The sequence below is a fragment of the Durio zibethinus genome, chromosome 19 (genome assembly GCF_047325235.1).
Source record: "Durio zibethinus cultivar Kanyao isolate XHJ-2024 chromosome 19, ASM4732523v1, whole genome shotgun sequence".
In the NCBI taxonomy this organism is placed as follows: domain Eukaryota; kingdom Viridiplantae; phylum Streptophyta; class Magnoliopsida; order Malvales; family Malvaceae; genus Durio; species Durio zibethinus.
The window spans coordinates 9,681,919-9,826,097 of record NC_143180.1 but is presented as its reverse complement, the minus strand read 5'-3'; the positions used below and the strand labels follow the sequence as shown (position 1 = coordinate 9,826,097).

At 28.5% G+C, this 144,179-nt stretch overlaps 4 protein-coding genes across 12 annotated transcripts; 3 read left to right on the top strand and 1 right to left on the bottom strand.

The window, feature by feature from the left end:
* Positions 1-3,110: 3,110 nt before the first annotated feature.
* On the top strand, positions 3,111-11,553 carry LOC111310400 (protein ZINC INDUCED FACILITATOR-LIKE 1-like). 8 transcript variants are annotated; one of them, XM_022909827.2, is made up of 18 exons: positions 3,116-3,348; positions 3,846-4,029; positions 4,490-4,530; positions 5,975-6,035; positions 6,128-6,230; positions 6,336-6,438; positions 6,558-6,611; positions 6,696-6,758; positions 7,399-7,448; positions 7,560-7,635; positions 8,344-8,559; positions 8,666-8,753; positions 9,324-9,409; positions 9,548-9,655; positions 9,803-9,847; positions 9,938-10,026; positions 10,166-10,209; positions 11,231-11,553. In XM_022909827.2, exons 2-18 carry the CDS (start codon positions 3,885-3,887, stop codon positions 11,320-11,322), a joined length of 1,464 nt encoding a protein of 487 aa, XP_022765562.2. In that variant the 5' UTR covers positions 3,116-3,348; positions 3,846-3,884; the 3' UTR covers positions 11,323-11,553. The 8 variants fall into 8 exon arrangements, 7 of the variants coding, with proteins under 7 accessions (XP_089604680.1, XP_089604679.1, XP_089604678.1 ...); XM_089748553.1 differs by having other exon boundaries at positions 3,114-3,348; positions 6,558-6,758; positions 9,548-9,616; XM_089748552.1 differs by having other exon boundaries at positions 3,114-3,348; positions 6,558-6,758.
* A 16,073-nt stretch (positions 11,554-27,626) lies between these two features.
* LOC111309908 (cytochrome P450 77A3-like) lies at positions 27,627-29,870 on the top strand. The gene has a single exon (XM_022908923.2). The coding sequence runs from the start codon at positions 28,205-28,207 to the stop codon at positions 29,750-29,752; it is 1,548 nt and encodes a 515-aa protein (XP_022764658.1). The 5' UTR covers positions 27,627-28,204; the 3' UTR covers positions 29,753-29,870.
* A 66,228-nt stretch (positions 29,871-96,098) lies between these two features.
* Positions 96,099-100,565, top strand: LOC111309907 (hemerythrin HHE cation-binding domain protein). The gene is made up of 4 exons (XM_022908921.2): positions 96,099-96,573; positions 96,751-97,336; positions 99,685-99,839; positions 100,032-100,565. Exons 2-4 carry the CDS (start codon positions 96,757-96,759, stop codon positions 100,284-100,286), a joined length of 990 nt encoding a protein of 329 aa, XP_022764656.2. The 5' UTR covers positions 96,099-96,573; positions 96,751-96,756; the 3' UTR covers positions 100,287-100,565.
* A 17,102-nt stretch (positions 100,566-117,667) lies between these two features.
* Positions 117,668-124,482, bottom strand: LOC111309905 (RING-H2 finger protein ATL7-like). 2 transcript variants are annotated; one of them, XM_022908919.2, is made up of 3 exons: positions 123,951-124,482; positions 122,946-123,043; positions 117,668-118,376 (listed from the first exon to the last, which is right to left on the bottom strand). In XM_022908919.2, exons 1-3 carry the CDS (start codon positions 124,107-124,109, stop codon positions 117,947-117,949), a joined length of 687 nt encoding a protein of 228 aa, XP_022764654.2. In that variant the 5' UTR covers positions 124,110-124,482; the 3' UTR covers positions 117,668-117,946. The 2 variants fall into 2 exon arrangements, with proteins under 2 accessions (XP_022764654.2, XP_022764655.2); XM_022908920.2 differs by having other exon boundaries at positions 124,190-124,479.
* Between the last annotated feature and the right edge of the window lie 19,697 nt (positions 124,483-144,179).

The window sequence follows — 144,179 nt, the reverse complement described above, 5'->3', positions numbered from 1 at the left end:
ATTAACTGATCATGTTTTTTAGGACGTGTTATCCTTGAACCTTTTATTAATTGCCAAAAGTAAAAAAAGCATGACATGAATTCTATTATTAGCCCTAAAAGATAATTTAAAAGTCCTCTAATATTTAGATAAAACTTTCAAAAATATCTTTTTGCTTTAAAAGTTTCACAAAAGTGTACTCACAATCAACATTCTGTGTCCTTAGTTGGCATAAAAAACAATGAATTCAAACAAATGATATATGATATGTAAGTTAAATTTTATTATTGTTGTTAAGAATAAGCTTAAATTCCATCCTATATTTAAATTGGGTTATTTAATGACATTCTTTTCACCTCAAAAGTTTGGTGAAGCTATATTTACAACCATCATTTTTTTACAAACTTCTTTAGGCACACCATTATTAAGAAATGAAATGTAAATAGAGATGTCTGTTTATAGAAATTTCAAATCATTGGAAGTTTTCATTCATTCCAAGAAATTTCAAGTTTATACATCGTGAACCATCTTAAGACTAGGGCTATAAAGTGTTGAACTTGCTTATACTCCCCATTGCCTCATCTAAGAAATCTAAAAACAGTTTACTATGATTTGTTGATAGGGACAACCCTTTGCTTTAAGGCTTCTACTTTTATTCATTATCTTGGCCAATTTTACTATTGCCTACAACACTACTTGCTATCTTGGCATGGATCAATAAAGGATTATTATAAACAACTGGCTTTATTTTGGTATCAAAACCTAAATATTTGGGTTTTACCAATCCTTGTACCTTGTATTTCAAAGACATGCAGTCTTTCAAAAAATGGCTTACAATGCCAAAATGGTATTCACATCAGGCATTAGGGTCGTACCATTTGGGATATGATGGTTTGAGGGGTTCAACGGGGACAAGGGCAATGAGGTATTTTTTTCAAGAGCAGTAGGTATAAATCTGTGTAGGACATGGGTATTAGGTCAATACGAGTTCTTCATTTAGTGTCAGTGGTGCGAAAGTTTTTCTGTTCTATAATTAGTTTGCTTTGCTGGAAAAATAGTGGTATATTAGTGTTGGAGTGAATTGGAAAACTCTAGATCAAAAATTGGGTTGAAAAGGTGGTGATGGGATAACAGGCTGAATAAGTGGTTGTGAAATGTGAAATGGTAGACATGAATTCAGGAGTGAAATTCTCAAAGGCTACATGAAGTTTAGAGGCCTAATCTTGCGTGCTTAGAAAAGAGGTCAAAAGCAATCATGAGAAGGATTTAAGTGTGGATTTGGACTTAGGATAGTTGGTGAGGGTCGTTTGAAGCATGGTGACTCCATCTTAGAAATCAGACTTTTGAGTTCAGTCATTTGTGTGACCAATTCATTTATTCCTTTCTTGAGTTTGCCCAAACTTTGATCACTATTTGAATCACTCGAGAAAAGTGCTAGAACCAATAAGAGTCAGTTGATCTTAATTTGATTGAATTGGAGGTGACAACGACCCTTGAGGAGCAACAAACTTAACCCCACCACCACATTTAACTATTTCTATCAATTAAGCAATCTTTTTTTTTTTTTCATTTTCCAAAGCTTGTGCCCAAATTCCTTTTGATTTAACTTCAAGCACTAATTTTTGGCATTCTGATTCTCAACAAGATAGACATTTTATTTTGGGACTTAGACAAAATATTTTATGTTATTACCTTTATTGAATGAATACCACAAAACAACTTCTAACTTATATGACACATAGAGCATGTTTATGAATATGACAATGATGCCTAAAAAATGTCATGAAACACCAAAATGCTTAAGACAATGGATTTTCACATGTACAATTCCCCAACTGATAAAAATTTCATCATCCATTAATGTGTATGCAAGGAATGTAATGTTTTGTTGCCGGGGGTGGTGAGGTATATTCATATGAAATGCAATGCATGTTTTATAAAACCTTACTATTCATGGATCCACATGTATGGAATGCAATGACATAGTTACATGAGTGATAAGATGTATACCTATGACTAATGTAACAAACATGTATGAAATGCATTGTCATATCATGTACATGAGATATATCTACATGAAGTGCAATATTTGTGTTATGTCGACATAATGAAACTGACACTACCTTAAATATGTAATGAAATGGAGTGCATCTATTATTTAATGAGATGTACATGAGATGAAATGTATGTATTGTCTATTAAGATGCCTCAAATGTGATGTATGTACTATTTATCAGGATGCATGAAATGGAGGTGTATATACTATCCTATTATTTTCATTTTTTTTTATAAAAAAAGATACAAATGTATGAAAATGCGAAAAGTGAAACAACATTCAAACGTAATTTTTTTTTTCATTTTTTTTAGGAAAAGGAAAAATTCAAGAACACACATTTTTTTATCATACAAAATATCTAGGATTCAAAGATTTTTCTTTTTTTTTCATTAATTTTTATTTGGCCAATAAATAAAAAATTTAAGAAAAACCTTTATTTTTGTTTGAAAATTTTTGTTTGTTTGTCTTTTGTTGGATAATGCCAAAATTTTTTTTCTTCATTTTATTTTAAAAACATTTTCTAAAAATGTAAATTTTTATCATGACTTTCAGAAATTCATTTTCAAGAAAGTAACATTATTCTTAAAAATAGATTTTTCAAGATGTGTGTTTTATTCTTTGGAATCTATTTTTAAGAATTATACTGCTTTCTCATAAATAGATTTTCGAGAACACAATATAACTTTTGAAAATTTATTTTCAATTCTCAAAAATCCATTTATGAGAAATATGAAGTGGGTTTTGAATGTATAAGCTATTAAGAATTTTTTTATCATTTACTAAAAATTAAAATTGGTATTTAATATATGAATATTTAAAAAAAAAATTTGAGGGAGTATAAAAAATATTTGATAGTGTAATTTAGAACACCCTATAAATAAATTTTTATGGTATATTTAGAACAACCATTATAATAATATCATTACAGGCAAGCCTTTTGTGTCTTTTCCAAAATTTGTAGTGTTGCAAATCAATGTACGTAACTTATGTCTGACAAACGACAAATCTTTAGTTTTTGAGGAGACGTGTTCTTATTTTGATTCCTCGTTACCTTATTCTTTTTTTATTTGGAATTATTCAATTCGATGTAGTAGAGATTGCATGAGTTTGTATAATAGTTGTTCGAAAAAGTTTTGTGGTCTCTGCTATATACTGTCGTCTTCTTTGGTTTGACGTTTGCAATGATGTCTGTCTCTGCTATCCCTATCATAGCTGTAGGATGTAGCTTTGTGGTCTGATTCATGGCTGCCCTTTTAAGGCACAAACCCAAAGCTCTTCTTGCATCCTGAATCAATATTTTGGAGACCTGTCTGGTATATATTTCGAATTAGACTTTATTTGATGACTTTTGTTTTCAGTGACTCAATTTTTTTTATCCTTTATTCTCCACTCACTTGAACATGAACTCTATGCTTTTTGTCTCAAAGAACGTATTCTTAGAGAATGAAATTTTCCTGTTATATTTTCTTTCAAAAAGCACATGGATTATCTTGTTTTCTTCTGATTGTTTTTGCTTTCAAGTATTTGAAAGAAGGAAAGGAGCCTGTTGAGCTCAATGGTGATGTCTTAGACGAATATTGTGGAATAAATCCTCCTTTTTTTGTGTGTATTCTCCACCCAATAACTGCTTATTAAACGTGAGCTGCGGCACATGTTTCTATATTCTTAAAATGATTGATTAGAGAGCATATGGATTTCAGCATATTGGTCTTCGTTTTATTTTGTCATATTCATATATAGCTATTATTCCTTTATTGTGATTGATTGTTTTTCTAGATCAAATTTAAAGGGTTGGGTTTTTGGATTTCAGAGAGGAAGATAGAGCTTATTGTTCAGCTCAATAAGAAGTATGGCACAACAGTATACAGAGCCGCTGTTGAAGAAGAAGTACCATGAGAACTGCCCTGGATGTAAGGTTGATCAAATGAAGGAGTTGCAGCGAGGCATACCGATTCGCCAACTGGTTCCGATATGGATTGTTGTACTATCTACTGGTAAAGATTTTTCAAACCTAACCTTGATAGTATCAATGTCTTTGTCATCTATCAAGTTCACCGTTTTGTTTATAACATTAATGTGTTTGTCTGACTGCATTTGTGGTTGTAAAATGAAAATAAATGCAGAACATTATACATTCTATTCAAACCAAATATTAAACTTTAGACATTGTCACATATTAAAAAGCCAAAAACATTGAAGTGTTGATATTTAAAGTAAGAAGGAATTTGACTGAGTAATGGTGCATGACTTTCTCTTCTCATTTGTACTACTATCTGTTTCTGCAGTGTTGAACTATTTATTCTTTTTCATGTTATCATGGTTATCTCCTTATTGGTTTTGGAAAGCTAATGTTTCATGAGCAATTTATGTCGAATACCCTCTTTTATTGTTTTCCTTCATCTGTATCGGTCCTAATTTCTTATTGTCAAATTTCTTATTGTCAAATGTTTCCAGCTTTGCCGATATCGTCTCTCTTTCCATTCTTATATTTCATGGTAAGTTCAGACAAATTCTACTTTATGTTTTTGTAAGTTTGTGTATAAAAACTTTATGATTGTGCACCCTTATTCTTGATCATAATCGAGGATTTAACTTCATGATAATCGGAAGTATTTTAGATATGAAGCCATCTCCACATTACCTACGTTTGAGATTCTTGTTGCTCTGCCTCTTCATTATACAAAATGCAGATAGTTGGTTTCATACATGACATAAATATGTACTTTGGTGCTTATTTGTTAGCTGATTGATTAAGGCATATGTGCTTTATCACATTGAGTGTTAAAGCAACAACCTTGCCACCAAAATGATTAGGACTAAGGCTTCGACATAGGCTGGTGATTTTTTTAAACTAATGATCTTTGACAAATATAGGAGATGTTTTGGTGTCTAGACCATTAACAATAGATGGCACATTCTAAGGATTTTGTGATATGTCTTCTTCAAATTAACAACTTGAGTATTTGTGATAATAATGAAGTTAAGTATCATTGGCTTAACCTGCTCTAGGTGAGGAGATTATTTCAATCTTTATTACAGCAGCACTATGAAATTCAATTTTGATGATCTCTTTCTTAAGCTAAAACATCCAGAATAAAATCCTTTGCGCAAAGCCAAACCCAGCTGAAGCCCATCTTTGTACTGATCAAATGAACGATATCTTCAGAGAGAAGAATAATCTATTAGTTCATAAACGGTGAATGAAAACAAAAGCTTGATATTTGTTGGCAACTGCTGGAGTATTTGCAGTGAATTTCATTTGAATTTTTTGTTAGTTGGGAAGAGGGATTAGTTCATCATTGTATGGTAGCATATGCTATATGACTCACTAATTGTAAACAACTGCGACCTATGAAACTATATGGCCTTCTGCAGAACCCCAGATAAATTGATTCTCTTTTTGGTACAATTCCATACAACTCTATCACTTGGTAAAAGGATAAACATCAATGAATTCTTCTTTGTCTTTTTTCCTAATATTCTTCATTTCGTTGCTTTCTTTGTGAATTCAATATGCAACAAACCAATTTACCTAGTTACTGATATAGAATTCACAAGATCTCTGCCTCGTTCTTTCAAATGAATCTTCCACATATAGTTGAATGGACTAATGAAAATAAAAACATTATAGACAACAAAAGCCCTGTGCCCTGACAATTTTTCTTTCTTATTTTTTGGGGCTATGACATGAAAGTAAGACTGTAGGATATGAGGGTAAAATCCTCTTTTTCATTCTTCTATTTCGACTATAGGATGTGACGGTAAAATCCTACTTTCCATTCTTCTATTTCTCCTTTTCATAGAAACTTGAGAAATCAAAACCTTATTTGAGATCCCCCAAAAACACACTCTGAAAATTTGCAAACTGTACAGATTTACTTAAAACATTTATCGCTTATTCCAGTGTCTTCCTTTAATTTTTTTTTTTTTTTATGGCAGATTAGGGATTTTCACATTGCAAAAAGAGAGGAAGATATTGGCTCATATGCTGGTTATGTGGGTAAGCTTATTTTCAGATCTTTCACCTTATTGGTGCATTTTTTCCTGAATCATTAATATGTGATCCTAACAAAGTGTTCAATATCTTTGAAGGATCTGCATTTATGCTAGGAAGAGCTTTGACATCTGTATTATGGGGAATGGTTGCTGATCATTATGGCCGAAAGCCTGTTATAATCATGGGAACTATTACAGTGTTAGTGAAACTTTTATTCAAGTTGAAATTTCTAAAATAAGGGTGAAGTTTTCTTGGACTTCTCAGGCCTGTATTTTCGTAATTTTTATTGCCAATGCACCTCAGGGTTATTTTCAACACTCTCTTTGGCCTTAGTGTAAATTTTTGGATGGCTGTAATTACAAGATTTCTTCTTGGAAGTTTGAATGGCTTGCTTGGAGCAGTAAAGGTTTGTTACCACAACACTGCTCAAATTCTAGTTCTGTTTTGATTTGTTTCTAGACAACTTTTAGACTGCTTTTAATCAAGTTTACGACCAACAAGTAAGTTAACTTGCACAATTTCCAGGCATATGCAGTTGAAATTTTCCGAGAAGAGCACCAATCCTTAGGCCTTTCAACTGTAAGTCTTTATCAATCTTCATATCCTTTGTGTTCTTTAAAATTTTACTTCAATGACAATTTGAGAAGAATTACTCAATTTCAGGTTAGCACGGCATGGGGCATAGGATTGGTTATTGGCCCTGCCCTTGGAGGTTTTCTAGCTCAGGTACTTCCATTTCTTTTATCTCTTATGTGCTTCCAGACCTAAGTTATATGTTCTGAACAGATGTCAACCTAGTAGGAAAGGGTACAAATGTTTGCACTTAAGGATTCCAATACAATGTAGATCAATTGTTGTCTGAGAATGTATAAAAAATTTTCTATGATCACTTCGTCATAACGGAGAAGAGAAAAAAGAAATTAGCACTCAAGTGTCAGATTGAATTTGTATCAAAAGTATAATGTAGTTATTCTTCCATGCATTTAGTGTCAGCTTCAGTAGGTCTATAAAAAAGGTTACGCTCAAGTGAAGGCTTGTCATCTTAATTGTCTAAAAAAATAAAATTGAGAAGCCAATATTATGAACAATTTCGTGTAGGATAAAGAGTTCAATTTCTGATGCAAATAGCACATACATTTACATGTAAAGCATAAGTCCATAGCATCTTCAACTTCCAATTGAGAAAAGAAAATGATAATCATATTGAAACTTAGTAGAAAATTTTTAGTTTCAAGGTTAATATAAAAGTTTTGAAACCTTCTGTGGAAAAATATTTATATATAACTTGTGTTTTTTCCTAATTCTGTTGTATGTTTCTCTTCTCTTCAATGTATTCATTTGATGTTCTAAAAACTATGTAATTCAGCCAGCAGAGAAGTATCCGAATATCTTTTCCAAAGATTCTATATTTGGAAGGTTAGTGAATTCACTCTGCTTATTCTCTCACTCTGGTTGATGTAAGAACATTGCATGTTCTATGTTAGCATTTTTATATGTTGTTTAAGCATGATATACTCCTTGTTGCAGATTTCCATATTTCTTACCATGCCTTGCTATATCACTTTTTGCCTTGGGAGTAACCATATTTACTTGCTGGCTTCCGGTACATATCCTAATTAGTTTTGTTCCTACTTTCTATCTAATTTGTCTTCTAAAAAATCATCTCTGCCAATATTTGTCATGTCAACTAACATCTCTAGTTTGCTCACTTTTGTTTGCTTAGTAAACATATGTTTACACCAATTAACCTCATTTGCTGAAAAGTGCTCTTTTTTTTTTTTTTCTGGAATCAGCAGTTTATTTCATTAATTATGCACGAGATGAATACTACAAAAATGTTGACAATCTTCTTTGCCTTTAAATTTGAAGTTATCATCTAATATATCTTGTGTAATTTGAAGTTAGCATTTACAATATCTTGTGTAGTGAAGGGAAGGATTATCCTGGTTCTTACAACATCCAATTAAAAGCGTTTCTGACTTTTGTTTGAACATTATAAACTGTCCTTTACATGCCTGCAGGATGTAGCTTTTATTTTCTGAGATTTGATCCTGGACGTCAACTCTCTGCCTGTGTGATATTACAACTTGGTCATCTCCATACTCTAGTTGTTTAAGTTTCAGATTTGCTTAATGTATGCTGTTTTAAGTTTATCATCGGACAACAGAAACTTCCTTTAAATTTACCCTCAACTTAATTATGAGTTTCTAGAATATTTATTTGAAAGAAAATTATTTGCCTGTTGTTGTAATGGCTTGATGTGATTGGCTATTTACTTCATTACAGATTCTAAAAAATGTGGTAATTGCAGGAAACACTTCATAAACACAATGACAACAATAGATCATGTGATGATTCATATGATGCTTTGGAAGCTGCATCTCATGAATCTAGCACAAAAGAAATAAAAGAAGAAAATGAAGGAAAAGAATCTGCTTCTAAGCAAAGCCTTCTAACGAATTGGCCTTTAATGTCATCTATCATTATTTATTGTGTTTTCTCCCTTCATGATATGGCATACACAGAGGTAATAATCATATTTAATTTAAATCTTTACAAATTTTCATGGTTAGTAGGTAAACTATGGCTGTCAATCTGATTGGCATGTGTTGCAATTAATCTTTATTCTGCAGATATTTTCATTATGGGCTGTTAGCCCTAGAAAGTATGGGGGATTGAGTTATTCAACAGAGGATGTTGGAGAAGTTCTTTCGATCTCAGGTATCTTATTAATCTAGTTTTATTGCATACATCCACACCCTGTATGCATACACTCGTCTCTTAGGTTTTGGAATCAAAATCTTGTTAACTAGAGCACGTTCTCCAACTGAAAACAAGTCATAATACTACTTTTTCCTGCAAGTATCTTCTCTTTTTCACTTGTACATATAAGCTGTCAACTATGAAGTGTTGACGAGATCAAAGCATAAACGGATTCTGCAATCACAACTATGTGACTGTGTAATTTAATTTGTTAACGGGTGTTATTAAGTTTATTGTGACTTTGTTTTTAAGTTCGTTCTCTCCACCTATTTCTAAGTGGCTAGTGCTGCATAATTATTAAATTTCCTAAAATCTATGTTTGTATTTTGTATTTAATAGAAGGGTAGGAATGTGCATGGTAAATATGGATAGCTGAAAGAGTTTTGAGTTATTATGGGATATTATTATGTGATCGTTACTGCATTACCTGTTGTTGCATTAACAATTTCCTTTTGGATAACATGTACAAATAAAACATGTGTTTCCTACGGAGTAGAGTTTTACATTGATCAATCCTTCTACATCTAGGTTTCAGCCTTCTTGTCTTTCAACTTTCCCTTTATCCGTTTGTGGAGAGGATTCTAGGACCCGTAATGGTATCTCGAATTGCAGGTGTAAGTTTCCAAAACCTTGTAAAATTTAGTGCAGTTTCCTTGTTTTATCATTTTTTTGAAAATTTTGCTAGTTTATATATATATATATATATATATATATATATATATTTTCCTGGTTACTTAATTTCCTACTTGCAGGTCTTAACTATACCTCTGTTGCAAAGTTATTCTTGTATTGCCATTTTCTCTGGGTTCACTCTTAGCTTGGTAATAAATTGTGCATCTATCATGAAAAACGTTTTATCAGTAAGGGAATATGATTAGAACTTTATTTTCAGTTCCCATCTTATAATTGCATTATTGTTATGCTAATGTTAACAGATATTCTGTTTGGAGAGACTTGAATTAGAACTTATCTGCTCTTCTAACTATTAAGTCTTTCTACATAACTAGATATCAATGGTAACTGGATTATTTATTCTGCAAAATCAAGCTGTGGTAAGCCTTTATTCTGGGTTCTCATAGTTTAATTTCCTTATTTTTATAGAGAACACATCAACCTAATATGATTAACTATGAAAAAAACAGGATCAACACCAAAGAGGAGCGGCTAATGGCCTTGCCATGACTGCAATGTCTCTTTTCAAAGCAGCTGGTCCAGCAGGAGGAGGTGCATTGTAAGTTTCCTACTCTAGATTTTCTCCCTTAATTGCAGCTTGTATGGCACTAGTATGCCTGTATTTACCAGTTCTGGTTCTTGTTAAAAGTTTTCCTTCTCTTTTCCTGTGGTTAATCTCATAGCCTTATATTTCACAGGTTTTCTTGGGCAGAAAAGAGACAAGATGCTTCATTTTTTCCAGGTATGCTAATAAACGATGTTTCACATCATAATTTCATCTTGCTTACAAGATGCATCATAAACCAAAATCTAAAGACAATAGTATAGCTATAGAGGGACTTTCAGCAAATGCATTTTAGTGTATATAGTTTTACAAGTCACATTTTTGGTGAATTCTTGTCTCACCATATGCACCGCACCCGACATAAATTTTTTGGTTTGAAAAGAATGGAAGCACGTTGAAAACTTTCACCATATCCTTGAAAGCTAGCTGTTATCATTAGGTCTAGTATTATTCTAAACGTATCATTGTTTTAGAGAAAGTGAAATTAACTACATTATCGTAATTTAGAAGTATTGATAAAAACCTAAGTGCTTCAGGCATACTTAGACGTGTATAAGAATGAATGATGACATCAATAAGTTGAATAGTTCTTTTTTCTTGATCATGTCTTTCACTAATTGTGATTGTAGTAAACATCATATCTTATTATCATCTTTTTGTTCCCTTTTAAATCAAAGGGAATTTGAGGGTGAGGGCTTTAGTTTTGAACTTTGAATCTTGTACTTCTTAGTTGTAGCCGATGGCTTTTTTTATTAAGAGGTAAGAGGTAAATCCTCCGTCCAAACTAGTTCAAACAGCCTCATCTAGTCGGGCTTAAATAATTTATGAAAAATTATCTTTCCACAACTTCCCGACAGATTTGAAGCCATGCAAAAAAGAAAAAAAAAAAAGAGAGTAAAACTCTTTTTTACACTTGAACCATCTAACCATTGGTGTACAACAATGTTGCTTGCCCTATTACTTATGCCATGAATGTTTTTGTATATTCTTTTTGCAATAAAAAAAATGCTATTCTTTTAATTGTATTTGACTGTTTGAAAATGGGTTAAGAGGATTTACCTCTCTGCGGCTTTCCACCAACTATTCTGCACTGTGGTAATCACCCAAGAGTTGAATAAGCAGTTTCGGAGTTTAACCTTTAAAACCAAGTTTAAAATCCATCAGATACAATAACTTGGTAGCTAATTATCAACTACAGGTACTCAGATGGTATTTTTCATCTTGAATATGGTTGAAGCATTGGGAGTGCTGATGACATTCAAACCATTTCTAGCTCAACGTCGCCAGTAAAGAAAGGCGAATTGAATTTATTTCCATTGGAAAGGTTGGGATAGTACTGCAAGCATGATTCTTTCATAGGGCGTTACCATTTATGTCAAGTTGTCTTTTGCTTTAAATCATTTTTATTTTATGTCAATTTAAATTTGAATCAATACGAAAAAGAGTTTTTCAAATGTAAATCGTTACAGGGTTTCATATCAATTTGATTCAAGTAATTGAATTTTTTCTTTGGTCGAATAAGTAGTTGACTTTTTAAGTTTATTCAAATTGTCAAGTTAATTTTTTATTATAAATTTATAATTTTTTTATTTTATTAAATTGAAGTTTAATGTAATTTTTATTTTTTTTTATATTATTGACTTTTAGATTTTTTTCGTTTTCTAAAAATTAGTGTACCAATAAAATATTGTTGTGTGATGCAAACCAGAAGTAGCTTTATAACAATCCGGACCTTAATGAGATTTGAGAGAATTTAGGAGATTTTGGAATTATCCAAAAAGAGATACGAAGAGAAGAGAGAAAAAGAATATTCAATGTGAAGAGGAATTGTATATTTCAATCATGGTCAACTGAATCTGTTACAATCATTATTGTACTCTTCTCTCGAGAATTTCTCCAATACCTCACTTGTCTGTTACTAACAACAAAACCAAAACAAAAATTACTAACTCGTTTATTTACTCCATATATTAGCTAAATCTTTGGGCTGATTAACATGGACCAATACTGCTAATAGGCCCAATAGAACTTTAGCTCGCAACATTGTCTACCTCTTGAAAGAATTCTTGTCCTCAAGGATTGAAAGAAGGAAATTTGCTTTGCAGTTCATATAAATTCTTCTAGGTAGCATTTTTAGGGTAACAATTACTCTATTGCACTAGTACTTCCATGATTGCTTTCTTCTTGTTCAACCTTCTGGCTAGTTAGCTATTGGTTCCTTAGCTATCATTCCTTTATTGATCTAAGAAAGATGAAACTGAGTTGGTGTCTTTCCCACATGTTTGAATTGTGCAACATGAAAAATTGGACGAACCTTTGCTTTTGGAGGCAGCTCTAATATGTAAGCAACTATTCCATTTTTTTCAGCACCTTGTAAGGACCAAAGAATTGTGTAGCTAATTTCAAATAAAACTTATTATTGATTGAATTCTACCTATATGGTTGAAGGTTAACATAAACTAGGGTACCAATCTTGAGTGTCCTATTAGTTCTATGCTTATCAGCCTATTACTTATCTTATTCGAGCTCTAACCAAATGAAATCTCAAAAGTTTAATCATGAATTCTTTTGCTTGAAGGCTTCTATCAACTTTTTCAATTTTAGAATCCCTAAGCAGATAAGGCATATGGATTTGCATTGGTTGACCATGTACTATCTCATATGGTGTGGTTTGAATAGAAGTATGATAACTAGTGTTATACTACCACTGAGTGAGAGGCATCCACTTAGACCACTATTTTGGCTTTTTCCCAAACATGCACCTCAAATTGTTAGGTAAAAAGCCTCTGTCTAATTAAGCAAGTGGAAGCATAATTAAATAATTAATCAATCACACAAGAGATAATAATTTAATGTGGTTCGGTCCAATTGATTTAGTTTACGGATGAGAAACAAGATCCACTAGTTATAGAGAATTACAAACATACAAATCAAACACTCATAACTAATACTTATAAACCTTCTCAATCTCTTTGTCCTCTGGAGTATTCTTAATCCAAACAAACACATACCCATGTGCACCATTTTAACATAAACAAACACATACCCATATGTACCGATTCATCATTCTTATGTGGACCATCTCAATCTCCTCTAGTCCACTCACATGCACTACACCTATGTGAACCCTCTCAATCTCTTCGAGTTCACTCATAAACATACAAAAATACACATTCATAAGACGTAAACCTTCAGTAGTCTTATGAGGTGTCTATTTCATAAAATCTTATAACTCTCTTACATCTTTTTCTTTTACCTAATCCTATAGAGACTTTACCTATTTATAAGTATATAAGCTTGTCTATTAAGAATTCTTTTCCTCTTAGAATTCTTTTTTTACAAGTTAAACTTGCATATTAAGAATCTATTTTTTATTAGAATTCTTCTTTTGCAAGTCTTCTTGTCTATCAAGTAATATCTAACCAATCTCAAACAAATTTGTTATGGGAATTGAGTCATTATTCCTAACACAAATAAGTTTCCAAGCACCTGTTGACAACTTCAGATTGGCCATCACTTTATGGGTGATATGTTGTGAACATTTTTAGCTTCGTGCCAAGTAGTTTGAACAATTCTTTCCGGAATAAACTAGTAAAGACTCTGTCTCTATCTGAAACAATGGTATTAGACCTACCATGCAACTTGTATATATTATCTAAATAAGCTTGAGCTACATTTACAGTAGTATAAGAGTGAGCTAGAGTGATGAAATGGGCATATTTACTTAATCAGTCTACCACCACCATAATAAAATCCATTTTGTAGATACCAAATTTTATTCGAAATATTTTAGCATGTTAACCTAGGCCCATTTACAACCCTTTAAGAGTCCATAAAATGCATTGATATTTAGGCTTAATAAAAAGGAGACCCATATGATTATTGTCAAATTCTTTTGCATAGGATTTATATGGAAGATACTTTTTCATGTGAATGCAAGAGAAGTAAATAATAAATAAAACAAGTAAACCTCAAAGTCAACTCAAGTCAAAATTACATAAAACCCAATCAAAATATATAGTATTAGGGTTAATCTACAAAGTTCAAAGTCTAATTAAAATGAATGTGGTTTAAAATTAAATTTAGTGATTTTTGAAAAACTAAAAATTTTTATTGCATTTGGGGAAGTACAAAATTACCAAAATATTGCTATAAAGGATATTTTGTAATTTGATCTTCCTGAGCTCAGATTTTCATGAAACTTTTTAGATCTTAATTTCATAATGTTTCATAAGTTTTAGTGCATTTGAAATCACAATCATATCCTAAAAAGTGTAAAATTATCAAAATACCCCTATAAAAAGGGTATTTTTATGATTTGACCTTATCGAGCTAAAAAATTTCATAAAACCTTTCAGCTTTTAATGTCATAATATTTCATGATTTTTGGTGCATTTGAAATCATAGCAGTACCCCGAAAAATGTGAAATTATCAAAATACCCCTATAAAAGTATTTTCATAATTTGAACTTTCCAAGCTTGAATTTTCATAAAACTTTTTAGATCCCAATTTTAAAATATTTCATGATTTTTGGTGTTTTAAAATCTCAAATATGAGCATGAGAGCATTGATTTCTAAGAAAATAGCGTAAATACTAAAAACTTTACACTATAGGTACAATGATCTTTTCATGTGTTTGAAAGGCATAAAAATCTAATATTTGCAATGAATAATGTAGAGCATTGGATCTTATTGATCTTAATCTAATAGACAAAGGTGGTTCCTTGAATGGAATAAAAAGACAAGCTTTGACCATTGGATGAAATCTTATTTAAGGGGTCTATATTCATCAAGAATTAGATTTTTTTTAGGAGCTAACTATTGAAGGGTTCAATAAAAGGAGGAAGGGAAGAAAGGCTGGAAAGGTGGAAAAAGAAAAAAGCCAAACACATAAAAAATGGAAGGGAATAAAGTTGCTGAAAAAAAAAAAAAGATAGAAGTTAGCCGAATATAGTAGGTGAAGGAGAAGGGAGAAAGAAAAAAAAAGAAGGGAAGAATCTGTTGGCTGGGGAGTTCGATCAAAGAAAGAGGTTTGAAGGAAAAAAAACCAAACATGTTAAAAAGGGATGGGAAAGAAGCTGCTGAAAAAAAAAATGAGGAAGCTGAATAAAGGAGGTGAAGAAAGAGGAGAAAAGAGAAAGAAAAAGAGAAGGACTACCAAAAGAAAAGGGCTAGAGAAAAAGCTACTGAAAGAAGAAAGAAGAGGAAGCTACCATGAACAATAGGGAGGAAAATGCTGAAAAGGGAAGAAAGGAAGCAAGCCAAGGTAGAAAAGGTTTCGAGTTGACTTTCTTTGTTCTTTCATGCAACAAGATTTCAATTACTTTTTTTGTTGTTTTTAGCTACTACAATGTTCTCATTTATATAGCTTAGTGTTGATTGAACTGGCTTCCTTTTTTTTACATGCCATGTGCATCTTTGGCTTGACTTCAAGGAATTTGTGGTCGATACATTTCCAAGTTAATTTGCTTGATGTTATGTTGTACTTGGTCATTGATTTTTAGATATTCATTAAATCTACTGGTCTTTATGGTATGATGAATACTTATGGGAAGGCTAGAATTTCTTTTTCTATTTTGGTTTTTTCACTTATTAATAGTATTGTTTCACCTAGCTCAAAATCTTGTCTTATTCTTCTTTTTTAGATTGTTTACAACTTCACAAAGTTTTGAAAAGATGCTGAAAATTTTACAATAAGGCTTATTTTCATGTATGTTTTATATCATCATTTATTTCTTTAATGTTACTTCAAATATGGTTATAATTTAAATCCCATGCATTTTTTTGTTGTTGCTAGTTTGGTTAAATTTCTATGTTCACTTTGATTTTTATGCAATTTAGTTTTTGAACCTTAATTTATTTTAAATGCAAATTTGTACTTTATTTATTAATAATAAATTGAATGAAATTTTCAAGGATGATATTTTAGAGAAATTCGAGTAGTTATTCTCTAAAATGTTTATATGAGGATATTTCTCTAAAAAATACTACAAAAGTAATTGAGTATTTAGGAAAATATCCAATAAAAAAAGATTTTCATTTATCTATTTTTCTAAAATTTTTACAGATGATAATAATAATGTGTAACGACTCTTTTAGAAATGAAATTGGTATAATCAAAGTTTAAAAAATAGAAAAAAATAATTAATTAAGTAAGAAAGGACAAACTGAATAAAAATTTTCGAGAATGAGATTCTAATGAAGTTTGAGTAGAGATTCCTAAAAAATCTCTAAGTGAGAAACTTTTTCTAAAATACCGCCAAAATATCAAGGTATCCAGGAAAATTTTCAATAAAATTTTTTATTTACTTTGTTCCTTTCAAAAGTGTTAGTAATAATAGGGAAATAATTAAAGAAGATTAAAACATAATAAGTGTTATATTTTTAGTTTGCATATTCTATTTTATTGTCTACATTACATAGCTTTAAATGTAAAATAAAAATTTTTGATAATGGGACCTGATGAAGTCCGAGTAATGATTTTCTAAAATTCTTTAGGTGAGAAAAAGTTTTCTAAAAATTATCAAAGTATTGGAATATCTAGAAGTCTCTTTTCAATACGAAAGATTTTCATTTTATCATTATTCTCAATTTGAATAATTTTAATATACACTTTTCAAAATGAATTTGTTTATAAATAATAATATTAATAATAAAATTAAGCAAATAAAATTTCTGATGACAAGATTTTGAAAAATTCGAGTAGTGATTCCCAAGAATTCTTTAGGTGGGAAAAACCTTCTAAAAATTGTCAAAGTATTAGAATATTTAGAAATTTCTTTTCAATATGAAAAATTTTCATTTTATAATCATTTTTTTAAATTTGAACAATTTTTTTTTATAAAATAAAAGTGTGTTTTTAAGAAATAAATATATTTGTAGATAATTATATGATTACATGACTTTTAATAAATTAAAAAAAAAAAACCAAATGAAAAATCTCTGAAGATGAGATCTTAAAGAAATTTGAGTCATGATTCTTTAAGAATTTTTAGGTAAAACAATCTATCTAAAATGCCACCAATGTATTAGATGCTAATCCTTTCCTACGTGTAATCGACTTCTAAACTCAAACTGTTTTTACATAGCCTAAAATTATTTTTTTAATAAAATTTAATTAATTTTAAAATTTTATTAAAAAGGTAAGTTTTAATTGGTGACAAATTACACCTAGCTAAAAAATATTGGTGGTGACTCCATCTTTTTGTTTTTAAGTTCGTCTTGCAGTCTTCAAAACCATTACGTCAGCTTAGCGACCCCACTGGGAACGTCATTTTTTTTAGAGACTCAAGTCAAAAATTAATAATACGTTATCTTTAATTTTGATTTAATGGTCTTAATTGGTATTTAACTTTAATTTTCTTAATTTTAATTATTTCTAATAATAATAATAATAATAATAATAATAAAAGGGAAATGAAAAATTGCATTTCATTTTATTCATGTCATTTATTTACTATTTGCTCTTTTATGCTTTGTATGTACTATTGTCATGAAGTGCTTAGAATAAGAATTACAATACTTTGTTTCCTTGTTCACGCACAACACCTTTACATCATACATTCACACATCATACATGAGCTCTATACCCGAGCTCTAACCCTTTTAGGAGGGAGTAAAGTACCTATGCTCTAGTGAGATGATAACCTTTGTAATGGCAAGTGAAATACTCCTACTCAAATTGAATCCTTGTCGTTCGTAGCCTACAATGGGTGAAGATCAAGGTGCCTTACTAGTTCAGAGTGGATGCCAGTGAGGAACAGTTTGGAGACCTTTAGATGTAAATCAATTCGAACCTAGCATTTAGTAAACATAAGAGTCAACTCGAGATAAAGTCGTATCCACCCTTTTTGTAGACCATGAATTAGAATAAAAAGGGGAATATTTGTATTGTGGTTTTTTTTTAAGAAAATCATAAAAGCAGGCATTTATATTTGTTTTAATTTAAACAAAAATACAATAAGATTTTAGTCTCATTTCCTTTTTTTAAGAAAAACTTTTCCTTTCATTTTTTTTATTAGTTTCAAGCTTTTACTTTTATTTTTTTTCTCTCTCTTTCATACTAAATCTCATTTTTTCTTTTGTGATTTTTCTACATAAATTACATTGGCATAACATAGTGAGATATTTTCTTCGAGATATCTCTCAACAAAGTTCTTTTTCATGGATCTCATAGTATTACAAATCTGATCCTTTTCAGTGACTGCCCTATCTGAATCATACAATAAAGTCCATGAATGGTCTACAAAAACTCAACAAAAGGAAAAATATTATTTATTTGTTGGTTTCATGTCAAGATTACCATAAAAAGTGCATTTAAGTCTTACCCAAAATAATTTGGAAGATTTGGCTACCATATGGAATCAGATGGGTGAAGCTAGAAAGGAAAAGTTTTATGAAAAGTATGGGTAGATTGCAACGCTTTTCTTAATAGTGATTGAAGAACATTTGATTCGAGTAGCTATTCAGTTTTGGAAGCCATTATACAGATGTTTCACATTTAATGAAATGGATTTGACACTGACCATCGAGGAATATTCGATTTTGGTAGGATTAGAATTGCAGTACCTTGATAAGATATATGTCAAGAAATCAAAGTTAGGATATCATAAGAAGATATCTAAATTAATGGGAATGAAGATAGAGGTCGTGGATGCTTTGACTAAAGACAAAGGTAAGGGTGTCAGCTTACCTTGGCATTCCTTTAATGATTTCATTTTGGGACACTTAGAAGATGATCAAGGCATGTCAGTGTTTGCCCTAGCAATTTACGGTATGGTGATCTTTCCAAAATCTTTGGGATATATTGAATTGGGAGTAGTTGATTTATTTAAACAAATAAAAAGTTAGGCGATTAATCTCATTCCAGCCATTCTAGCTGAGACTATCAGATCATTGATTTTTTGTCACCGAAATGGAGAACATTTCATAGGGAGTGCACAATTACTGTTTGTCTAGATAAAAAGCCATTTTAGATGCAAGAAAAGTGCTTTTTCTAAGTCATATCTTTGAAATGAAGCCACAGTCAAAGAATTTTGAGAAAGCCAATGGCCAACATTAAAATCCAAAGAAAAGTGGATAGCATTCTTTTGAAGGCTTACAAGTAATCAAGTCAAATGGATGGCACCATGGATGTCTCATGTGCCAATATTATACCAAGGTGGAGATAAGCCATGGGTACTACTTTTGGGATTGTGGGGAGTGATAAGTTATGCTCTATTAATGGTGTTAAGGCAATTTGGTGCAAAGTAGGTTGCCCTTGCCACACATAGACTTGCTCTAGTCGAATTTGCATATAGATAAGCGGGCTCGTTAGGAACAACGAAGCAATCGATTCAAGTATGAAAGTAGACTCAAAGCTAAGATTGGGACCTATTCTTGATAAAGTCACCCATGATTACCTAATTGGAAGACAAAAGTGTTCTAAAGATATTGGGCTCCCTTTAGATAATTTCTTATTCCAACAAGTGAACCTATGGGCAAAAGAACCATTATCGAAAGTTGAGCTTAACAACTTTCGCAGAAAAAAAGAAATTGAGAAAGGGAAATTTAAGAGTCCAAGAAGAGATGGGACAACTAAAAATGAAAGCTTAAAAAAATAGATTAAAAAAGATGATTCAAGATCAGATGTGGCCCAATATAAAGGATTTACATAAAGAAAACAAGAAAATGCAAACCTAATTAAAAGAGGAAAAAGGCACTAGTTTTGATGTTAAGAAGCAAAAGGAAATGAGTGAGCTTCAAAAAGAGATGCAATGTTGGAAAGACAAAGCTAAGGTAAATGAGGAAAAAGCCATCAGGATTTCTCGAGACCAGTAAGAGTGGAAAAGTTTGTATTCAACAGTTTTAGCAAAATTGATGCAATATCAAAAGGAGAATGTTAAATTCAAGGTGCAAATCAAAGATGAAAAAAGAAAATACTATGAAATGCAAAAAAAGAAAGAATCACTCTGTCAAATAATTCAAGAGATGGAATAGCAATTGCAAAACCACAAAGATCGTATTTTCACAATCATCCAAGAATGGTGAAATAAATAAGCAGATTGGAGATACACTTAAATCTCATAGTGGATGCTAGTATGAAATAGAAGGCAAAGATTTTGGGAAGGCAACAATACATAGAGCATCTAGATAGTCAAATTGGCAAAGCAAGAAGGAAAGCAAGGGAAATAGTTGAAAAAGTGGAAGCTTTAATAAGGAATCAACCCAACTGAAAGTTATAAGTAACGTTTGTTGAACTTTTTAGTTGAAGCCAAGGATCGCTATGAGCAAATTAAATGTTTCTATGGCTACAGTGCCGAAATGATGATTCTCTGTAATAAAAAACTTGTTAGAATCAATAAAAAGTTCTAATGTTAGAGATATGTCTTGGAGTAAATACCTCTCAATGCATTCATGCATACATTTTGCATATTTCTTTACCTTGTTAAAATGATGTTTTTAGGATTAAAATAAAAATTATTTTGCTTTTACAAAAATAATATGGCATCATAATTTTTCAAATTATGGTAATGAAAGGTTTAAGGATAGCTCAGCCTTTGAAAGTTCAAAACCGATCTCCTTACCATCCATACAATACATAGTTACAAGTTAGAATGATGGAAAATGATCAAGTAGTAAGAATAGAAAGAATGGAAAAAGCTTATAAAGATATGTGAGAACAGGTGGTTGGAATACAAGAAGAGATGCAAAGACAAGTGATAAAGTTGAAGGAGTTAATGGGAGGCATGGCCAAAGGGAAAAATATTGCTGAAGCCTCTACTACAATAGAGGAAAATTGACCCCATGGAATCAACAATGTCAGAAAAAAGCCATTTTACCCACCTAGGTATATACCACCTTATGCTCGAGCTCTTTAACTCATGTATCCATCATATATAGGTGGACAACCTTATCCATTCTTGAATGTGAACTTATCTGTTAACCAATAACCAAATCAAGGGTAATTCGAGCATAATATAGGATACAATCTGATTGATCCAATTTTTGCTCCAAATTTGGATGATCTTGAAGAGCAAGAGAAATTAATATGCATGTCTAAGTCAAGAGAGAAAAATGATATTCAACACAAGTATGACTTGCTGGAAAAGAGACTAAAAGCTATTAAAGGAAGAGATATCTTTGGTGTTATTGATACAAATGACCTTAATTTGGTTTCAGATCTAATAATTTCACTAAAGTTTAAAACTCTTGATTTTGAGAAATATAATAGAACTAAATACCCATCGACCCATCTTACCATGTTCTATTGTAAGATGATAGGTCGCACTGACAATGATAAGCTTTTGATCCACTATTTCTAACACAATTTCATTTGGTCTACAACTGGGTGGTATATTCAATTGATAGAAGTCGTATACATTCTTGGAAGGACCTCGCTAAATCCACTATTTCTAACATAGTCTCATTGGGTCTACAACTAGGTGATACATTCAATTGGATAGGAGTCATATACATTCTTGGAAGGACCTCGCTAAAGCTTTTCTTGGCCAATACAAGCATGTATTAAACATGGCTCTTGATCTGCAAAATATAAAAAAGAAAACCAATAAAACTTTTATGGAATATACCTATAGATGGAAAGATCTTGCCACTCAAGTACAACTGCCTTTGACCGAAAAAGAGACAATAGTGATTTTTGTTAATATTCTCAAGGTACTGTATTATGATAAACTTGTTGGCAATGCAACAAAAAATTTTATAGATATGGTAATTTTTGATGAAATGATAGAAAATGTCATCAAAAGTGATAAGATCGAGACAGGTGATACCTCTATTTCCAAGAAAGTAATGCCACATAAGAAGAAAGATGAAGAGACACATGTAATGGCTTATGGAAATCAACCACCTAAAACGTTAGTCCCATGTCAGCCATACCTAACTTACCCACTTTATTACCCTACCACACATAACATTTTCTAAGGTCTATACCTATATCAATTGGTACCACCACCTAGATTCTCATAAAGCTTTCACCATCACATGCTTACTTATGCTTCTGCACCCGTAGCCCAACCTATTGTTTAGTCAAATAGTTTGATAAGCAATCATAAAGGTCTAAGGGCCATTTAAGATAAAACTCTCTTTGATCCCATTCCCATGTCTCACACTAGCAAACCATCTCATTGCTCTTTACCTCATAAAACCATTAAAACCTCCATACCTTAGATGGTATGATCCAAATACTTAGTGTGATTATCTTGATGGGGTTGCATGCCATTCCATAAAAAACTACATAGCTCTTAAGCATACAATGTAGCACTCGATAAAAAAAGGATACATAAATTTTGATACCAGTAAGAAGCCAAATGTTAATGACAATCTTTTGCCAAACTACATTGGCCCAACGATCAATGCAATAGAGGGCAGTCTATTAAGACATATTAAGAGAAGTGTTGATGAAGTTAAAACCCCAATGGGTTAAGTGTTCGAAAACTTGGTTAAAGTTGATATGCTTCATCCAATTCCCTTGAAACAAAAGATCTATCAATAAGACTTTAATCCAGTCTAAGCATGTATCTATCACATGAATATGGTAGGACATTCAATTCAAAATTATGGTGTGTTTCACCAAATGCTGCAAACAATGATAGATTCATCCTTGGTAGAGTTTTATGAAAAAGATTATTAGAACACAATGAATGTGATAGAAGAAGGGTCTTCAGGGAGTTTGTCTTCTAAGTTTATGCTTAAGCTGATGATAATTTCAACGATTCTTATAATGAAAAACCACATGGGATGAAAAGGCAAACTTTGATGAATACAACAAGAAAGGGATCTATGGAAAGTATGTTCCCTAAGTTTATGCCTAAACCAATAACTATCTTTTGCAACCTAAAACCAAGCTATGTGAAAGAACAACTCATTTATTTTCTCATAAAACTTATAACAATTCAAGTCAACTTATTTTTTTATCAAAGTAATAAGTCAGTGCCATGGAAGTATGATTATAATGTTAAGACATAGGATCAAATGACTGTCAAACTGAAAATGACCCAAATGCCAACAATACTACAAATATAATTGGGGTAGGTGGAATGATGAAGATTGGGAGATGTTATACTCTTGAAATGATAGAGAAAGCTCGAAAAGGTAAAGAAGAGATGTTGAGAGAATGAGATAAGACTTATTCTACAGTGGCTTAAGATGCACAATATAAAGAACATGTCATTTAGAAAAAAGCTGTGAGTTTTTCAAGTTGATTAAACATAGTGAATATAGCGTAATAGAGTAGTTGAACAAGATGCCTATCAAAATTTCTTTATTTTTGCTATTATTGAATTCTAAACCCCATCAAAATGCCCTATTGAAAAGTGTTGAATCAAGCACATATGGACTGTAATATCTCTATTGAGAATGTTGATCATATTATGTAGAGTATTATAATGCCAAATGTCATGACTTTCAATGATTATGAAATTTCACCAGAGGAAATGGTAGTACCAAGGCCCTTCATAAACTACTATGTGTAAAGGCTATATCATAGCTAAGGTTTTTATTAATAATGGCTCTTCAATCAATATTATGCCAATGATCACCCTAACAAAATTACCCATTGATGTATCACATATGAAAACCAACCATATGATGGTGAAGGCTTTCGATGACTTTCAAAAAAAAGAGTTAAAAGACATTGAAGTACTAATGCAAATAAGGCCATACACTTTCTTTATAAAATTCCAAGTCATGAACATTTTACCATCTTATAGCTTCATATTAAAACAACATCGATTCATATGGCAGGAGCTATCCCGTCATCTTTGCATTAGAAAATAAAGTTTATAGTTGAAGATCAAGTTATTAGTGTTTTTTAATAAGAGGACTTGTTGGTAACTAAGCCCATGACTATTCCATATATGAAAGCTGCAGAAAAAGCATTGCAGTGCTCTTTTAGAGCCTTTGAATTTATTAATGCAACTTATGTAGGGAAGGGATCAAAGGTGCGTACTTCACATTTATCAAATGCAACTAGGATAATTGTCAAACAAACACTGGGTAAAGGATGGCATGTTGGATACGGACTTGGAAGAAATTTACAAGGAATCAAGGAGCCACCAAGAGTATTTAAAAACAGAAAAAGGTTTGGATTGGGATTTAAAGTCACTATAGTGAAAAGAAAGAAAGCCATGGCTGAAAAGAGGGAAAAAAGATTGGCATGACTTAAAGGACATGAGCTACAATATGAAAGAATGATCATCCCTTACTTATATGATACATTTTATTTAGATGGATATGTCCACCCTAATCTATTAAAGGACACACAAAGGGAATCGATGTTGAACATGGAAAAAGCTTTTTCTAAACTCCATATGGTGGAAGATGCAGTAATAACCAGTTAGGAAGATGAGCCTCTTGTTTATCCATGTCCTTCGGGTGAAGAGTTGAACAATTGAAAATTAATGAAGTTGCCAATTATCCTTAAATCTTTCACAAAGTAATGTAGTGAGTTAATTTTCCCTAATACTTCTGCCCAAGAGCATTGGGAAGAGTTTTGCACGGGCAATCTTTCTTTTATCATTTCAATAAAATGACTAGTGTTTTGCATTTACTTTTTCTCTATTATTTCATTCATTCAAGGTTACAATTTTCTTTTTTTTTTTCTCGCACATAAGCCTACATCCTTTCAATTTCACCCATTTTAAAGTTTTCAAATAATGAATATAAAGATAATCATGACGACAATCTAAGATTTGACTTTGAAAAACTTATTCATATTGATGAACTTGATAATGAAAAATATTCAGATAAGGACAATTTACCCCATTATTTATTAAAACTAATGGAATAAGAAAGGAAACAAATTGAACCTTATGCAGAAGTTATAAGCATAATCAATTTAGGTGATGAGGAAAAGAAGAAGAAGGTTAAGATCGACACATCCCTTTCACACACAGAAAGAGGAAGGTTGAAAGAATTGCTTCGTCAGTTCATTGATGTGTTTGCATAGTCATAGCAAGATATGCCAAGACTCAGTTCAAATATTATTGAACACTAATTGCTATTAAAGCCAGAAGGTAAGCCGGTACAACAGAAATTGAGGCACATGAAGCTGGCCATGTTGTTAAAAATCAAAGAAGAAGTAAAAAAATAATTTGATACAAGCTTTTAGAGGTAGCCAAAAAAATTTAGATGTGTGTAGATTACAAAGATTTGAATAGAACCAGCCTAAAAGATAATTTTTCTTTACCTCATATTGACACTCTTATGGATAACACTGCTAAGCATTCCACATTCTCCTTCATGGATGGTTTTTCTGGACATAACCAAATTAAAATGGTACCTATTGATATGGAAAAAACTACATTTGTTACCATGTAGGGCACGTTCTGTTATAAAGTTATGTCTTTTGGGTTGAAAAATGCAAGAGCTACTTATCAAAGAGCTATGGTAACCCTCTTCCACGACATGATGGATAAAGAAATTACGGTATATGTGGATGATATGATTGCAAAATCTCGTAAATGAGAGGATCAGGTTACCAATTTCAAAAAGTTGTTTGAAAGATTGCAAAAATATCAACTCAAGTTAAACCCAACAAAGTGCACATTTGATGTTAAGTCAAGAAAATTGTTAAGGTTTGTGGTTAGTAAAAGGGGCATTGAAGTTGATCCAGATAAAATTCTCACCATCTAAAACTTATCTTCTCCATGTACACAAAAAGAAGTAAGGGGTTTTCAAGAAAGGTTGAATTACATTTCTTGCTTTATTTCTCAACTTACTTCTAAATGTAACCCAATTTTCAAGTTGCTTTGGAAACAAGATCTTGGAAAATAGGATGAAGAATGTTAGTATACCTTTGAAAAGATTAAAGAGTACTTGTCAAATCCTTTGATGTTAGTACCACCTATTGCAAAGAAACCATTAATTTTGTATCTCAAGGTGTACGACCATTCTATGGGCTGTGTGTTGGGGCAACAAGATGAAACCATTGATTGATTGCTAGAAAAGCCAAAGAAAATCACCAAAAATTATTTTTTCCACTCCATACTTTATGTCGAACCAAATTGAATAGCTCTTAATATCCTAATATTTAATTTCAGTACTTCATAAATTTAATTAAGTTTTTATATTTTAATAAATATTTTTATTATTTTAATTAAAAATTATTATTTTATTTTTATATAGATCAATTCAAAATTAAGTTTGAAATCAAAATTAAAAATTATGCTAATTTTTTATTCGTTATATGATACTAATCGAACGAATTTGAGTAATTTTATTTTTATCCCGAGTCAAACTCAAATTTGAAAATTAAAAGTCAATTGAATTTAAGTCAAGTTTCGAATAATAAGTTTTGAGTCGAGCTCAAGATTTTTACTATATCAACTCGACTCTTCTCGATTACATCCCTAATCGTGATGGTGTTTTAAGAAGCAACATTTTGTTGCCTAATCATTTGCAGAATTAGAATATGTGGTAGCCTCTCCAGTGACGTCTCAAACAATTTGGTTGAGAAGAATCCTTGAAGATATTCATGAAAAACAAAAAGATGGAATTAAAATTTATTGTGACAACAAGTCTGCTATTGCTATGTCAAAGAATCCTTTTTCATAGCAAAATAAAGCATATTGCAATCAAGCATCATGCCGAGAAGTAGTTGATATATTTACCAAGGTGTTACCGAGGGAGAAATTCAAATTTTATAAGGAAGCATTTAGAGTACAAGAACAACACATTAAGGGGAGAAAGTTACAAGTAATGTGCTGTAAATTGCAGCAATTTAAAACCATTATCTTTGACTTTTATAATAGAAATTTAAGACTAGATTAAAGTTAGGAAACTATAAAAAAATTTAGAATTAGAAAATATGAATACAAGCTACAGTTTATGATTAAAAATATAAATAAATGTAGCAGCCTAAACTAGAAACTACATACAACCTTTAGATCATTAGAGAGTGAGAAATGTAATCGTTTAGGATTAGAAAATATGAACACAAGCTCTAATTTATGACTAATAATATAAATCAAAGTAGTAGCCTAAATTAGAAATTAAAGAAGGCAATCTAACTCGAATATAACGGGTTCCGACTTAACTCGATCTTTTAGGATCTATTTTTTTTTTAAATCAAGTATCGAGTCGAGTCGGGTTGGGTAATATAAAATAAAATTTGAGGTCGGGTCAAGATTGAGTTTTAAGTAAACCCAACCCTACTTGACTCGATATATAAAAATTATTTTTTAATTAATTATTTAATTTTATATTTATTTATATATTTTTAATTTTATATTTATAATAAAAATAATATTTTATTAATTTCAAATCAAATCGAATATGATTTTATACAATATTGGATCGGATCGGATTCGAGTATAAAAAATAAAAAAATTTATCGAATTAAATCAAATTCGAATTTTATATATATAAAATCAAATCGAATTCGAAGTGAATAAAAACTTGCTTCGATCTGATCCGTTACCATCACTACTACAAACTATAAACAACCTTTTTGAAAGTGAAAATTTTAGGCGTCAAGCTAGTTTGATTTATTCTTGCTCAATAAATGTGTTGTCCTGAATGTATGAAAAAAGTGAATAAAAAAACCTAATTTCGGCCTGTAAATTGTCTCCATGCACTTATTCAAATTTACCATATTTCTAGCAAAATAATTTAACTCTTACCATTCATCAATTTACTGTCATTACTATCATTAAAAGTTGACAACAGCTTCCAGTCACCTGAACCAAATCCTTTCTCTCGATTCAGGCAGTCTTCTACGATAGCTTCCATGCTCACAAGAATCTGGTCTCAGAATCCACTGACTTCATTTATTACTACTCCTTGAATTTTTCATCTTTTGATCATTGAGCCACGGCATTCTCGTCACCCATAGGTTTTTCTACACTTTAACCGTTTAACTGACAAGTCTCATGCAATTTCAGGACAAGTACTTTTACATTTCCTATGTTCTTAAATGAATGGCTGCAATTGCTTTTGCATTTCATGTAGCAAGCTAGCTAGCTAGGATGCAATTCTACGTGGTTTCTGGCCCCATAGTTAGTTCCGTGTGCTGGTTTTCCAGCATTCAATACCGTCCCACCTAACCAGTAATGGTAGAAACCTCTCCCTGAGAAGCTTTAATTGAACCCACCTGCAATTTCATGCTCTTCTCATTTTTATACCCGTGCATGCTCAACTATCATCTCTCAGCCTCCATCACTACCTCTTAACATGGCTACTTCCTTTTATCATTTCAGTTCTGATTCATTGTCCTCTTACTACCATCTCTTCTTCACACTCGTTGCATTCTTCATTTCATGCCTAATTTTCTTCCTTTCTCGCAAATCAAAATCAAAACGCCTAAACCTCCCTCCAGGGCCCCCTGGTTGGCCTGTTGTTGGTAATCTTTTTCAGGCTGCTCGCTCTGGCAAGCCCTTCTTTGAGTATATTGAGGATCTTCGCCAAAAATATGGACCAATTTTCACTCTCAGAATGGGGACTAGAACAATGATTATACTCAGCGACGGGAAGCTCTGCCATGAAGCGTTTATCGAAAAGGGTGCTCTGTTCGCCAGCAGACCACGAGAAAATCCCACTCGAAACATCTTTAGCTGCAACAAATTCACCGTAAATGCAGCGGTTTACGGGCCTGTGTGGAGGTCTCTGAGGCGAAACATGGTTCAGAATATGCTAAGTTCAAGTAGGCTTAAAGAGTTTCGTAGTACAAGAGAGCATGCAATGGATAAACTCATCGATCGTCTTCGAGCAGAAGCTGAGGCTAATAACGGCGTTGTTTCGGTGCTGAAAAATGGTCGTTTCGCTGTGTTTTGTATACTCTTAGGCATGTGCTTTGGGTTTGAAATGGATGATGAAACTGTTGAGAAAATGGATCAGGTAATGAAAAGTGTTTTAATTACACTTGATCCAAGGATTGATGATTATCTTCCCATTTTAAACCCCTTTTTCTCCAAGCAACGCAAGAGAGCACTCCAAGTTCGTAATGAGCAAGTGGAATATATTGTCCCATTCATCGAAAAGCGTCGAGAAGCTCTTCTAAATCCAGGTTCGGATAAATACGCCATGTCGTTTTCGTACCTGGACACCCTTTTTGATCTCAATGTAGAAGGAAGAAAATCATCACCATCCAATGCAGAGCTGGTCTCACTCTGCTCTGAGTTCCTCAATGGTGGGACCGATACCACTGCAACTGCAATTGAATGGGGTATCGCACAGCTGATTGAGAACCCGGATATTCAATCTAAGCTGTACGATGAAATTAAACGGACGGTTGGGGAGCGAAAAGTAGACGAGAGAGACGTAGAGAAACTGAAGTATTTACAGGCAACAGTTAAAGAAGTGTTACGAAGGCACCCACCAACATATTTTTCACTAACTCATGCAGCTACTGAGCCAGCGACCTTGGGGGGATTCGACATCCCAACCGATGCAAATGTAGAGATTTTCCTGCCAGGGATTGGTGGGGATCAAAAAATGTGGTCGAACCCTGAAAAATTTGACCCGGATAGGTTCTATTCAGGGAAAGAGGATGCCGATATAACAGGCGTAACAGGGGTGAAAATGATGCCATTTGGAGTTGGGAGGAGGATTTGCCCTGGATTGGGGATGGCCACAGTTCATGTTCACCTAATGTTAGCAAGAATGGTTCAGGAATTTGAATGGACTGCCTATCCAACTAATAGCAAGATTGATTTTAGTGGGAAATTAGAGTTTACTGTAGTCATGAAGAATACCTTAAAAGCAATAATCAAGCCACGCTAACGTTATAAAATGCGTGATTTTACTTTTACAGAAAATAATTATTTATATATTTGATTGTATGTAACATTTTACATATTAATAAAATATTCTTATTAAGTATGATCAAATTAAATCGAAGAAAAAACATATGGCCATATTTATAAATTATAATACATATATAAAGTTTTTTTAAGTTTTTCTTTTGAAAATTACATGTTACTCATTTTCATTTACTTATTTTGACCTTTTTTTAAATTTTTATTAATTTCAATGGCGTCAGAAAAGAAAATTACAAAAAGGAAAAAAAACCAAAAAACAAAAGACCATATGTTTAGATAAAAAATAAATAATAATATTATTGAATAATTAGTAAATACTAAATGCTACTACATGTGATAATATATTAAATGCATGATCTTATTTTTATAGAAAATAACTATATTTGAATGTAAGTTGCCGGTCAAATTAAATCGAAGAAAAGCATATGTCCATTATAAATTATAGTACAAATAAAAAGCTTTTAAAAATTTGTTTTTGACAACAACATATTATTCATTGTCATTTACTTATTTTGGCCCATTTATGTGGATTTTTAATTAATTTCAATGATCAAAAAATGAAAATAGAACAAAATTTTATTACTATAAACCTCTATAGAGTTGAATTTTTCAGAGTTAAGTGGTGGTCAATTGACTCCACTCAACTATAGGGGGTTACACCACATCTTAAATTAATTTTAATACACAATTTATATGAGATTTGTGAATTTTCTTTTTGAGACCGCGAAATATAATGTTGATTACGAAATACTCATTTGTAAAATGAAATCTTGTAATGGAGGTTATAATGGGATGTGTAAAGTGCATCAAGCTGATGCCCCAACAATTAAAATTTGAGTCTTTGATTTTGTCCTACAAAAAATAATTTTATTAATTAAAAATTGTGTCAACACTTATTTATTCAATCTAACTCTAACACAGTCGATATTTAGTTTATTTTGAGATCATGACATATATTGTTGATTAGGATATAAATGTCAAATGGCATCTTTTTCTACTTTGTTAGATATTGTTATACTTAAAGGTTTAATTGAATAAGTCAAATTTAAGTTAGTCATTTTGAGTTAAATAAAATAATTTAAATTATTTAAATTTGGGTCATATCGACTTAGATTATTAATAATTTTTTATTAAATCATATTAGATTAAATTCAAATTTAAATTCATTCAACTAACTTTAGAATTCATATAAATTCTATAGATTGAAATTTAAAATTGAAGACATATTCTTTTCCTAGAAAGTAATAGAGAAAAGAAAAGCAACCTTGAGGAATTAAGATTAAGATTAGGATAAAAATTTTTAAAGGGCTGGTAGCCACTCTAGCTACCATGAGTCGTCCCACCATCAGTCGATAGAGTAGTTTGAGCTATTGGGAACAGTGAAATAGCATCTAAAACACTATGAATAGTGCAATGAATTGCAGAGCCTGGTTTGAGGAGGAAGAAGAAATATTATTGGGTTGGCAATGGTCATTATCACTCGTCAACCAATTAATTAAAGTTTTTCACATGCAAGTTTTAGATGATCTTTCCTTGTTAGAATATGTCATAATCGTATTCGTACGAAAATTTATTGTTTGAAAATTTATCATTAGATATAGTAAGAGTTTTAGATGATCTTTCATTGTTAGTATATGTCATAATCAAATTCGTTGAAAATTTATCATTTGATATAATAAGATGAATTGGTATTAATTTTTTTTTATGACTTGACATTTAATTAAATATGTTTATATTTTTAAAAAAATTTTAAATTGAACTTAAATTTTATTTTTTAAAAAAATTAATTTTAATTTACGAAATCAAATAAAATCTGAAAATACGATTTTATATAAGTAAAGTTATAATACTCTTATAACACTCATTTAATGGATTATATTAAATGATCTGATGTTATTCAAAATTTTTACTAAAAGTTAATTATTAAAAATTATTTTTAAATTATTTTAATATGTTAAATAATAATTTAAGATATTTTTTTACCTTTAAAATATCAAAAAAAATTTCATTATTGAATTCATTAATATGCTACCTTATATTTTTATTTTAAAAAAATGTAATAATAGTTGGTGGTTGAACGAACTGATGTCTATATATATATGTTCATTAGTTTACATAAATCAGTACGGGGAAGTTTACCGACAAAGTTCACAAAGAAATATTTCGAAAGTCCGACCCAAACAACTCTTAAACTAAATTCAAACCCAACTTTTCAGATGAAAAATATTCTTACTATTAAACCAAATGCTCAAAATGCAACTTTCCAGGAAAACATCATTCATCGTTGTTTCACTTTTATTCGAAAGCCAAAAAGGTTGGCCCCGAATCGTCCTTACCATCCACTTGTTCTGGCAATCAAAGATTTAGTGAAGAAAGGAAAAGCATGGTCCTTTATCCACATACCGAGACAAGCATTTTGCTGCAGACTGGATTGCTAAATGGAGCTGTGCAAAAAGAGACTGGTTTGTTTAATATTTCCACTCCTCCAATTTTGTTTGTCCTTTGTTTTATTAGCAGATGGGATAATGTACCGTCCACTTGTTATTTTTAGATGTATAAATAACATATTAATATTTATAAATTATTTGAATTTAATTTAAATAAAATTTAAATTCAGTTCAATTATTATTTGATCGAATTTAAATTTGAATAATTCGATTAATTAAACAAGTTAAATTTAAATATATTATTATTTAATTCAAATGATTCGTGATCCTGATGAATTTTTAAATTTTAATACATTTTTATTATTTTTATTAAAAATTATTATTTTATATATATATAATCAATTTGAACCTAAATTCGAATATTTAAGTAAATTTAAAATTAAATATAAAAATTAAATTTATTTTTATTAAATAAATTTAATTAAATAAATTCAAATAATTTAATTTTTCTTTCAAATTTAATTTAAATTTAAAAATTAAAATTTAATTAAACTCAAATGTCAAATGATAAATTTTAAATCAAACTCAAACTTAAATATTTTATTGCATCCGCTCAATTATCTTAATTGCACCGCTAGAGGTTTCTTAAAGTTGGGTCTGCCACTTGCCGTAAAAAAGAAAAAGCCAAAAAAGTGGATGGCTTTGCTTGTGCCATGTCATCAAACTTTTTGAGCCAAATTTAATTTGGTTAGAATTTCGGTTCTGTTTTTCAAAGGAGCTGAAAGAATTTTTTAGCCAAAATAAGTGTTTGATATAACGGACAATTAAATTTTTAATTTTAATAATCAAGATCTAAATTTAAATAATTTGAGAAAAGTTATAAATATACTTTCCTTTTCAAGAGAAACGTAAGAGTTTAATTTTCAGAAGAGGGCTTAGAAGGAAGAAAAAAAGGGCTTTCATGGCCTCTATAGACAGCAATTTGGGGTTTTCTTTGGGAGGGTTTTATAGAAATCGAAAATTTGAGGAAAATATTTTAATTAACTAAATTAAATATTTAATTGGTTAAGAAATTGGTTGAAGATTTATCAAAAATCACTTGAAAATTCAAGATAAAAACACGTAGCTTAACCAATTAAAATTTAAAAACTCTTAAATTATCTAATTAAATTTTATCTTGAGTTCTCTTCAATTTTAACTTTAATTAAATTAAAATAATTAAAAATAAAATTAAAATATTTAAGTTCTTTTGGATCTCTCTCACGTAATATCATCTAACACTATTACTAGAGAGCTTTTCCACATCATTTGGAAGCAATTTCGAAGAAAAGAAACCTTAACCTCCTTAGAGATTCTCAAGCCTTCAAGATTTACCAGCAATCCCTTCAAGTTCAAGTCAAGGCTATCAAGTTATCTCTTCATCAAAGCCAATCAAATCCAACCAAACTTTAGAGGAATAACAAGTCTTCATGATTGTTTCTTTGAAGATCACTCATGCTATCTTAAATCCAAGCAATCAGCAAAGGAATCATAAGTCTTTGCCCATTCATTTTGATCTACTTATCTTCGCCAGTTCGTGATCAAGCTTTCACTTACGGAATTCACTTAAGCTTCTCTTATGTGACAAAAGATGTCGTTTTGAAGAACTGCTAATTACTTTTTTTGAGATCAAGCCTATGATCATTTTTGCTTTCATGGAGATCAAATGAGAGGGTTATTTTCTTGTTCAAAAAATTTATTGGGATTGTACACTACATTTGATATTTATAAAAAATTGAATTCTATCACCTGTTTGTCTTCTAGATATTTGAAAATAAAATTTATATATGAAGGGAATTATGCATTAATACATAGAGTTAAAGTAGCAAAATTTTTTAAATTTTTTATTCTCTAAAGTCATGATCAATCAACAAGATCATACAAATAATATATATATATATATATATATATATATATACACACACACATACATACAAAGCATGCATAATTTCAATTAAGGGTGTTACCTTGAATGCCAAAATTCTTTTGGTTCAATTTGGTAACCTTCCGAATAGTTTCCCAAGCCAAGAAGCTGTTCAAGTGTATAGCCTCTAATAGTAATTCACACGAATGTTTGTGAAAAAACCTTCTCTAAAATATAGTAGAACTCAAAACCACACTCTAACTGGTATATGTTTGCAAAATCTCTTTTATTCTCTCGAGTTTTTGTTAGACTCTCTTAACTTATTTTTGCCTTGTGTGAAATTTGCCAATTGCTTATAAGAATCGTACAAAAAAAGTAGCTTGATGCTCGTTTTATAGGGGAAGTATTCGACCAACCTTAGGTTTATTGCATGGGATGCATGTTTTCATAAATAACCCAAAGTTAGCCGAATCCACCAAAATAAAGGAAATCTCTTTCTCTAGTTTTATTTTCTTTATTTTTTGTCATACCAAAGCCAAATTAAGTCCAACTTAATTTGTCACAATCTTAATCTTTCACAATTGCCCTATTGTGTGTGACCCATTAGGTTCTTTAGCATGTTTGCAATAAATACAAGCATTATGGACCTTAGAATTCGACTATGGATGAAAGAAACTTTTTATCTTCATCACTAATTCTCTAATTAGCCAATCTTATGTTTATAGATCATGATCAATGCTAGCTTCATTGTCATAACCCCCAATTGCTAAAGAAAAGTCAAAATGGCTTAACAACCTATCCGTGAATGATTTAAATGTATAATTAATATCATTTTATCACATAGTATCTCAATTTAAAATTTGATTATAGTTTAGTGTCTACTCAATCTTGTTCAACCATGTTAAGTCTTGTCTTTGACATTAACTCACAAATAAGATTTAGAACAATTCTAAACTCTTATTCACTTTGACCAAAGATTTATCAAGTTAATTCAATCAAAACTAGTTGAGATACTCTCTTGATCATACAAGGTGATAAATCCCATCTTGGTTACTTCATGCATCTTCATATGCCTCATGTTATACCCAACAATAATTGACTAGAGCATTCTTAGTTAAAACCACAATTAAAGTCAAAGTATAACATTCTTCATATAAGATTATAAGTAATCTTAAGTAAAAAGATCACTTATACAACCATCATATATGAATATCGTGATAAATACTATGTTAACTACCATATAACATTTCATATCAAGTCATATTCAGTGAACTTGTTTTTGTAACAAGCATCTAGATGTTAACTCAAATTCGCCTAAACTTTAACCTATGTGATAGGTTGCTTGCTTCATAAGTAAAAGCATAATCGTGTGCTAGTCTTAATAGCTTTTGTCAATGTCCCCTTATTGATAAAGCACAAACTAAGAACTATTTTATAACATATAGCTTTTATACAATGATGATCTCATAATTACAATATTATTGTAATTCCTTTACAAAGTTTTATTTATATTCTTATAGGACTTTATCATATAAACATCAATAGTAAAATACATATAAGTAAGCTCAAAGATAAATAAACAAAACTTTTATAAGATATCAAATATCAAAGTATTATAAATATGACAACGTTTTAGCCAAAATGTGATTCGTCTTGAAGGACAAATACCAACAATCTCCCACTTGCATTAAAGCCAATCTTTCATGTATCTAATACTATATTTGATTACATGCCTATCATGTTTTTGTTGGGACATACCTTTAGTAAGAAGATTAGCAAAGTTATCCTCTATGGGTATTCATTCAATTTTAACATCACTTCTAGAAACAAAGTCTCTAATAGGATACTATTGTGTCAATATGTGTTTGGATTTTTTATGAGACCTTGGCTTCTTGGTATGAGTGATTGCTCCATTGTTGTCACAATTGACTATTATCGGATCAATAATGCTAAGAATAACACTTAGTTCAGTTATAAACTTCTTGATCCAAACAGCTTTTTTTGCATCCATAGATGTAGAGATGTATTAGGCTTCGGTTGCAAAGTCTGTAGTTGTGCTCTTTTTGGAACTTTTCCAACTCATTGCTCCACCATTCAGAGTGAAAACATAGCTACTTTGAGACTTGCTATCATTTTTGTCAGATTAAAAGCTTGCATCAAAAGAGTACTTAATTAGAAGTTTAGCTTTACCATAGATAAGAAACATATCCTTAGTTCTTCTAAAGTACTTAATGATTGTTTTCATGGCCTTCCATTGACATTCAGTTGGATTTGCTTGATATCTACTTGTTATGCTTATAGCATATGAGATATTAGGCCTTATGCACGACATTACATACATAATGGATTCGATTGCCAAAGCATATGGAACCTTATTTATGCTATCTTTCTCAATTTATATCTTAAGACACATATCCTTGGGAAGATTTATGCCACAGACATTGGCAAGAATCTCTTTTTAGATTCTTTCATGCTAAACCTTTTAGTACTTTGTCAATGTATCCAAATTGTGAGAGACTAGACAACCTCTTTCATCAATCTCTATAAATCCTTATGCTTAACACATATGTTGCTTCTCCTAAATCCTTCATGGAAAACATTTTTGATAACTAAATCTTGGTAGATTATAGCATGGGTATATCTTTTCCTATAAGTAATATGTTATCCACATATAGCACTATGAAAATGATTGCACTTCTACTTATTTTCTTGTATATTGCCATCTATGTCAATTTTTTTTCTTGAAAACCCACTTACACCCTATGGTTTTATCCCTTTAGATGGTTTTACCAAAGAGCATACATAGATTTTATTTCATGTTTCATTGCTTCATGCTATTTCACCTAATCAATGTCCAACATTGTTTTTTGATAGGCAGTAAAATTATAATCTATGATCAACTTATCCTTGTTAATGAGAAATTCATATCTCTTAGAAGCTTGGCGAGTCTTACTTGACTTATGAAGTTTTTATGTACTTTTAGCTTTCAATTGTGCATTTAATGCCTTAACCATTGGCTCAAGTTTCATTATTGTGTCAATTTATGTTTCTTGAACTTTTTTAAGTTCTACTTTACTCCTATTATTCTCTTCAAGGATAAACTCTTTTTCTAAGAAGATAGTATGTCTAAAAATAAACACATTTTGTTTTTTAGAGTTGTTGAAATAATATCCACTAGTTTCCTTTGGATATCTCACAAATATACACTTAACCAATCTACCTTTAAACTTGTACGCTTGTGCATGCTTCACATAAGTATCACATCCTTAAATCCTTATGTGTGACAAGTTAGGTCTTTTACCTTTTCATATCTCATACGGTGCTTAGTCAATGGATTTGGATGGAATTATATTTAGAAGATAAGTAGCTGTTTTAAGTGCATAACCCCATAAGGATATAGGAAAATCCAAATTACTCATCGTGGATCGAACCATGTCCAATAAAGTTCTATTTCTCCTCTCGAAAACTCCATTGTATTATGGCATTCCAAATGGAGTCCATTGTGAGAAAATCTCATTCTCTTTTAGATAACCTAGAAACTCATGACATTAATTATTCACCACCTCAATCAGATCTAATTGTCATGATATTTTTACCAGTTTTCTTTTAAACCTCTATTTTAAATTCTTTGAACTTTTCAAAGGATTTAGACTTGTATTTCATTAAATACACATAACCATATCTTGTATAAATATCAATGAATGTAATGAAATATTAGTATCCTCCTCTAGTATTCATGTTCATTGGGCCACATACATCTATATGTATTAGTCTAAGAACTACACTGGTTCTTTCTCCTTTTACAATAAAAGGTAATTTGGTCATTTTTCCAAGCAAACATGATTTACAATTTTCATATGATTCATAATAAAAAAGATCAAAATATCTTTGTTTATATAACTTTGTGATTTTTGTTTTATTGATGTAACCGATCCTACAATGCCATAAGTAAGATTGATTCAGTTTTATTTAGTTTAGCCTTATTGACATTTATATTGAGAACATCATTGTTTAATCTAAGAATATAGAAGCCATTATCATATGTACCATGCCATAAAACACATCGTTTAAATAAATGGAACAACAATTGCCTTTAATATTAAATGAGTATCCATCATTCATACTTAAATTAAAAACTAAAATGATATTTTGAGTTATGATAGGAACATAATAATAATTCTTTAGTTTAAAACTAAACTGAAGGTAAAGGTAAATAATAAGTCCCCTTGGCATAGGCAACAACAATTGCATCATTTCTAACATGCAAGGATACCTCTCTCTTCTTTAAACATCTATTCTTTTTTGGTCCCTCTATGTCATTACATAAGTAGGAACCATATTTGGTATCCAATACCCAAGAAGATGTGTTAAAAAGAAATAGATTGATCTTAATCATAAACATACCTAAAGTAAAAGTTTCTTTAGACTTTTTCTCCATCAAGCTTGCTAAGTAAACCTTGCAAGTCCTATTTCAATAACCTTTCATCAAGCTTGCTAAGTAAACCTTGTAATTCCTCTTCCAATAACCTTTCTTACCATAATGGTGCATCCACCCTTGTCTTTCTTAATGTTGCTTATAGGCTTGATAACCTTGTTTGCATTTCTTTTCTTATAAGCCTTCTTACTTTTCTTCTTATTGGCTAAATTCTTTTTTACCTTAGATGAAGAAACTAAAAAAGCCTCGAACTTTTATTTTTTAATGGATTTCTTGATAGTGTCTAGCATATTTATCAATTGTGGTAATGTTACTTCTATATGATACATATTGAAGTTCATTACAAATTATGAAAAGCTACTATGAAAAGATGACAAGATCAAGTCAACATTAGCTCATGTTCCATCACAATCCCAATTGTCCAAGTTTCTTCATCCAATTGATCATCTCGAGATAATGCACTTTGATCAAAGTGCGATCAAACATCACTGTTCAGAACAATTTCTTAGAGGTCTCAAACCTCTTAGTCTACCTTTGTTTGTCAAACAATTCTTTAAAGTGTAGAATGATTGTCGAAGCATTCATATTCTTTTATTGTCTTTACAACTTAAAAGTCATGCTAACCACCATGATACATGCAGCTTGATCAATATGGTCTTTATGGGTTTCATAAACTTGTCACATTGTATCATCAACACTAATCTCTGGTTTTGATAGAATCGATTCATAAAAAACATAAAGTATTTTCTCTTGCCTTAGGACAAGCTTTAGATTGCGATACAAATCATTGAAGGTAGGCCCCATGAGCTTGTTAACATCAAGTATGCTATAAAGTAACAAGTTATTACTCATCTTTTTTAACCTATAGAATATGAACAAGTATCAGCCATATTGTTCGATACCAATATAGATAATGCCTAAATCTATATATTGATTGCTCCTTTTATTTTAATCAAATCAATAGCTCTTACTATCAATTTAGAATAATCATATTTTTCTAGTAGGCTATGATCCTAATTAGTTTACCATAATCTTGAGATTTGTCTCAACAAGCCGTGATAAGTAAATTAGGTAGATAATTTGCTTATCAATCACATCACCATGTGACTCCTAGATCAATTAGGTAACAACTCCTTATCTAATCACATCTTATGTGATTCACCCAATCATTGCCTCTAACATTATATAGTCAAGTTTGTCGCATTCAAAAAATATAATGATAGTTAAGTAAGACCCATTAACCATAATACAATCTTATTTTGAATTATGAGTGCTTTAAGTTTAGTCTTAACAAGCCCCATTAGTAGAAAGTTCAGTGTTTATGTTAATGAAAGGCATCAAGACTTAATATTTTTCATAAAGGATTTTTAATTCATCATAGGTCACATATAGCATGCATAAGAATTCACCATATATCCAATACATGTAATCTTATCATGCATCTCACAATTATACATGGCATTTATTACATATAAATTCTAGCATGTATAATAACAAATCAACATAGCATACATGATATTTATCTCATCACTAGCATGTATACTACAACAATCATTATGTTTAGTTCAAATTCATGATCTTTCACATCTATTTTTTGAATAAAATATCAATATCATATATCAATCATCAATCCAACTCAATGTGATGCAAGGTATAGACATGTTTAGCTAGCATGGCCGAATATGTCTAACTATTATTTTAGGAAAATGTAATTTGAAATTACAATTTCCTAAATAATTATGGAGTCAAAATTTTACTTTGATTTTAACTTAACATGGTTAACATCACTCTAAACCATTTAGGAATGCCAATAAATTAAAATCAAGCCAAAAAATGTGCATTGGGAATTTCCTAGTCCAACTAGATGTTGTAGTGAAATAATTTCTTGTTAATTAGAAGTTCTAAACAATTTAGAAAGTTTAATTTTATTTGGATTTTATATGAAATCTTATTTCTTAAACCCAAAAAATTTAAAAATCTAAATTCAACAAGAATTAGCACCAAACTAGGGCTTGGCCGAAAAGCCATCCTATGGTTATGGTAGTATTTATGGAAAGTAGGTAGTTTTGGCCACTTATTGTTATGCTGCCCCCTACTAGCCACCATCTACGAGTTCTAAACTCTTTTCTAGAGTTTCTTATGCCGTTGGTCATGAGTCTTCAATCACAAGTAACAATTAATTTGACTTTTATAAAATAATCCACTAAACTTCGTGATTAAGAAAGTTAATCTTGAAATCTTGGTGAACAAGTTTCCTAAGATTCCCAATATTGATTACCAAGTAGATTTTCATTAAAATCTTAGTGAGTAGGTTATTAAAGTCTCTTAACTTTTAAGAATGCTAGTTGCATCAAGAAAACCAATTACCATAATCATATAAGGGTAATTATGCATCATGTGCATATTATACATTCCTAGCCATCATTGACAAATTTCTAGGCTGAAGTTGTTATCAACTTTTGAATGACCAAATCAACTCCAAAAATTTTAAAAGTTTTGCAAAATTATCATCAATATTTTTATTTTCGTGTGTTAAAATTTCATAGCCAAATAATATCCCTAGAGTGAGAAAAAATTTTTGCAATATTACTATAGCAAAATTTCTTTGTTATGGATAGATGGCTTACAAAAAAATTATAAAGCAAGCAAACAATGTCTAAAAATCATCAAGTTCATACCAAATTGTACTAAGACATTGTGATTTGATATTATAAAAGAATTCAATCAAAAAAATGCAAAAAAAAATTAATTTTTCAGCCTCTACATCATAGTGACATATTGCAACCAAAACAGTTTTGATTTTATGAACAACCAAACAAACTTCTAAGTTGTATAATCTATATTGACACAGTTCTAATACCATTTTAAGGGAATTATGCATCAATATACATAGTTAAAGTAGTGAAATTTAAAAAAATTTTAATTCACTAAAGCCAAGATCATTAACAAGATCATTCAAACAATACATATATATATATACATACAAAAGCATGCATAATTTGGCTAAAGGTGTTACTTTGAATGCTGAAATTCTTTTAGTTCAATTTGGTGATCTCTTAAATAGTTTTCCAAGCTAAGAAACTAGCCAATGTTTAGCCTATAATCATAATCCACATGAACGCTTATGAATGAACCTTCTCTAAGGTATGGTAGAACTCAAAACCACACTCTAACTAGTAAGTGTTTGAAAGATCTCTTATATTCTTTCAAGTTTTGCTTAGTCTCTCTTAGCATGTTTTTTCTTTGAGTGAAACTTACTAATTGCTTATAAAAATAGTATAAGAGAGGTGGCGGTTTGGTGTTCATTTTATAAGGGAAGTATTTGGACAACCTTAGGTTTAATGCATAGGATGCATATTTCCATAAATCACTCTTGCTAGCCGAATCCACCAAAACAATGTAAATCTCTTTCTCTTGTTTTATTTCCTCTATTTTTGGTCATACCAAAACCAAATTAAGTTTAACTTAATTTGTCTCAATTTTAATCTTTCACAGTTGTCTTATTATGTGTGACCCATTAGGTTCTTTAGCATGTTCACAATAAACACAAGCATTGTGACCATTAGCATTCAACCATGGATGAAACATACTTTTTATCCTTATAACTAAGTTTCCAATTAGCCAATCTTATATTTATACATCATGATTAATGCTAGCTTCATTGCCATGACTATCAATTGCTAAAAAAAAGTTAATATGGTTTGATAACCTATCTGTGAATGGTTTCGGTGTATAATTAGCATCCTTTCATTACATAGTATCTCGATTTGAACATTGAGAATGGTTTAGTGCCTACTCAATCTTGATCAACCATGTTAAGTCTTGTTGTTGCCATTAACTCAAAAATAAGATTTAGAATAATTCTAAACTTTTATTTAACTTTGGTTAAAAATTTCTCAAGTTAATTCAATCAAGACTAGTTGAAATATTCTTTTGATTATATAAGGTGATAAATCCCATCATGGTTACTTCATGTGTCTTCATATGGCTCATGTTATACCCATAAATACTCGATTGGAGCATTCTTAGTTAGAATCATAAGTAAAGTAAAGTCAAAATATAAAATTTATCATATAAGATCATAAGTAATCTTAAGTCAAATGATCACTTATACAACCATCACATGAGAATTTAGCTATAGACACTATGTGAATTATCATATAGCATTCTCACATTAGGTCATGTTTAGTAAACTTATTCTTGTAACAAGCTCCACATTCTAGCTCAAGTTTACCTAAACTTCAAACTTTAAGATCAATTACCGCTTCACAAGTGAGAGCATAGCCATGTACTAGTATCAACAACTTTTGTCAATGTCCTCTTATTAATCAAGCATTGACTAGGAACTATTTTGAAACATATAGCTTTTATGCAATGATGATCTCATAATTATAATCTCATTATTATTCCCTTACAAGGCTTTGTTTATATTTTGAAGACTTTATCATAAAACATCATCAGTAAAATACATATAAGTAAGCTTAATGATAAATAAAGAAGACTTTTATAAGATATCAAATATCAAAGTACTACAAATATGATAATATCTCAACTAGAATATGATTCAACTTGAAGGGTAAATACTAATAATATACACACCTAACGGGACATCCCTACCTCTCATCTCTATCTTTTTTTAACAAATCAAATTGTTTTATCAAGATCCATGGCATAAAAAAAATATTTGACTGTTTTACCAAGTCATAAGTTTGATCTTGCAATAGCCTTTGTCAGACTCACTACCTTGTTGGGAAGAGAACTTTAAAGACAAGTGAAGATTTTGGCTCTCCACCAATAACGCCATTTGATTATACTTTTGAAGTCATGCTGATTATGGTAACCAATTCCACAACATGGGAAAAAAAGTCTGCTACAATGGAAAAAAAATGGTTGATTTTATCAAAGTGATTGTAATACCCTGCAAAAAATATATATATAAGGGTTACAAATTTAGATATTTGAGATAAAGCCTATAAGTTATTATAAATTAAAGGAAAAAAATCATCTACAATTTTTTAGGATGCAGATAAAACAAAAAACTAAGAGAGAGTAAATGGGCTAGAATTTCATAGATTTATAATGCAATTAGAGATTTTAGGTAAGACTGATCTTCCAATTTTAGTATTTTATCTTGAAGTATAGAAATACTTGTATAAGTGTAAGGGTTTTTAAACTTTTTAAAAATTATGGTGATGTTCCAATGACTTTGCGATGGCATATTTGGTTCCTATGGAAAAGTCTCTTCAAGAGCTTTCTAATGGCTCTTGTGAAACCTTATTTTGTTGAATATTTAGGGAGATAAGAACTTTCAAGTTTTTTGAAAATGGGTATTTGATAGTTTTATTGTCTTAACTTTGAGTCATTGGGATTCCACCTTCTAATAATGTTTTTGGATGATATTTGGGAAATTTTTAGTATGGAATGCCATCTTTGCAATGGTATAAATGGTTTGGCCTAATTCTTTATGCGCTAAGACAATCAAGGCTTCAAAGTAAGCCAAATGGTTCTTGAAAGCTCAAAATCTTGGGTAACTAGTGATGATTTGATGATTTTTGGCCTCCAAAAGTGGGATTCCTATATGTTTTGTTACTAAAATAAATTTTGATATTAAAAGTATGAATGGTTTGGTACTAATTAAGTCTATATATTCAATATGGTTTGTGATGCTTAAAGTTGGCTAAATGATCATGAAAACATAAATTTCAAAACTTCATTAAAATTTGCTTTGAATTATTGCATAAATTATTTTTTCCAACATTTTCTCTATATTGTTATAGATTCCATAAATTTATGTGTTATAAATTTTTATATAATTTTTAGACAAACAAAAATATTTTTGTCAAACTCATTGCAAGTTGTTATTTTTTTTAGAAAAATTCATTTTAGTGGAGCAAATTTTTGAAGTATTAATTTCAAGCAATATTTAGTCCCTTTTTCATTAAGAATCAAGTTTGCTGCTACTTTTATATTTTAGTTCTTAATTTCTAAATTTTTACCTATATTAGGTGTTTTCTTAAAATAAAGAAGAAAATAACTTTTAATTATTTGAGGAATATATCTTCATCAATATTTGATATATCATGTTTAAATTTCAAAAATTTTGGTTATGGGGTTTTATTGAATTTTTGCATGAACGAATATGTTTTGCGAATTTACTTTTGAATTTGAAAATTCATGGAAAGCATTCAGTTTCTTTAAGAAAAATTGTACGAAATAGATTGTTAGCTAATTTAAGGGGTTTTATTGTAATTCGGACTTATGTCACATGGGTTAAGAATGGTCATAGTATGTTATGAGAGACTAATAAAGCTTATAATTTTGTGATATTTTCTTTAGCTTTGTTATTTGAGATCTAGTTTTGAGAAAATGATTGGTACAAAATATGTTTATGAATATAAGATTACCTAACACTATTTTTAAATCATAAAATTAATGTTTTATAGCATGATTAATCTAGTTTGGGGATGTCGGTTATTTGTTGAGTCAATATATCATTCTTCTAATTTTTCATTCTGTTCAAATGTTGATATTTGCACCTTCGAGACCTAAATTTGACAACAGTTTGTGCCAATAGGATTATCATATGTCTTTTGCCTTTGTACAACTATGGATTTAAGTATTTTTATTTCAATTTTAGAAGATTGGTTAATTAGATAGAATTTTTGTAATATGTGACTGAGTTGTATAATTGGATTTTGGACATTTGAGGTTTTATAAAGTATTATTTTATAGATTTTAATTTTTGGATTAGTTTGTTATTGTTGCCTTAGATATTTAATTATGAGATTCATCTCATAATTATGCAGTGTTTTTATATCCTAAATCCTTGAGTTTGGGCTGTGACAAGTTAGCGATATCAAAGCCAGAATTGTGATTTTGGAGATTATAAATTACTTGGTTTGATTAATACAAAGATATTATTTTTAGAAATTTGCACTAAGGCAAAAGTTTGGGTTAATTTGATAAGGAGTATTAATGTTTGTATGTGAAAACATTTTGATGTGATTTTGATGAAATAGGTATCTTAAGCTCAGTGATTATTGTGGAGAACAATTTTGATCTTTGAAAATTTATGAGTTTGAGATATAATAGATTTTTTATCTATGGAGATTTTGGTGTTTTATGATTTTGTGGATCTTGTAATACTTAGTGTGATTGTGAAGAGGATAAAGTTTGTTGAAGTTGGTAAAAAAGTACTAGCAAGTTTATAAGTAGTTGATTTTGGTATAAGTTTGGATAAAATATTTATCTTAATATAAAACTTATTATACAAAAATAATTTTGATATTTGAAGATTCTAAACAATTATGGTCATAAATTTTATTGTTAGTGAAAGTTGTGAGTTTGTTGAGGATTTATGTTGAATTTTTTATCAATATATTTGTGGGACCTACTAGTGTTAAAGTAAAATTTGAAGTTTTCATGAGATGATATGTTTGTAAGTGAAGTGACTTTGTACAATTTTGATTAGTAAGATATTTTAGGCTTATGAATTATTTTAGAGGATAATTGTGATGATTTAAGGTTTTAGGGTATTAAAGTCATATTCTTAATATAGAGATGTTGAAGCTTTGTGATGCACATTCAATTAATCTTAAATCACTGATATAATTGTATTTATATTAAGATGTGAAGTAAGGAATATAAGAGTTAACAAAAAATGGTACATGAGCTTTTTTGAGGTATTTATTGGTATTATTTTCTGAATTTTTGTAATGAATTTTGGATTTAATTTAGGCACTTATGGTCAATTGTAATTTAGATGCAAATGAGGATATTCAATCAAATTGATGTGGTTCTGATTTCTAAAAGTAGCATCTAACTGAATAATAAGAATTGAAATTAAAGGGATTTGTTTAAGTTCAGTTAAGAGATTTTTATAGCCTTAATAAATTTCAAGTTTCAGTCTTGTACTTTGAATGATTGCCATTATGATGTATAAAAATGGTTATTTGCTTAATTTATTGTGGATTTGTTTATAAAAAAAATGGGCTTATTATGTGAATTGGTGTTCCATTAAAATCGTTTAATGTTGATTATTGGATTTCTATTTTGGAGGGTGATGAATTGATAATGGTCAATATGGTTAATCGTGATTATTGTTTTGATTGAGGTGCAAATATGAGTTTCATCTATATAATGTTAAATAGATAATATCACTTATCATGGTATAAGATATGTGTTATGATTTCTTTATATGAATACTAGATTATGATTATTGAAAGATTTTATCAGAGAAGTTGATTTTGAATGAGTATTTTCAGCTATAAAACTATATTTGGCTAAGGAAGAAATGTTATTTATAGGCATAATGATGGTTTTATATGTTTGGTCTTCTTGAAAATTTATGAAAGTAAGGATGTTCGTGATTTGTGTTTGTAATTGCATTATTGGCATGAATTCTACTACTTCAAGGTTATATTGATTGAAATTCGTTTATAAGATAATTCTTGTTGTGGCACATAGGCTTTGGTATTGACCTAGAAATTAATGTTAATGTACTTGATTAAAAGAAAAAAAATTGAGATAATGTGATGGTTATAAATATTGTGAAGAGTCATTTGTTATATGATAAAGTACCTTTGGAATTTGAAAATTATTAATTTTTTGAATTGGAGTTGCATTGGTATCTTAAAAATAGATGTCTAAATTTGTGTATTTTGAAATTTATAGATACCATCTATTACATTGTTTTGATCTTTGTTGCAACTTATGAAGGTTGAGTACATTAGAAATATCCCAAGGGCTAGTGAAACATAAATATAAATTTGTATTGTAATATTTTGAAGTAGCTAGAAACTATTGAGATTCTAAATTAGATTTAAGACCGAATATGATTATGGTTATAAAAAAAACTATTTTAGAGACGTCGTGGATAGGTGATCATCTTGGTGTAAGACAATGATATAAGAGTTAATTCCATTGATATTGAAATTATGTTAAAATAAATTACGAAAGTGCATAATAAAAACATGATTTGGCATAAAATCCAATTTTGATCAAGTGTTAGGTAAGTAAGTGATTAATCTAAGATTTGTGGAGACTAATATATTCGTGTTTGATATATAGAAATTATGAAATTTGTTATTACTTGAGAATTAGAGATCTTGTATAGTTGTGAAATTGTGATATTTTGTTATGTTTAATTTCATTAGTAAAGAATTCGTTGAGAAAGATAAAGTTGTAATTACATTAAGATAAAGTTCTTAGTCATGATTGAGATTATATAAATTGCAAGTTTTTAAGTTTATGCAAGTTGTGAAAGTTTGTACTTTGATAACTACATTTTATTATGAGGCAAATATTAAGATAAAAAAAATTTGGAATGTTGTCTCCAATTTGAGGTTGAAATATTTAATGATTTGATTATTAGATACATGATCATGATGAGTTTTGATTGAAGGATTTTAGATTACATGTGATGCATCTTTTAAGAGAATGATAGTATGTTGTATTTTTTTGAGGTAGGTACAAATCTAGAGATTGTGGATTTTTGAATTTAGAGAATCAAATTCTTTTAAGTAAGAGATTATGTAATATTTTGCTAATAAAAAAATTTAAGGGTTACAAATTTAGATATTTGAAATAAAGTCCATATGTTAGTATATGAAAAAAATAAAAAGAAAAAAAAATCATTGACAATTTTCTGGGATGCAAACAAAACAAAATTACTAAAAAAGAGTAAAAGGGCTAGAATTTTAGAAATTTATCATGCGATTGGAAATTTGAGATAAGTTAGGCATGTAAACAAATAAAGTTTTCAACGAGCTATTCTTGAACATGTTCGGTTTCTATTTGGTTTCTTTTCTTTTATGTTCGTTTATTAAACTTAACAAACAATCTTGAACAATATTTTATATTCATTTATTAAACAAATTGCACATGAACAGAGGTCTATTCGATTCATCTATATTCAGGAATAAGCTCGTTTATTGTTCATGAATAAATTTTATTATAATTTGTTTAAAACATTAAAAGTTGATTATTTTGAAATTTTATATCTTTAATCAATCTACAAATTATCATATAAAATTTATATCATTAAAAATTATATATGACATAAATCAAAATAATTTTTAACTTTTTAAAAATATTATTATTAAATAACTTTTTTTATATCTTTAAAAATTGGATAACAAGTTTGAATGAAGTTTGAAAGAATAGAAACCCATTTTTAACAATCCCACATTGGCAAAGAATAAAAACAGGGGATGGGTAAAGTTTGTAAATTCTCATCTTCTGCTTCTACTGCCCTTGTGTGCCTACACAATGAATCACACATTGTTGAACAACCAAAACAAGGGATGGGTAAACTTTATAAATTCCCATCTTCTTCCTTGGCTACACATCTTGAATCCTACATCGCTTAACAACAAAAAAAAAGGATAGGTAGAGCTTATAAATTCCTTTCCTCTTCCTTTGCTTAGACTTCATGAATCACACATCACTTAAGAATCGATACAAGAGATGGGTAAATCCTATAAACTCCCACCTTTTGCTTATCATTTGTTTAACAAATTCAGCAATTAGTTGTGGCTACTGTGGTTATGAGCTATAATAAGCTGTAAGTTCAAATATTAGGACTTAAAGCTAGAGATAGTTTTTGTTTGGGCTTAAGAGCTTAATCATTTATAAGCTTATTTATTACTATCAGAACTAAACTTGGATAGGGGAACACTTGGCTAGGTTCGGTTTATATACAACCTTAGATAAAATTGACCTTTTAATTTTGATATTTTGTTTTATAATGTAAAAATACTTGCATAAGTTTAAGGTTTTTAAACATTTAAAAATTGTCAGTGATGTTCCAGTGACTTTTGTGGCATATTTGATACTTATGAAAAAGTCTTTTTAAGACTTTTCAATTGTTATTGTGACACCTCATTTGGTTAAATATTTAAAGAGATATAAATTTTTGAATTTCTATGAAAATGGATATTTTATAGTTTTATTGGCTCAACTTCGGGTTACCAGAACTCCACCTTCCGATAATGTTTTTAGATGATTTTTAGGAAGTTTTGTAGTGAGATTCAATAGTTTAAATGGTTTAATCTGATTTTTTATGTATTAACAAAGCAGGCTAAATGGTTTTTGGCCTTTAAAAAATGGGAGTCTAGTATGTTTTTGTAGACAATTAATTTTGTTCGAGTAGGTTCTAATCAGTTGTGATGCTTTAAAGTCAGGCCTAGTTCACTTCCAATATTTCTTTAAGATTTAAAAATTTTTAAAAATGAAATTTGTGTTGAATTGACCAAAATGCCTTGTGATGGTCAAACTCAATCAAATTAGATTGAACTTACATTAACCATTGAAATTCACAACTAAATAAGACTGTTAACACTTGAGATTAATAAAATTATGATTTGAATTCTTGAAAATCTTGATTGCACCTCATAAGGATAAAATTTTCAAAATGCCCTCTAGGAGCATTTTTATGATTAGGTGTTTTCAAGGTCGATTTTTCATGAAAAATTTTAGATCATGTTTTAATATTATTATATGAATTTTCATGTTTGAAAAGCTTAATTGCACCTTTGAAAGGTTGAAATTATCAAAATGCCATTTAGGAGTATTTTGGTAATTTGACCATCTTGAGGTCGTTTTTTGCAAAAAGCTCTAGGTCATGTTTTAACATTATTACATGAATTTTTATGCATTGAAAGCATTGATTACACCTCAGAAAGGATAAAATTATCGAAATGCCATTTTATGGGCATTTTTAAAATTTGACCTTTTCAAGATTGGTTTTTCATGAAAAACTTTAGATCATAGTTAGATATTATTTTATGATTTTTGGTACATTAAAATCATGAAAATAAGAATTGGATCATAAGATTTTAGGAACATCATGAAAAAGCTTTAAAAAAAAGTAATATGTGTAAAACGGCCTTTTCTCATTAGGATAGTTGCATTATATGCCGAAATAGATGTAGTATCATTTCAGAGCCATTGATCTTAAAAGGTTTACAGCCTAGGGTTAGGATTTCTTTCCTTGGTCACCAAACTTAGGAGAAAAAGACAAAATAACTACAACCTTTAGATGAATTTGATCCAAAGGCTAAGGAAAGGGGTCTTGGTCTATAAACATATCATGTAGGGTTGGAATTTAAGAGGATGCAGCTGAAAATGGGGGAAAAAACCAGAAAAGAAAATTAAAGAATTAAAAAAAATTTTGGAAAAGCTTTGTAAGGTAGCCATTTTTTTAAAATTTTCTTTTCATTTTTCATACCATCCACATCTTCATCCATGTAGTTTTTGTTTCATCTTTTGATGGTTTGTTGGCTTCCATTATATGTTTTAATAAGTTTTTGGTTATCAAATCTTATGATTATGTGTTTCCTTTCTTGGTGACTTGTTTGCTACATGTTTTGTGGTTTTAAAACTGGTTTTCTTTAACTACTTATTTTGGTAGTTTTCTATGTGTTTGATGAAAGTTCTTGGCAATAAAAAGTAGTATTCTACATAGGTTTTCTAGGTGTTTGAATAAATTTTCAAAATTAGAAAGTTAGTGTTTTAGGTGTCTTTAAGGTGTTTGATAAAATAAAAATGCAAGTTTTCATGAGTTTCCTAAGTATTTGATGAAATAGCCAACAAAAATGTTCTAGCATGGCCTATGGTGGTTCTTCGCTTAACCTTCCCTATAGCATGGGCAAGACCCCATCATCTTTCCCATGGTCTCCATGCTTGTTTGAATGGTAGCATGTAGTTTAGGTATAAGGTAGTTAGCTAGATGTTGATAAAATGTTAGTCACATAATTGAATGGTATTTTAATTTCATGCATCATATAATTTATACTCATATTATCTTATATGCATTTATGCATTGATAGTAAATATAGAATAGCAAAATCTTATTTTCAAAAAAATATAAAGAATAATATTTAAAAAAAGATTTGGAGGCCCTGCTTGGATATTGAAAGGAATTTAAATCATATTTTAAGGATTAATTTTCTCAAGTTCTACTTAAATATTAAGGAATTAAAGAAAATTTTCCAACACAACTTAAATAAAATTTTTAAGTTGTATTTGCATCATCCATCTACATATGATATTGCTTGCATTTCATCATTTTCAAAGAAACACAAATTAATAAATCGTGATTTCGAAGAATTATTCTAAATAAAAACTATTATATCTAAGCAAAAATAATTTTTTGGATCTTACCTAAATATTGGAGGGTTTTTCAATAATTATTTTTTATGAAAGAATATTATAATTGACTTTTAGGATTACTATGAAAGTCTCATGTAGAGAAATATTCTTCAAAATTCTACTTAGTTATTGGGAAATTTAAAAATTGTTTCAAAACTAAAGATTTTCATCTTATTCCTAAATAAAAGATTAAAAAAAGGATTTTCACAAAATAAAAAATAATAAAATTTGAAGGAATTATTTTGAAATGTTAGAATTAAGACCATTTTTATCAATGTTAAAGATAACACATGATAAGTTGATACTATGTTTAAATGAGCATTGTGGGGGTGCTAATCATTCCCCATGTGTAATCATATTCCCAAGCCCAACTCTATTTTCAAATACCAAATTGTCATTTTGATAAATCTTAACTAGTTTTAAGGTTTTATTAGAAATATAAACTTCTTAGGTGACTAATCACATCTAACCAATAACTATTGATAGTGACTCTTCCTGTTTTGAAACTTTTATGATAGCTTGGCGATTTTACTGAGGAGGTAATTTTTTAGAGAGTCAAGACAAAATTTGATTATTCATTATCTTAAGTTTTGATTCAATGGTCTTAGTTAATATTTAAATTTGGTTTCTTTAATTTTGATCTTCCAAAAAAAATGTTATTTATTGCATCCATATTTTAATTGTGTCATTTTATTTTATTTTATTTATTTATTGTTTTTTCATATACTATTCTTAATAAATTTTTAGGGCATTTAGGATAAGGATTATAGTGTTATAAAGTTTTGACATGTTCCTTCACATTCTATATTATATGTCATACATAAGCTCTATACCCAAACTCTTACTCTTTAGGTAGGAGTAAAGTGCCTACACTCTCATGGGATGAAACCTTAGCAATGACTAGTAAAACAATCCTACTCAAATTGAACTTTTTCCATTTGTAGCCTTTAGAGGGTGACGATCAAGATGCTTTACTAGTCTATAATGGACAAGATATAAGGAACAATTTGGGAAACATTTAGACATATAAATCTCAACTTTTTCATAGAAATTACTCGAATTAGGACATGTAAGAAACATTTTGGTATAATTTGTATTTAGGGGTAATAATAATGCAAAAGAAACTAAAATTTTGAAAAAAAAAAGAGAAAAAAATGCTTCCAATAAAATTTTTCTCTTAACATATTATTTGATTGGCTTAGTATTTGTTCAAGATTTTCATTTTTAGGAATTTTTTTTTTGGGTATTTTTCAACAAACAAAAAATAAGTAAAATTTTTCAAAAAAAAGTTTTCTTAAATTCCTTTATTTATTGGCTAAATAATAAAAGTAGAAATGTGAAAAAAATTTTGAATTTTGATCATTTTTTGTGCTTGTTTTTCATAAGAAATCTTTCTTGAATTCTTATTGTTTTCTACAAAAAAAAAAAAAACAAAAGAAAAAAGAAATTGTGATTTTGAATGTTATTTTACACTTTATAGCTCATTTAATCCTTTTTGCATTTATTTCCATCATGTTTCATAATTGAAAATAATAAGGTTGTACATTTCATTTCATGCACATTCGAATGATAGTATGAATTTCATCAGATTTGCATAGTACATGTATTGCATTTCAAGTAAACATATTCTCATCATGCATATAACATGACAATACATTTCATATAAATATATTCCATCAGACATGTACATGCCTCTCATTACACATATAGTCATTGTGTTCATACGTATACATTCATGAATGATATGATTCTAAACTTGTATTATACACTCATTACATTTCATATAAATATATCATCTTTCATGAAATAGGACATTATATTCTATGCATATATGTTCACATGGTCTTATTGTACATATATTGCATTTCACATAATTGTGTTTCATCACTCATACACCGGGACATTACATTTTATACACATGTATTAAAAAATGGTGTGATTTCCATCACACTTGCATTATAGATACATTTTATTTCATGTAAACGTGTCTTGTTATTTTGTGTATACGTGGATAAATAATATGATTCTCATCAAACTTGAATGGTATGTGCATTGATTTTAGGGAAATATGTATCATCTTTGTTGTACACACATTCACAAATTTATCATGGAAATATTGTGCCACTTATGCATTTGTTTACCTGTACTCTCATGACATCCTATCATTTGATGAATAAAAATGGTTCCTTATTGGTGAAAAATATCCTAAAGTTTTTAAAAGAAAAGATCATGATCAAGGAAAATTTGATGGAGCCAAAGTTTCTTCCATTTCACTTTCTTTTCATTTGGGTTTCGCAAAAGTTTTAAAAAGTTTAATATATGAAGGGATAGAGCACCATGAAGTGAATAAGTCCTAGATGAAAGAAAATATTGTGGACACAAAAAAAGTAGATGTTGATCATAAATGATCTTTGGTCTTTCTAGCATCATACATAATTTTGTTGTAGAAATTCTTAAAAGTGGATTGTTGTTTCTTTAAAAGGAATGGTTGTTAATTTTTAAACTTGTTTATGATAACATATTGACTACTTTGATTAGATTTATAAATATTTTTTTATATATATTTTATAATTCTTTTTTGAGAAAAATTCTAAAAATAAAAAGAAAAGAATAAAATTAATGTGCAATTGTTTGAGAATAAAGTCTCATATAAGTAGTTTTTAAGATCATAGAAGAAAACTAGGATAAAAAAAGAAGCAAAAATTTTGGAAAATTGGTCCTTGTCAAAAAGAAAAGGAGAAATATATGTTTTAATATAAAAAATTACAAGAGCCTCAAAGAAATTAACAATCACTATTAGAAATAAATTTATCAAATACCTTCCCACCTTTTTCAAATACTCACATATCCAAAACCACTCGAATAATATCACTCATTAACCATAAACCTTTTAAGGGGCATGAACCTAAATTCGTGAACCTTATCTTCATTTGATCAAACTATGATGTAAAAGGGTAATAATCTTTTCCTAGCAATGAACAATAAAAGTCAATTTATTAAAAAAAAAAAACTTTTGCTGATTCCAAAAAATCAAGGAAATATGACATTTTTTTATCTAAAAATCCATATATTAATAATTTGATGTGTTAAGATTATACCATAGTCTCAAATATGCCCAAACCAAAATCACCCAAATTTCATCAAATGACTTCAAATGTACCATCCTTTCATTTTTCTACCCCAAAATTGTCCTTAAGACACATTAATAAAAAAAAAAGGACCTCATTGCCCTGTAAACTATGATCAACTTATTCTTTTTTTTTAGTGACATAAACCATTTGACACCTTAAATGAATTATTTTCACATAACCTTTTTTTCATATTAACCTTCATTAAGGATGGTTTGTCAAAATGGGACTTCTTTCTCGAATTGTGATGGGGTAAGCAAAAAAAGAAAAAAGAGAAAAAAAAAAGAAAAAAGCAAAATAGAAAAGAAATGAGAAGAAAGAAAAGAAAGAGAAAGAAAATTCTTTATGGTGATATCATGCACTTGAAACGTTTGAATGAATCCAAAAGTAAAAAGAGCTCAATAAATTTATAAAATGACCATGTAGGAAAAACTAGAGAGTTCAAAGAAAGTTAGAAAGACCAAGAAAATCCCAAACAAAGAAAATTTTGAAAAACAAAATCTCTTCAAATCTTTGCTTTCGAAAAAAATGCTTGTCAAATTTGAGTAAGCTTGAGAAAATAAATGGTCATATTTCGTCATCCCTTCACAAATGTAGAACTTTATCTTTCATTACCTTTTTGTGCTTAATAAAATTATTTCTAAATGAACCATAACCAAGGATTACCCATCACATTAGGGGCAAAAAACAAAAAAAAGATGTATTCAAAGGTTAAATATGGTAAAGTTAAAAAAGAAACCCTATATGTTAAAGGAAAATGTCCAAAAAAAAAGGTTCCTAAATGTTTTGAATCCACTTAAAGAAAAAGAAAAAAGTGCAAGAATGAGAAAATAAGAAAAGGGAAAGAAAATGAAAGAAAGAGGAAAAAATGAAAAGAAAAAGGTAAGGAAAAAAAAAAAAGAAAAGAAAGGGAAAAGGAAAGGGAAAGGAAAAAATAATGATTTAGTAGAAAGTATGAGAAAATTAAAGGATAAATACCCCAAAATAATTTCTTTAAAAGAGAAAGAATAATCATTGGTTTAATCATCCTTAAACATTTATTTTGAGCCTATCTATAATTTTCTTTGAAAACCTTGAATCTTATCCTACATTATGTCCTTAGAAAAGTCCATATTGGATTAAGAATGAATGCTTAAATTGAGGAACTTCTCTATGAGGAATAGCCATAAAACCTATAAACCTTTTTGTCTTTCTTTATTACTTGATTACTTATTTGGACTGTTAACTTATTTTGGATAAGTTTGAATTTTTAAATGCATAGTGTAATAATCAAAAATGAAGAAAAAAATAAAGATGAATGAGGCTCTAGGGTGAAAACATTACAAAATGATACTCTAGAGCAAACTTTGAAGGCTTTAAAGTCACTCCTAATATTAAATGAGATAGATGCTAACCAAAAGTAACCTAGACTTTTTGAAAGATTCAAAAATATCAAGGTCCCAAAATTTTGAAATGTATAAAAAGGGATTGATATTGAAAATTTAAACCCTTTTCCATTCTCAATGACCTTTCGAAATCTTAAGCCCATTCCAACTAGCTTGGATATTTATTAGAATGCCATATTTAGAGACTAAAAAAAGTGTCACAATGTTTAGTTTTTTATAGCAACAAAATATATAAAGATTTTACATGTCAAAATGGTGCTAAAATTTAAATTTTTGAATGATTTTTGGAGCTTTTCATGTTATTTTCATGGCTTTAGGTTTTTCAAACTCAATATTCATTTTCATGCAAGCCATGCATGTAACTATGCAAAGCTCACATTCGGCCCAACCATACAAGCTCAATGCCACCTACATTGGTTTATATTTAAGCAATTCCATGTTCATTTGGACTCCTCCACATTCAGCTAAGTTGAAATTTCAAGATAATCATTTTGCATTTGCTTAGCCATGAAGAGAATGTATTGCACAAGGACATTACAAGCTCAATCCATTTGGCCAAAGTAAGATCTAAAGATGATTGCTTGAATTCTGCTTGCATTAGGACTTCTACATTATTTTGCCAATTCAAATTGCAAGAAAAGATAAAGCTCACTTAGATAAGTTGGACTCTATCTATTCGGCCAAATAAGATAAAGCATAATTAAAGAAGTTCAAGCTTACAAGGATACTAGAACATTCAACCAAAAGGTGTTTGCAGTTAAGCATGGCTATTTAAGATCATCCAATGAAGAGTTATTATTTGAATTACAAGACTTTCGATAAGAAGCAACTACTTCATCTTGTAAGCTTACCTTAGTCGAATACATGAAGGAAATTGCATCAAGATGGACTTCAAAACTTCAAGCAAGATCAAAGGCCAAGATTGCTTCCCCAAAGATCATTTGGTCAAGACACATAAATCTAAGAAGTTTCAATCGACCAAGCCTACTTTAAAGATCAATATGAGTTTATCTCTTAGCATATGAATAGGACTTGAACTCTTGGATCCTTATCTTATCCCTTGGTCGAATCCTATTCAATAAATAGGGAGGTCATTCTCTCATTTCAATCATCTTACTCCTGACTTCTCTTCTTTCTTTTAATTTATAAGTTTCTTTAAGTTCTTAATTTCTTTTAGTTAATGTATTGCCTTAGGTGACAAATTTGCCAATTACCAAGTTTTTGTTCTTTAAATCCTTTTCAATCAAGAAATATTTCATTCAAAGATCTCTTTTCTTGTTTTAAAAGTTTGCAAATCTTGCTTCTTGCTTTCTTTAATTTCGGCTAAGCATCTTTTCACAAGACTGATCCTAGTTTCTTTGTTTTCTTTACAAGATTCGACCACACTATCTTTTACATGTTCTTTACACTATAGGAGAATAGATTTTTAGTGGCCTTTTTTTTTCATATTTAATAGCATTTATAATTGTAGTTAAATGATTTACGATGTTTGCCAAAAACATCGTTAAGAGCATCGACTATACTTGTAATAGGAAAAATAGCGGCGTTTTAGGGAAAAAATACTGCTAACTTAACGGTATTTTTTGACACAAATGCCACTAAATTTAAAAGTGTTTTTACATACAAACATCGCTAAATTACAAAAATTAACGATATTTGTATAAAAAAAACACCATTAAATTTAATGGCATTTTTGGATGCAAGCGCCGCTAATTTTGTAATTTAATGGCATTTTTGCTCAAAAGGCCAAATGCCACTAATTAGTGGCGTTTTTCGATACAAATGCCGCTAATTTTGTAATTTGATGGCATTTTCACTACAAACACTGCTAAAGTAAGAAATTTACTTTTTTTTTTATTTCTTTTAATATGTACTACTATAATTAAATAAAAAATTATTGAAAGAAATAAAAACAAACTTAAATTTCATAAATTAAATATTATAAATATTTAAATATTTAAATACAAATGCCAATTTTTTTTTATTTCCAAACATAGTAATAGCCACACTGAAAGAATAGGCATGAGAAAGTGAAGAACTTTACTATTGAATGAACAATCATACATTGTACAAGCCTTTCACATGAACAAGTGTATAGAAATGAATTAGAACAAATAAATTTGCCATTGACGAGTTACATTTAATCTTGGAGGCCTCGAAAGGCAGCATACCACAGAAGAAAGAAAGCTTCCTAATACATTTTAGCTCTAATTTTGAGCCAAAAAATTTGTAACATATGGGGACTTTTAGCCTTATTATCTGTTAATGATATGTAAATTCTGCTTCTACATGATAAGCTAGCTAGTGCATTCTGACAAATTATAAAATCGAAGGATGGATCATTTCTGTTCAACAATTGCAAAACTTGCAATGAGCAGACAAAAATGTCACCTTAAATACATCTATCCCTGTATGAGCACCAACAGCACTAAAGACATCATCAAGAAGGTAGATGTCACAATCCTGGTAAATAGCTCTAACTAGTTGTACTCGTTGCTTCTAGCCACCACTGAGGTTAATTCCACATTCTCCAATTTCAGTATGATCACCGAACTCCATCATTTCCAAGTCTTTCTCCAAACAACAAACCCTTTTAACCTTCCTATATTTCTCCCTGTTCATTGGCAATCCTAATAGAATGTTTTGAATTGTCCCATTCTAAGTACAAGATGTTTGAGCTACATATGCGGTTGTCCCACACAACTTAACCTGTCATGTAAGCAGCAACAATTGTATTTAACAATCATTCATTATTCTATTGCATTCTTATGTTGATGTTGTTGAATTTTAAACAATTAACAAGTGAAACTTGACTTGAGATATCCAACTATCAGAAGACCACAAGGATAAATAAACTGGTCCATTAGTATTTCAAGACGAGTCCTAGAAGAAATTTTAAACAAATGAGAGAAAAAGAACAATTCACCAAGTCCCATATAAGAGCTAACCTTGGTCTAGAAAAAATTGCATGAATAACCAACTAGCATTACATGCAAACATTTTAATCAACAAAACCAGAGCAAAATGAATATATAATGAAGAGGGGAAAGATACAACTTCATTCTCAGGCTACAAACCTTCCCTGATATTTTGTGCATCTCACCAAGAATTGAAGCCAGGATAGAAGACTTTTCAGATCCCCCAGTCATAACTATAGTGTCAAGCTGCCATTTCTTGACCTCTAAAATGGTCGAAGGCAGCACACTACAAAAAGTCCCCAAATGTTACAATTTTTCTTGCTTAAATTTGGATTAAGAATATTTACTCCAAGTTGAATTAATAATACTCTCATTCAGCTATAGAAGACCCCCCCCCCCCCTTTCATACATGGCTCGGCATTTTTTTTCTGGCTGGAACTCCAAGTGCTGGCAGCTCCATAGCTGCTATGTTCTTGGCTGTTCAATCTTTGTTCTTTGTTTTTCCTTTTGTTTTAAATTTATTTTAAGTTTCTTTTACATTCCTTTACTTGTTATTTAGCTCTAATTTAGTTCCTTTAAGCAAACATTTTCCATTGAAGCATGCAATTTCAGTTTGTATTCAACACAGTTTTTGAGTTTCCAGGTTTGATGTTGGCTACTGTTTAATTAATTTTCAAGTTGATTTCAGTTTCAACAAATCATGAGTTTTTTATATGTTGTTCCTCTATTTGTTAGCTTAAATTACAATGCTTCCTCTTGATCAAATAGTTCTAATTGAGCTAGCAAATTTAATTTTTTTTTAAAAGTTGTTTCCAGAATGTTGTTCTGTTTTCAGATTTTATTTTGTTTTGGATTTTGTTGCTTTTCAAGTTCAATTCGGTCTCAATTTGTATCAATCTTTTTTGCACTTGTTCATTTATGAACTATCTAAGCTTCTATAAAATTTGAGAGCAAAATTCCATACATTTTGAGCTAGATCTAAGATTTAGTAGGCACTGTTCTGTTTTCCAAGCTAAAATTCCAGATTCTATTTTGTTATGGTTTTGGATAAATTTCAAGTACTAAATGATGTCCAATGCTCTTGAAAATTTATATGCACGTTCACATATTAGTTAGTTAGTTCCACAAAAAATTTGGAGATCAAATACTATCAAATGAGAGTGGAAACCGAATTTTAATCAGATGCTGTCCAGAACCAGTTTCCAGATTTTGATGTTTGCTTTAGGTTGTTGTTTCTTTGATTTTTCATGGCTGTTCGGGGGTTGATAAGGATGGTCCAAGGTTGCTATTGGGTTCAGCATTCACCTAGGAGGCACCTTGTTACTTGAATCAAGTGTTTTAAATTTTTGTTTGATTTATTTTCATGCTATTGCTTGACTACCTCATTAATTTTGGGTTTTAGATTACTCGTTCGTTGATCTGAGTTTGGTTTCTGTATTAATCTTCTTGTTATTTAATTTTCATGTTTCTTTAATTATAACGCCATTTATAGTCAGTTAGCTAGCCAAACCACCATAATTATTATAAGAGTAGTGCACTATGGATTTCCAGGTTGATTTACCTAGGTAAAAAATACAAAAGGAAACCTCATGAATAGAGAACTGGTAACATGCATCAAGTATTTAAACCAAAAAAAACATAGATACGGATCACTTGTAGTTTACCTATAGGAAGTGCTCAAATTAGAAAAATATAACATTTAATAGTTTAACATCAGACTGCATGTTAGTACACAAATAGTTTAAACATCAAAAGCGTACGAAAACAAAATCTCACTTCTTTCATAGCGATATTTATGGCAACCACCATAAGAATCTATCTTGATATTCACTTTTTCAAGCCCAACAAGAGCTTCCAAATGAAAGTTGCGGGCGCCAAAGTTAGAAATGAAAGTAGCTGCAAAGGCCTTCTCAGCTGCAAGAGCTTCCAAAATCAGTATAGTGTTCAATACGCTATATTACCTAACGATCTTGCAAAGTCCAAAAGAAGACCTTGATCATACTGTCGTTTAACCTCAAAAAAAAAAAAAAAAAAAAAAAGGAAGAAGAAGAAGAAATAGTGAAGAAACCTACTCAGCACTAGAAAACTAGATGGGATCCTCGCTAAAATCCCTTGAATAAACTACGGCATCTTCTCTTTCAAGCCACTTCCCATAGCTCTCTTTAACTAAGTTCTGATCACCAACCAAAACTTCAATCCCGAACTTTTCAACCCCATAAACCTCTACTCCACTAGAAGAATGTGATTTATATAACATCTCAGGCCATGAATCGAAAGAGGCAGCGTTTCTGGCCATATCAAAATGACCCAAAAATGCAATTTCATCTATGACCACAAGTAAACTGTGGAATTAAATATAAGAATGATCTATGATACACTAACTATCAGATTTCAAGGTTCGACAAAACAAATAGATCAATACAAGGAGATTGGGATCCGAAAGATGAAGTGAAAGAAAGAAGAATGGAGAAAAGGACTTGAGAAAGAGAGAAGATAAGAGAGAGACTTGAGAAAGGGGAAAAGTTTGCGTGAAAGAGACGGGGCGGGGAATTTTGGGAAATTTTCGGACGTTTATTAAAATAAATGCCATTAAATTTTGTAACATAGTGGTGTTTACAAAAGAAGAATGCCTCTGAACTATGTCATATAGTGACGTTTTATATATAAAAGCCGTTAATTCTTGTCTTTAGTAGGTTTTTTTTTTTTTCACAAATGTCACTATTTAAAAATTTTGTGGCATTTTGGCAAAAAACATCACCATTTTTATAAAAGCACCAAAGTTAGTAGAGTTTATAAGTAAAACGTCACTAAAAAATTATCTCTAATTTTTCATTTTTTTGTAGTGTTAATTTCTTTCATGCAATTTTTATTTTTTCAAAAGCAATTCGACATCCTTGTTTACAATCTTTTAATTCTTTACTTTTCAATCTTTTAATTATTGGTTTAAGAATCAATTGTTGGCATTAATCTTTTACTTCTCAAATGATAGTTGGTGAAGTTTAGAATCCTACCATACATCACCTTTAATCTTTACTCGATCAATGTCTACTTAAATCCTGTAACCCTAAAACCTTACAAAGTTATTTGTTTACATATAGGATCTCAACCTTTCAACTTTGGTACTTATGAATTACCCAACATTATATTTTATAATCTTTGAGGAGACAATACTTGGAATACACCACTTTATTACTTGACTTGTGAACTTTTATACTTTATACAAAATGCAGCAATCAATTTTTAGAAAATTTATACCTTTTAAAAGATTATGTTTCACTTGTGAGCTTAGACAGAAAAATATACATCTCTTTTGTTCCTTTCAAGTGGTTAAGTCTTCCTGAATGAACTGAAACCTTAATGTGATGAACCATTCAATCAATTTGAAAAGAAAATTATCACTTCTTTCATTTCTAGTAAGGAACACCAATTTTCAAAAGACTCTCAAAGTCATAATTGTTTGGATACTTCATTATCTTTGACCGAAAATTTTAATTATGTGAGGTACTTTTATTGATCATTGTAAAAAATTTTGAATGATCAGTCATATATTTTTGCCAAAATAAGGAAACCATGTTTAGTGTAAAAGAAAATTATCGAATTGTAAAAACATTTTGATTAGTTTGGATTCAAGAAAAAAAATGTTTTTGTTGAAGAATTAAGAAAAGAAAACAAAAAGATTTTCTTAAGAGAAACATGGTGTTTTGTTTTCTTGGGTTTGTAAATGAGTTTGAAATGCATGTCGTATATTGTATGTTGAAAATGAAAATAAAAAGGAAAGCATGTTGAAAATAAAAGAAAAATTAAGATAGCTTGTTCTAATAGCAAAACAGGTAGAAATTAGTAAATAAACAAGATGAAAATAGGTGAAAGAATAGGATAATGGTAAGTTGAGATCTTTTTGGGGAAGAAGATGAAGACAAAATTCTATGGGCAATGGGGAATAAATAGGATTAAGAAAGAAAATTTAAAAGAAGGGTTTTAGCGTTCGCATCTTTTGATGCGTATATACATCATCATTTAAATATTGGCATTTGCATTCATGTTGGGGTATGCATCATTAAAATTTTTGCATATGCACGGGCATTGGTGTTTTTTAAATGACATTTTGTAGTTGTAAGGAGTATTTGCATTGTTAAAAAACAATTGAATATGCAAATTTGCATTTATATCTTTGAGGCATCCGTATCATGTACGAACATTGGCAATTGCATCATGAAAAGAGAATTTGCTAGTAAAAATTTTTTCATTGCATCTTAATTAGGTACATTTGTGTTATGAAAAATAAATTTGCATTTGTATCATTGTAGAGTCATCCATATGAAAAAAAACATTGGCATCTGCATCATAAAAAAGTCACTTGCATATACATTGAGTATTTGCATTATGAAAAAGTTCAATCTTAACATGGATTCTTGCATTTGTATAAAAACATTTCCATTTGCATTGTTTGTTGAGAATAGACATTTGTGTTATGATTGCATTTGTCAGCTTCATAAATATTGAGAAAAAAAAAAAGGAAAGAGAGAGAAAACATGAACATTTTAAGTTATAAAAAAGTAAAGAAAAAAGTCTTCAAGAAAAAAGCAAAAAAAGAGAAACAATAGAGAAAGTAAAAAAAAAAAAGGGAAAAGCAAAAAAGGAAAAAGGATTATATAAAAAAAAAACAAAGAAAGAAAAAAAAAAGAAAAAAGCAAAATAAAAGAGGAATTCTATCATGAAAAAAAAAAAAGAGAAACGTAAGAAAAAGAGAAAATAGATCAACAAAAGGCCAAAATTTCAAAAAAGTTTGAAGAGTTGAAAAAGAATTTGTAAAAATAGAAAGGGTTGTTGAAAAAATGAATGAAGAAAATGAGATAAGATAAGAAAAAGAGAAAATAGGTAGACAAAAGGCCAAAATGTCATAAAAGTTTGAAAAGTTGAAAAAGAATCTACAAAAATAGAAGGGGATGTTGAAAAAATGAATGAAAAAAATGAGATAAGATGACAAGTTGAGTTTTTAGAAAGAGCAAAATTTTAAGAAATTTTGAAAAAGATGAGATTTTAAACCAATTTAGCTACCACCAATAAAATTTTAAGCCCTGTTTAATTGGTATCAATAAAATTTTAAACATAGTTTAGCTGGCACATTGATGAGATTATAAATGTAGTTTAGCTGGCACTTAGATGAGATTTAAGTCAAATTTAGTTGGCACTTATGAGATTTAAACCCAGTTTAGTTGGCATCGATAAGATTCTAGGCCCAGTTTAGTTGGCACCTAAATGAGATTTAAGCCCAGTTTAGCTAGAACCGATGAGATTTAAATCCAATTTAGCTGGCACTAATGAGATTTTTAAAGCCCATTTTAGCTGGCATCAATAAGGTTTTAAGTCTAGTTTAGCCGGTACCTGGATGAGATTTAAGTCTAGTTTACTAACATTAATGAGATTTTTTAAGCCAATTTAGCTTGCACTGATGAGATTTAAGCCCAGTTTAGTTGGACTAATGAAATTTAAGCCAGTTTATCTAACACTGATTAGAATTAAACTTGGTTTATCTGACACTGATGAGATTTTTTAAGCCTAATCTAGCTAGCACCAATATTAGATTATTAAGCCCAACAAAGTTGGCACTAATTAAGAAAAAAGGTTATGATTGAGTTTTGTTCAAAATCACCTGGTGGCAATATTTGAGTATCCAAGTTTGAATTTAAATAATTTTCTTTGATGGTGATACCTGAAAACATTTGCATTCTTGATAGTGATATCCGCGTTTCCTTCAGTGGTGATATCCAAAGTCATTTGCATTTACTTAATGGTAATATCTGAGTATCCAAGTTTGAATTTGCATAGTTTTCTTTAATGGTGATATTTGAAGACATTTTTATTCTCGGTGGTGATATTCAAGTTCTCTTCGATGGTAATTTTCAAAGTCATTTGCATTTACTTAATGGTGATATCCAAGTATCCAAATCTGAATTTGCACTTTTTTTTTTCAGTGGTAATATCCAAAGTCATTTGCATTTACTCGATGATGATATATGAGTATCCAAGTATGAATTTGCAACTCTTTTGGGTAGCAATATCTAAATTCTCTTTGATGGTAATATCCAAATATCCAAGCCTGAATTTGCAGCTTTCTTAGTGGTGATATCCGATGTCTCTTCAATGGTGATACTTGAAGTCATTTGCATTCATTCGACGGTGATATCCAAGTTTTCTTTGGTGATGATAGCTAAAGTCATCTCATTTTTTTTTCTGGTTGTATCCAAGTTTTCATTTTGATTTATTTTCAAAAGTTATGGAGCCTCTAATGAGAAGAGCTTTAAAATTTATTTTCAAAAGTTGTGGAGCCTTTAACAAAAGGAGTTTTAAAATCTATTTTCAAAAGTTATAGAGTCTCTAATGAGAGGAGTTTTTAAATTTATTTTCAAAGGTTATGACCTTTAATGAAAGGAGTTTTAAAATTTATTTTCAAAAGTTGTAGAGCCTTTAATAAAAGAAGTTATTTAAAAAAATCCAAAAAAATTAAAAAATCAAGAAAAACCAAAAAAGGTTCGAAAAAATCCTAAAAAAATCAAGAAAAAAAAAACAACAAACAAAAAAAAATCTCTCTTGAGTTTTAGTCCCAGAAAAAATTATTGTCTATATCTTTGTATTATTTTTTATTCTAAAAAATATATAAAGAGGAGTAGTTGTAGACACCTAATTTTATACGAGCACGTTCTAGCCAATTATGATGCTTTAAAATTTGGCCCTATTCACGTTTAATATTTTTTTAAGATATAAAAATTTTTGAAAATGAATTTTAAGTTAAAATGAACAAAATGCCCTATTGTAAAATATGATCAAACTCAATCAAACTTAGGTCAACCCTTAGAATTCACAATAGAATAGGACTATTAAGACTTGAGATTAATAAAATTATGATTTGGATTATTGATAATCTTAATTATATCTTATAAGGATAAAATATTAAAAAGCTCTTTACGGGTATTTTCGTAGTTTAGCCTTTTCAAGGTTGATTTTTCGTAAAAACTCAATATCATGTTTTAATATTATTCCATAAATTTGGATGTATTGAAAATCTTGATTGCTCCTTAAATAGGTTGAAATTACCAAAATACCTTTTGAGGCTATTTTCAAAAATTGACCATCTTGAGGTTATTTTTTCGCGAAAAGCTCCATATCATGTTTTAATATTATTACATGAATTTTAATTCATTGAAAATATTGATTGCACTTCAAAAATAGTGAAATTACCAAAATACCTTTTAGGAGTATTTTCATAATTTAGCCTTTTCGAGGTTGGTTTTTCACTAAAAGCTCTAGATCATAGTTAGATATTATTTTATGATTTTTGTCCATTAAAATCATCAAAATAAGAATTGGATAATAAGATTTTAGAAAAATATTGAAAAGGCTTAAAGAAAGCTAATAAGGGTAAAATAGTCTTTTTTCATTAGGACAACTGTACTATATGCAAAGATGGATGCTATATTATTTTCAAACCCAATAATATTTGTCGTAATGTCTCAAGACCAGGGGTGGGTAAACCGAAAGCTAGACAAATGGGGAAATTGAAAAACGGGGGCTAAAAATATTTTTGATAAAAATAAAATAAGGATTCACCATCAATCTTATTAAGGTTGTGATTGGCCATCTAAAAATTTTCTCTTTTCAATAAAACATTTAAAAGGAGCTTAAAATTTTATAAAAAAGAACAAATTTATAGTCTACTAAATTAGAGTTTAGGTCTGGGAGTTAGTTATGCTTATGGAAAGATTAGCACCGCCATTCCGCTTGACGAAGACGACACTAATTGATTGCATATTATAATTGAAATTTGGTTAAGATGGTCCTATCTTCCTTAATGTTTAAAATTAATTCCCTTTTTTCTTTTTCTTCTTATTTTTTAAACAAATCAAATTTTGAAAAAAAAAAGCAAGACATTTTTTTTAATTTTTTGGATCAAATGAAAACACTTTAAATATCAAAACATTTCTTTCATTCTCCTATAATTAGGTAGAGTTTTAAAATATTTCTAATTTAAAAGTTTTCAAATTGCCCTACAAAACCAAGATTATACCTCTCATAAATAACAATCATCAAGAGTTCCCTTATAGTTAGCCAGATCTCGATAACTATATTTACTTGAAATATTATCTCATTTTAAAATATTTTTACTTTGAAACCATATTTTTGAAAACATATACGTGAAATGCATGAACATAATAACATGATGAATGCATGACAATATAACATGAATGACAAAGTATGAATGCATGATAATATAAAAATGCATGTGATGACAAAGTAAAATGAAATGCAAAGGCGTGGTTAGTTTTAAGGTTTGAAAGTTGGTTTTAAGGTTTAGGTTTAGGGCTTACGTTTAATGTTTAGGTTTTCATGGAATTTAGGGTTTCATGGGATTTGGGGTTCATAGGACTTGGAGTTTCAGGAGATTATGCATGTGACAAAATTAAATTAAAAAAATGCCATTAATGAATGCATATAATAAAAGCATGACATGGAGAAAAATAATTACAAACCAAAGTATTTACAAAATTAAATAACAAATAAGACATGTATGAAAATTCAAAAGAACAATCAATCAAACATGAAAAAAACTTTGAATTTGGTTGGAATGTTCCACCATTTTTTTTTCCTTAAAACCCAACCAAGCAAACATAAAAATCACCAAAAACCATTTACTAAACTAATATTTTTCATTAAAAATTTTGTTCAAATACCTTGAAAACTCACAAATTATCACAAAAATAACCCAATACAAGAATCAAAGAACAATTAACCACCATACAAAGAAACAAAGTTCAACCAAACAAGAGCATCGCCATGGCCGAACTTACTTGGCTTTCCCTTAAGCATTTTTTTTCAACCCATTTCATCCAAACATGCATTATTCACTTGGAAATCATTAGAACAATTTCATCAAACACATAATAAACCAAAATAGCTAGAAAATCTCATGAACAAGAACACCAACCAAAAAACATGTTTCACTAACCAACCAAAATTTATGCAAACACATAGGTAAACTTGTCAAATAAACATCATAAATGACATTTAAAAGCAAATAAAACAACAAAAGGTGCCAAGAAAAGGTTCAGCCATGGTGGGTGAAGTTTGGCCGAACCTCCAACTTTATTTTTTAAAGATTAATTGATGGTTTTTGTTGCTTGAATTTTAGCTTCAATCCAACTATTGATTAATGGAATGAAGTTGATTCAAGCTTTAAGCAAACAAAAATGAACTATAAAGCTTCAAGAAAACAAAGAAAATGGGAAGAAAAAAATATGAAAATGCTATGGAATATGTGATGGGAATGAAAAAAAATACAAAATGGATGACAAGGAAAGTATCTCTTCGAGCTTTCTTCACAAGGTTTTTTTTTTCACAATTTTTTTTTGCTTTCTCTTTTTTACTCTATTTTCTCATGAGCTCCTTTCTTCCCGAGCCTTCAATTACCAAAAATAGTCTTGCTCTTTGGTAAATATAGTGAAAAACTATCTTAATAAAATTAAATCTAGGCCCTTGGATAAAAAAAATCTAATGGGTCACCATTCACCCTTGTTTTGATATCAAGAAGCCAACTTCAACCATTAGATCAAAATTCCCAATGTGATCTAACGATCTAGATTGTTTACTATAAAAAATGTGATTTTTAAACCTCTTGGATCAAGTGAAAAGGCCATTTTGCTCATAATACAAAGTTTTTAGTCTTTAGGCCATTTTTTTAAAAATTAAGCACCAAAAACCATGACATATTATGAAATTAAGATCTAAAAATTTTTTTGAAAATTAGACTTCAGAAAAGTCAAATATGAAATTACCTTTAGGGGATATTTTGGTAATTTTACACCTCTTGAGGTACTATTGTAGTTTTGAATGCATCAAAAATCATAAAAACATGATATGGAAAGTTTCGTGAAAAAATCAACCTAAAAAAGGTTAAATTATGAAATTATCCCTAAGAAGTATTTTGAGAATTTCACACCTCTCAAGGTACAATCAAGGTTTTCAACACTCTAAAAATCATCAAATAATATACAATTATGATCTGGAGCTTTTTATGAAATTTTGATCTTGGAAAGGTCAAATTATGAAAATACCTTAAAATGTATTTTGATAATTTTATATCTCAAAAGGTGTAATCTACGTTTTCAATGTGTCAAAAATCATAAAAATATATTCAGTTATGCTCCAAAAGTTTATAGGAAAATCCAACTTCGAAAAGGCTAAATTATGAAATACCTCTAAGGGCATTTCAATAATTTTACTCTTTTTAAAGTGCAATTAAACTTTTTAGTGTTTTAGAAAATCACAAATTTCAATTTTAAATCACAATGATTCCAATTGGGTTGTGAATTTTAAGGGTTTACTAGGATTCTATCCATTTTGACCATGTTTAAGCAATTTTGAATTTGTTTGACTAATTTTGACTTTGTTTAACCAAGTTTGATAAGATTTTATTTAAAGTTGACTTTAGAGCATTTGGGTCAAATTGGTCTTATTTTTTATTTTAAAAAACTTGTTAAAATTAAAGAAATGTAAAGCATTTCACAAATAGACAAATTTTGCTTCGACAAAATTAGATGTCATGGTTGCCCCTCTTTGCATATTTTTTAGAATAAAAAATAATGTAAAAACCAAAGACACCGATTTTATCCTAGACCAAGGGCTAAAAAAGTCTTGTTTGTACATTTGTTTATTGTAAGAGTGGTTTTCTTTTTCTAAAAAAGCTCTTATGAACATAGGCAGGTGACTTTAAAAATCATTTTTGAAAAAGGCTCCTATAAACATAGGTAAATAACTTTAAAAATCTTTTTGAAAAGGGCTCCTATAAACATAGGCAAGTGACTTTAAAAATCTCTCTTTAAAAGGGCTCTTATAAATGACTTTAAAAATCAATTAGAAAATGGCTCCTATAAACATAGGCAAGGAACTTTGATAATCTTTATGAAAAGGGCTATTTTAAACATAAATAGGTGATTTTAAAACAGCTCCTGTAAATGTAGGCAGGTGACTTTAAAAATCTTTTTTAGAAGAGCTTTTATAAACAAAATGAAGTGGCTTTAAAAATCAATTTTAAAAAAAGCTCCTATAAACATAGGCAGATGACTTTAAAATCATTTTTGAAAAGGGCTCATATAAACATAGACAAGTGACTTTAAAAATTAATTTTGAAAAGGGTTCCTATAAATATAGGCAAGTGACTTAAAAAAATCTTTTTGAAAAGGCCTTCTATGAATATAGGTAGGTGAGTTTAAAAATCTTTTTGAAAAGTGCACCTATAAATATAGACAAGTGACTTTAAAAATCATTTTGAAAAGGGCTAATCTAGTATAAAAAAAAGTTTAAAAAGTCTAATTTTGGAAAGTTGAGTTATATAGGAAGCTCTTAAATGGATTTTGATATTCTTTAAAAGATTTTTTCTTTTATTTAGCTTCTTTTTTCCATTTTTTTATCTCTTCTTAAAAAAGGGTTTGTTCTTCAAATACTTGTTTCTTCAGGATCAAAATCATTTTGCATGCAATGTATGTGATGAATGCAAGGAAAACAGTATAATTCATAAAATTTTGTTCATATTATGCACTTGTACTTAAGGAAGTAAGATTTTCATGATCACAAATATTCTTTAAATTTACAATTCTAGCTTTGTCATTAGTAGTCAAACCAGACTCATCTAATTGAAGTTTTTCTTTAATTCAAGAACTTTTTTTTCTTTCCAAATCTTTTTGCCTTAATCTGTAGTGGTTGACTTATGAAATTCTACCAAAAGCATCTTTTCTTCATTTTTCTTATCCTCATCATTCATCTTTTTTATTTTCACCATTAGTCATCATTTCTATTTGGTCATCATTCATTTTTTCCTTCTAAGTTGATGTCCATCATTTAGTATCATTTCCAATCTTTTCCCTTTTTTCATTTATTTCCATTTTCCATCATTTCATTTTCATATTCATTCACTTCTTTTTTCTTCTTCTTTTGTTCTCTCTCTTTCTTTTTTTAAAGCCCTATTTGTTTATCTTGGTTATCCTAAAACCATTTATGCGCATGTTTCAAGTTTGATTATGAGAATTATTATTCAATATCAACAATATCATGTTAAATGCAATGCTTTTTTTCAATTGATGGGTTTGACTGAAAAAGACAAAAGGTTTGAAAATTTGATTCAAAAGCTGTGTGGTAAGAAGGGAATGAAGGTATAATTAAGTGTAAGAGAAAAGTAGACAAATGAAATGGTAATAAGAAACTATTTCCAAAATTGTCAAATACTAAACATTAGGATAAATTCAAATCATTCACTCCTGATCTTCTTCTAAAAATCTTATCTCATTAATGGCTTTAAGTAATGTTGACTCATTAAATGGCAATCCTGCCCCCTAGCCTACCAATCAATGATTCTATTTCCTTTATCTTGAATCAAGGTACTGCCCTTATTTTTTTTTTCTATTTCAAGCTTAAAGCCTAATTTCCTTATATTTCCTTCTTATACCTAAGCCGCTCTTTTAAGTTTTTAACTTAGGTATTTCCTCTATGATCTAGATTACCCTTTTTTGTTTTTTCAATATGGATCCTCTTTTTTTCTCTCTTTTCTTTCCTTTTTTTCTTTTTCTCTTCTTTTCTTTTTTTTCTTAAGCATAGCATTTATAATAGAATCTTAGTTTATAGGATTTAATAATTCATCTCTATCCATTTTTGTTAGAATTAGCATTTTGCTAGATAACACCTTTTTGAACACATATACACATTCCCAATTAGGTGTTCATTTTCCTCTATTTTATGCTAATTGGGCAATATCTTCTTCAAAACTAATTTTCTTTCATGAAAGCATATGGGATTCATTTTCTTATAATGTGTTGTTATCATTCTTTTTTGTTACATCTAGCCATGATCGAGTGCTACCAGCTTCTTTTTCTTAATTAAATTTATCTGTTCATAATGATTACAGACCTATTCAACTTTTTCAAACTGTATTTCCATCAGAACCCATAAAAAAGGAATTTTTGCTTCGATAGGCAAGAAGGCCTCCATTCCATATATCAAAGAAAAAAGAGTTACCCAGTAGAAGTGCAGACCGATGTTTTGTATGTAAGAAAAAGCAAATGGTAACTTCTTATACTAATCTTTATAAGTCTTAGCCATGTTTTCTAATATCTTTTTAATATTTTTATTAACAACCTCCATTACCCTATTCATATTTAGATGGTAGGGTACTAAATTATGATGGTTGATTTTGAATTGAATTCATATTTTTCATCATTTTGTTATTCAAATTGTTGGGATTATCAATGATGATCCTTTCAGGTAACCCATAACAACAAATTATTTCTGTTTTCACAAATCTACACACTACTGATCGGGTTACGTTAGCATATGATGTTGCTTCTACCCACTTTGTAAAATAATCAATAGTAATAAAAATGAATTAGTGACCATTTAAAGCTTTCAGGGTGATGGGTCTAACCATATCCGTTCCCCACATAGAGAAAGGCCATAGAGGTGCCAAAACATGTAATGATGCAGAAAGAACATGGATTTTGTCTACATAAATCTGACATTTATAGTATCTTCTTACATAATTGATGCAGTCACTTTTCAGAGTCAACTAGTAGTAACCTATGTTCATCACTTGTTTAGCATCATGTGGCCATTAGCATGTGTTTCACATATCCCCTCATACATTTCTTTTAGTATTTGCCTTACTTCTGCAGTATACATACATCTCAACAATACTTTATCCCAACGTTTCTAATGCAAGATTGCCCTGTCCAACATGAACCCCTCACCAATCTTCTCAAAAATTTTTTATTATTCTTTGATGCATGTTTAGGATATTTATAGTTCTTGAAATATTGTATAATGTCAAGATACTGGGGCTGACGGTCAGTTTCTTCTTTTACGCTTACACAATGTGCTAGGGATTCAAGAGTCTATATCTTGATAGGATGAATCTCAATATTTGCATTCAGTTTAAACATTACTGAAAGTGTAGCCAGAGCATAAGCTATTTGATTTTTTTTTCAATGAACGTGTTGGAACTAGATGTTTTCAAATTACTCTATCAGCACAATAATGAATATTTGGTATAAAACTAGCTTTGGGTCTCTCATTTTTCATTCTTTTTTCAATCGATAAATTACTAATGTTGAATCCTTGAAGACTTTTAAAATTTTTAATTTTCTATCCAAGGCCATTTGTAATCCCAGAACGCGTGCTTTATATTCTGCTATGTTATTGGTGTAGTAAAAAGCTAATCTTGCAATGCTGGGGAAATATTCTCCTTTAAGAGATGTCAATATAGCTCCACCGTTGTGCCCTAAAGCATTCGATGCCCCATCAAAGAACATTCATGTAGTATCCTTAAGTTTTTCTTTTTCTATTGATGGTAGCCATCAAATTTTTATCTAAGAATTCAAATTGCATTGGCTTGTAATTATTAACAGCCCTATGAGTTAGAAAATCATTTATGGCACTTCCTTTAACAGTTTTTTAAGCCATTTATATAATATCATATTTAAAGAGCATAACTTGCCACCTTGCTATTCTTCCTCATAAAAATGGCTTCTCAAATATGTGCTTAAGGGGATCTAATTTTGATATCAACCAGATTATATGATATAACATGTATTACTTGAGTCGATGAGCAGTCCATACTAAAACACAACACATCTTCTCAAGCTGGAAATACTTGACTTCATAATTAGTAAATTTCTTGCTTAGGTAATAGATGACCTACTCCTTCTTGCCCATTTCATCTCTTTGCCCTAATACATATCTCGTAGAGTTTTTATTCATGGTTATGTACAATATCAAAGGCTTTCTTACCATAGAGGGCACCAACATCGACGAATTCATCAAATACACTTTAATTTTATTGAATGCATTGTGCCATTCTTCATTCCATTCTTTGAGATCATGCTTTTTCAACAACTTAAAAATAAGGTCGCATTTTGCCGTAAGTTGAGATATGAATCAGGCAATGTAATTTAAACTCCGCAAGAAACTTTTTACTTGTTTTTGTGTCCTCAAGGGTGTCATCCTTTGTAATTACCAAAATTTTATCAAGATCTACCTGAATTTCTATTTCACTGACCATAAATCTTAATAATTTCCCTGATTTCATCCCAAACATGCATTTGGCCAGATTCAACTTGAGCTATATTTACACAATCTTTTGAAAAGCTTCTTGAGGTCTTCCATATGATTTTCATCTTTTTAAGACTTTGCAATCATATCATCAACATAAACTTTTATCTTTATATGTATCATATCATGAAACAAGGTGACCATAGCTTTCTAATAGGTTGCACCAACATTTTTTAGTCCAAATGGCATGACTTTATAACAAAATGTTCTCCACATTGTCATAAAAATGATCTTTTCTATATCCTCTTCTGCCATCTTGATCTAATTATACCTAAAAAACCCATCCATGAAAGAAAATACTAAATGTTTTGCTATGTTGCCAACTAGAGTATCAATTTGAGGCAATAGTAAAATATCTTTATGGTTGGCCTTATTTAGATCCTCGTAATCCATACATATTCTCAATTTTCAATTCTATTTTGGTATTGAAACTATATTGGTGACCCATTCGGATATTTAGCCACAGCTAGAAAGCCAATGTCAAACTACTTCTTAACTTCTTTTTTTATTTTTAATAGCATTTCTGGTTTCATATGCCTTAACTTCTGCTATACCGATTTACAATCCAAGATCAGTGACAACTTATACTCTACAATATCCGTGTCAAGCCCTAGCATATCCTAATATGACCAGACAAACACATCTATATATTCTCTAAGCAGTTCCTTAAATCTCCATCATTCTTCTTATGGAAGAAAAGTACCAACCTTTATCTCTTTTTTATTCTCATCATCTTCAAAACTAATCTAATTTACAAGCTTTTGATGATGTTTTATAGCTTTTTTTTCTTGTTCAACCAGTCTTATTAGATGAAAGGTAAGATGCAATCTTATGAATCTTCATCATCAGGCTCATTAACTTGAACAAAATTCTTGAAGTTAAACCCAAAATAATTGTCAGGATCATCCATAATGTTCAATATTTGGAAACCTAAAATTATTAAGATTTCAAAGATATAAATAGACATTTTGATAAAGAATTAAAGGCATATTGGCAAAAATAAATGAATGTTAAAAGGAAATAGGTGTAAATGGAAAAGATTATGTCAAGAAAGATGCATTACATTCAACATTTTATTGATGATACTAAAAAATAAGCCCATAAAAACTATTCATAAGCCTTTGGGCAGAGGCAATTAGATTTGGTTCAAGGATAACTATAATAAACAAACTAGTCTCAATTATTCAACCATCAAAAGGAAACATAAAAGTCATTTCCTCTATTGTTATCACTTCATCCACCCCATCTGGCTTCAAATTCAATTTCAAGAAAGCCACCTCCTCAACCTATTCTATTGGCATTCCTACCTCTAACACTCTTGGGTAGATATTCCCTATGAACAAAAAATACTGTAGAGGTATAAAAACTCCATTTTTCCACCATTCACTTACTGCTCCTTAAGGTAAGCCATTCTTTTTTCTCTCTTATCTTACATTGCTCTCATCTTATTAGCAGCAATTGGCTTATACCCAAAACCAAACCTTTCATTATTCTCCATAATCTTTAGCACTTCCTTCATTCTTTGTAGTGCTAGCATTAGACCTAGACCAGGCATCATCCTTTTTTCAACATTTATTTAACCATAATTCCAATAGTCTTTGATAAATAAAGGTGAGCCTTCTCTCACATATGTGGTATTAATAACCTCAAAAACATGAAAAGAGTATTCAAACACTTTTTCTACAGCTTTCATGTAAAGGGTTATCATAGTTTTCATAACCAACAAGTTTTTTTCTCCATTGGCATAGACTTGTCTTCCATCAACCACAAATTTTACTTTTTGATGCATAGATGATAGTACAACCCTAGTGGTATGAATCCATGGTCTCCCTAACCAACAGTTGTAGGATGGCATAATATCCATAACTTAGAATTTGACATTAAATGTGTAGGATTGTATTTGCATTGGAATCTCTATATCTCCAATCATTTCTTTCCTCAACCTATCAAAGGCTCTAACTATCATATGGTTGTTTTTTATATAGAAAGGATTAACCAGTAACTTGGAGAATATGGTCATTGTTATCAAATTAATTGAGGACCCATTATCAATCAATACTTTTACCATGGTATGGCTCTTACACTTTATTATAATATGTAAGATCTTCACACTTTTTCGCCCCTTCAATGGAATCTCATCATTATTAAAGGTAATGTAGTTTGGAGCCACTATACTTCTTACTAGATGGTTTACCTTTTCCATAAAAATGTCATGATCTACATAAGCTTGATTCAATACCTTCAATAGTGCATTCCAGTGGGGCTCAGAGTTTAACAACTGAGATAACAAAGAAATTCTATGTGGCATCTTGTTAAGTTGATCCACCACACTTATTCGCTATGCCTAATGATCTTCAAAAATTCATAAGCTTCTTTTTCTGTCACTAACCTCTTGTAATGCATTATCGGGTTCATTATAATAAGGACTCTCTTTTCATTTCTATTTTTTTTTACCTTATTTCCTTTTTTTCTCTTCTTGGCTGCTCTAACGCTTTAGAAGTATAAATTTGACCACTCCGACTCATTTCTCCACCACTAGATATATTAGTTGTATCATTGATGTTTGCACTATTCAATGCTTAGATCTTTATGTCACAATCATATTTTTAAGGAACTACCATGTCATCCTTGTAAGAAAACATGTTAGGTACATAAACAGTGATAGATGTTTGTGAATGGGGAGTGAACTCACATACTATCAATTCTGGCTCAACATAGAAAATGGTTAAGGGATTAGGTATAAACAACCTACCAAATCTTTGACTTGTTATCTTACTTACTTCATCCTCTTTTTCTTTTTTATAGAATTCAATAATTCTAATATCCATTAATCATTGAACCATTTGCTTGAACTCTTCACAATCTTAGATTAAATGACCTTTCACCATTCCATGATATTTGTAAAAATGATCAAACCCTAAATGACTATCATCAATCTCGAAGATTATTGTTTGGATTATATCAGCTTTGACCAAATAGTTATATACCACTTTCAAAGGAGTTTTCACCTCTCTTATCCACTTTTTAACATCCATACCCTTTTTCTATCACATTGGTTGTACCTCCAGCATGGTTAGGCAATGGGTTTTCTCAAATATTGGGCTTTGTATGAGTATTGAAATGTACTCACCCATCCCTTACCAAAGCTTGCACTCTATACTCTATACGTTAAGGGAATATATAATTTAAACGATATATGTTAAAATTAATTTTAAATTTTTGTTTTTATATGTTAAAAAACCTAATAACTTAATTACAATCAAACCATTGATATTTATTTATGTCAATTAACCATTAAATAATAAATTTTAATGATTTTTTACGCAAGCACATTTATTTCATACTTGTTCATACCACTTTTTTTTTCGCTTTTATGTATATATATATATTAACATATATTTTAATTTTATATTTAAGACTAGATTATAAATATAAAATATTAAATAATATAAAAACCAAATAAAGAGTACATACGACTAATTTAATGCAGAATAAAACTTGTTTAAATAAGGCAATGAAATTAATAAATTTGTTTATAAAAATATATACTTATTAATTAATGACCACATAGTTTGTAATTTTTATAAGTTTTTGTTCAAATGTCAAACAGTTTATAGGTAGTAATTTTTTAAAATATGTTTTTTATATGAATTAATTGATTGGAAGTAACTTAAAACCTTTCCTCATGTGCTAAAAAAGAAATCCTTCATTTAATGTAATATTGTAATATTAGAAACACAATATATAAAATTAAAATTTGGTCTTTCAAAAATAATAATAATTTAAATTATTTTAGATTATTAACTATTAAATGATAATACATCAAAGCAAACTCCTATTCATATGTAGTGTCAACGTTGATTGTTAAAAGTTAAGAATGGAATTTATATTTGAGCAATTTAAGGTAAACAATAATGAAAAATTAAATTTTAATTACAATTTGAGTTCTTATTCATAAAAGGCAAGAACATTGCTATTTATAGGAAAATTATTGTAATATTATGTTTACTCTATAAATCATTTTAATAAATCAATTCTTAACTCTTAATCCCTCGAAAGGTCTCAATCGTCATTAACTTTTCTTTGTCATTAGCACTCGATTTGATTAATACTAACACAATTTGGAAACTTAATTTTTACTTTAATTTTCAAAAATAAATTTACTCTTAAAAGTTTTGTGACTATTAATACAATTTCTTATTATTTAATTATTTTTCCAAATAACCAAGGCCTATTGATGGGTAAATAACAAACCTCAAGTAATGCATTAATTTATGAAACCTATTGATTAATTTACTTCAATGACACGCCAACACATTTCTAATGCATTTCATAAACTTAATATACAACAATTAATTTTGTTAAAGGTAATTAATGGAGATTTTACGTTAAGTGATTGATGTAAATTTCAATTTTGTTTTGAATTTTCAAAAGAAATGACCAAGCAAATCTATTAGCATAATTCTCATTACATATAATAATATTTAAGAAATAAATACATTTATAATTTAGATAATGAATTCAATTTTATTTTCATTGATGTGTATAAGATTATTAATTTTTTTTTGGTATTGGAATAATTGAAATTTAGGAATTGCCAATCCCATGTAAGAGCAATTAGTGTAAGCCGTCCATATTTGCCAGGACAATCCCTTGTGTTACCTATTTTTTTCATTGCAGTAATCCTTCACTATGGTATTTGAGACCAGACATGTTCTTGGCAACAACTTGTTACCAATTAAAAAAGCTGACAAAATTTTGTAGTTAATATTAATTACATAGCATATATATACATTGTTGTAATAGTTTGGAGACCGCTAGATGAATTTGAAAATAAAAAGGATGGAGCAGCCATGAATCCTTCTTGGCTAGGTGTGATTGGCCACCTATTAAATCTTATCGTTCTAATAAAATTTTAAAATTAATTAAAATTTTATTAAAAAGATAATTTTTTTGGGTCTACAAAAACAGTTTAGATTCGAAAATCGGTTACATGTAAGGAATGATTAGCACCCCTACAACACCTATTAAAAAAATGATACCAACTAATTATATGTTACCTTTCAATTTGGACAAAAAAGGTCTTAATTTTGGTATTCAAAATTTAATTTCCTTAATTTTTCTTTAAAACATATTTTTATTTTTAGTAGGCTTGAAAAATAAATAAGAACCTTACATATTGAAAATTTTTTAAAAATATTTCAATACTCTGGCAATATTAAAAAGAACCATCTCGCTTAAAGAATCTTTGAGAATCACTACTCAAAATTCTCAAAAATCCTATTTTCGGTGGTTCACATTTATTTCCAGTATTTATGCTAAAGAACCATGAAAAAATCATTTTATGCCATTTATAAACAAATGAAAAATCTTTATCGATAATTAATCTAAATGCCCCAATACATTGGCAACATTTTAGATAAAATTTTTTACTTAGAGTTTTCAAAAGAATCACTTCTCAGATTTCTTTTGGATTTCATCCTTAGAGATTTTTCATTTGCTTTAATAAAAAAAAGTAATAATATTATTATTATCCAAAAATTTATATTAAAAAAACATATTTTTATCCAAAAGACTTTTTAAATTAAAGAAAATAATAATAACATGGAGGTATTTTTGTATTGAAAAGAAACTTCTAAATATTCCAATACTTTGATAATTTTAAAAGCCTTTTCTTACTTAGAGAATTTTCGAGAATTACTACTTGGACTTCTCAGAGCTTCATCATCAGAAATTTCATTTACTATTTTAAAATTTAAAAATCATGTAATAATATTATTATTATCTATAAACAAAGTTATTTCCAAAAGTGTATATTTTCATATAAAAAAACTACTCAAATTAAGAATAATAATAAAATGAAAATTTTTTGTATTGAAAAGAAACTTATAAATATTTCAATACTTTAGTAATTTTTAAAAGACTTTTCACACCTAAGGAATTCTCGAGAATCTATACTCGGACTTTCTGGAATCTTATCATCAAAAATTTCATTTGCATTTGAAATAATGTAACGCAAACAATAAAGCAAAATATGCACACACAAAATATATATTAGTTATTATTATGTTTTACATTTTGTTATTCGTTTTAATTTTGTTTAATTACTTTACAATTATCATCAAAATTTTTGAAAGGGACAAAGTAAATAAAAATTTTTATTGAAAATTTTCTTAGATACCTCGATACTTTGACGGTATTTTAGAAGAATTTTCTCAACTAAAGATTTCTTAAGAATCTCTACTCGAACTTCTTTAGAATTCCATCATCGAAAATTTCATTTATTTTTTCCTTTCTTACTTAATAATTACTTCAATTCTAATCTTTAGTTTTGATTAAAATTTATAATAAATAAAATTAATTGATCACAATATTAATCATCACATATTATTTTCAATGTACAATAATCTTAAGAAAAATAGATAAACGAAATATTTTCATATTAAATATTTTCCTAAATACTCCATTACTTTGATAGTATTTCTAGAAAAATATCTTCACCTAGAGATTTTAAAGAATCACTACTCGCAATTCTTTAATATCTTATCATTGGATAAAAAATTTTCTTTATCCTTATCATTTTTATTTTTATTGTTAATAATCCTTCTTTTATATTCATTTTATTATTATCTAAATATTGATTATTGTAAAGTATCCAAAACATTATTTTTATCAACCATGTGTTTATTCTTTAATATGCTTTATTCCCCAATCCTAATACCAAGCAAGCAAGCCATATAATCCCCAACTATCAAGACAAAGTTTGAGTTCATCCATCTATAGCTTCCTTTTCTTTATAATAGTACTTTCATGCTTTAATCTTAAAGAAAAGCAAGCCAACCATAGTCCCCACCCATTTTAAACAAAGCTCTATTTTCTTATTTATATGACTTTCTCTTTTTTTTTTTTTCCATGCTTTAATCCTTAAAAAATAAGCCAACTATGTAATCCCCACCCTAAGCCTATTAACATGTAACAGAACACACCGATGGATATTTCACAAAAAAGGCCCTGTAAACTAGTGAAAGTTTAAACCAATAAATTTTAAAAAAAGACCAATAAATATCTAAAATTTTTTAACCTTCCCTTCATACCACAAACAAATGGTGCTTATACAACAAACCATTTAGTGAAAAAAAAAAATAAAGCCTAAGCTTTTGTAAGTGAATCAGGCATAAATGGAAAAGGCGAAACCTTTAGCTTTTACAAACAAGAAAAAAAATGGCAACAAAGAGAAAGTGTATGCATATGGTAACTCTTAAAATCTCAACACAAGACCTACAAGTGAGGATAACATTAGAATAATGAAAAAGTCTGAGGCTTTAAGATTCTTTATACCAAAGAAGTAGTAACCCTAAGATAGACTATCAGTAACAAAAGCAAACCAAAAAAAAAAAAAAATCAATCACATGTAGAGGGAGATAAATGCAGCTAGTATAATGGTATTTGAAGCATGGACAAAAGTCACATGCAAAGTAGAAAATGAATTGATGCACGACAGGTACTCGATCATATAAGGAAGAAGACAAGTATCATGTTTATTTATTTATTCATTTTTTTAACAATGGAACAAAGTTAGAACCTGATGATGAAAAAAAATCGAGTTTAAAAACCTCCCCGTACAAACCCCTATTCCTTATGTTGGAGGCCATTTTCATTAAAAAAAAAAAAACTTTTTCTAATGCCTCAAGTGACATTAAATTGGCAAGGATAGGGTTGCAAGTCCATGAACTATTTTCTTCCATATACAAATCATAATATATATATATATATTGTTTAACATGAAATTGAGTAGAGCCATGTATAATAGAAAACAAGGTTTGAACATTCATAGAAAAAGAAATAGAGAGAGTTATCTTGGCTTTGTTTAAAAAAAAAAAAGAAGTCTCTTGCTTCTTTATTCGGAGCTATCCTTCCATTTTGCTTTTTTTTCTCTTTTATTCTTTGTTTTGGTCTTTCTTTTGTCCCATTAGTCACCTAAGAGCTTTTCTCACCTTTTTTTTTCAATTTTTGGTCTCTATTTTTTCACCTTTTTTTGTTTTTGGCTTTTTTCACAAGACCTCTTTTTTTTTTTTCATTTTTGATGGCTTTTTTATTTTTTCTTCTTTTTTTATTTTAAAAAAAAACCTCTAGTCCTCTAAGAAACCTTCTAGAGCACTCCAAAAAGCCCTTAGAGCACTCCAAAAAGTCCTTATATTCTTTATTCACGCTTTTTTTTTAAACTTCCCCAACCTTTCTCCTCAAGGCTTCAAGATTTGATTCTTTTTTCTTGCTACACTAAACTTGTCTCTTTTTGTTTTTTTGTAGGTGTTGTCCTTCCACTTTAGCCTATCCTTTTTCCTCACTAGATGTTCCCCCATACATGCATCTTTGTGCACTCCATAAAGTGGTTTCAATTTAGGCTTCAAATCCTTGCCCATTTACTGCCTTACCCGTCTCTTCTTTTCTTTCATATGCATTTGCTTCCTCTCAAACGGATGGGCCGCTTTTGCATTTTCCTTCTTTTCCTCATTTGTTATTCTCGTCAAAGCCACATTTCATTTGTACTCATTTTTCATGTAAATTGGCCTAACAATAAGCTATATTATGGGTTTATTTGGATTTTTAAATGGATTTTTATAACGGGCTATCATTGGACCATAATTAAGTTGTGAATTAGGCCCATAATTGCAAATGGTCCCCTTAATTAGCTTTTAAAAAAAATTAACTAGTTTTTATTTTTTTAATTTAATTTTAATTTTTTTTTCAATTGATTCCAAACCTCATTTGATTATTACCTTGGGCCTTTAATTGGACTAGAAAATGGGTTGTTAAAATCAACCATTTTGATCTTCATTTTGGTATTTCATAAAACGAGCCCAATTTAATGATGTTAGATCGCTCCAGACAAAATTAGACATCTACATATATTTGCACATAAAAATTATAAATTAATCCATTAAAATAAACTAAAAATTAAATCAAAGAAAAAATAAAGTAAGCCATTTATATTGTGTATGAAATGTTTAGATTAATATGCAATACATATCTACATATCTGTATGTTATGCTAATATTGTCCCAAAAACTAAAAGCATTTTTTTTCTAAAAAGCAAACTTTAATATTAAAATCAATAAAAAAATCATACTTTAAAATAAAATGGAAGAAAACAAAATCTATGGAACAAATAAAAAAAAGAAAAAAGAGAGATGAAATATACTAAAGTATAGAACAAACATTCAATACTATTATCTCTAATGGACAAAAGCATATTTCTCTTTATAATTTTGAATTGGTGTGAAAAATTAAGAATAAAATTTAATTAAGAGTGATTTAAGGTAAATAACAATTAACTTTGATTACAAATTGAATTGAAACTTATTTATATAAGGTAAGAATTATGAATATTTAAAAGAAAATAAATACAATAATCTAAATGAAATAAATTTACATTTTTTTTACATTAAAAATGAATCAATCAAATTGAGCATATTGATTTTTTTTCATTAAAAAGGCATCAAATGAAATATAATAAAACACATTTTATTAGATGACACATAGTGCTTATTCATGACTATACATGTGTAAAAAAATATATATCATACACATTAGATATTTGCTTTTTTAACTAAAGACTTTGACTGTTATATATTTATATAAGATTACCTTTGTTTTCTAATAGGCTAAAGGCAATACAAAATCAAGGCTTTCCTATTACTAATGGAATTGTATTTATTATTTGCATTAAACTTCCACGTGGGTGCATTATAAGATTGATAATCAATATAAAAATGTTCGCACTAATTTTTTTTCCAATTTCTATTCATCATATATATTTTTAAATAATTTATTTTATTAAAAAACAAAAAATAAGACAAAAGATAATAAAAACAAACATGAATGACACATGGATAAATTAATTGACATCTATTTTTCATAAAATTTATCCAATAAAAATTAAATATAAAAAAAAAACAAAAAGTGAAAAAAGAGAAAATGATGAAAACAATGAAAATGAAAAAAATGAAAAAAAAAAAGGCTCACAAAGTGTCATTTTGACCCCCGCATTTAGTTTAAAATATTACTTTCTTAAATTAAGGTAAAAAGAATTTAATTAATATAATACATATATACGTATTATTAAGACGGATCAAATCAGCACCCAACACAACACCAATAGTATCTTAGCAAAGCCAAATGACTGACCTACTCAAACTTGAATTTTTAGGATGTAATTCTTATCTAAAGAGATAGCACTAGTAGCATTTCAACTAAACCAATTGATTGACCTAGTCACACTTTAATTATCAAGATGTAATTCTTATCTAAAAATATAGTAAAAACTATAGATAATAATTGACTATATTGTACAAAAGATAAGATTACATTAAGTAACTTATCATCTAAATCTTCCTCTGTGTATATATATATATATATATATATATATGTACTACATATACTAAATAGAAACAAGTTGAATTCTTCTAAAAGCCTTTTGTTTTTACATGGTATAAGAGCTTGCTAAGCCTAATAGCACTTCCAATCAAATGGCATCAACCACTACTACAGCAAATAGTGCTACACTACCCTAACCTGAAGTCATTCAAATTAACTCAACCATTCAAGTCCTACTCAAACTAAACTGTAGCAACTCTCCCTCTTGGTACCCTTAGTTTGATACACTTTTAACTAGTCTAGACTTGATAGGCTATCTTAATGGTACCCATCCTTTCCCTGCATCAACCACCACCATAAAAAACACTATTGTTTTTAATCTAGAATACTTAAAATGGATCAAATAGGATAAACTGATCTTTTATCCTACTGTTTCATCAATCATCAAATTAGTGACACCAATGATAAGAGCATCCAAGACTTCATATGAAGTAATTACAAAACTTACCAATGTATTTGTTAGCAAGACTAGATCAAAAGTCATCTCACTCAAGAAAAAACTATCCTTGTATATATAAGGAAATAGATCAATCGTCAAATATATGTAAGCAATGAAAAGTATGCAGATGAGTTGGCTTTGGCACAAGTGCCAATAAGCAGAAGATGACTTGATTATCTTCATTTTTAATGGACTAATTTGGAATTCAAAGAAATTTCAATAGCAATAAAGGCAAGAGAAAGTGCAATATCCCTAGAGGAATTACATGATAAACTCAATGACTTTGAAGCAGTAATCAAACAATAAGAACTCCTAATAGCACCAACAGTGATAGTCAACGTGGTAAAGAAATGAACAAGTTTTGAACACCTATAGTAGAAAGGTAATAACCTTCGAGGTAATGTCAATAATGACTCCTATTCACACAATAATTATAGTTTTGCTCAAAGAAAATTTAACTATTTCAATGTTAAGATAAGCAATAATAGACCAATATCTCACTATGCGAGAAATTCGGCCATAGTGCTAAGATTTGTAAAAATTACAAAGGATGATCAATGCAAGAATCAATTGCAAACATTGCTCAAGTTTTAAGCGTAACTAACAATCAAAACTAGGTAATGACTCTGATATATCACATCATGTTACCACTGACCTGAATAATGTCTTTTTATTTTGATTATGGAGGTTTTGATGAAATAGTAGTTGGAAATAGCTCAGGTTTGAACATTACACATAGTGGTTCCACATAAATCACCATACCACAAAAACTTTTGATTCTTTCTAATGTCTTACATATACCTTAAATGAAAAAGAATCTAATTTTAGTTTCAAAACTTCATAAATCTAACCAAGTCTCTATTGAATTCTTTTCATACTATTTGCTTGTGAAAGATCTAGCCACAAGGGCACACTAATGAAAAGAAATAAAAAAAATAGTATTTCTGAACTGTCTACACCTAATAGCTCTCCAGCTTCTTTTACTGCATCAAATAAACCAAAATTAACCTTACCTAGTTTAAAAGCAATAGTTGATTTTGGCATAAAAGATTAGGACATCCATCTTTTAAGATCTTTTAATTTGGAGTATGACACTTCCAACAAAGTTTGTAACTGTAATTCATGTTTGTGTAACAAGAGTAAACTCCCTTTCAATGATTTACGTTTGATTAGCAATAAACCATTATAGATTTTATTCACTGATGTCTGGGGTAGTCCTTGCATTAGATCAACTAATCGTTGTCATTATTATATCATCTTTGTTGATCATTATTCAAGGTTTGCATGGTTGTTCCCAATTTGGCAAAAATCTGATGTTGTGAAAATATTTCCTATATTTAAAGCATTAGTTCAAAGACATTTTAACACCTTTATTTTATCTATTTATTTTGACAATGATGGGGAATACAAACCCTTATCACGTTTGCTTGTTTCCTATGACATTAAACATCTCAATACACCACCACAGACTTTTAAACATAATAGAATTTCAAAGAGAAGACATAAACACATTGTTGAGACTGGTTTGACACTTTTTCATAAAGCATCCATGTTTTTTAATTATTGGCCTCATGCTTCCAAACTACTATGTATCTTATCAAACGAATTCCTACACCAAACCTATGAAGTAACTCCCCTTATAAAGTATTATTTCATAGCACACCTAACTCTTCTAAACTAAGAACCTTTGTATGTCTTTGTTATCCATAGCTCAAACCATACTCGGACAACAAACTTCAGCCTAAGTCAAGATCATGTGTTTTTCTCGGTTACTCTATTATTCGAAGTGCTTACAAATGCGTGGATTTATCTTCTAATAAGTTGTTTGTGTCCATAAATGTTAGATTTGTTGAGTCTATGTTTCCATATGCCAAACTGAGCAATACAATCACCCAATTGCCAACCACCCCTATACCAGTACAATTCCATTAATCCAAATAAAACATTTTTACCTTGTTTTTCTGCCTCCAGTTCTAATGCTACTATTGTGCCATCAATCACCATGAATAAAGCCCTAACAGCAAATCATTCATTAAGTAATGAATCATTATCTCCTATTAATGTCACTTAGACCTCAGACGTACACACTGCACTCTTATCCGAGCCTCTAATCTTAAATATCCCATTTCAATATGTTAGAACCTGTACCATAACTACCAGGTCTCATAACAATATATTTAAACTTAAACAAGCCTACCTTGCCACGAAACATTCCCTTCATCCACCATTGGAACCTATTGGTGTAAGCCAAGCTGTTCAAATACCATAATGGAGAGGCCATGGCTGTTGAGTTCAATGCGTCGATAAAAAATGGCACCTAGTCTTTAGTTCCATGCAATGCTGTGGTTGTTGAGCCTTTCATTTTTACACATATAAAATTAACTAAATAATAAAATGTATATTTTTATATGTATTTCGAAATAAGTTAAATAAAGTATTCTAAATATGCTTCCAGCTCGAAGTCGTTTCTCTTTAAAAAACTCGACTAGTCTTAAGGTAAATTGTTCTAAAGCAAAATGATTGAATATCTACTCGACCCATTTCAAAGTAAAATATTATAAAAAATTTATAAATATATAAAAAGAAAAAAGAAGAAAAGTAAATAGAAATTTGATAAAAAAAAAAAAAAGGAAAAAAGAGATTGAAAGGAAGAAAATAACTTAACAAGTACCATACTTTTAGTGTTAGGTGGACAAGATGAAAAAGAATTTAAAATAAAAACATATTTATGAAATATATAAAAATGGGGAATAATAGAAAGAGAACAAACATGTGGCATACATTTTTTAAAAAAGAAAAGAAAAAGGAAAGCTTTAAAAAAATTGGGTCTCACTTAAAAAAAATAAAATCTTTATTAATATTTATTTATTAAATATTAAAAAAGATTTGACAAATAATACAAAAAAAAAGAAAAAAGAAAAAAAAAGTAAAAAAGAAAAAGGAAGTAAATAGAAAAATGATAAAACAAAAAAAAAAAAAAAAAAGAGATTAAAAGGAAAAAAATAACTTAACAAGTGGCGTACCTTTAGTATTAAGTTTGCAAGACAAAAAATAATTTAAAATAAAAACATTTATTCAATATATAAAAATTGGAAATAATAAAAAAGAGAACAAACATATTGCATACACTTTTAAAAAAAAAAAAGGTAAAAAGAAAAAAAATAAAAAAAGAAAGTTTTGTATAAAGTGCATCAACCTTTTAAAAAAATAAAATCTTTAAAAATATATTTATTAAATATTAAAAAGATTTGACAAAAAATACAAAAAATTTGAAAAAATAAAAGGAAGAAAGGGAAAATAAGCAACTATCATGTTGTATTCATCCATACAAAAGATTTGACAAAAAAAAATCAAAAATGAAAAAAAAAGTAAAAATTAAAAAAAAAAAACTAAAGAAAAAAAACAAGAAGTAACTGCCACGCGACACTTCTTTGATCATGTACTGTTTATAAATGATCAAAATTTATGTATACGATGTGCCAAGCAAGGGATTACGTTTAAATGGCAATGGCTAATTGGCTTTGAAGTAATTTGTCCAAGCAAATTCAGGTTTAAGCTCCAAGCAAATGTCAGTCCAAGTTCACCACTAGTTGAAGGTTTAAAAGAAAATTAAAAAAAAGAAAAATGGACTTCAAGACCATTTCTTATGCACAACAAGCATACACATGTTCATGTCTAGAAGTAGGGACATTTGTAAACATAAAAAATTTGGTGGAAATATTTTAATTAAATTAAATATTTAATTGATTAAAGAAGTTGGTTAAAGATTTATCAAAAATTACTTGGTAGATCAAAATAAAAAGACATGGTTTGACAAATCAAAATTCAAAAATTCTTGGATTAACTAATTAAATTTTATCTTTGAATCATATTTAATATTATCTTTAATTAAATGAAAATAATTTATATCTAACATCTAACATCCAACATTAAATGAAACTTAATTACTTGGTTTATCTAATTGACAAGTATAGTTGAAATATTTTTTAGGTGGATGGGTATTTTTCATATTATGTAATTAAATGGACTTTAGGCCTTTGAGAAGAACTACTAATTTGTTTGACTAATGTAATTTTGAATCTTTTGTATATAAAAAATAGTTTATAATTATTATATAGATCTAATGTGTTTTATTATTTTTAAATTTTTTAAGAATTTTTTAAGTAAAAAATTAAAATGTTATCAAATATTCATATTAATTCTATCAATCAATTATATCTTTACACCTTTTGTCATGAAGATGTAATCTTGTCCACTGTTGGATCTTGTAAATATATAAAAACCAAAGTTTTTGATAAAAAGGTAATTTGTCCCATGCGGATATCTTAGCTTTTTAACATGTGGAATGTCATAAATAAGTATCATGCGTCATCTAATTAATTAATTTGATTTGATATATTATTTATTTGAAAATAATTTATTATAGATAAATTGATTACACTTATATTATTTAAATATCGATACTCTTACCTATAAATTAACTACAATTAATTTGATCAAAATCAAATTTTAAATGAAAAGCTCTTTAATCGTGAATAATTCTACATATCTTCTAATCATTATTAATGATTATATAAATATGTTAATTTGTTAGAACAATCTAATACAAATATATAAAAGATAATTTTAATACATTAACTTTGACAAAAAAAAAAATGAAATAAGTTAATTTTTCTATACATGAATAGTCCCAAATGATGTTATGTGTTGTTAATTTTGATCTTAATTAACAATTCAAATTTCAAAATTAAAATTACAAACTAATTAATTTTTAATGTTGTCAATTTCCATTCCAAATAATATTAAATATTCAATGGCTTTAATTTTGGTTTAAAATACACTTTAATTATGAAATATTTCTTATTTTAAAAAAAAAAAAGTCTCATTGATCATTCAATAGCTTTAATTTTTGTTTTGAAGTAAAATTTTCCTTACTTACATTTCCTTCATTTTGGGCGTATGATTGCAAAAATAGAAAGGATTGATTGATAGGTCAAATTATGTATTTAAAATTTAAATTTCATAATAATATGTAATTAAAGGAGACATAAATTTTTTATAGTAAATATGTAATTGATTGATAGCTAAATCTTTGGGATTTACATGTATAAGTATTCATGTATTGTCGATAACAATGAAGGTGACACATAAAATGGTAGTAAAAAAAATTTTCATTTGTATTCTTCTATTTTTTTTTTTTTTTTTTTGGTTTCTTAATGATACAATATTTTATATTTTACACCAATTTTTTTTACATTTTATAATAAACTCTGAATGGTGATGTAAGATTATAACTTTATAAGTATTATTATTTTTTTGTATCATGTTCTTTTATTTCTTTTACTTTGTGAATATATTTTTCCTTTGAATTAATGTACCAGCTTCATAGTATAAAATACAATATGTACTCATATAAAAATCTATATAATGAAATTTAGTTTTGGGTACAAGTGACCTTAGCCAAAGTTTTACAGATACGATAAGCTAAAAAATAGTAGGTTATTGTAGAGATCTAAAGGATTAATTATTTATCTTGCTTGAGGGTGCGTAATGATTTGATTTTTTTCTATTTTTTGTAATTATGTGATTATTCTTTAACAATAATTCTGAAGCGGATTGAAAAAGATATCAAAGGAGGGCTCAACAACTATGTAAGAATTACAAATGATGCTCTCAATGTGACATTTTGTCAAACTTAAGGCAACACTTGAAAAATATTTGATTGATTTTTTTTTTTTTTGGCAATTTTTTATTACAAATGAGATGGTGTATTTCCTTTGACATTTTAGTTAAGTTTTTTCTTTTTTGTAAGCTGCAGTCAATTTGCAGCATTTTGTCTTGATTAATCATAAGTTTTTTTTTATTCCTTTTTGCTTTTGGTATTTTGTTTTCCTTTTTTCCTTTTATATCAATTTATTAGCTTTTTGCAACAAATAGTTATATAACATATTTTATTAGCTTTTATCAATTAACACTATCTTTCTACCATATCCACTAATTTATCACTGACTTTTTTTTTAATACTATTATCCATTTTATATTTGAAAAGTTGCATAACACTTTTCAAAAATTTATTTTTTATGCAACATTTCACATGAACTTATAATAGTTTATATATTTTAAGAAGTGAAAATGAATGTGTTAATTATTTCACTTAAAATAATTTTCTATTATATTTATATTTTTAAAAAAATTATTTTGATATAAAATTTATAATTATATTATAATTAAATTTTTTATATAAATTATATATCCGTGCATTACCTTCGAGATTTACCTCAAGTCCCTCCAAAATCAAGTCAAGACTATCAAGTCATCTTTTCATCAAAGCCAATAAAATCCAACAAATCTCCAGAACAATAACAAATCGCCTGTAAATCGGGTTTTTTTTTTTTTTTAAGATTATTCAAGTTATCTCAAATCCAAGCAACCAACCAAAGAATCATAAGTCTTTTGCAATTTCTTTGAAGATATGCTTATTTTCACTAATTCATAATAAAGCTTTCGATCATGAAATTCACTCAAGTTTCTTTTTCACGACAAAAGACGTCGTTTTGAAAAACCGTCAATCACTCTATTTGAGATTAAGTTGTCAAGCTTCAATAATTTTTGCTTTCATTGAGATCAAATTAGAGGATTATTTTCTTGCACAAAATATACAAAGAATTGTACTCCTTGTTTGATATTTATAAAAAATTGAATTTTGTCAATTGTTTATGTTGTTGTAAATTTTCGAATGAAATATATATGTAGATATCCACCGCAAGAAAAGTTTGATTTAGGGAGAGCTTTAGTGAAGGGTATATCCCTACTCAACAAAGGTCTTCTTTTCAGTAAGAGTTACCGTTAACCTTTACTAAAAGTCTTTTTTTTTTTTTTTTTTTTTTTTTTTTGTTTCCGAGGGTTCGTTTTTGACACTCATAAATTACTGTCACTAAATCCCCGCATTTGGCACGCCACCGAAAGATTAGGCATGTTTGCATTTTTATCAATTTAGCGAGGGTAATTGGTGGTCCTCACCATATAGGATTTCCTCCTCGACTATTCAAGGTTGTCAAAACGATCACTATATAAGTTTTTATAATATTAAAATTTAACTTCATGCGATAACGAATTATTTTTATTTTATTTAAATATAAAAAATATATAAATTAATATTATTTAATCACCTAAAATGTAAATAATATAATTAAGATGTCAATTAAAAAATTGACAAAATTTAAAATATATGTTAAATAATATTATAAAAAATATATATATTAAATTGCATTTCAGTTTATCTCAATTTTTTTATAAATAAAAAAGTGTTATGATTTTGAAGAGTAAGAAGTATAAAGAATTATAAATTTTTATTCAAAGTAATGATCAATGGGCCATTTATATTATAAAAGAATATGATTTTTAAATTTAATTAATTCTTGTTATTTGTAACAATGTTTTGACACGAATACAGAGAACTTCTCGTAAGCACCTAAAAAAATAAATAAATGCTTCCTTAACTTTCACTTTATAATATATATATATATATATATATAAAAGAAGTATCCATAAAATGTGAATAACAATGGCAAAAATAAATAAATAAATAAAATTGATGTTAAGAAAATTTTAAGAAATAATTTATTAAGAAATTAAATTTAATCTTTTAAATAATAAAAAATTATCATGAAATCTATTAAAATAAAATTATATTTGATACTTTCTTAATTTAAAAGATATATACATCTAAATTATTAAACAATTAATTTAATATATATATGTATATATTATTTCTCTAATTGAAAGCGGTAGGTGAAATTTTTATTTAACAACAAAAAATTTTAGATATATGTTAATAATAATATTTTATTTTATTGGTTTTAGGATGGCCGGGAATTCGATAAACACCTCTTGAAATTGTATTAGACCAAATCTTATTAATTAGTTACATCCATCACTTAATATTATTATAAATTAATCATATTATATATAACAAATTAAACATATAAGAAAGTAAATTATACTTAGAAATTTTATTTTATTGGCCAAAAAAGAAATATATATTTTTTATGTTTTAACATGTAGATTTTTTTTATATAATACAATGAATCAATGAGTAATTATATTTGCATTTATGGGCAAGATTAGAATGGTAAGAATTTACATGTGTGGGGCTGGATGAGCTCAGAGCATCAATGGCAGGATCCTTAGTTTTTCAGTACGTATAGCTAAATATTAGAACATTAATTTTTAAAAATAAAAATATATAACTAAAGATATATTTCACAAATAAAAATGATTCTTTTTAGATGAAATAAAATTTTTGGATAATTAAAAATTTTCAAATAAACATATCTAAAAAAATTATTTTTTAAATATATTTATTTATTTAATTTATCAATAAAAAAAGAATTAATTTTACTTATTTAAATAAAATCTTACCAAAATACAAAATAATAAATTTATCTATTTAATTATTTTAAATCTAATTTGGCTTTTTATTTAAAATTTTGAAAGTTTAGGATAATTAAATAAATTTTAAAATATTTTTTTTTTATAAGTAGTCTAAAATTAAAAAATATTTAATGTCTCATTAAAAAGAGAAATTGTATAAATTTTCTTATATGTCGAAAATAAAAACTATTCATGTAAATGTTCATAAAGGCAAATCTCATATGATAATCATGTATGTTATAATATATATATATATATATATATAATTAGAGTAAATTATTATTTTCTTTTAACTTTTTTGCAATTTTGTGCTTTGGTCCTTCAATTTTCAAAACCACTATTTTAATCCTCTAATATTAATAAATGTTATCGTTTTGGTCACTTGATAGCTAGGGGGCATTTGATACATAATATCTTAGATTTTGAGAAAAAAAATTATTTAAGAGAAAAGTGTTATTGAAGGAGAATGCATGATTCTTGGATTTTTATTGATTTAGGAAATATAAAATTTTTATATTTGGTTCACGGGAATGTAAGATTATCTAATAAAATTTTTTACTATGTTGTCTTTGATTATACGAGAATAATACATGACATTTATACTATTGATATGTGAATAACATATTTTTCATTTTTTTTAACAAAAACTACATTTTTTATCTTAAAAATGCTCTTTTTATTGAATTCTAAAAAAGAAATTTTTTTAATGTTTTCAACAAAATTTTTATTTTTATTCTAGAAATGTCATCTTTTTAACAAAGATTGTATTTTTTAATTTAGAAATGTTATTTTTGTTAAATTCTAAAAAATATTTTTTTCATGTTTTCAACAAAGACTACATTTTTTATCTTAAAAATGCCCCTTTTATTGAATTCTACAAAATATATCTTTTATGTTTTCAATAAAAATTTCATTTTTATTTTAGAAACATTATTCTTTTAACAAAGATTATATTTTCCATCTTAGAAACGTCATTTTTGTTAAATTCTAAAAAATATTTTTTTCATGTTTTCAACAAAGTTTTGTTTTCTATTTTAGAAACATCATATTTATTGAATTATGAAAAAAAAAATTTATTTTCAATAAAGATTGCATTTTTTAATCTTAGAAACATTATCATTCTAGGTGATCAATTATTACAGTTTATCAATGATTACATTTCCATAACAAAATTCAATAGTCATTGATATAAAAAATATATAAACCAAAATTTAATTTTATCAATTACTATATTTTTTATATAAAAAATGTAGTTAAAAGTAAAATAAATATTATATTATATTAAATCTATCAACAATAACTACGTTTTTATATAAAATAAATTATATTTTATCGATTACTACATTATCATATTAAGAAACATTGTTATCACTAAAAATATAAATTTTATTTTGTTATTATTTTGTATGACTAACTACGTTTCATATGTTAAAAACATAATGTATCTAAAACTATAAAAAAAATTTCTAAATACTAATTCGAAACAATTTACTATGTTTTTCTTTTAAAAGCGTTGTTTTTATTATAATTGATTTTTTCATAACATATTATATTATATTACTACATTTCTAACATAAAAACGTTTTGTAGATGAAAATTTTGTTTTATTAATTTTTTTATTTTATACATCTTTCAATTATATTTATAATTAAAAAACATTATCTATCTAAAACTTTATCAATAAAAAACAACTATTTAAATTTATAAAAATTCAAATACATATGATTATTGCTCAGTTTCTAATTGTGTGCCTAAGAATATAACTTTGCCCAATCGTGTGACTAGGAATGCAATTTTGTATATGAAAATGAGTTTTGATTTATTATGTAATTATTTTTATTTTTAAGAGTAAAATAAACCGTATAAAATTATTATTGAGATCAAAATTGGGATAAATTTTACATTTTTTCAAGATCTTAAAAAACTTCAATTTTGAAAAATGAGTTTCTGATTCAGGATTATCACCTTCTTTTTTTGACACTGTTAAAAATCTTAAAATATCTCAAGAATCAGATTCTGTGAATCAAATTAAAAAATTAAATTACAAAAAATAAGATTTCGACCTATAATCTTTCTCCTTAACTCATGTTCAAGCATTTTTATTGTAATTGGCACCCAACCAATAATCCATAGGAAAGACTTAGATGAAGTTTTTTAGGTGAAGTTTCTTAAATGAAGTTCGTAAAGTTTCATATTAAAAACAATTAAATAAAAATTAAAATCAAAAATCAAAATCAATAAATTAAAATATCTTATTACATAAATTAAGTCTGTAATTTTAAAAAAATTTTAATAAATTTTGATATATATTTTTAGATAAATATTTTTAATAAAAATGTTGAAACAATTTTTATTGTTAAATAAATATCGATCAAATTTGAATTATAAATAATATTTTTAAATTTTTTTTTAGATATTATTAATTTTTATATTAAATTCTATTAATTTATTAATTTAAATTTTTTATTAAATAATTTTTTTTAATTTAATATGCTTCGTATAAGCTTTGTCCATAACCCGTACCCCAACCTAAAAGCAAAAACCAATCTTGCCCAATTCTAATGGGCACCGACGCTTTCTCTTTCTCTAGCTTCTTATCTTACCTACGGGCCCTAGGCCAGCTCGCTTGGTTCGTCGTGCACCTTCTCCCTCTGTTTCTTCCTCGTTTGAAGAATTGACTTGGTTGGGCTGGGAATGAGGGGCATGGTCGGAGCCGGTGTGTTTGTGAACATTGTAATATCATACACCATTTCTGGAGCAATTTCACGCGTCTAGGGAATTTCCACAATCAATACTCTTTCTTTCCCGCGGACCTTCCGGTGTCTTCAATGGGAAGCGTAGCAAAAGCAGCTGATTTTGCTCTCTCTCTCCCAAAAAAAAGCGAGGGAATTATATATAATATATACCCTTTTCCTTGCTCTACAGGCTTCCCCATCTTCATTGAAAAAGAAGAAAAATCAGCTTCAATCATTATCTCTCGGATTCCCTGTTTCTTCTCTCCAACGACTCTCTTTATTAGGTAAGTATAATAGTACTTTGCAACGAATTCTGAATCTTAATCATTTAGCATCGCTTTCAGTTCGTTTTGATGCTTTAACCGAATTCTTAACTAACGCCATTATCTTCTTATCTTCTCTGCTTTCTTTCATCTCACTCAAAATCACCATTCTCTGTCTTAATCTTTTATTCTTTCAAGGTAAAAATGGGGAATTGTTTCCCTCAGTCGAAGAAATCCACGGCGGAGATCGCGCACTGCGATTGCATCAGGCGTTTTAAGCCTGTTCCGATAGCACCCAAGGTCCGGTTGTACGGTTCCGCTTCGAGTACACTCGCTGCCTACATTCGGTTCGCATTGCTTCACAAGAACTTGTCTCTGCAGTTCGTTCCCACCGATAATAATACGTCCTCTGAAAGCGAACCGCTGGTGCTCGAGATCGGGTCTGAAACCGTGTCGGGTCACCGAGAGACGCTGCTCCAGTTCATTGAGGACAAGTTCCCGCACCCCCCGCTGAGGTTTAGTTTGTTGGACACGGAGCCGTTGGTGGTTAGGGTAACGTGGCTGCAGCACAAGAGTATTACATGGCACTTGGAGAGAATAGTGAGGTGGGCAGACGATCTGTCAACACGTGGAGGGAGGAGGACGGTTGATCCGGCGGTGGGGAGTCCACGGATGGAACTGAGAAAGTTCGGGAAGAATTACTCTCAACTGCTGGAGGTGATGTTGGAGCATGCTCAAATGGAGGAGAGAGTCGTCTTTCCCGTGCTCGAAAGGGCTGATCGAGGTACCATTCTCATTACCAACTTTCATTTTCTTGTCTGCTTTCAACTAAGAATGCTTTATTTTTCAGCTGTTTTTTAAAATGGCCTTTAAATATAATTAAGGATGTCAATTTTTGTGGATAGATGATACCATTCTATAAGATATTTCATTTCTACAAATCTTAGCTAATATCAATCTTGTATTTACATCAAAGCATTCAATTGTTGTCTGATTCTACTTGTATTTGATGGCAACCTATTATGTATATATAAATAACCATGTATCATGTCGCAAAATTTACCTAATCAATCAAATAACTAGACCTAATCATTTAAAACAGGAGCATTTCACTTATAATGAGTATAGTACAATTAATCTATCACAATTTAGAATTATGTCGGTCCATCAAAATTTTATGTGGACCCTCCACTTGTAAATGGTGGATCCCTACATAATTCTTTATTATAATTGGATAATTGTAGTATTGTAGTAAAAAAAAATTGTAAATGATATGCTCCATGATGACAAAACATGAAAACTATATGAAAAAACACTGAAAGTGTTCCAGTTTAAAACTTTAGCAAAAAATTGAATACAGGTTTAACAAAACAAATATATAAATATATATTTCATATTTTTATGTCGACACGAATTGTGACATGCAATTTTCATGTAAAACACAATACAAAAACACATGAATTGTCAAATCTACCAAGAACCTAAACTAACAATGTTAGATCCTAATATTCATGTCTGATCATTTTTCAACATATAATATAACGAAAATTGTAAAAACTAGCACATTGTATCCAACAATGTCCAATCATTCATACAAACAAAAAATTGGACCAAGTGCAAGTAGAACAACCATTAAGTTCCCATATAACATTTTTCTTTCTTCTCAGTTCTCTCTTCTTATAGTAGAAACCCTCTTTTGTTTCTCCTTACCACTCAGGAAACTAACCGACAAAGGATGTCCTGCTCAAGTTCAGAAGGTTACAAAAGCAAGCCTATTAATTGTCTTTGATGCAACTTGGAAAGTAAAATGTTAGTAACATTCATCAATAATAACAGCAAAAAAGATTCTATCTTACTAAGAACTTTCCTAGAATGGTAATTATTATTCAAGAAGTCTATATCAAGATGTTCAAAGCCTCGTTAATTCCTCTTTTTTTTGGAGAAATTACTTGACGAATTCAACAACCATGGAGTACTAAACTCAATATGAGAAATAACCCCAGAAACTAACTCCAAATAGAAAAAACAAATTCAACAAAAATTAACGAAAATCCTACATGGACTGAAAGGCAATGGTGACATAAAAAAGGATAAATATTGCGCAAAGAGGAGGAATACAATGGAAAAAAAAAATTTTCTAGCCTAAATGACTAGGGAATGGTTGATAGCTGGCAGCAAGAAACAATGACTAGAACACTGCAATTTGATGATGGGAGGAGAGAGCAGAAAGTGTTAGAATTTTGAGGAAAATGATGTTTTTAATTAGGTCTAAGAAAGCAATAAAGAGTAAATATATATATATATATATATGCCAAATTTGGCCTTGTTTATTAAGGGCAATTTAGATGAAAAATCAATTTTAATCGGTGTGTTTTGGTGATATAAGTTAATGTAAGATTCAATAACTACTAAATTGTACAAAATCTAAGGTGGATATGGAAATAAGATCCATGCAGGTTGGAATCTCATTCCTTCCGTATCTTATGTTCCAAGGGTTTGAAACCAAACAGGGTTATGTTTGGAAACTAATATAGATTTTTGCCTGAAATAAAAAGTGCCTTAAACAAAATGGCCCTCAAGGGTTACAGCTTGATACTTTTAACTTTGGAGGCAGGGGAAAGAATTATGACATTAGAGACAGTTATACTTATGTTTCAAGTAGCTCAAAGCCCAATGAGCTTTTATATGTATACAGAAAATCATGAATGTGAAATTGTGGGTGTTGCAAGAATTGAATTCACAGAGCCACATATAAACCAAGAATCATGCCACTAGATGAAGTGTTTTTGATATTGACAATCTAAAGATTTTGCTTGTTATATTTTTTTGCTTGTTTTATAGTTTTGGAGCAAAATTTGATGACACGTGAATTGCTTATGAATGCCATTGTAGTAAAAATAAGGTTTTTCAGTATTTATTTTTACTTGATAATTTGACTGGTTTGAAAATTTCATAGAGAATTGCAATTCTTCATGCATTTGCTTGTGGATTGTACTTTTAGCTTGTTAAACTGTTCTGAATACAAAATTTTTGAGAAACAAGGGAGACAAATACTCTTCTAGTTTTAAAATTACAATCTTTTGTACTTGGAGAAACTGGTATACTAATGTTGCTGATTATAATTGATTGCAGGACTATGTAAAGCTGCAAATGAGGAACATGCAAGGGACCTGCCAGTTATGAATGGCATCAAAGAAGACATGAAATCCATTGGAGTTATGGACTATGGGTCCCCTGCCTACAATGAAGGGCTCTCCAATCTTTCCACCCGACTCAAATCATTACAGGTATAGGTCTACTATCATGCAAAATGGGTTCAGGACCATCTGTAAGATGGGTAATATCATTGATTGTCTCTAATGATGATTGTTGTGCCATCGCCCTTCTGTGTATGTTGAATCGTGCAAGCCAATCAAGGGAATAATATAGATTGTCCTGGGAATATGATATTTGATTATCTTTCCTTGTGTTGTTGACAGAAACATTGTAAAGAACATTTCGCTGAGGAGGAGAAAGATTTACTGCCATTGTTAGAGGCAACGGAGCTGAGTGGAGAACAACAAATGAGGGTATTTGAACAGTGCTTTGATGCAATGAGGGCAACTCATTCACATTTATTCAACTTTTTCCTTGAAGGCCTACTCCCATCAGAAGCTATGGAATATGTGGACTTGATCATGAAATGCAGTGACAAAGAACTAACAGCCTCTATGATTCAGATCATTGCAAAGTAATACTTTGTGGTGTTGGGTAGATAGATTGTGTGAATAGGGAAATTTGAACTGCATTTAGTTACCTCTTTTTCTCAAGCCACAACAAATGAGTTAATCTGGTTGTGTAGTCTGTTGTTGGCATCATATTGTACCTATTGGAGATATTTAGATGATAAAAACTTATTATTAATAATAGAGATATTGAAGACATGGTTCTAATATATAATAACCATGTACTTGAGAACAAATATTTGATTCCACATTTTAATGGACAAAAACGTCAATTTATGTTTTATGATATTTTTAAATTGTTATTTTAAATGTTTTTGTGTTATAAATACTTATAAGATTTATTCATTAATTTATGAAAAGTAATTTTAATTTCATTGAAAGACTTATCAAATCTATTTATTTAAGAAATAAAAAATTTATATTTTACATTATTTCATTATTTTCAGAATTCCAATTCTACATTTTTTAACGGTAAAACACTAAACATTATGTTAATATAATGTATTTTATACATAGTGACAAGTATCACATGCTATTGCAAATCTATATCCAACTATTATTTTAGGGTCTAGGGGAGATGACTTAATTGAATGACACGTGTTTTTTTAATTCTAAATTTTTTATTGAATTAAATTGAATGAGTTATAAAATTTACATTGTATAATTTGTAATTAATTAGTTCATGAATACTACTAACTAATTTTTTCATTTTTTTTATTTTAAATTACCCAAATTTAATTATTCATGAATCTAATTATTCGAATCAAATTCATAGTATTTATGAACCTAATTAGCTATGAATAATTGTATTTCGTATTCAGTATCATTTATATTTAATATTTTGAATCTAAAATTACATATTAGTAAGTAGTATAAATAATCATGAATTAATCCAAAATTACATAAATCTAACTATTCATAAATTTATCCATTCTTGAATTCATAATATTCATAAATTTAATTAATTGTTAATAAATGTACTCCATTATTAGTGTATAGTTTAACATATCATTTAATAATATAAATACCCACAAATCAATTTTAGATTTTTGTATTTTAATTTTTTTTTTTTTTTCATATTTGTATATGTTGTAAAAGTATACGTTTTTAGTTTGTATCATTAAAAATTAAGTTTTAGTTTTTAATTTTACATCAATTGAGTTTTGGTTGAATGAATTTGTTGATTTGTTCGTATGCAGTATTTTATAAATATCTATTATTTATTCATACTGAATAAAATTATGATTAGAGCAAAACCAGGTAAAATTTTCTAGTTTTGATTATTGTGCGCTTTGCTAATTTCAGTTGCTCAGAAAATATGTAACTATATATTCAATTTATAGTTATTATTTAAAAATAAATAAAAGAAAAACAAATATCCACAACCAATAATCATCACAACAAATTTTGGTCTATAATATATTTAACAATACAAATTTTGATAAAACTTTTGATTAACGAAAGCAGTTTTAATATTTTATTTTATTTTTAAATTTCATTTTAAAATTGTTATTTATAATTTATAGTTATAATAATAAACTAATAGTAATAGGATTTATCTTATTTATTAATAAGAATTATATTAAAAGAAAACTTGATTCAAAATTCTTTGTACGTTATATCTATACTTATTAAAGCTTGCCTCTAATTTCAATTTCTTGTTAAATCAGTAATTTTACTGTTTATTTAAGTGTCAAATAAACAAATAATTATCACATTAACTTAATTAGTTAGCCATCTCATTGTCATATCAACTTTGTTAATTAATCACCTCATTCCTACATCACCATGACTAGAAACCAATTAAATTGAAATATCTCTTAAAGAAGAAGGATTAATATTATGAATGACTCATAAATTATAACAAAATATTTAATGTGGTTCATAAATTTTAAAAATCTTTCATGTAATACTTAAATTATGAATTTGTTAAATAATGTGGTACTCACTTTTAATGTGACTAATTTTAAATGATAACACATGATAGACAGATAATCATCTAAATACCACATTATTTAATAAATTCATAATTCAAACACCACATTAGAGATTTTTTAAGTTTTAAGTATCATATTGAATATTTCACTATAATTTAGAAATAATTCATGACATTAAAAAAAAAAAAAAAACCAAAAAGAAACAATATACATTTTTCATTCAAAATCATGGCTATTGTCGACAAAGCTAGTCATTATCACTCGGATGGTTGTTTTTAACAAACTACCTACTAAAGATAGAATAAGATCATGGGGGAATTAATGTAAATAGAAACTGCGTGTTGTGTAAATAAAAGGTAGAAAGCAGGAAATATAACTATTCAAATGATGTTTGGAATCAAGTTTTGTAGCTATGCAACCTGTGCATGGAGGTTGCTGACTGGGAAAAGGAGCTGCAATGGACAATCAAGAGGCTAAGAGGAAAGGCTTTGCTGTCAATCCTATTGAGACTTGCCTAGGGTGTATAAATATATTAGATATTGAGGGAAAGAAATAAGATGCAATTTAAAAATGAAGAGTGTATAGGAGAGCAGGTCTTGAGACACATCAAAGAAATGTTTAGATATAGATTGGCAGGATTAAAGAACATTAATTTTGATCGAGTCAATAAGGATTATATGAAAGATGGGAACTAAATAGAGACATTTTTGTATAGTAATACTTGTACAGTTTGATTGGTTGATTGGTTGTATAGTGCACTTGTAGTAGTGAATTCACTGCTTCTTGGATAATAAAATACAATTTATCCAAAGAAAATATTAAATATGTCATGTAGAGATTGCTATAGGGTCTTTTGCCTGCTAAGAACGCACTTAGAGTGAAAGAAATTCCTTTTGATAATGGATATTCTGTTTGTGGAGTTGTAAGTGAATCCCTTTATCATATTTTCTTTGATTGTGCCTTCAATCGTGCTATCTGGTTAAAGGTGTGTCCATGGTCGATGCCTTTCTTGGAGGTTTGGTCTTCATCTCTGGATTTTTGGTTAAACCTTTTTATTAAAGCAAATCAAGTGGATCAACTTGAAGGCTGTTTGAATGTTTTATGGTTATTCTAGTCGAATAGGAATAGATGTTATCATGATTTCAGTTGTGGCTCAACAAGGGCATTGGCTACAATCATTGTTATGCTGGCACAAAAGGTTGAAGCATTGGGGAGCTTGGTCCTTGGTGGTGTTTGAATTGATACTATACAATGTTGATCACCGTCGTTGGACCATGATTGGAAAATTAATACCGATGCTACTGTTAATGCGCAAAATAGAATGGCTGAGTTAGATATGGTAGTAAGGGATAGAGGTGGATCAGTTTTGTTGAGTGCAGTAAACAAGGTGACTCACGTGTAGAGTCCTTTTTGTCATAACATATATATTCGTAGACCTATCGTTAGACATAGACTTTAGGAGTCACCACTAATCTTTTTTTGTTTAAGTGTGATTGGCCACCTAACTGAATCTATCCAATTTTGAAAAGAAGTCTTAAGTTTAACTTAAATATCTTTAAATTATAAATTCTAGTTTACAAAATCATATTTAAGTTCGAAAGTACAGTTATACGTAAGAAAGGTTATAACACCCTCCCAACGACTATCCAAAAGATAATATTAGTTTGATTTCAAGTTTGTCAAGCCTTAAAACGTATTTATGATTTTACCAAATAATTTAATATTGAAAGGTAGCGAGTTATGGTGCTGATCTTAAATTGGGCACATATCTCTTTCATCATCTTACTATTTAAGTTCTTGGCATTATCTAAGATGATCCTTTCTGGGAGTCCATATTTGCATATTATTTCTCTCTTTATAAATTTACAAACCATTGATCATGTCACATTTGCATATGAGGCTGTCTCAAGCCATTTTATGAAGTAATCAATCATCACAAAAATGAATATATTCCCATTTGATTAGAAGTAAGACCAATAACATCTATACCCCACATAAAAACGGCCAAGGTGCTACCAAAACATGTAAAGCAATGGGTGGAGCATGGATTTTGTTAGCATAACTTTGACACTTGTAGTACTTTTAAGCACAGTCGATGTAGTCACTCTTCATTCTTAACCAATAGTACCCAACTCTTATAATTTGTCTTGCCATCAATATCCATTGGCATGTGCCCTACATACCCCATCATGCACATCTTTAATAATCTTCTTTGCCTCAACTACATTTACACATTGTAATAACACCTGATCATGACTTCTCTTTTATAAAATATCACCATTTAAGAAAAAAAATCCCATAGCCAATCTCATTAAGACTTTCTTATCATTCTTTGTCGCTTGATCTAGATATTGTTAATTCTTTAAGTACTGCAGGATATCAAATACCAAGTATTTCCATCTTTCTCCTCTTCCACATTGGTGCAATGTACTGGCATATCTTTAACATCTAATTTAATGGGATGAATCTTAATATTGTTATCAACCTGGATCATTGCCGCCAAAGTAGGTAAGGCATTTGCAATATGATTCTCTTCACGAGGTAAATGTTTAAATTGGACTACTTTGAACTGTTAGAATAACTTTGAAATATACTTATGGTATAGGATAACCTTCGAATCTTTTGTCTCCCATTCTCCTTTCAATTGATAAATGACAAAGGTTGAATCCCTAAACACCTTCAATAACTTAATCTTTCTATCTATAGCAGCTTGTAAACCCATGACACAGGCCTCATAGTTTGCCATATTATTAGTGCAATTGAAGTTCAACCTTGCCCTAACAAGATAATAATGTCCTTTAGGAGATATCAAAATTACTCCAATTCCATGCCCTAAGGCATTAAGAGCTCTATTGAAATACATTTTCCAAGACTTCTCATTGTCATCCTTTTTTTCCAATTCAAATATGAGCATTAAATCTTTTTCTGGAAAATCAAGCACCATAACAATTAAGATTTTTTTTGTGATGATTTTATTGTGACCATAAGTAATTTTGTCACAAATATTAGATTTTTTGTGACGAAATTTTCCTATGACACCATTTTAATAAGTAATCGTGACGTATTGTTATTCGATAACTAATATAATAGTAATTGTGACAGAATAAACTTTTTTACAATTAAATTGTATGTTCTTATGACACAAAATTATTTGTGTCTATAGAATCGTCACTGATAAAGTGCACAAATTTGCGGCAAATGATATTTGGTGGGAAGTAATGTATACTAGTGATGAGATATAAAGTGATCACTACTATTAGACATTTTTGTGACAAAAAAATAGTTTATCACATAATACTTTACTTTTTATTTTGAAATTTTTTGTCACTATTAAACGTAATATATTACTGTTGACTTTATATCATCACAATTACAAATTTATCATTGTGACAATTGAAATCATCACTAATTAAAAAAATTATAATGACTAGAAATTGGTTTATCACAATTTATATTGATAAATTTGATAAATTAATTTTTTATTGCAATAACAGTTTATATATTATTAATTTTTTTATTACATTAACAATGGTAAAAGGCTTTTAAATATAAATGTATTCAAACTATTAAAATTGAAAATTCATCACTAATGTTAGCATATTAATATACATTTATAAAACATAACATAAATTTGACACAATATTAAAAGAAAATATAAAAAATAAAAATTTATAATCAATAAAAATTTTTATATCTAGACAAAAGTCTTAAAAAGATTATCAGTTAAATCAAATACATATCTCCAAATTAATTCAATGACCAATTGATTGATCAAATTAGTTTGATGTAATTTATTTATTCAATTTTATTCAAATTTGAACACCTTTATACTTGAGAGATGAAAGTTAAGCCAAAGAAAATAAAATGCTATGATCATTGTGTTCAAGTTAAGGATCTCCAATTCACCCAATGTGGTCATTGTTGAAAATTTTTTCATAGTATACTAATTTCTTTTCATGTTGAAATTATAATATAGTATTTTAATAAGAGTCTAATAAAAATAATTTAATTAATTGATGGTAATTTTCATAATTGGATAATAATAATAATAATAATAATAACTTAATAATCCATAAATTTTAAAATAATAATAAAAATTAAGTATCATCATGTCAATATATAAGATTTAAAAAAACAAATTGAAAACCAAATAAGAGTTATAAAGGTTTCTAATATTATCAAATATCATTATGTCAATATATAATCCAATGATAATTTTAAATATAAGAACAAAGGATAAAACATAAAAATAGTTTGATTAATAAATATAAACCCTATTTATTTTAAATGCAATCATACAATTATAAGTATGAAACAACATAATCCATAACCAAACTATATAATGTACATAGGGTTTTAATTATTTTCATAAGATAAGTCAAATGTGTAAATAAATGGGTCATTTGATTTATTAATTTTACTTATAAAACAATTAAATTACTTATATATATATGCTAATAAGCTATTTTGAAAATAAATATTGCTTTTATTTTAACATAATGAATTATAATTAAATTAGCCCATTAAAAGCCCTAAAATGGAACGAAGAAACATCAGGGTTTAGGGTTTCCCTGTATATAATAAAGATTTTGTCTCATTTTTCTTCCTTATCACATCGCTTCCCTTTTTTTCAACCATTTTCTCGTTCTTGCCTTTGACGAGAAGTCGATAGTTCCATGGTTAACGTCTGTTTCTACAACAATTATAAGCTAACCCTTTTATCTCTTTCCCATTTTACCTTTTCTCTTTATTGTAGTTTTTTTTTTTTTTTTGCCTAATCTATAGTGTTAATTGAGTGTATTATAGATTGAAGGTTGTTTTCCATTTTCATTTCTTTCACTTTAATTGTTTATAGGTTCTTGTGATAAACTTGATGGAAAAAAGCAATAATGGCATGAGCAAAGCTTTGGCAAAAGATGGCGATGTTAGTTATTAATATATTAGGGTTGGGGTCAGTTATTAATCTATTGGCTAGTAATACTCTGCAAATTTGTATTTTTTTACAGTTTGCATGAGAGTTCCACAATAGCTTTATTTAAATAATTTTATGGCTGTAATTGATTTTTATTAATGGAAAGATAATTTCTCCTCTGAATCTCTTTTTATTCTCTTTTTAGTTTCCTCAATTCTTTTCTGTTCTCTCTTTAGTCTTTTCAATTCTTCTCTATTCTCTTCTTAATCTCTAAAACCCTAACCAAGTCACAATTGAGTCATGACAAATTAGTATCAGAGCCCATTGCATTCTCATATCAACATTGAAAAAAAATAGGAAACAACTCCTAATGGCTGAAGGCACTCGGTTGAATAGCTTACATGAACATGTCTAGAATATCTTGATGCAGTTGGAGGACATGAAGGCAACACACACCTCCATGTTAAAATTATGGGAAGATCAAAGAAAGAATTTGGAAATCAAGATGGCTGAGAATCACAATAGTTTGACCAAGATGCTGGAATCCTTATTACAAAAATGAGAATTTCTTTACTACAGTATGGCTGAGACATTTCATATCGTTATATTTTCAAACTCTGGCACTTTATAACCATATTGGGAACTAAACAAAGCCCAATAACATCTTGAAACCATAAAAATCAATACCCTTCACAGTTCATAATCTCTCCTTGAGCAAGTTCATCTTGTGATCAACTTTTGAGTCCTCCAAAGACTCAACCACTTCAATTTCATCTTATCTTTTGGATCATCCAAATTGGAAACTTGGATTGGCTTAACTGCCTTTTTAGTGAAGGTAGGGTTGATGTAGCTTTAGACATTCCCTTGGCTAGATACATGTGGCATCATTGACTAAGTATAGCTTGCAAGAAACGCTATTTATTATGGTCAAAAGCTTTGAATAGACTATGCCTGATATGGATCATAACCAGGAGAATATAAAGGATCAATAACATCTTACAAAGAATGGTCTTTTAAGGCTTGTGTCTTCTTTCATTGTCTTTCCTTTATTCAACTTGCTTAATGCTTTAAGGATTTTGTTCAGCTCTCTCTTGATTTCCTATTTAATCTTTCCAATTTCTTAACATGGCTTACATTGTCTTGCTTCATTCTTTTAGCTTGAGCTCAAGTATAATACCAATATTAAACTATCCTTAAACTTTGTGTACCACAATCTTAAATTAGTGGACTTATTTGTGACCTAACATGATCAAGAATTATTTATAAATGAATGCAATGCATGAAAAAATATTTGCCTTTTAAATATTTTCAACAAAAATGAACTTTCATTTATTTCACAAAAGTCTTAAACGGTTAATGGGTTCCATGAAAGCTTTTGTTAAAAATATCTTTAGAGCAAGTATGCTATGCAATTTGTATGAATGCTTTATGAATATGCAAGAAGAAAAACAAACAAAGAAATTGGTTATTATCTTAATATATAGAAAATAAACATAATAGCAATAAAATAAATAACAATAACAACATCATTCTAAATTTTGGGTTAATTCTAAAAGAGTAAATAGAACATGGCTCTACCTATGGGTTAAGCTCATAAAGCTAACTATATGTGGTTTGAGTTATTTCTAAAGGTTCTTAAATTTTTCCATACATCATTATCTATTACATCATTGTCCATTACAGACAAGTAAGGCACCTCAATCCTCGTCTATTATAAGCTACAAGTGGAATGGGTTCAATATGAGTAGAAGTTTTTTGTTAGCCCATGCAACGATACGAAATCTCACAAAAGTGTAGGTACTTCACTCCTTCATAAGTTATAGAACTCAGCTGTAAAGCTCATATTATGCATATGCAAATGAATGACATATATAACTAAAATAAATAAATAAAATACAGACAAGAAAAAAAATTCTTAAATTTATTAAATTAGGATTGGATAACACGAAATCATTTACTAGCCTCACTCTCGGTTACCTCCAGTGAAGTCACAAAACTGTCATAACATATAGATCCATGGACTTATCATTAGACATAGGTTTTAGAGTCGCCACCAATCTTTTTTTGTTTAGGTATAATTGGCCACTTAATCGAATTTATCCCATTTTAAAGAGAAGTCTCAAGTTTAACTTAGGTATCTTTAAATGACAGATTCTAGTCCATGAAATTAGATTTAGGTTTGGGAGTGCAGTTATGCATGAGAAAGGTTATAACATCCTCACAATGCCTATCCAAAAGATGGTACTAGTTTGATTTCAAGTTATCCAAGTCCTAACATATATTTATGATTTTACCAAATAATTTAATATTGAAAATTTTTCTTAAATTACTCCAATATGTTGGTAATAATTTAAGAATATTTTCTCACCTCAAGAGTATTCAAAGAGACTATTTGTGATGCTTTGAAGAGGCTCTTTCGTCAGATTCATTTAAATTTTTTAAACAAAACTTTTACTTTGGACAATGAGATTTGGAACCTTGATGTTGAAAATTCTTATCTCATTATCCCAAGTAAAACTTCATCCCGAACAAGCTAAGCATCTTGACCATTCGATTTAAAACTCCAAAAGAAATGGGGTGTCTACACTTTTCATGTCAAGATTAAAGCCATTTTGTTTATGATTAGCTTGGTGATGAAACCTAGCTTTGATTCCATTGTTGTGGAAAGTGATGCACATTTGTTGGTAGCTGATATTTTAAAAGCTGATGCTTCTTATTCAGATAACACATGAATAGTTTTAAATGATTTGGACTTAGCCTCATGATGCAGAAAATGTTAGTTTGCCCACGCTACGAGAACTGCTAATTCTTTCCTAACTCTATTTGTAATAATGATGTTCTTCCAATTTAATTGAAGACTATATTTTAATAGAAATAAATAAATAAAATATTGTTAGCTCTAGATAAAACAATTGAGGAATGGGTGAATCCGATTGATTTCAAATTTATTTAAAATTAAATATCAATAAATATTAGTGGAATACAATAAATATGTATACGAAATTTAAACATATATGAACTTGAACTAAAATAGAGGATAAGGTGTCATAATGTTCATATCCTAAAACTCCATCATTAGACACAAAAAATATAGAGTTGGCATTAATTTTTTAGCTAGGTGTCATTGGGCACGTAAGTGAATTTATCTTTTTTAAGATTGTCTTAAACTTAACTAAGAATCCCTAAAAAGAATAGATTCTAGCTTTTTAAACAAAATTAACTTCAAGAGTCAATTATGTGTAGGGAAAGTTTTAATACTCTCACTATGCCTAAGAATCAATATCAAATTACTCTTATGTTATCTTGTCATAACCTTAATTAAAACGGTTTTTATTCTTAATTTATTTTTTAAAATTTTGATATTTAAAAATTGAAAAACAATCTTAAAGAAGTTTTTCTCACCTCATGAGTTTTCAAGAAAAAATGTAAGTTTTCTTAAAGAGATTATATTGTCAGATATGTTAAATGTTTTATGAAAAACAAATTAATTTATTTCAAAAATCATTATGTACAAACAATAATTATTCAAAAATATTTACAATTTTTAAATTCACAACATCAAAATTTAGATCAAAATATTTACAATCCCAGGTATTTTCTCTTTGAAAAGGATTAAATTTTGCCTTAAAAATCATTTTACCAATATTTTGCATTTGATAAATTTCAGAAAATGAGTAAATCCAAAATACTAAAACAAATATTGGAGAATTTCTAAAAATAATCTTCAAAGTCCAAGGATAAATATGTGAAATAAGAAATATTGGACTTCATTTAAAATTACCTTTAAAAAACTAGGTTTTAATTAATAACATAAATGACATATTTTGAAGAACTTATATCAAATAAAATTTTGTTAAAATAATTAATTAAGCTATTTTTATAGCCCAATACATTTTTCCTTTCATAAACAACACTCTAGTAAATCACATTGAAAATTTCCTTTTCTTGAAATCAACAATGCTAAAAGTGAACCCATGAGATCTTGACTTAGTGGCAAGAAGAAGGCTTTAGAACCCTAGGGTTTTAGGTTCAAGTCTCACTGTATATGAGTTTTGTTATAATACAATTTTAGCATTTTTTGAAGTTACAATCATAACTAACAAATATTACATTGATGTAATTAATAGAATAATCAATTATTACATCATAATTAAGTTATAATCATTGAACAATCAACTAACAAAAGTCTAAGAAAAATAATTTTTTCTTTGAATATCAATTTCAACTTTCATTTTCAAATTAAGCTCATGGAAAATTTTCTTTTCTCAGAACTAATAAAGTTAAAGTTCTATTAAGTCCAAGGAAAATAAATTTTCTTTAAGTATCAATTGGATTTGCATTTAAACTTAAATAAGTGATATTTATAGCAAACTTTTTGGTTTGAGAAATATACAAATGTTGTAAGCAAATTTGGTTTAAAAAACATACTTAAAGTTTTAGTCATTTTAAAACAATATTAATTTAAGTCCAACAATCTTCTTTTTTTTATATGACAAAACTTTAAAGCCAAATCAAAAATTAAATCAAAAGTCATTTAGTCAAACAGATAAAAAAATTAAATGTCAAATATTGTGCTTTTGTTCAAAAAACATAGTAATTACCATACCCATAATAAATGTTTATTAAATCAATAGCTATCAAGTCAAATACTGCATTTTTTATTTAAAGAAATGTAGTAAATAATCATAATTATTACATTTCAAGGCCTACAAAATGCAGTATTTTGGTGAAAAAAAATATAAAAAAGTACTCAATTAAAAAAAATTTAAAACAAAAGCAATCCACAATTACTTGATTGTTATACATTGATTTTCATTGAAGTAAAATAGAAAGAAAATATTTTTTATTAAGGTCAAATGTATGACAAAAGTAATTTTTCTCTTGAAATCTTAAAAAACCACAAAGAGAGGCGGGTTTCAAATTTTAAGACTTTAGATATCATTGAAAATCTAAGATTATCTCCAGGAATCTGATACCTCCAAACCAAACGTGAAAATTTGAATACCCAATAACAATATTTTGAGAGAAAATCTCAAATTTCCCCTAACCAAACGCCCCATGAGAATAATTTGTTTTATAAGAACTCCTCTTATTGTTCAAGTAGTGAATCAAAAAAATTTTAAGCAATTTTTAAAAACTCTCTCTTAAACAAAGCTACCTTCCCCTAAAAAAAGTTAGTTTCATAACATATTAGCAGAATGCCCACAATTCAAAGCATACTCTCCTACTAAATATTTAAAAATAATTCATTTATAAGATATATCATTTAAGCACAAATTCCCAAAATAACACAATATGCCAACATAATATACATTTGTTTAAGCTCATATATTCATCTATCAAAGCAATTTTTGTCCATCAAAATATATCTCTCCCTTTTTATTATAGCAAAAAGAAAATTAATTCAAGGCAAAAGGAAAAATATATTGTAAGTTTTAATCGTAAGGGCAAGCGCATAAGTTTATCTAATTCAAGAATTTTAGCACAATGATAACAAAGTCATAATATGAAATTTATAAGCAAAACGATAAAAGAACATTATGCATAATGCTTATAAATCATGTCACATGACCATGTCTTAGATAAAATTTGCTTTGAATGTAAGGTTTTCAAGAAAGAATTTCATCAAAACATTTAGCAATACTCAATAAAAATAAACACTATATATATATATATATTCATGCAAAATTTATACTCTAGAACTTCCCTTGCCTCTTTTATAAGAGAAAAGTGATCAATTTAAGACATAAATAATTTTTGCATGAATGACACAGGTTATATCAAAGATAAGCATATTTTTACATGATAAGCATATCCTTATCCAAAACTTTCAAAAAGCAAACATATCTCGAGCTTAAGAAAAGTTTTTAAATATATCTCAATCAATAATTCTCAAGTGACAAAAGTGATCTTCCATAATCATAGTCTATATATATATATATATATATATATATATAACCCATAAGGTTATAAATAAGTTAATAAGACATGAGTGCCATGACAAATAAAGTTAAAACCACCATACTATATCAATATATGATGGATGCATATTCAAATATATCTTAAATTAATTTAATGTATAATAATGTATCCAATTTAAAAAGATGCTAACATTTAAATTCCAAAAGGTATATGCTACCTCTTAATAATATTTGATATAGTTGTATTTATGTAACGTATAAAACAACAATTAAATGAAATTAAGAACAAAAAAACATCTTCATAACCAAGCTATATTAAATAATAAACTAATTTCTTTACATGCATATAATACACAAAGTTTAAATGTTATATCATTCTACAGAAAGGCATATATGATATCCATAATATTAATTTTATAGATTTTGGAGGAGGGTGGGGAGTCCACGTGGAACCCCAACCTTTCTACAAAATCTACTTTTTATTTACTATTTATTTTTTATTTTATTTTATTTTTATTATATATATTTTGTCAAAAAAAGTAATATAGCTAAAAATTACAAAACAACTTATATCTAATAGATTTCAATTCATCTTGATCCAAGGTAGATTGTTTTTTAAATTCGAGATCAAGTCACATTTTTTTTTAATTAAGATTGGCTAGAAAACAAACTCAAAGTGTTTCATCCCACTCCAGGAATATATAAAGAAATATTTTTATTATTTATTTATATTTTTGTATATTATATTAATAAAATTATTATTTAATGTTTTAATTTAATACATATACGTGACACCTCATTTGGCTTTTTTTTTGTCATTTCCTTTATTTTTTTTAGATTTTAACTTTTTTAATTAAATAAATTTTATAAAAAGGAAAATCAATGGAGATGGGGATGACAAAACAACCCATATTCAACAGATTTCAGTTTGCCTTGATCTATTAAGTATTTTTTTTTAAATCTAGGATCAGATCAAGTTTTTTTTTAAATGGGCTTTGGTTTGGGGCAAGTTTAAGTGTTTCATTCTATCCTGAATATATAAAATATATATGTTATTATTTATTTATTTTTATATTTATTCATATATTATATTAAAAAATTTCTTATTTGATTTTTTAATAAAAACTATATTTATACATAATTAAGATATAATCTATATTAAAAAAATAATATTTTCATGAACATTATACTAAATTAATTTTTTATCAATTTGAGTCAAATACAGGTATATATATGTGAAGGGACGAGATCGGTTATTAATGAATAATAACTCGATGTTGGATCAAAATCGAATTTGGGTTAAATTATTAAAAAATCAAGTCAAAAGTTAAGCTTTTTCCCATTAATGTGACTCATTTTTTTTCATTTTAACTTAGATAATTTTTTTTTTAAGTTTTAAAATTTTTTGTAATTATCTATTTTAGTATTTCTTATTTATGTTTTGAAAGATAAAATATCAATAGAAGTTTTCACTTGGCACTCCATTTGGCCTATTTTTACATGTTTTTGTCTTTTTAACTATTTTAAATAAAATAAATTTTGTAAAAAATTGAATTAATGAAAGTAAAAGTATCCAATCAATTCGTATTTGATGGATTTTTATCCGTCGATCTAATAAAGATGATTTTTTTAATTAAAATTGATTCAGGGTAGGACAATTTTTTCTTCTTCAAAATTGAAGTTTGGTTAAAGGCAGGTTTAGGATGCTCAGCTTATCCCATCCCAATATATATATGTATATATATATATATATATATATATATTTATATATATTTTTTATTATCTATTTAATTAGATTTGGTTAAATGGTCAAAAATGTCCTTGGATTATATTCAAATAATCATTTAAGCCTTTAACATTTTATTACAATCAATTAAATTCTTAATCTTCTATTTTGACTCAATTAAACCATTAAATGGACAGAATCTAATTACTTGGTAAAATTTAATCAACTAACCCTTAAATTATAGTCAATTGAACCCTTAGATGGGTCTTAAAAAGAGGAGTAGAGAAAATTTAGAAGAAAAAGAAAAAGAAAAAAAAATTATTTTATTAATTTTCACATCAAATTTTAATCTATTTTATTTATGTTAGAAGAAATTTTATCTTAGTTGGTAAACTTTAATTGAATGCAAATATATTTTAAAGCATTGATTGATTATAATAATAAAAAAAAGAGCTTGGATAATTTTTTAATTATAGTTAAGGGATTTTTTAACCCTTTAGATATCTTATTTATATATATTATATTAATAACTTTATTATTTAATAAATTTATTTAATAAAGTATTATATTTATATATAATTGAGATGTAATTTATATTAAAAATAATATTTTAATAAAAGTTATATTATTAAATAGATTATAGATTAAATTGGATCGGATGAGAATTATATATATATAATGCAAGACAAAATATATGTACATTTAATAAAAAATATGTATAATTATCTTAAAAGGTATGTACATCAGAGATTGTCATGCATATAGACAAAGATTAAACATATGTACATTTAGTAAAAAAATATGTACAATTTTCTTATAATATATATATATATATATATACATTAGTAGTAATTGTGCATACTTAAAGGTTTTGTGTGGTAATTCATTTTCAACATGATCTTTATATTCTAAAAAAATATATAAAATACTTAAACATTAAGCTCTAAATCTAAGCAATCCTCAAATAGCAAATTAATAAGAAATTTTTATAAAAATATACATTTAGGTATAAAATGCATATGAAATTAGAGTTTTTGTACATTTAACAGGAAATATGTACAACAAGCTTAATATATATATATATATATAGATAATAAATTTGATATTCTAAAATTTGAAATGTACATTAGTATTTGTTATTTACATAATCTTTTGTTTAAAACCTTACAATTTTTTTATAACTATACAAATTCTAATATTTTAAATATTTTCTATTATCTTACTCGTCAACAAACATAAGCTTTAATTTTTACAAATTACATATATTATTTGGTAATTGTGCATTTTTTTACGAATGCACATATATTATTGCGCTAATCACGATTTAACCGTTAAACATTAGGGTTATAAAAGTAATTATAATTTTTTCTTTATAAATTTTAAACATTGATATTTTCTTTTCAAAAGTTATTTCAGATTGTAGTACCAATAAATATTCTTGGTGGATCACCCCAGTTTACAATTCGTTTTTTTTTCTTAGCTTCTTTAGAAGCTTTAACTTTTCTCATTTAACAAAATTATTATTTTGATATTTTTTTTGAAAAAAAAAGAAATAAACCATTAATACTTTATGACAATTTGATTTGGATTCAAAAATTAAATTCTATCTAATTTATCCATTAAAGCATCATTTTTTAATTAAACTCTTATTTTATTTCAAAATCACTAAAATTCTTTAGAAAATAAAATTTTAGTTAAACAAATATAGTTCTTTAAAAACTTAATTAAACAAAAATAATACTTTAAAGGCTTAAATAGATACAATAGAAGAATAACGGTCTGTTTAAAAAATTTGGAAAAATTTAAGATCAAGGACAGTAAGTAAGGCTTCATAACATTTTTTTTTCCAATTTTTCCCATTGCAGAATTTTGCATAGTGGGCAAGGATCCCCCAAAAAATCAAAGTAAAAATAAAACAAAACACCTTGACAGTGAAAACTCTCTTGCTTATCATGTTCCAATGATTCTAGTGCCCCACAATAAAAAAAAAAAAAAAAAAAAAAAAACATTTTCGGTGATGTGATCGAATAAACTTTTTTTTTTTCTTTCATGTTTGATGCCAATCTTTCTTTTTTTTTTTTCTTGTTTCTTTTTCGTTCTTTTTTCGCCATCATTTAATTAGGCTTAAAAATTTTATTCAGAAACGGTTTGCTTTACCTCTTACATGTGAATAGTGATCTATGTTTCTTAAAGCTTAATAATTACAAAGACGTGTGTTTATCAGCTTGAGAGTTTGCTTTGCTTTATATGGGACGGGCCAGAAAACTCAAATTTTGTTATGCACTTTTGCTGACAAAGGCAAGGCAAGTTGGCAAGCATTATAGACGTGCAACTGCAAACCCATAAAATGAGATAATCTAGCAATAACTGAAGCTTACTAGAATATGAGCTGACAAGATTGCCCAAAGCAAAGGGCAAGATTTGCATGACATAGTCAATCTGCAATTTTGGCAGAAATTGAAATCTAAGCAAAGATCATAGACCCACCCACCAAATGCACATAATAAAGTTTATTCGAATTCAAAATATACATCCAAACTCAATCCAACTCAATTTAATTAAGAAAAATCATCAACTCAATTTCATTCAATTTAAACCCAAATTTACCCAATTAATGACATATTTGATTATCTAAATTCAAACAATCTGAAAAACTAATTCAATATTATTCAAAATTAATTTTATTTTTATTTTAAAACTCTAATTCATACCTAAATTAAAATAATTTAAATCAATAATGCAATCTTAAATAATCTAAGCACCAAACCCGAAATGATCCGACCCAACCCAAACTCAATGCGAATTGACATAGAGTAGCAGGCACGGAGAAAACAAATAAAGAATTCATGCACACAAATATAAAACACAACGAGGCCTGTCGGGAGATAGAGAGAGAGAGAGCAACCACCTCATTCACCAATATAGACTAATGCTAGTTTTACAACTGAGCTAACAAAACTGCCAGAGTGCCAGAAACTAGCCACCGTTGAAAGGAGGAAAAGGATACGAAGACAAAAAACATTTGACATATTTACACTACGCTACAAAATGGAAAATAATTCACTTACCATGCAGGAGCTCTAGTGGAATCTTTGCTTCCAAATTCTGCTGGATACATCAACAAACAATACATCTCAATAAACTCAACTCGCATTCTTAAAGACCAACATAATTCAAAGGTTTGAAGGGCTTTCTACATGTTTGTTTCTTGAGTCTTTAATGGTCCGATAATCTTCAGTTGTTGGGGACATGTTCTCCCCTGCTTCTGGTCCAATGCCCCTAGTTATGAAAGAGTTCTCTTGAATTCGGTCCATCTCACGGTTATCATGGGTTCTCGACGGAAAGCCTTGCCCTCTCAACAAACAGTTGTAAGAATGTGAATTCAAAGACTCCATGCCAAAATGAGATCGGTTGGCTGAACTGAACAATGGTTGCATCAAGCGCTTCTTCTCAGGAAATTCACGCAGTGATATTCGGCAAACAGGGCATGTGGAATGCTGTTGTAGCCACATATCTATGCATTTTACATGGAAAGAGTGCCCACAATAAGGGAGGATTCGCAAGACATCATTACCATGGTATTCAGAAAGGCAAACTGTGCACCTGCCACGCATAGCAATTAACAGACCATAAGCAATTTTACTGACAAGAAAATATGTAAACAATTCTAAAAACACAAAGTCCTGATGAAATAAATAAGAATTACTGATCTTCCCTTAACTTCAGAATATTTAAAAGCAAAACACCTATTCATAGTGAGAGGAGATTCAGATACTAAAATCAACCAAGAAGTGATTACAAAAAACAGAAATTACAAGATAGTTGCAGAATTACAGAAATATATCTGTAGTAGGGAATCGTCATGTTAGATTATCAAAAGAATCATGAAGCAAAATGATTCCTCAATTATAAGATTCAAAGTTTTGCTCATGAGACACCTTTAAGGCATGACAAGATCCATTTTTATCGCAGACACAGTAAAAGCTCCATCAATACCTAACACAAAACCTAAAGCCAGAAATATGGCATGTGTATTTTGACAATTCTATGCATACAACAAAGAATTTAAGTGCAGTCATGATTTTGTTGGAATTAAATCTTTTTTTTTTTTTAACTTTAGATTGAAATAGAGTTTGGATAAATCACCAATTAGATGTTCCACTAGATCCACTCATGTGGCATGGGATAGGAAAGAGGAGGAAATAGAAAACTTATTGAAATCAGACAGAAGGGAAGAAACAAAGTAAACTGACAGAAACAGAAAGAACATGCAAGGGAAAGACAGAACCAAGATGGACATATCATCAATAGTATCTCCAACATCCAAATGCCACTAGAAATTTAAATATAACAAAACTATAAAATAAAATCTTGAACCGTCAATCCTTCAATTAGCTTCTATTTGCAACGGATCATCATTAGTATATATACTTAAAATCAGGTCAAGACTAAGTTTTAGTTGCAAAGGTTGTATATCGTGTCACAGGACCAATGGTAAGTTATGTATCAAACAAAAGAGAGCTTAGACAAAAAAAAAAAAAGACATCCCAACTTTATACTGGGCAGAGCTTATCAATTAATTATACCAACTAAAATTCCAGCTGTGAGGAAAAGATGAAGTATCACTGCCAGATCTAACATGCAGAAAAAGTTTACAGCTGAAGTTGATTACCAAAGTAATAAAGAAATCAAATATGGTGAAAATAATACATATAGGGTTATCTTGGGCTGCTTCTTAGAAATGGCTGATATTTATCTTTCAAGTTATCTATGTTTGTTATGAAATTCATGGAATAGTCTTAGTGCTGTACTTATAAATCACACATTTGGATGTTTCTTTTTGGAAGGTTACAACCACACAAAAGGTGCCAGGGTAGATACCGAATAAATTATTTGTCCATGAATCTCACCACCCAACCCCCCCTTCCCCCTGACGAAAATGAAAACATAAGAGGTGATTTGGTAGGATAAATTGCATGGGAGATGCAAAGAGGCAGGTCCTTACTAGAAGAGGCAAAATCTGACTGAACCCAAAAAACTGCCCAAACTGACCGAGACCAAACCCTATTCAATCCGGATTGACTACAAAAAGTCAAGGACCCAAATCTGAAGAAAAAAGAACCAGAAAAATTCCAAACCTGAAACAACCCAAACCTAAGACCAATCCAATCCAAAACCCATAAAACCCTGCTTTTTAAGCCCAAAAAATTCGAATTGTGATTTAACTAGAGAGTGACCAAACCCAAAACAAACTAAACCCGATATTGACCAAACCTGAAATGGCCCAAATCTGAAATGGTCCAAACCTAAAATGACCAAAACCATTATGGTCTAAACCTGAAATAGGCCAAATTTGAAATGTTTCAAACCAGAAATTATCTAAATCCGATACAATCCAAACTTAGTTAATCCGAATTCAGAATAACTCAAATCTGTAGACAGAATAGCCCAATTGCACGCAATTTCCACCTCTATTCCTTACCCAATCATTTCAGATTTAATGGAAGCAAAATAAATAAACAACAATCCTCCACTATTTTTTTTTTTTTTAATTTTTATGGAACAACTAACATCCACTTTAAAAGACAAGTGGGGGCATCTTTTATCCATTAAAAGTGGAGAATGCCCTTGGTCAACCTATAGTGAGCTTAGCTTTTATTGTTATGCATAAATTCTTGAAACCATATTTGTTGTTTAATGATAGGTCTACGTATAAAAAGAGTGTCATAAGAAAGGAAAAGTTTTTCTAGAATATGCTCTATACTGCACCTTTCACCTTTTGTTGAATGATGCTAGCTCTTCCTAAAACATCAAAGGGCTATTAAATGCAAAAATTGCCTACCCTTTAGGGTGCCAAAATTCATATTTTAACTAAATTTATCAATTAAGAAACCAGAAGTTTGGCTGTCAAAAAAGATGGAAACCAAAATTTGCTCAGTGGTTAATCCGAACAACATTTTTCCAAGCAGTGGGAAAAAAAAGTGTGCAACTCAAGAATTACACCGGTAATTGCAAGGAAAGCATATTCCCTCTTTTTTGCCTACAACCTCTGACAAGTTTTTATCTACTAGTCTTTTGTTGAACACTTCCAATGAAGGATCAATGTCGGCTACAGTCATTAAAATGCTAGAAGGATCAAATCAAGTTTGAAAATATGGCATGTCTACAGCACACAAAGTAAAAATGACAGAACATAGGAAATCCAGGTCCAGCAAAACTGGGTAAGTCCAATTTTTCAAACATATTTCTACGGTGGCAAGGGTTTAAAGTCTTACTTGCACTTGCAAACTCTACATTGGGGAATTTAAAGAGCAGGCTGAAGATTAACACTTTGTGTGTGCGTATAGCATTGAGAAAAGATGCCAACAACATTCCCTTTCTACGCATTCCACATAAATTTAAGAAAAAAGAAATGTTATGTATCAGAATTTTTGACTCAACAAATTAAAAGGCCTTGACCTTTTTCTTTTTTTTGCCCACATGTAAAAGGCCTTGACTTAATGAGCTTTAATCTTCTTTCTAACCGTAATGCGCCATGGCATCAGCAATTGGTTAATGAGGCAAATAATGACAGGCCATAGCTCATGCTTACATCTTCAGAACATGTAACCAGCCATAAAAATTTTAATAAAAAAACATGGATTTGGTTCAAGCACAGAAAACTTTAGCTAACTTCAGAAATCTTGCCATAGCATAGAGGAGAGATATTAGTTTGAAACAGTAAATATTAAAGGACAGGAAAAAAAAATCTGTGTTTTACTATTAGTTTTTGGTTATAGGGTATTGAGACTAAGATTTGAATTTTTAGTGTTGATATTTCTCCATTTGGTTCTCTCTTTCTTTACAAATTTCCTCAATTTCACCCTAAATTTCATGTTCCTTATATCCCTGATCTCTATTTATTATTTTCCCTGGTGTGCATCAGGTGTACAATGTATGAGACACATAATATCATGTTCAGGCTGACAAGTGATTCTGTGGTTTTCAGACATTTGACACAGGAGAAATTTTATGCATGAGAAAAAAGTATTCCAGAAATTTAGTCGGACAAGAACCTTTGTATTATCTAAGGACACTGCATCAAAGATCAAACCACATTGAAGGTAGACAAAACCCAAAAGGAAAATGTCATTTTTTATGTCCACAGTGGAATTATGCACTTGACATTACTGACAGCTAAAGTGAAATTAGATCACCAGATAAATAAATTTGCGCAAACAACTATGGACTTTAGAAACCGACTGAAGGTTTAAAGCCAGTAACACATGTTCCTTCTTTTCTCTTAATGTCTGTTTGGCAAGCTGCCATAAGCATTCACATTAGAACCAACTATGACAAAGAAAAATTAGCAACTAAGCAATATATTAAAAGAAACAACTTGTATCTATGACGCAGACCCACCAAACCATACAGCATCTATATGCTGCTTGGTAAAAGGAAGACCATTAGACAGGCAAATGTTAAAAGAAAGACATAACTAGAGAAAAAATAAACTAGCACTGGCTTTAGGCTCCTTAGACCTGACTTCAAATTATTAATAATAATAATAATAATAATAATAATAATAATAATAATAATAATAATAATAATAATAAAAAGACCAAATCTTGTTAGACCAGACAATCAGTTGAAACTAAAATTTCTAAACATCTCAGGCTGTTTGAGATTACATCTATTTTCTTCATTGTGCAATGCATTTCACCATAAAATGCATCATTATAGTATCAAATATGGACAATGTTGACAATTTCCTAGATATTCATATTATTTATAAATATACACTCAAGATTTCAGCTATCCCTCATCTCAATTCATCTTCCTCCATTTACATTCTGTCTTCCATTATAGATATCTAATCGATTGTCATCACATTTGAGACCTGATGTATGCTTCATGACTTTAAAGCAAAATCTTTCAATTTTCCATACTGCTTCGTTAGGCATTACACTCAGTAGTAATTTAAGCTCACAAATCCACAGGGATGATGCAAATGGTGCCACTATGAATAGAAAAATCAACACTGAAAATTGGTTACTCTCCTGCAAATCCTAAGCATCTAACACTCTTCTCGTGACAAAAGTTAAAGAAATTTGTCTACATGCTAAGTAAAATGTTATGGGATAAAGCAAGACGTAGTAAGTTCTGAAATTAAGAAAGGTTCAGAAAACATACTGAGCATCTTCTGTAGATGAGAAGCACTCATCACTGTACTTCTTGGTCGGAAAGTTGGCAACAACGACAGGCTCAAGACCATGTAAACCCCGTTCAAGCTGCACGATCCAAAATTCACCACTTCACCATCAATAAGGAATAAGGATCACTCCATAAAGGATGAATGGGGTTACCAAAAAAGGAAAAATATGAAAATGACTCAAATTTAATGTTGACTTTATATTTTCTTCTCCGTGTGGTAGTTCTAACAGAAAGTGTTCGTGTCATGTACTGATACCCACTGATATACCTAAAATGACTAACCTTTTCTCCTCTTTCTTTTCTTTTATCTTGTAATTTTTAGTTAACATATCAACAAAGGCGTTAAAGCATAAAAGCCAAAATCCTTCACAACAAAGACATTACTTGGCAGAAATTTAAAGAAAGAAATTCTGCGACTCAAACCTCATAGTTTCTTCTGTAAACTCTCCCCCCCCCCCCCAAAAAAAAAAAAAAAAACCTAAAACTAAAATTGTGTGGAACCCATTTTAGAAGTTTAAATGCAGATTTCAGTTAAAAATTCCTGAAAGGGAAAAAACAGAATTGATACTGAAAGCAGCTGGATCCTAACAGGATGTACCAAACACCACTTCAAAAAGAACAAATCCAATTCCCAATTTCTAGTAAAAATGGTTTAAAAACTTCTCTTCAGTACCCACGAACCCATTCCTTCACTACGAATGCTGAATACCCAATAATAATCTGATTCCAAATATTAAAAAACAAAAAAAAAAAAAAATGCCCAGCTATGAAAAATTAAAAAAAAAAAAAAACTATCAAGAAAAAACGTGTTCAGAAAACCATTGCTTTCCATCAGTAACGCTGAACACCCAAAAAAAAAACAGATTTGGTAATAAAACTAAAAAGACCAACACAAACAGAGTAGAACCCAGTTCTGGAAATTTAAGAAATAAGACAAAAAGGCAGACAACTTTTCTAAACTAAAAAAAAAAAAAAAACACTTACTATACTAAGATCAGATCTTGAAGCAATAGGAAAGGATCTCCGAGAAGCATTGAGCTGAATCCGAGCACAAACCAAACGTGTACAAACAAACACTATGAACATAATACTTACTGTGAATCCTATTACTGTCATCACCAAATTTATCCCTGCTGATATCATTTTTTTCTTATGTCCTAACTCTTTATCTCCTAAACAAAACAAAAAACCTTCTTTAACAAAAAAAAAAATCAACTTCTTACGTTTATTACAACCGGTAGGAACAAAAGTAAAGCAATTCTAAGACAGCTCATTTTCAGTTTCCACTGTCTGAAGATGTGCTTGAAGGCTTTAGTTTGAGTGGCAATGGATTTTTACTGAACGAAGAGAAGGAGTTTGAGGTTTGGCGACTGTTTCATTGTTGGAAAGAAAGGGGAATCCATGAGGAAGAAAAGGAAAAACTTTGTTGGGGTAGAGTCATAGCAGAGGGAGATTGGTATGAGAGATTATGATATTATAGATCTAAATCTAAGTGCAATTTGGCGAATAAACAAACAGAAGCTGCTCCAAATACAACAGGTGGCTGTCTGCCATTTATTTATTTATTTATTATTTATGATTTTACTTGCGACCATTAAAAGTGTAATGCTATCAGCGTCTGCAGCACGTCAATTTTTTCATTTTCTTAATTTTGTTAATGGTCTTTTGGCAGTATATACTACTAATTTTTAATCAATAATTACGCAAACAAGTCCAAATTAACTATCGATTCATAATATAAAAGTAATCTTCAAATGATAAAGTAGAAAGATTGTTCAATTGAGCTCTAATAAAGAGATAAATGTCACTTAATAATTAAATTTTCAATTAATTTTTTAAATATACCATATATTAAAGTTAGCTGCATAATAAATTTTAAATTTATAAAAGGTGATTTGAGCATTTATGAATTTTAAGTTAAATGTTGGGGCTCATTTAGACAAGCTTAAAACTCAAATCCAAAATCAAAAAGTGATTTTTTTTTTATTTATAAGTATAATTTTTTATCATTATGTTGTATTTTTTTTTTTATTTGTGAGGTATAATCTTATTATATATTTGTGAGGTATAATAAAAAAAAATAATTAAAAACTATAAATTTTGTATTGTTCTTATTTTTCTTTGTTTTCACAAAAAAAATTTAGAATATATGATAAATTAAAAAGATTATGCAATTGATAAATAATTTTCAAAAATCACAAAACTTCAATATAACATGAAAAGTTAATAACAAAAAATAATAATCATAACATATTAAATATTATACTTCATTTCTTAAACTTTTAATATTTTATGTTTATTAAAATTTTTTTATTATTTTATATTAAAATGATAATAAATATATTAAAAATAAAATAATCGATTAAAAATATCAATAGGAGCATAGTGGGGGTCAAATTCTAGTTCTCTTCTAAAGTAGTACTACTTATTCCTATAACTTTAACTTATTTCATTTTTTGCTTTCAAAAAAGTAATTTTAACTTATCATATCAATTATTTTATAATTTTAACGATAAACATTTATTTGGATAAATAATGAAATTGAATAAAATAATGATATAAAGTCAATAAGATTAGTTACTTAAATATGAGATTGAAATTGCAATGGTGAAATTAATATCAATGTTAATAAAAAGATGTATTTGTTAAACATAGTGATGATAGTAAATTGTAAGTAAAAAAAATAATTGAAAATAAAAAGATAACAATTAAAGGCACTAATAAATTATTTTCATGTATTTTTAATTTTATTTAACATTTAAAATCTTAAAAATTTTTGACACATATTATATTTATATATGAAATTTAATCATAATCATATTATATATTTAATTTGTTCAATTTTTTTACTTATTTATATAATCATATATTTTTATATTTGTATTTATGTACTTTTAATGTTGTAGTTATTTATTTATATATGTATTAATTATATATAAAATTAATTTATGCAATTAATTATATATATTTATTTGTGTATTTATACAAAAATTTTCAGTCAATTTTCGAATTGAAAGAATATAGATGGGTTTTGGTAGATATATATTGGCTATTTGAGTAAAAAAATTTCTATGCTTTTAGTTTCGATTTTAATGTTTGAAGAGTAATGAAGGGACTTGTGGTTTGGAAGAGTTGATGTCTGTGTAGGAGGTAAAAGAAAATGAATAAAAAAAATAATAGAAATAAATTTAATAGTGAATTTTTTTTTATTGTTATTATTTTGGAATTGAATCAATTGATATTCTAGAACAGGGGGTTTGCCGTTTATGCTATGGAAATCGTATTTTGGAATCGATTTTTTTTTTTATTTTGATTTAAGAGTTTAATTTGATGCTTTGAATATTGTTTGTGATTTAACAGTTCTTGGTGCTTTGGATATAAATATAGTATTTTTATTGCTAATTTTTTTGTGAAATTTGATGATTTTGATTTCATTAGAATTCTGAGGTTTGGATTTTACTTTTGTTTTAATTTTAAAATTATTTTAAAATGCTTTTGTTTTGGGTAAAAACAGTAAAAATCTTTATTTTTTTATAAAAAAGAAATTGGTGTCAAAATGACGCCGCTTCATAGTATATTATTATAAAAATTCCGTATCATATTTTTTTAATTTTGAAATTATTCAAAAATTTATCAATTTAACGAAAAACATGTTAGTAAAATCAATATCATATCACCAATCTTAAGAAAAATTTAATATTATTAACTATTGGACCATCATAACAAATTATTAAAATAAAAAAATTTCAATTTGTATGAATTAAAATAAAGATATTAAATTTCAAATTTTACTTAAATACATAAATTAATTGCATTTTTTATTATGTAATTATATAAATTTATGCATTACTTTAATTAATTAATTAATTAAAAATCTATAAATAAAAAATTGAAAAAAAAAAAACAAAATAAAGATTCAATCACTGACCATGGTTGCACCATGATGGAAATGGCTCCATCGTGCAAGAACCATGATATCCAAATGGTTACCCATTATAGTTAGGGGTCCTAATTGCATTACACTAGACTAACAAAACATTCAAAATTTCAAATGAAACCTAATTGAAAGTTAGCTACACGAAATACCGTGCAAAGATGGAAAAAGAAAAATAAATAAGAAACAAAGTAAATATAAATTTTTTGTATTCAAATTGTTCGTGTTTTCTCTTTTATTATTTAATAATATTTATATTTTTTATAAAAATAATTTTAATAAATGAATATAAATTTTAAAATAAAATACATTAATAATCACTCAATTATATGCATGTTTTTAAAATAATAATTAAACTATTAAAATTTTTTATTTAATCACTAATATTTGAATAAATTTTTCTTTGTCATTCAACTATTAATTTCTTATAAAACGCTGATGGAAGATGCCCGTATAATATTAATGACCACATGACATATTCACGTCATTAAAACTATCACTAATTAAAAATGATGTGACACTAAAAAAAATAAAATAATTTTTAAAAATAAAAATATATTTTCCTCTTTCTGCTTCCTCTGTTATGCAATTCAATTCAACGCAGATAGCCAGATCTGTTACCGGCGGGCAACAGTGAAAACCAAAGAACAATATTTGGATTGTACAATTTGACCCATACAATAATGCCTTCTTTGGAAGACTCTTGTCATGGAAGCCCCGTACATTTAATTTATTGAAAACATGTACGATCCAATCTTTGACGAAACTTATACCTAATGAGCATGCATGGAACAAAAGCCTGCCAAAATAAACCATTGTAAAAGCTTCGTATTCGAGAACCATTTTCTCGAACTTCACTTGAAGGCAACGTAGAAAGCTAAATCTATGAATAACTATTCCAATCCTTCCTCAAACCCAACATCATTCCCTTTGAGGGAAAAAAATTAAAAATTAAAAAAATAGAAGAAAAGGTTTTGTTTAAGGTGTTTCAAAGGGTTTTGGGACTCGAGATTTGAAAGAGAGGAAAGCTAAAATGAGGGCATAGACATATTAAGCTGTAGTGTCCTTTGAAATGACGAAAGTTGGTTTTTTTTTTTAAAGGTTTTAGTAAGGGTGAGCGGTTTAAATCGATTTAAAATTAATCATTGAATTAAATCGATTCACTTTTTTTATTTAATCGATTTAAGGAGCAGTTTAGATAATTTAATCAGTCAGTTTATGATTTTGAATCTTACAAATTAAATAAAAAAAATTGATTTTTAATAATTAAATATTTAATAGAAATATCCACTTATCCTTACCTAATACCCATTTATGAAACCTAAAATCTAAAATCTCTATGCGACTATTCCCATTTCCTCAGTTTCTCTCCCTCACACCTCTCTCAATTCTTATTATCACTTAAGTTTCTTTTCTCTTTTATTTTCTCTCTCTTTATCGAGATTTAAACTCCAAAGCACCTAAACCTTTGTCCTTATAATTTCTAGGGTTTGTACTTTCTTCTTCACTAATCTACACTTGGCTCTCCTAATACTTCACGAACGCCAAAAACTATTAAGATTCTTTTTTTTTTTCAATTTTTCTTTTGATTGGTTCTTGGAAAATGCTTTTGCTTTGTCCAATCATGCAATTGTTTTTACCTTAGTTGCAACTCGTTTTTTTAGGTAAAAGTTAAAATTTCTTTTCCTGGATGTGAAATTTTAAATATCTCTAAGGAAAAAAGATAAAACTTTGAATATTTTTTAGTTGCATTAGTTTTTTTAACTTGTATGTAGATGTTATCCGTTTATTTATTTTCAATCTCTTGCTGATAATTTTAGACTTGTGATTTGTTTAGTGTATTTTAGTCATGGTCATTTACAAGTCTTTTGATATTTTTGTCATGGCTGTTAGTTATTGAATAGGATGCTCTTGTTTCTGGAGATTAAGCAAGGTGGTTTTGCTAATTTGTTGTTTTTAATGTCGTTATGGATGGTGTAAAGGTTTCTAAAAAGAAGATAAGCTTTAAAAAGAAGATAATTTGATTTTTATATAAATTAAATCGGTTAAGTTAATTTTTGAAATTTTAAAATCGAATTAGCCAAACTAACCATTTGCTCTATCTTAAGTTTTAGGCTGTGGCTTTTAATTCTAAATCTAGGCTTTTTGGGACTTATTTAGTATAAACTAATTAGATAAAAGTGATTAGGAGATTAAGAGAAGTTTTTTAGGATTTTTGGGAACTTTTTCGACATCAATGAACAATAGCAAGATGGTGGCAATGATGGCCGACACAATCGATGGTGGCAATGATGGCCGACACGATCGATACTGGTCAAAAACTAAGTTTCTTTGGATTTTTTTTATGGTTATTGCTAAGTTTTGAATTTTATTTGAAAAAAAAAAGAAAAAGAAAATAGAGAATAGGAGGAGAGAGAAGGGAAAAAATAAAAAAATATATTTTACTTTTATATATGGTCAATTGATGTGGCAATGCCAGAATGTTATTAGAGATTAACGATTGAGTGACAAAAAAATATTTATTTTAAAAGGCTTAAGGGTTCCATTAATAAGTAAAAGCATTACAATCATTAAAAACAATATTAGTAATAATAGAAGGGCATTCTTCAAACCAATACTTACTTTATCTATGTTCTGGCTAAAAAATGTGCTACATTATTTGCATCCTGTTTCACGTGGGCTGCCTAAAATGATTGGAATGTTTCCCTATCATTCAGGCATCTTTCATTAAATTTCTAACAACAGATGGGTCATATGTTGATGATTTAAGACTATTAATTATCTCCAATGCATTTTCTTCTTCTAAGACAATTGGCACCAAATATCGAAAGTAAAATTCAATGTGAGCCGTTGGACGCATTTGGCAAGGAGATCAAAGCTTGTGGTGCCATTTTGAGGATTCAAAGAGAGGTCAAATGCAACTGCTTAGTTTGCAATTTGAAGGCTTCTTATTACACATAACATTGACTTTTTGGAACTTACAAGATCAAATAAAGAAAGCTTGAAGTAAAGTGAAACAAGAAAAAGCAACCAAGGAAGCTAAGGATGCAAATTAGTTAAGATGGAAAGATCTAGAAGAAGTGGTGGTTGAGCTGGATTTTTCTTGTCACATTTGCTTATAAATTGGAGAGAGTGGATGGCCATTGGGAGAACTTTAGCTAGTTTTTACATTTTTTTTTCTTTTCCTTGTATTTACTTTCTTTTCTTTCTAAACAGTTTCCTCATTGTTCATTTAGAAGACTATTTGTAAGAAAATTGTCTTTATTTTCCAACAAAATTTACTTTTCTTGCCTTTATTTTACATGCACTTTAAGAATCTTTCAATAAAAGTTCCTTGTCTTTAAGTTTTCAAATTTAATTTGATGCATTTTCATTTGATTCTCAAATCTGTTTGGCAATTCTCAATTTTGACCTAGTTACGGTTTTTGTATTGAACCTTGATCAATTCTTGCTTGTTTCAATCCTTTGTTTTTTTTTTTTTTGTGAATTCTTGATTCTATTGTTCTACAATTCTAGAAATGATCACATCAAATTCAATCTACAAATTTCCAAAAAAAATCTTCAAAGTTTTGGTTAGATCCAAAATGTATGCTGAAGTTTAAGTGAATGACAGCACTTCAAGTATCTTCTCTCCTAATTGGGCATTTGATTACTTCTTTTCTCACTTTGCACTTTCTAAATTTCATTTAATTGCCTTTAAATTCAGGCATTTCAATTCTATTTGGCTAGATTTTATTTCAACTCTTTTGTTTTTGGTATTCTTGCACTCAGTTTTTTTTCTAGTTCATTAAGCTTGATTTTTCATTGTTTTCTTCAATTTCTTTGTTGAAATTGATTGTAATCTTGTAGATCTAGTTTACTTTAACTCAGTTCAAATTCATTTGATTTGTAGAAGTGTAGATATAATTTTTTTCCAAGTTCAATTAAATTCCATATTTGAATTTTTCTATTTGGGTTTATGTTTACTTGTTAGTTCTTGCAATTTTTCTTCATTACTTGCCTTTTAATTGTGGTTCGATATTTGTTTACCTTCTATTCTTGCAATTTAGAATTTGTTTGGATCATTTCTTAAGAAGTTTCTAGATATTTTTTTTGTTAAAAGTTGAAAGTTAGTTATTTTCGGTTAGTAATCATATTTTGTTAATGCTTTTGAGCTACTGTTTTGTTAGTTAATTGATTTGATTTTTTAGATTAGAATTATCCTCAAAGCATTTTGAGTTCAATTCAATTCATTTTAGTTATTGTTTTAGTTAATTTTATAGTTTATTTATTTTGGATGTTATAACTTTACTTTTTACTAAAATCAGGTTAAGGTAATATACCATTTATTTTTTCTATAAAATAAAAATAAACAATGTCAAATGGCATTTTTAGAAGAAAAATCTAATTATTTTCATTATTATTTAATTTTGATGTTATTTTTACTTAAAATTTAAAGTATTTTTATTTTTTATATAATGAAAACTAAGGGAATGATTAAAAATTTTTAATGGAATATTCTTTAATTTAGATGAACTATCTATTTTCATCCATAAGTGAATAGAATTGCATTAAAAAATATAGTAAGATGTTAAATTGTATAAAAAAAAGTAAAGCGGTAAATATGAAACCTCCTATCTAGTATAGTGCTAAATATGAAACCTCTAATTCTAAATTGAGTATTTAGATCTTTTAATTTATACGAAACCATAATTTGAGGATAAGGAAAAGGATTGTAGATATTAGAACTTGAATTTCAAATTTAATGAATGTCACCTCTTAAGGGTAGTACATGAATCACCAAAGCTAAATTCAAGGTTCATAAGCACTATTAATTTAAATATATATGTATATAATTTTTCTATCATTGTACAAATAATATATATATATAATTGATATGATTGAGTTTTCTTGTGTTTTTTTTTTTTTTTTTTATAATTATTGGATTACTAAACCTAGGCTCATAAGCATCATTTTTATTTTCGAACTTTTCAAATACACTTGACAAAAGCAAGTTAAACAAAACATTTAATTTAGTTTATTTTATGTAATCTCATATGTTAAATTAAATTGATTATACTAGATTCTTTAAATTAAATTAAGCTTATATTTTCAAGGTATCAACCATATTTGATGGGGCTCATGGTCACCTTTAGATTAAACTTACATAGATAGTAAAACTTGAATTTGAAATTGAAAATATGAAGTAAATGATGATTAATTAAATTGATATGTTTTGAATATTCACTTCTAAGATTTAAATTTAAATCTCACTAGTTGTAATATTTTTAATGAGCGATTATAAATCTAATACAAATATTTTTTAATTTTACAATTTGTTCTGATCTTTATTGAGATGAAGAAGTTTTTCTCACCGTAAACTTTTTTGTACCAAAAAGATTTATAGCCATCTTTTTAGCATTAAGATAAATCTTCATTGGCGATTAAACTAGAAAAGGATCCAATTGTTAAAAACTGCATGTTATTTGAAGTTTATATAGGACAATAATGACATTTTGTTTCGGAGATATCTATCAAATATCTCTAAAGTTGTTGGGCAATTGCATTGATGATTGTAAAATATACCAAAAGAGAAAGAAATGACAGACATAATTGTAAAATAGAAAATAAAATAAAATGATGATCCCATTTGAAAAGTACAATTACAAATCAGAAAATATCTATCGAAATACGGAAGAAGAAAAACAAAAGAACATGTCCGTCCAAACAATAAACTCAGAACTTTTACTATAAATTGTATATTTTAAAGCCACAAATTTCCTTGAATTTTTATTTGTAATTGGCAAAAAGAAAGAATGTAAAATATTTAAAAATGATCATAGATTCATAATTAAGTTTTAAAAATTACAAATAAAAAAATCATATAAAAATTATAGATGTGTGATGTCATTTACGCTTTTGTCAAGAATTAGTAATGCGATAAAAAGTAGTAAATAAAATTGATTATGCTATTGAGTATTAAGTAGATGAAAAATTAGGGATCCAAATGGTATAAAAGGAAAAAAGGCCAGTTCAGGATAATGACATTTTGTTAAAGAGATATTTATCAAGAGATCTCCAACTTGTCTGTAAATTTCTAGGCAACTTGGCAAATTGAAAATGATGATGTCTGAGTCTAACCCAACATATACCAAATTGATTTTACCAATAATTATTGTTATAACTATCACAAAAAAAGTGACGGAAGACAGTCACAGTCACTCCTTTTCTGTTTGTTATTCATTCTCCAATAAAAAAGTTAATAATTTACGGATTAATATTTGTTTACTATAGCTAATATAGGAAATTTATTAAGCACCGTAGGATCTTGATAATTTAAAATACAATATATTAATAACATATAAAATTGATAAGAAATAAATAAAAATGATAAATTTTAAAATTTTAAAAAAATTATATATAAATTTAATAAAATAAAAAAAAATTCATATTTTCATATCAATACTAATTATAATATTTAAATTTTTTATAAAATATGATATAAATATACAAATTATCTGCTAAAATAACAAAAAAAATCCATGAACTTTAGCATTAGCATTTTATTTAAATAATTTTTATATTTTTATTACACTCTAATAAATTTTTAAATTTTAATTTGTATCAAAATAAAATTTTAATTTGTATCCAAATAAATCTTTAATATTTATTTTGTATTTAAATAAATTATTAACATAAATCATTTTTTTAAAATAAAATTTTATTTTAATACAAATTAAAAATAAAGACTTATTTAGATATAATAAAAATTTAAAAATTTATTAAAATATTGAAATAATTCAAGAAACCTTTTTTTTTTTTTTTAACATTTTGTTTTCTAACGATAGGTTTGTGCATTCGATCCTTAGATCCCGGATATATATGAGCATGTCATGAATGAGATTAGACATTTCATTTTTTCTATTTTTTCCTGAACATATATTATTTTAGAGCTTTTGTTTTAATTTATAAAAAATATATAGATATTAATTTGGACAAACAAAAATACAATGTTTACCAAGTGATTTTTTTTTTCTCATCCTTTCTTCTCTTTTTTTTTTTAATCAATTATTGGGTACACTTTGGATCAAATATTAATTACGTTTAGAATTGATCGAGTTACCTTAGACTCTTTTTGCCTTCTACCTTTTGTTATTTATTTTAAATTTTTTTGCTTTTAATTTTTTGTAAAAAAATGTAAAAGCATATACCATATTGAAATTTTTTGAATATTACAGTAAAAAATGATAGTTAATAATTAAGAAAAAACATAATTATTCAATTAAAGACAAAGCAAAAGCATAATAATTAAACCTCACCATCTTTATTGAAATTCAACATATAAAATCCAACTATAGCAATAATAGTTTAAATGGCAAGAAAACAGGAGCCGCTCCAGGAATTTACGGGTGCTAGGACCTTGGCACATAATGTTTTCTTTAAATAAGTTAAGTAGATTGAGATTAAGGGATTAAGAATTTTTAAAAAAGTGCAATTATCTAAAACTTAAGAGACTATAAAATTAATTGAGAGTATAACTTAATTGATATATTTTGTCTTAACTGATAATACAAATAAATAACAAATAAATCTATTCATTAATCACAATAGATAAAAATAAATAAATAAATAAAAGGTAAATTATATAAATATACCTTGTAGTTTAACACGATTGAGTTTGTTCCCTAAAATATAAAAAGTAATACTTAACCTCCCTGAAGAGTGTATCCGTGTCATTTTATTAGTATTTTGTGCACTCTATTTGTCATAAAATGATAAGAATACCTTTATTGCTATAAAAACCATGACTTGCTCTCAAAGCATTTGATATAGAAAGCAAAACTTTGTTATTACAATCAAATCTTCTCATTTAAAAATGATCATATATTTTCATTCAAGAATCAAACCAAAAAACCTTTCAATTCTGATTAAAAGAAGTTTTCAAAGGTGAAGGTTTAGGTAAAAATCAACCAAAAATTGGTTGAAATGGCAGTGGTCGAAGCACTTTAAGCACCATTCAACAAAGAAGCGAGGCATGATTACTGTATATTAAGCAAACTTTCACAATCTAACAAGGTATGTGCGATTTTCACTTCCATTTCATTAAGATTGGTTGAGTCTTTTGTTTAGGATTTATTAAATTTAAGAAATTTAAGGTTTTTTTTTATTATGAATAACTAAGTTATAAATACGTTGTAAAACTTTTATGCATGGGTTATTTTTGTTAAGTTTAGAGTCTTTTATGAACATAATAGCTTAGAATACATCACGATACAATAGCTTCATTGATGCTGTACTATAAGTAATAGCTTAACATTCATGCAAAATTTATAAATTTTTGCACTTTAAGATTGGGAATATTCTGGTTTGCATAAAACTAAAGAAAAAAATTTGCAATTAAAATGCTAAAGGAAGGGGATGATGATAACTATGAGTAGTGTTGCATTTCTAATTTTTTTACTGCTAACAATGTTTAAATATGCATTTCTAAAGTAAACTTCAAATTTGAGTAAAATAGAAGTTTGTTTTTATAGATATGGAATGGAATAAAACACTTAAATTTTATTATGGTGGGTCATTTTTCTGTATTCCTCACAAGGTTTGGGTAGGAGGGGATGTTGCATGAGTTGATGATTTTCTCTTAGACCGATTATCAGTTTTTAAGTGTAAGAGTGGGTTATAAAATTAAGTTATGAGTCTACTAGTGAAATGTATTACTATGTTCCTTAGTTATCTTTGGATGATGGATTAAAAGAAATTAGTTTAGATAGAGATGTTGAAGCTATGGTTCGTAGTCATAAAGACAAAACAATAATCCTAATTTATGTTGTAACTGGTGAACCTCCTTTGTCTCTTATTTATCCATGTACACTAGGTGTGAATCAAAATGAGGTAAAAAAAGGTAAACCTAGTGTTGTTAATTTGGATGGATGAAAGTGAAGATGAAGTTGGAAACGTTGATAAGAAAATTAGAAATGTAGATGAGAAAAATGAGGTTAGTGGAGATAGTGATGAAATTAGTGGACATAATGACAAGGATAATGATGAAGATGATAGTGATTATCAAGCAAACAGTAACGGTTATTCTAGTAGTAACCATTGTCGGTTGAATAAAGGGTTTTCATAATCTCATGATTTTTTTAAGATGAAAAAACTGTTTATGGTTCTAACTAAATGGAAAAGGAAAATGTTAATATTAGAAAACCTAGTCCAGATCCAATGGTTCAAAGTAATGATATAAATGAAGAGTTTAGGGATAATGTTTAAGGGATAGTGATCTACACAATGTTCATGGACTTGATGATGAGGGAGAGCAATATACTATGTTTAATAAAAAAATTGATATGAAAAATCTAGAGTTAAATATTGGAATGAAGTTTATTAGTGCCTTTATTCAAATGAGAGCATTGAAGGAGTATTGTGTGAATAGAGGCTTTGACTACAAATTTAAAAGAAATGATAGGGGAAAGATTAGTGCATCATGTGTTAAGGATTGTGGATAGAGAATATATGCTTTTAGGATGAGGGAGGATCGAAGCTTTCAAATCAAAACTTTTAATCCAAAGCATAGTTATTAGAGGGAGTTCAAGATTAACCAGGTTACTACACTTTATTTGGTTAAGAAATTTATTGATGACTTGAAAGATAATCCTAATTGAAAAACTAAAAAGATTAGGAGAAAGATGTCTAGAAAATTGAAAGTTGATGTATCTATTCTTAAGTGTATGGAGATAAAAGAAAAGCCAAAAAAATGATGAAAGGTAATGTTAAGTTGCAGTATGCAAAATTATAGGATTATTGTAACATAATTCAATAAACAAATCCAAGGAGCTTTGCATTGATAAAATTAGAATCTCAAAATTTTGATGATGAAACTGGTGTTCCTAGAGATTTTGTTCTTAGATTTGAAAGGATCTTCATTATGTTTGATGCATAAAAAAAAAGGATTCATTAATGGATGTAGAAGGCCGATAGGGCTGGATGGCTCACTTGAAATATTATTTTGAAGGATAATTACTTAGTGCTATTGCTCGAGATGTGAAAACTTTTTTTTATTTTATTATGTAGTAGTTGAAAAAAAGAATAAAGAAACTTGGTCTTAGTTTTTAATTTGTTACATGAAAAACTTGACAATTTTCATGAACTGAGATTAGAATTCATGTCTAATCAACAAAAGGTATGAAATTTCTTGTTGGTTCTCTGTTTATCTAATATCATTTATGTTATGATTTTTAACAATATTATTTTATTTTTATTTTTATTTTTATTTGGTAAGGATTAGAGCAAGCATTTCAAGAAGTATAACCTAAAGTCGAGAATAGGTTTTGTTTAAAGCACTTGTACATAAATTTCAAAGTATAGTTCAAGGGGGAAAAGTATAAACAAGCTTTGTGAAAAGTAGCAAATGTTGTGTCAGTCAAAGAATGGGAAAAAGCCATGTTGTATCTTAAAAGACTTGACAAAATAGGCCAAGCCTACACTTGGGTAAATAGATTGAACCCACTTAAGTGGACAAGGTCTCACTTTAGCATAAGAATTAAAAGTGATTTGTTAGTTAATAATTTTAGTGAATCATTTAATGCTTACATCTTACAAGCTAGTGATTTACCTATACTGAGTATGTTAGAATGGATTAGGAAAAGATTGATGAAAATGTTTCATGTTAAAAAGGTTGGAATAGAGTCATACAAAGGCCTTATTTATCCAAATATTTAGGACAAACATAAAAAAAGAAAAAAAAAACTCTTTCAACTGTTTTTTAGTTCTAACTAGTAGGTTAAAGTATAAAGTTCAATGTGGTACAACTAGCCATATTCTAAACTTGGTAAAACAAAGTTGTACTTGCAAGTATTAAGATTTGACTAGAATCCTTTGTAAGCATGTTGTTTTTGCTATTTTCAAGAACAAAGAGAAACCATAAAGTTTTGTCCATTTTTGCTATTCTAAGGAGACTTACATGAAGACATAAGATAGCATAATTAACCATTTTCTAGGACAACATGAATGGGTTACAAATAACCATCCTTTAGCCTCTCCAATCATTTAAAACCACAAGCAAACCAAGAAAATTAAAAAAAAGTGCAGTTGATGAACCTCAAAATCCTTACAAATTGTCTAGGAGGAACAAACTAATAAGGTGTGGAAACTGTGGTCAATAAAGACACAATGTGAAATGTTACAAGGCATCAATGGTAAAAGAGACTTCATGGCAAAGAAGGATAAGGTTGAAAGGGTTAAAAACCCATAGTTAGGTAATAGTTTCTGCTATTTCTACTATGTAAGGTTAATGTTGTTTCTGTTATTTTTGTTTATCAAATTGTTTTATGCTATTTTTCATGCTATTTTTGTTTTCATTTTGTTTTATGAGGCTACTATTTTTTGTTTCATATTGTTTCTATTTATCTGATTGTATCAATTGTTTATTTATTTCTACTATTTTTGTTTATCAAATTGTTTATCTTATTGTTTAGATTGTATTAAACTATTCTCAGTATGATATTTGTAACCTTTATGTGATTATTTTGATAGGTTACCCAAAATTTTACATCTTTTTTTAGGATAAGTTCAAGAAGAAGAGCTACTGATAGAGGCAGATTCAAAGAAATACAAATCCAAAGAGGTAAATCCAAAAAAGTGCTTCTTGATGCTGGTAGAGGAAGAAATGATGGTAATGTTGGTATGAGAGGAAAAGCTATTGCCAATGTTGTTACAAAAAGAAAAATAATGCCAATGTTGGTGCGAAAGGGAAAGGTATTGCAAATGTTGATACACAAGTTCTAGGGATTACTACAACTTTAAAATTTGGCATAAGTCAAATGGGAAGAACTGCTATAAATATTACTAGAGAAAGAAGGAGAGGAGCTTTTAGGCTAAAAGTTACTCCAATTAGAGGAAGAGATAGGCTTAATGTAGACACCTTATTTTATCCAAAATTTTTTTTGAAATTAAAAGCAGGCTTCAACTGTAAATTGGGCCCAATTGAAAAAAAATCTATTTTTAACTTAATTTTTGGTTTAATTTTACTTTTGTCGAAAAAAAGGGAAAAAAAGAGAAAAGTTTTAATGAAATCTAGCGAAAATAATGTTGATAGATTTTTGGGTTTAATTTCAGAATCAATTCACATTAAAATAATGTTGAAAGATTTTTGGGATATAATTCTAGAATCAATTCATATTAAAATTAAATCAAATAAAATTATAGATTTAAGGAAAATTGATTTAGCATGAATTTTTTTATAAATTTGGGATTAAAGTAGAGGGGTGAAAAATTTAATGAAACATCGTCAAGCATTTATAGATAGAACAATCGAGCAATAATTTGGCAGGAAGCTTTCAAGTAATTCTATAGCAATAAGCACCAATCAATAAACAATTCAACAATGAAGCAACTACCAATTTTCAAATGTGCAAATCAGAGTAAGAATCGATAGTAGTAAGTCTAGAACAGAGAATCAAGCAATTAAAACTAGCATACATAGCTTGCAGTAAATAATCAGTAAAAAATCAAGAAGAAAAGAAAACCCATTAGCAATCAAACACAACCAGGAAGAAACATTACTAACCTTATACACAATACCTCTAATTTTTACTATATCCATTCTTTGATTTCGAATAATGAATATTTAGATAATCATAACAATAATTCAAGATTTGATTTTGAAAACATCATTCCTGATGATCCGATTGATAAGTTGAGATTGTTAATTCATTGGGACTACTGAATAAAAAGAAAATAAATTTGGTGAAGAGTTTCAAAAGTGATGTAACACATGATCTTTACAATTATTCATTCATAAGTCTGCTCTTAATCTATAAATATTCTTCATTAAGAGTATTCATGTTTGAGATGAAAAATGACCATCTTTCTTTTATCATTCAAAAAAATGGTAAAATTATCCTTTGCTATTCCATTTGAGCCTTTTGAAATTTTTTTTGAGGAATCCTAACCAATGATCACCTCATACTAGGGGCAAAGTTTGAAAAACTTGTTTATCCTTAGTGATTTAAGGGGCAGAGCCCTTTTGTGCTCAAAATTTTCTTGAAAAATGATGAAAAGGTAAAAAAAAAGAAAAAAAAAAAAGAAAAAATGAAGAATAAATTTATGGGTTAAAATGCCAATATACTTCACATGAAAAAATGATTTTTGGTTTGATAACTCTTCAAATATAATTTGGGCATGATTTATTCATTTCTTTAATAACCCTTCACCCTAGCCTACATTATGTCCTTTAAAAGACCATTTTGATTGAATATGAATACTCAAATTAGAGAATTATGAATTGAATTAAGATAGATTTGCTATTAGATTGTTTGAGACTTTGATCAAAGTGTTACTGATGGATAAAAAGGGTAATAGAAATAAAAAGAAAAGATGAGAAAGTGACGTGTAAAAAAAACAAAAAATGAAAAAGATAAAACAAACAAAAAGCAAAAAAAAAAAAAAAAGAGAAAAAAGAGAAAAAGGGATATTTAAACTGAAAACCTGTTAGGATGGTTAAGTAAAAATGGAAACTCAAAAAAATAACTTCATGTGAGGATCCTAAGAATAAGGATAATGATTGGCTAAAAGATCCAAAATATTGATGGAATGTGATTTTGTAAGATGATTTTGAGTTTGAGTTCAAAATTGTTTGAATAGTCATTATTCTGGATATTGATATCCTATTTACATTCATAGCATTTTGTTTTCATTTATCTTTAAGTTGTTATTGGCCATCCTTTTTTATCTGTCAATAATAAATATCTATTTTTCTTATTCTTTACTAAGCATACATCCCCTGAATGAATCAAGAAAATGTATAATATTTGTCATGAATTAGAATAATGGTAAATAAATGAATGATACTATTTGTAAAAGATTTTTTCATTTTTTTGAAAGAAATCTAAGATGAAAGAAGTGAAAGAAGCTAGAGAAAATTTTTTAAAAAAGGCAAACAAGGTGATCTAGTGATGAATTCAATGATAGATTGGTTGACATGACCTATGAGTTATGCTTAAATGAGGAGAATGATATGGATCAATTAACAAAATTTGTTTTGAGATTGTTAATACTGAGAAGCTAATAAGGAATGATGGAGTCTTGAGAACCTTGTTACCACGATTAGAATTTCATGACATTGATTTAATGACATTACATACATTGTGATAATTGCATTTGCGCCATTATTGGGGCATGCATTTGCATCATGTAGAAAACTTTTGAATTATAGTAGGACATTAGCATTTGCAACATTTAGTGAGAATCTGGATTACGGTATTTGCATCATTTAGAAGGCATTTGCATAACATTTGTCGCGTACAAAAATTTGACTATGATTAGGGAAATTTTTTTTACTTTTGAATCCTCAAATGAGGAATATCTTTTATAATGCAAACTTTTTGTTGACAAACTTTCCAAACTTTTAAAGTTATAGAGCCTTTGTTTAAAGAAGTTTTTCAAATGAGATTCTCTAAATTTTGGATACGAAATCCCAAAATTTTTGAATGAAAATCTTTAATTTTTGGATGTAAGACCTTGAAATTTTTTTGAAAAAGAATTTTTGAACCTCAAAATCTTTGATGTGAATCCTTGAATTTTTCAAACATAAAGCTTTAGATTTTAGATCTTTTGAATGCAAATCTTTGAATTTCTTACGAACTTAAATTTTTTACAAACCTGAATCTCTTATGAATCTTTGAAGTTCTTGCGAATCTTTGAATTTCTCACGAATCTAAATTTTCTGCAAAACTGAAACTCTTGCGAAACTAAAATTCTTGCAAATCTTTGAATTACTTGTGAATCTTTGAAGTTCTTGTGAACCTTTTAATTGCTTGCGAATCTTTGAATTTCTTGCGAACCTGAAAGTTTACGAATCTAGAACCTCTATGAAATTTAGAATCTTGTGAATCTTTCATTCTAGTGAATCTAAAAATCTTTACAAATTTTTTACGAAATTTAGAGTATTAGGATCTTTCAACTTCTATTATAGAACCATACAAATCTTTGAATTTCCAAATTGTGAATCTTTGGATTTCAAGTTGAAATTTTAAATTTAATTTTTTTTATTCACGGCTCAATCCCGATCACTTGTTTCGATCTCGGTTCACTCCAGATCATTTTAGTTTTAGACCTATGATTCAATCTTGGTTACCTATTTTAATCTCGACTTAATTTAGATCATTTTATTTTTTTGACTTACGATTTATTTTTATGACTTATGGTTTAGTCCTAGTCACCTATTTTGATCTTAAGTTAATCCATATCATTTTATTTTTTTTGATTGGTGATTCAATCTCGATCACCTATTTTGATTTCAACTTAGTTCAAATAATTTTATTTCTTATTTCGCAATTCAATCTCGATCATTTTCCTATTTTGGTATACTTCGATCACTTTTTAAATCTCAACTTTCAAACTTGAATGAAATGGATATCTTTTGTCTTTGCACAATTTTTGTTCCATAGACATCCTATTTTGTTCAAAAAATTTTTCAGAATTGAAAACAGGCTTCAACCATAAATTAGGCCCAATTGAAAAAAAATAATCTATTTTTAACTTAATTTTTAGTTTAATTTTACTTTTGTCTAAAAAAAGGGTAAAAAAAAAGGGAAAAGTTTTAATGAAATGGTGAAAATGATGTTGAGAGATTTTTGGGATTTAATTCTAGAATCGATTCATATTAAAATTAAATAAAATAAAATCATAGATTTACGGAAAATTAATCTAGCATGAATTTCTTTATAAATCATGATCAAAGCTAGGGTTGAAAAATTTAATGAAACATCATCAAGAAATTATAAACAGAACAATCGACCAACAATTTGGTAGGAAGCTTTCAAGTAATTTTGTAGCAATAAGCACCAATCAATAAGCAATTCAACAATGAAGCAATTAGCAGTTTTCAATTGTGCTAATCAGAGTAAGAATCAAGGACAACAAGTCCAGAATAGGGAATCTAGCAATCAAAACTAGCATACACAACTTACAGTAAATAATTGACAAAAATCAAGAAGAAAAAAAAACTCATAGCAATCAAACACAACCAAGAAGAAACACTACTAGTTTTATACATAATACCCCCAATCTAAAAAAAAAATCCATATCTGAAAGCTAGTAAACCCATACCCTAGGAAACCTAAACCAATTCCCAAAAGGAAACTCGAACCAGCCCATAATCAAAGCAACTAGGAATCACCACCCAGGCTAAAAAGGGAAGCTTGAAGAAGACCCATGGTGGTAACTGATAAAGATCAAAGGCTGGTAATAGCGAAGCAGATAGTGGTTTGTGTCATTTTTGGGTTATGGATTTTCTAACTTTGTTGCTTTGTTTCGGGTTTCCTTATCTGGTTTATAGCTGGTGGATGACAAGGAAGAGGTGAAATTGATGGCAATTTTCAATCAAAATTTGGGTTCTGCAGGGTTCCAAACAAGGAAAAAGGAAAAGCTTAGAGAGATAAGGATTTTGATTTGGATTGAAAGAGAGTGTGTAGAAAGGAGAAGTCAAGAAGTAAGATAGAGGGAAGGAAAGTAAGGAGACATTGAAATGATGATGTTTTGAACTCCAGCCAAAAAGAACCTATGTGAGACCCATAGTGACCCAACCTGGTTATATTTTTTATGTTCTATTTTTTATCTTTGATTTAATTTCTTTCTTCTTCCTTTATGATATTTTTGCATATTTTTATTTATTTTTACATGATTTTTATTCGCATTGTTTATTTGTATATTTTAAATTTATTTGTGGGTAATATAGATTTGCATGATTCATTGTTTACATTATTTGCATGATTTTTTTTCATGATAATTTTTCTCTACTTTAATTGATTTTTTTCTTTTTTAAATTAAAAAAAAGGCTTTCAAAAAAAAATATTTTGTATTTTATCCTACTAAACTATTAGAAGATTGCATTTTAAGTTAAATCATATCAAATTATTAGAAGATTTAATGAATTTTCTCAAAAATAAAATTTTATAAATATTTTATAATAAAATCTTACCAAACTATTGGGAGATCTATATTAAAGTAAACCCTACCAAACTATTTGAGGACTTTACTAATTATTTTCTTGGGTAAAATATATTAATAAATTTGATGACAAAGCTTCTTCAAAATGGGACACTAGTCTCCATGAATACTCTTAAGATAAAAGAATTATCTTAAATTGCTACTAAACTATTAGATTAATTAATTTTAAGATTAATTTTCAATATTAAATATTTTGATAAATCATAAATATGGTTAAGGCTTGGATAATTTGAAATCAAACTGATACCATCATTGGGATGGGTTGTGAGGGTATTATAACCTTTCACATGCTTAAC

Excerpts from the sequence above, each read along its gene's own strand:
- LOC111309905 (XM_022908919.2), bottom strand. The coding sequence starts at position 124,109 with ATGATATCAGCAGGGATAAATTTGGTGATGACAGTAATAGGATTCACA. Across the intron at positions 123,044-123,950 it reads CAAGATCTGATCTTAGTATA|CTTGAACGGGGTTTACATGG; the intron begins GTAAGTGTTTTT and ends TGGATCGTGCAG. Across the intron at positions 118,377-122,945 it reads TCATCTACAGAAGATGCTCA|GTGCACAGTTTGCCTTTCTG; the intron begins GTATGTTTTCTG and ends TATGCGTGGCAG.
- LOC111310400 (XM_089748552.1), top strand. The coding sequence starts at position 3,885 with ATGGCACAACAGTATACAGAGCCGCTGTTGAAGAAGAAGTACCATGAG. Across the intron at positions 4,030-4,489 it reads GATTGTTGTACTATCTACTG|CTTTGCCGATATCGTCTCTC; the intron begins GTAAAGATTTTT and ends AAATGTTTCCAG. Across the intron at positions 9,848-9,937 it reads TTCTGCAAAATCAAGCTGTG|GATCAACACCAAAGAGGAGC; the intron begins GTAAGCCTTTAT and ends TGAAAAAAACAG.
- LOC111309907 (XM_022908921.2), top strand. The coding sequence starts at position 96,757 with ATGGGGAATTGTTTCCCTCAGTCGAAGAAATCCACGGCGGAGATCGCG. Across the intron at positions 97,337-99,684 it reads GCTCGAAAGGGCTGATCGAG|GACTATGTAAAGCTGCAAAT; the intron begins GTACCATTCTCA and ends AATTGATTGCAG. Across the intron at positions 99,840-100,031 it reads CCCGACTCAAATCATTACAG|AAACATTGTAAAGAACATTT; the intron begins GTATAGGTCTAC and ends TGTTGTTGACAG.
- LOC111309908 (XM_022908923.2), top strand. The coding sequence starts at position 28,205 with ATGGCTACTTCCTTTTATCATTTCAGTTCTGATTCATTGTCCTCTTAC.